The sequence below is a fragment of the Nuphar pumila genome, chromosome 9, assembly GCF_984573655.1.
Source record: "Nuphar pumila chromosome 9, dmNupPumi1.hap1.1, whole genome shotgun sequence".
Lineage (NCBI taxonomy): Eukaryota > Viridiplantae > Streptophyta > Magnoliopsida > Nymphaeales > Nymphaeaceae > Nuphar > Nuphar pumila.
In genome coordinates this window covers 114,091,761-114,211,892 of record NC_143257.1, presented here as the reverse complement: position 1 = coordinate 114,211,892, position 120,132 = coordinate 114,091,761, and the positions used below count along the sequence as shown (strand labels likewise).

Here is a 120,132-nt window from a genome sequence, read left to right as displayed (position 1 = left end):
AGGGTCAGGGTTTGGTGATAAATATGAAGGCTTATCCGGGTCTAACCTTAAGGGTCTGATTAATATATGGAGCAGAGTATTGTTTTGTGAAATTTCATACCTAACCCAGGCCAGATCCAAGTTTTGATTAAGATCCATAAATTTTCAATGTAAAGATAATAAAAAAATATTATTTTACTGAGAATAGTCTGGATTTGGTTCATGTAATCCTTATAGGATCCTGGTATAGTTTATCTTATGGTGGGTCCAATTAGACCCGAGTCTGAGCCCGATACCATCATCTCAAATAAGGTTTGGGTTTGGTTTCACCTGAGTATGAACCAACCAAACCCAAGCTGTTGACACCCCTACTTACCCCCTTAAAAAGTGAATATCAATAGTTAAGCAACCAAATATTATATTCAGCAAACATCCCACAAAAGCCCCAAATGGGTTAGCATAATTGGAGCAAGCTTCGGTTGTCACACAGGCAGTTAGGGTTCGATTATTTCTGTGGGCACTACCTCCTTGTGTAAGCTGACGCCCAGCATAGGCCTTAGGGGCAAGGGTCCTAGCCTCTAGCATAGGAGTTTTACACTGCTAGGACGGTGATCATGTCCTTGCACCCGGATGTGGTTTCTCCCGGTTATAAATTTAAAAGAAAAAAAAGAAAAGAAAAGCCCACAAAAGCACCATAGACTGGCTAGGTGGATCTTCTTGCAAGGTGTAAAATTTCAATTATAAAACATTCAAGCTCTTCCGAAGCAACATTTTGATAGGATTGTGTGATAGGTCAATCTTCTTTCTCTCTATCTCAAATTTGTTGTCACAGTTATTAGTTTATTACCATTTTTATTTATGAAAATGATCATATTGTACGACAAATATGATGCATTTTTTGAAATGCTCCAAAATTTCGGCTATTTTTTTCATGTCCAAACTCACAATTACCCAACTTTGTTTTGAACTTTTTAACCCTCGCTTGTGTGGAATTGGTGAAGTTCCCACAATATATCGCTTCGCTCTTCGGGTAACGCAAACTCCCACTTAAAAGGAATTTCACATTTTTTTTGCAAACATCACAAAGGTCGTATAAAATTACATGTGAACTTCATGTTAATGTTGAAATTCAGAGCATCACACATACATAACAAAGTTTGCATAAAATTATATGTGAACCTCGTGTCACTCTCAAACTTCAAAACATCGTACATACTTGATGAAGTTCACACATATGTCACGAAGTTCGCATAAAATTATGTGTGAACCTCATGTTACTGTTAAACTTTGGAACATCGCACATATCTAACGAAGTTCGCACATATGTCATGAAGTTCGCATAAAATTATGTGCAAAACAATTTAGTATAAAAATAAAAACACCACACCTCAAGGCTCTTGTGGTCCTCAACTAGTGTTCCCCAACCTACTTTCCGGTGGTAATTTTTTCAATAGTATTTTGGACAATTGTTCTAGTTGCACTTCATCCTCATTTTTTTCTAAATCATTTTGGTTGCATTTCATCCTTGATTTTTGTTTTGTATGTACAATTTTTTCTGACAACTTTAACGGCTGAACTAGTTTTTTTTCTTGAAACACTAATTTTTTTCATTTATTTCGACAATTCATATGCTTATATTCTATCCTCTAGTGTTGTTGTTTATATGTTGTGGACCTTATATAATAAACATAATATATTAGGCACAATGTTTGATTTTTGTTGTTGTTTTCTTAACGATTTGATGCTTCTTTTTTTGTATATATGATCATATAAACAACCACATGTTGTAAATGTTTATATACTTATTTATTTATTTGTGTTTGGCTGTTGTTGTGGATTTTTTTTTTGTGTTTTATTTAATAATTATCATCGGATTTACTATTTAGGGTTTACTATGTTTTTTGTTTTTTCATATATATATATATATATATATATATATATATATAGTGTATATGAATGTTCTTTTCTCACATGCTAGTTTCTTAAGATAAAATATATATGTTATGTGGTTTGTATAGGCACCTAACAATCTCCTCTGAAAGGGTTAAAATATACTACAATAGCATTAATCACCCTGCTTGAAGATCTATACTGGTCTCCAAAAATATTAGCTATAAATAATTTGTAGCTTTGATGTCTTGTAAAATCGAAGATGCAAAAGAGTCAATTATCCTCAAGTATAGAGGTCTTGGATGATGATGACATAGAATCCATGTTATTTAGTAGTGATATATAATTAGTTACTCACAAAATTCAAGAAAAAGTTGTTGCTTTGGGAGTTAAACAAGAAGCGATTGATGAATGGAATGATGGAGATCCTTTGGAGAACGTGCATGTATCTCAGGTACCATCTATTGAGCTCAGTCTTTTGTTGATCACCCAAATGTCCCAAACTGTGAATGATCAAATGATCACTGTAGAGGATGGAGAACCACATCGTCAAACCAGTGTATGTGATAAAGTTAGGTAAAAGTTTTAATTTATGCTTGATGTATAGGTACAATTATTTTATTTTTGCATATATGGCTATTATTGAATATTGGAAATGCAAAAATGTTGAATGCATGGATGGGTTGGAAGCGATAGATACGATGAATCTTGACTTTGTTTGTACAACCGAACAGTCGATTTATGGTAGCAGTAAATAATAGAATGATATCGATGATGATGACAATACCATGGCGATGAGAGAGGACAAAGACAGTGATTACATGGAACAAATAATGGTGGGTAAAAGAGATGCATGAATGACATTTGAGAACTTGAAGCCTTGGTATATTGTAGAAGTTATACAAACATTTGTTAGGCATACGGATTGTTTTATGTTTTTACACTAATGAGACGTTGAATAGGTTTTCGTTTAATGGATTCTCATACAACGAAGAGCAATTGAAAATCATTGAAGTGGAGACATCGCATTTGTATAACCAATTGTGTAATTAAGTACTTAATAATTGTGAACTACCACTGTAAGTTGTAGATCACGAGTTGGATAATTTTTACGCAACTCAGACTTGTTCTTGATGCATCGTTGTAGACAACAAATCCACCTTGACCTGAAGGTAAGGTCAATATTAAGACAGTGATAAGTTTCTTTTTCAGAGCCTCAAAACTTTCTTCACATTTATTGTCTCATTCGAACTTGACCTCTTTTCTTAGTAACTTGGTCATTGGTGTTGCAATATGATAGAAATTCTGAATAAACTTTCTATAATATCTAGCAAAACCAACAGTACTCGAGGATGTGATTTTTTGAATTAGTCCTGTATCAATTCTCTTGATTGTGGAGGATCCAAATCCATTAGAAATGGTACTCAAAGCAAGACCTGAATCACTGATTTACACACTGGCATCCCCTACTTATTCTCTAGCTTCATTTATTACTCCCACAGTCTCGTCACAGTGATACCTGCATCACCACCACATTCTTCTATGCCTAAGCGGAGGCGTACCATGAACAAGATCGAATACCGCAAGCATTACACCAGCCATCAGTAGGATGTAGTGACAGATCCAGTTTTTGTAGGAGTCTGAACTCCTAGTTTTTTATGCATTAGGTTTAAGTTTTTTCAGCATTGTTGGATGTTTGTTTGTATTTTTGTGAACCTATCCATACTAAATGGTCAGTCCAAGACCATAAAATTAGGTTAGCCACTTGGAACATAGGGTCTTTAACTGGTAAGTTGGTAGAGTTAGTAGATGTTATGTGTAGGAGAAAGATTGATATTTTATGTCTTCAAGAGACCAAATGGGTAGGTGAGAAAGCTAAAGTGATAGAACCTTGGGGATATAAGATTTGGTATACAGGAATAAATAGGAATAGGAATGGAGTAGGGATTGTTATGAGTCGTCAGTTTATAGATAATGTAGTTGAGGTCCGTAGGAAGGGTGATAGAATTTTACTTATTAAATTAGTATTAGGTACGGATATTATTAATATTATTAGTGTTTATGCACCTCAAGTAGGTTTAGATGATTCCATTAAGCATCAATTTTGGGAAGATTTAGATGGAGTAGTACAAGAGACATCTTATGGAGAAAAGCTTTTCATCGGCGGTGACCTTAATGGACATGTAGGCATTAGTAGGGATGGATTTGAGAATATCCATGGAGGCTATGGTATAGGAGAAAGAAATGAAAGTGGAGAAAGGATTTTAGATTTTTGTTTGTCCTATGATATGATCTTAGCAAACACTTGGTTTAGGAAGAGGGAGTCTCACCTAGTAACATTTAAAAGTGGGGTTAATACGAGTCAGATAGATTTTTTCCTACTTAGAAAGAGAGATAGGGGTTGTTGCATCGATTGTAAGGTTATACCAGGAGAAAGTGTAGCTACACAACATAGAGTCTTAATTTTAGATCTTAGAATTAGACAATGCCGCAAAAGGGATAGACATAGGATAGATCCTAGAATTAAGTGGTGGGCACTGAAAGGAGCTAAACAAGGAATGTTTGTAGAGCAGGTAGTTAAGGAAGTTGATTGGTGTCTCGAGGAGGATTCAGAATCAATGTGGAATAAGATAGCGGGTGGTATGAGAAAAGTAGCTAAGGAGGTATTGGGTGAGTCTAAAGGCGGTGCACCACTAGGTAAGGATACATCATGGTGAAACGAGGATGTCAAATTAGCTATTAAGGTTAAAAGAGAGTGTTATAGAAATCTAAGTAAGAGTCGTGATAATGAGAATTTGGAGAAGTATATGATAGCAAAGAAGGAAGCTAAAAAAGTTGTTCGAAACGCGAGGGCTAAGGTATATAAGGAGGTTTATGACAAGTTGGATACCAAAGAAGGCGAGAAGGATATTTATAGGCTTGCAAAGATGAGAGATAGGAAATCGAGGGATCTAGGTATGGTTAGATGTATCAAAGATGAAACGCAAAGGGTTTTAGTCAAAGATGAGGAGATTAAGGAGAGATGGAAAGATTATTTTGATAAGCTATTTAATGAAAGTCATGCTCAGGATCATGGAGACTTTTCAATTTCTTTTCATGAGATGAATCGTGACTTCATGCGCAAGATTCAAAAGAAAGAAATTGCAGAGGCTTTGAAGAAAATGAAATCAAGAAGGGCAGTTGGCCCAGATGGTATACCTATCGAGGCTTGGAAATGCTTGGGAGAGAAAGGTTTAGAATGGTTGACAAATCTTTTTAACTTGATTTGGCGAACAAATAAGATGCCTAATGAGTGGAGGAAGAGTACTTTGGTGCCTTTATATAAGAATAAGGGTGATATACAAGATTGCACAAACTATCGTGGTATAAAACTCATAAGTCATACTATGAAACTTTGGGAGAGGGTGATTGAGTCTAGGTTGAGGAAGGTTGTCATGATATCGGAGAATCAATTTGGTTTTATGCCTGGAAGATCAACTATGGAAGCTATACATCTTCTTAGACAACTTATTGAAAGATATAGAGAGAGGAACAAAGATTTGCATATGGTTTTTATTGATTTAGAGAAGGCATACGATAGAGTACCTAGGGACGTTCTCTGGTGGACAATGATGAAGAAAGGTGTTTCTCTCAAGTACATTAGTATAATTAAAGATATGTATGAAGGAGTAGTAACCAATGTCCGCACTTGTGGAGGGGTGACAACCAATTTTCCGATAACAGTTGGGTTACATCAAGGATCTGCTTTAAGCCCTTTCCTATTTGCGATTGTGATGGATGAGCTTACGAGATCAATTCAAGAAAATGTACCGTGGTGTATGTTGTTTGCTGATGATATTGTTTTGATTGATGAGTCTAGAGCTGGGGTTAATGCTAAGTTAGAATTATGGAGACAGACATTGGAAGCTAGAGGTTTTAAGTTGAGTAAGAGTAAGACTGAATATATGGAATGTCGGTTTAGTAAGCAACGAAGTAGTGATGGGAGTGTAGTGAAGCTTGGTGAGCAAGATATACCGGTGAATGATTATTTCAAATATTTGGGATCCATCATTCAAAAGTATGGAGAAATTGATGGAGATGTAAATCATAGGATAAAGGTTGGGTGGATGAAATGGAAAAGTGCTACTGGAGTGTTGTGCGATCGTAGAATGCCATTGCGGTTGAAGGGAAAGTTTTATAGGACGACTATTAGACCCGCTTTACTATATGGTACGGAATGTTGGGCTGCCAAGAGACATCATATTCAAAAAATGAGTGTAGCTGAGATGCGGATGCTTAGATGGATGTGTGGAAATACAATAAAAGATAAGATTCGGAACGAAGAGATACGTAAGAAGGTAGGTGTTGCACCCATTGAAAATAAGATGCGAGAGAATCGTTTACGATGGTTTGGACATATTCGGCGAAGGCCTAATGATGCTCCAGTTAGAAGGTTGGAGAAATGGGAAAATATATTAGTTAAAAGAGGTCGGGGTAGGCCTAGGAAGACTTGGATGGAGATGATAGGAAAGGATATGAATGCTTTGAACCTCACCGAGGACATGGCGTTGGATAGAAATGATTGGAGGAAAAGGATTCATGTGGAAGACCCAAAATGAATTTCTTTTTTGGTTCATATCGCTGACCCCAATTGTTTTGGGATGAAGGCGTAGTTGTTGTTGTTGTTGTTGTTGTTGTTGTTGTTGTTGTATCCATACTAAATGATAGCTTTTGCATAGAATTCACTTGATGAATTTTCAAGATCAGGTAACCCATCGAGGAATGGTTTCCCAGAGGATGATCTCTGTGAGGATAAATCCAAGACCAGGTGATGCGATCAGTTCGGTCTCTGTGAGGATGTTCGTGTCCAAGACTAGAGGATGCGATCAGTCTGGTCTCTATGAGGGTGTACATATCCAAGATCAGGTAATGTGACAGGAGATTTGTTTCGAGATACGGTGAAACCCTGTGAAGATTAACATGTTAAATAAAATAGTTTAGATGGATTGTGTGAATTATATAAGCTTGTTATGATAGCTCATTTGGGAAAATTATAGATTTGGCTTTCCTTCTATTGTGGTAACATTATTATATATTGAACTAAAGAGTGAGGATTAGTGGCTAACAATATGCTCAAACGATCAAGAAATTGCTATTTGCAGGTTAAATTTTTTGCAGTGTGGATTGGTTGTAACTATTACAGTGATTAGACAACTAAGGTCATCGAGGGTATTCCTCAATATGAAAGTGGGTAATATATTTGCATATGTCTGTTAACATTTACTGTGTGTTTTGTACATGTACATGTTTTTCATGACTTGGTGTATGGTTGTTACAAGTTTGATTGTGGTATATTTATCATCATGTATATGAAGTACTTGGCCAAAAACTAAGAATTAAACTTCATGCAGGTACGCGTTTATATGTTATTTTTGTTCAGTTCTTTGGGATGTAATCTACAGTTAGTTGTTTGCTAATAACCTTTTTTTAGAAAATTATCTGAGAGCACCATTGGCGTATGATAAAATTCTAAGAATACCAAAAGAAAAAGGCTTTCAAGGGTGCCAAAGAGAAGGTTGAACCATAATAGAATGAAGATGGTATGAAGGATACATCAGACAGTGAGATGCCGACTGGCGAGATCGCAACAGTTGAACTATGGACAGTTGCGACGAGTTTATTTTGAATTGTCAATGTAAAACTGTAATTTGTATGAATTCAATGTTCAAATACAATCCGTAAATTATGATTTTTTGCATGAGATTCTTTAAAAGTTTCATATGATATGTAAAAGTTTGTAATTCACAATCCACAACAACAAATATATACGAAAAAAAGTAAGTCTGCAACAAATATATGTGGAAAAAAAGGAAGTTTGCAACAAATAATGGCAAGGGCTTCATTTTTTTGCATATATTTGTTATGAATATTCTTTTTTCGCATATATTTGTTATGGACTTCTTTTTTTGCATATATTTATTATGAACTTTGTTTTTTCGCATATATTTTTTATGCAAACTTTATTTTTTTGCATATATTTGTTGTGAACTTTCTTTTTTGTATATATTTGTTGCGAACTTCATTTTTTGCATATATTTGTTGCGAACTTCATTTTTTTGCATATGTTTGTTGCATTGACTTTATTTTTTTGCATATATATGTTGCAGAATTCTTTTTTTTGCATATACTTGTTGTGTGAACTTCATTTTTTTGCATATATTTGTTGCAAACTTCCTTTTCTCATATATTTATTGCGGACTTTATTTTTTCATATATATTTATTGCAGACTTCATTTTTTCACATATAGTTGTTGTGCGGACTTCGTTTTTCACATATATTTGTTGTAAACTTTCTTTTTTTTGCACATATTTGTTATATAATTTCTTTTTTTTTTTGCATATATTTGTTGCGAACTTTATTTTTTTGTATATATTTGTTGCAGACTTCATTTTTTCATAATCAAAACATATTAAGTTCATACAGAACATAACATTTACATAATCAAAACCTGGTCAATTGAAAATTATAGAATCATTTACAAACATATAATGAATCTCAGTTACACTCCTAAAATTTAATAGATTTTGAATTACAAAACATTGAACAAATTTATGTTTTGTAATCACTATTGTTTGTATAAACATATATTGAACAAACATACAACGAATTACAAAACATTGAACAAATTTACAGAACATTTAACAAATTTAAGTCTTACAACCCAAAAAACATACAATGAATCTCAATGTTGTTTATATAATTTACACTCAAAAAATAAAAAATACTTAATAAACCCCAAATTAAGGCTTTAAATTGAATTTAAAGCTGAAAAAATGTTGGGCTTGGATTTGGATCTGGATCCAAGATCCAAACCCATACCCAAAATGAAATGGATCAAGATCTGGATCAAATCCAGATTTAAGTAGGACTTAAATAAGAACCAAATCTATATTAGTTCTGATCGTAGGCCTTGGATCCAATTCGATCCAATTCCAGTTCCATATCAACAAACTGCTCAATTTTCAGAAAAACATGATTTTCAGGCAAACCGAAACTCAAAATCAGGAAAACAAAATATTGTTGCACTCAGAATTTTGAGATGCATCTAACGATATATTACATGAATACCAAATTTTGAATTTCGCCCAAAAATAACCTAAAATTTGCTTAAATTTTTCTTGAATTTAAAAAACGAAAATAAAATCTTTATCTCTTTTTGATTGGCTCATTACGACCTTGTCGATGGGACCCGGGTCAAGCCCAGACTCAAAGACATCAGTTTAAAAATTGAGCCTCAAACAATTTTTCTCCCAAACAGCCAAATTTTTGTTAAAATTCTAAAATGACTAAGTACTAAAATACGCGATATTACATAAATAATTAACAAGTTCTCATGTACTCAACTAATTATTTTTTATAGTTTTCATAAAATTAATGTAACTAATTATGTAAATAATAATAGTTATCAGGTTACTGTATAATTAATTAATTATTAAAAAATTATATTATTAATAATTAATAAATAGCTCAGTCCAGCAGCCCGCAAGCCAACCCGAACCCAGCCCACGTATATAACGGGGTGGGTTTTGGTCTGGTAGCTAATGGGCCCTGGCCTAAAACATTAACGAAAACCTTGCCCACGGCAAGCCGGGTCGGCTTGGCCCATCGGGCCGCCCGGCTCGTTGCCCACCCCTACTCAACGGTGTAAACCCATGGTGTATCCCTTGTCCTCATTAATACAAGGGGCTGATGCTCATGGGGATGGAACTTGTTTGCAAGTGGTTTTGTTATTGTTATTAGTTATAGATGCACAAGTACATACCTTGTTAGAAAGTGATCTTTTTATTTCATCCTATGGTCGTCTTTTTGAGGTAATGACAAGGCTAAAATAAAATGATTAGATAAGCAAAGCCAAAGCGCTTCATGCTTCCTTGTCATTTCATGTTTTGCATCTCTTAATTAGTTATCCCTAGATGGAAGCTCTGTGACAAATATCGCGAGATTTATAAAAATCTCGTGATAATATCATGAGAAATTGCTTGAAAGATTAAAATGGCAATTTCTCATGAGATTTTCAAAGCATGACAAATATCTCAAGTTTTACATTTTTAATAGATATTTATCATGAAAACCCCCAAGTTTTTTATTTTTAAATGTATTTTATTTATATTTTCTTATAAAAATAATTTTTATATTTTAAATTTATTTTTTGTTACTGAGATTTTGCTAAAAAACACGAGATTTATGAAAAAATTCAAAATCTCCCAAATTTTCAAGTACCAATATTTTGCCGTTTTTAACTTTTGTCACTATGGATGGAAGGGGTGTAGTTATTTGTTGGCTACCCTTAACTAATTGACTCTTACGAGCAGCTAAGGTTATTTAGTAACCCATCTCATGGGGGAAGGAGATCGTGTTAATACATCTTGTTTGCTTGAAATGTATATTGCCTTATTACATGAAAAGTCCTCTACCACATGAGTTCTATATTTCCATCAAACTTAATAAAAGAACATTGACCATCTTACGAGCTCCAGCTTCTATGTTAGTAGAAGCCTTTGGGGTTCTATGTCACAATACGGATAAGATTCAACATGCATTGTGAGTATGATGTGCAAGTTTTTCTGATATTTATACTGATAAACCGCCCCCAGGATCAGAGACCTAGTCACACTGGCTCTACCTGTAGCATTCAGGTCATGTCAATACAAAGTGCCACCAAACGGAGTGTCCTGTGACATGGTTTGGCCTTGATAGTACATTCAACTTTTTGCCAGAAAGTTCAAGTTGCTAAAAAAAAGGTGTTTTAGGGGAATTTTGTGTTTAAACGCCTAACTTATGACAAAATTATATTTAATAGTTGTCTTTCAAAGCTTTTCTTATAGTCACCAGTGTTTTTTTTAGCATATTACTCATGTGACCGCCTGTTTCAAAATTTTGATTCTCGACTTTTAGGACATTTTTTTTCTTTCACAAATATAGCATATTGTTCGCAATTCATTTTTGTAAATGCCCCTAAGTGTGTAAACTTTTTTAAAAAAAATTTGCATAAGGGGCACAGACAAAAGGACATTCACAAATGTATAAGGATATTTGTATGCGAAAGTCTAAACATTCACAAATACGGGAGTATTTAATAAAAAAAGGTTCACACATTTGGAGACATTCACAAACATGATTTAAGAAGGTAATACTACAAATACTTTTATATTTGCTAATGTTGTGACCTTCATATGTGAATGTTCTTACACATTTGCAAACGTTCTTATGTAATTTTAGTAAAAAGAGGTTTGCACATTTTGACAACATTCGTAGACATAATTTGCAAAGGTTGTATTATATATGAGAACCTTCTTTAACTAAATACTCTCATATTTGCGAATGTCTTAACCTTCGCATGCAAATTAATATCCTCACACATTTGTAAACGTCCTCTTACAAGTGCTTCTTATGAGATTTTAGTAAAAGCTTGAGGACATTTGCAAAATATGATTTGTGAACGTCATACTATATTTGCGAACCTCATTTAACTAAATACTCTTGCATTTTCGAATAACCTGGTCTTCACATGTGAATGGCCTTACACATTTATGAGTGTCCTTATGCTTGTGCCCCTTATGTGATTTTAGTAAAAAAGCGATTTGCACATTTTGGTTGCGAAATTCATGTTATATTTGAGAAAGAGCAAAAATGTTCTAAAAAAGTCAAGAATCAGAACCTTGGACATAGGAAGGACTTTGGCAAATCGTGAGGCATTTTATAAAAACGTGTTAGCTTTACAAGGACAATACAGTTATTTCCCGTACAACCATTTTCGTTAAATTTAACTATACTACAACCAAGTATCACTTAACTTGCTAAAAAAAAGTAGCCTCAAGCGGTCATATGAGCAATATGTTGAAACCTCATGCACCCATTCAAAAAGTTTTGAAAGACAGACGGTAAAACATAATTTTTTCATATGTTGGGTGGTCAAATGTAAAATTCACTTTTTCTGGATTTTGATACTAAAGGCAAGTTATGTATAAAATTTGCTTCATTTCTTGTGTCCTCACCATCCTTCTTATCCCTTTTGCTTGGAAAGATGGTTTGATGTGTTAAGCACATCACTTCATTGTTTACTGTCATCACCAGAGCAATTCATGTCATCATATGGCAATTCTTTTAGTATTTAAATTGCTAGTTCTTGGAAGTTTCTAATAGAGAATGACTTTCAAGAAATTTCTTTTGTGCATGAAAGAACCTAAATCATTGGATTAATTAATTATGTAAGATTGACGTGTAAGGTCAAGTTGATTGTGTCTGATATTACTTGTAATATAGCTCAAGAGTGCTTTTTAAACAAGTGTAGCAAAATAAAGTACTCTAACCTATCACGTTACTCCCAATCCAAGACAAATCTTAACCCGGCCATTTGGGCTCAGCTCTTTGCTTCAGTTCCCATTTGATCCTTGTTACCCCTTTTTTTTTTAAAGGCAAGCTGGGGTTAGGCAGACTCCTATCAGTTATACAATATATGATACCATTGGGAATCGAACTTGCAACATCCTAACACAAGGTGACGTGCACTAGCTGCTCATACCAGACAAGCGGAGCTCCCGTTGGTCAGATGCTCGTTACCCTTGTTCTTAAGTATATTAATTAATAAATTACTGTTCAAAAAAATGAGTGTTTTTTAAATACTAAAAGAATTGCCCAAGTTAGACCCGAGGGGTTTGGCGTAGTGGGATGGGCCTACACCGTTTGATGGGTGGTCTAGGTTCAAATCCCATGGATGTCACCCCCGAGTAAGCTGAAGCTTGGAAACTCCCTGGGATCGAGGGGTAAGCCCTCCGAGTTTTACACTGACACTGACAGAGACCGTAAATACGGCAGGCTGAGCTAGTGACCATTTTTCTGAATAAAACTCAAAAAAAAAAATTTGCCCAAGTTGGTGCTGAATCATAAGTCATAACCATGTTTGTGACATCATCACCTTTTTATTTTATTTTCTTAAATTTTTAAATACTTTGGTTTGTTTTTTGGTTGCTGTATGGATATAGTGGGTAACGGAAATGTGTAAACATCAAAATATATAAACTGGTATGCATCGAGGTTTTCATAGTTTTTTTTTTATTTTTTCTAAAATTTTATCATCCAGATGTGATCGAGATGCTTGGTTATATAGAAATAGACTCTTAGATCATCCGATTACGATGAATAAGAAGGATCTTTTAAGGGTTGAAAATCAACAGCTCAAAATTTTCATAAATATTCAAGCATACAAAATCACATTTCTACGATGATCCAATAGTGATTCCAAGCAAATGGACCACTCTGAATGCATCTTCAGGGTTAGATTTGCAAAAAAAACATGTGAAAATCTCGGTTCATGCTAGTTTACATAATTTGCTGGTTTACATATTTCAGTTTCCCTGGATATAGTAGTCTCTGTTGCATAGAGACTTGGATTAAACACCTCTTTAAAAGAATGATCTAAACACTAGTGCCTGTCTTTTGCTATTTAATAGGTAGTTTCCATGAACTGTTTTTAATATATTGCTAATCATGACATAATCCACTTGATGGACTTGTTCTCCACTGGATCTTATTTTCCTTTGGCACCTTTTTTAACCATGAAATTTGATTTTCTCATGCAAAGGTTGGAAAAGGGTCTCCATGAAGTTTTGCAGCTGTGTGAAGTGGTAATCAACATTTTCCAACAGTCATATCAATGTTTGATTCAAATGTGATAACTTTCTTTGGGGTAAGCAAACGATGAGGAGTTAGTTTCCACTCATTCCCTATGTCATCCCCCATCTTCATACCGCTCTCAAATCTTAAGATGCAAGTTGTTTTGATCAAAATCTGACCTTATAGATGGATTCATCATGGTCGATTTAGTAAGAATCAACCCTTAGATAGTATTTTTTTAATGAAAAAGTATGATTTTTTAAATCACAAAATGTTGTGCTTTTTCATCCGTTGATTTTTTGAATCACCAAAAAATCATGCACATAAGTCTGATTTTGACTATTTAAATGTGGGTCTTCACTAAATGAATGATGTAAGATTTGATAAACACAATTTGCATTAATGAAATCCCAAAGAAGGGTATGAAGATAGGGATGATATAGGGGATGAGGGGATCCAATTGGTATGGTAAGAAGTTTTTTCTGCAAAGATAAACATCAAAATGTGTCCTTTGCCATGTGGAATATAGAAAGAAGTTTCCCCCGAAACGACTTCGATGATTTTCATTCCAAAAAATTCCAACGCTGAATTTGTTGGTCTCCTTCAACAAGCTATGCACGAGGATATATACTTGCTACAGTCGATTCAATCCAGTTAAAATCCCACGATGCAAATCATTTTGACTAAATCTAACTTCATAATTAGGGGTGTCAACGGGTCGGGTTTGGTTCGGATCAGGTGAAACCATACTTGGACCTGATTTCGGGTATATATGGTATTGGATCTAGACCCAGGTCTAATCGGGTTCACTATAATAAAAATCATACCCAGACCCGATAAGAACTACAAGAACCAGAACCAGACCATACCCGGTAAAACCATATTTTTTTTTATCAAATTTACATTGAAAAATTGCAGGTCGTAATTGGAAGTCGGGTTGGGTCCAGGTCTGGTGTCACAAACTATACCCGGTCTATGTATTAATCGGACCTTCGGGTCCAGACCCGGGTCTTAATCAGGTCTTCTTATTTATCACCATAGCCGGACTCTACTGAGTTTGATTCGGGTCGGGTCTGGGTAAACCCTACCTGTTGACACCCTTTATCATAATGTGTTCAGCATGGTTGATTCAGTGGGAATCGACTCCTGGATCATGTTTTTCAATGAAAAACTTGTTTTTAAAGTAAAAATTTTGACCAACGGGGGCAGCTTGTTTGGTAGGAGCTGTTAGTGCACGTAACCATGTGTTGGGACGTTGCAAGTTCAAAACCCAATGGTATGTTGGTGGGGTCTGCCTAACCCCAGCTTGCCTATCAAAAATAAAATAAAGTCAGAAATTTGATGTGTTTATGACCATTGAAATTTTCATCAACAGTCTATCTCAAAGCTCATTCCTACTGAACGGAGCATGCATATCACATATTCACATCTGACATTAGATTTGCCAAAAATATATGCATAATACTTTAACTTGAGCCATTTCAGTGTGGGATAGGCTTGAAACCAATTCAGGGTGACACTGTCAACTATGGCTATTGATCCTGACTAGCTTGTTTCAGCTTAATTCAAAAGCTAGAATGGAGGCAGCAACTATAAGCCAATAAGTAATATGTGTGTGTAGAGAAGTGAGAGCTCAAGGCTAGCTTACATTTGAGTTTGAGCTTGACAATCAACACAAAAGCAAGCATCTAATGAAAGAAAGGCACACGGATTTGGGAAGCTCGTTATCTCTTTTGTTCAACCAGAGATAAGAGATAATTCATTAATATAGAAGACCAGATTACAGATTGATATCTGAAAGATTTTCAGATTAAGATATACAATTTGATATACATGAACAAGATACAAAATAAGATTGACGTCAAATGTTAAGAGACCAAGAGAGAGGAAGGAGAGATCACGCTCTCCTGCGTTTCCTAAAGTCACGTTGAGGTTGTTGAGAACCAACCTAATTTGGTGTGTTGAAGTCTATCTTGCCTTTCGTGGGAGACTCCTTAGGTAACATCCCAACCCGGTGACTGGATTGACTCGGCCCGATCGCCCAATTATCAGGTCAAAAATCAGGTTGAACTCCGCTTTAACAAAACTCGTGCAAGATGCATATATATATATATATATATATACATATATAATATATTTTTTATATATTTACATATATTTTATGAATATAAATATTATGTATATTATATATAAAAATATGATTATATATTATAAAAAATATTATATAATGTATATTATATATAATATATTGGTAAAATATTATAAATTATAGATAATAATCATAATATGTACATATATTTATATATTGATATGTACCGTACATGAAAAAAGATCAAAATGTTTTAGTTCAAAGTACTTTCAGTGTTCGATTCCACTAGCAAAGTGTGTCACTTGACAAACATGGATAAAAAACTACACGTTTGAAACGAAAATCTTCTTTTCTTAGAGTAAAAAGTACTAGCCTAGGTGGACGATCACAAGTGCAAGTCACATAATAATGTATGGCTAAAACTCTTGTGTCATAGGTCTAGGGGTGGCAATCGTGTCGGGTTGGCGGGTCAGCATACCTCAACCCGAACCCGACCCCTTTATTAAACGGGTCGGTTGTGGCAAACATGAACCCGGCCCGTTTAATAAACAGGTAACCTGACACGACCCGCCAACCCATTTAATAAATGGGTTGGGTCGGGTAAACGGGTTCTCAGGTTCGCGGGTTGGCGGGTTGACCCGCCCGCCTAACCCGTTTATTAAACGAGTCAGCCGGATTGGCGGGTTGGCATACCCCCAACCCGAACCCGACCCATTTAATAAACGGGTTAGGCGGGTCGACCCGTTTATTAAACGGGTTGGCTTAAGCCCAACCCAAACCCGCCTAAGAGGCGGGTCGTGTCATGTTTTGCCACCCCTACATAGGTCCCCTAAAGTGTCCTATTGAATTCTTTAGTTAAAGATTTGTGGATGACATTTAAAACTTTTTGTTACGTAGTTGCACTGACAGCCATTCCCTTGTTTGGATATGACCAATATTTAGGGTAGCCAATCCACCTCTCTTAACTATTGGAAGAGGGGTAAGCCAATGATGTCTTATAAGTTGTGAAAAGCCAAACATTTGTATTTATATGTACTACAAGAAAAAGCTCTTTTACTGTGTTTTACTCATGCACCAATAAAAGAGTAATTTCACAGACGTTATTTTTTTAGTGCCAGTGAAAAAGTGATTTATACTAGCGCTAAATGTATTGCACAAGTATAATTATTTTTTTCTAGCGCGTAGCATCATCCTACTATTAAAGAAACTTTTGCTGGCATATTAAAAAAGTGTGCCAGTAAAAGGTAAGTTTTTCTGGCACAATGAAGAAGTGCGTCAGTAAAAAGTAAGTTTTTCTGGTGCACATATAATTAAAGTGTGTCAGTAAAAAAACCTGAATTAAAATCTTTTTGCCTCTCTCTCTACCCCTGTGAACGGGAGAGGACCATTGGCCACCATCACGACCCAACCACTAGCGCCCTTCGAACGGCCTGCCGCCATCACCCTCTCTCTCTCTCTCTCTCTCTCTCTCTCTCTCTCTCTCTCTCTCTCTCTCTCTCTCTCTCTATATATATATATATATATATATATATATATATATATATATATATATCCTTTGTCTTCACCACGTCAATCGTCCACCACCACTACGCTGCTTTCTTCAGTGTCCTTCAGTCCCGACGACATCCTCTCTCGCATCCTTACTAAATGTGTTCTTTCTTTCCCTTCATACTATTAAGGGTTTTAAACCGATTTTTTGTGGCATTTTAAATCCGATTTGGTTTTTTGGTTAAAGAAGATTTTAGCGATTTTGCATTTTAATCACTATTTTTGTAATTTAATTATTGAATGCATGTTAATTCTGATTTTTTTTTTTGAGTTTTGCTTTAGATTTTAGAGTTTTGCACTTTAAATGAGATTTTTATAATTTTTTAAGTAAATGTGTGCTAAATTCAATTTTTTTTGTCGTGTATGCTTTAGATTTTAAGGGTTTTATATTTTAATCGATATTTTTGCAATTTAATGATTAAATGTATGCTAAATCTGATTTTTTTTGTCATGTATGTTTTGAATTTTAAGAGCTTTAAAATTTTAATAATTATTTCTGTAATTTATTGAGTGAATGCATGCTAAATTTTCTTTTTTTGTCATGTATGCTTTAGATTTTAAGGATTTTATATTGCAATTGCTATTTTGCAATTTAATGAATGAATCCATGTTAAGTCTTTTTTTGTTATATATGCTTTAGATTTTAAGGGTTTTGCATTTTAATTGCTACTATTATAATTTATTTAATAAATACATGATAAATTTTATTTTTTTTATAACTGAGGATTTTAGAGGTTTTATATTTTAATTGTTATTATTATAATTTATTTATTGAGTAAATTCCTGCTAAATCTAATTTCTTTTATTGTATGATTTAAATTTTAAGGGTTTTATATTTTATTTGTTATTTTTGCAATTTAATGAATAAATGGATGTTAAATTTGTTTTTTTTCATGTATGCTTTATATTTCAGGGTTTTGCATTTTAATTCTTTTTTTTATAATTTATTGAGTAAATATGTGATAAATCTGATTTGTTTTGTCATGTATTTTTAGATTTTAGAGGTTTTATAATTTAATCACTATTGTTGCAACTTAATGATTGAATGCATGCAAATACTATTTATTGTCATGTATGCTTTAGATTTTAGGAGTTTTGTATTTTAATCCTTAATTTTATAATTTATTGAATTAATGCATCCTAAATCTTTTTTTTTTGTCATGTATGCATTAGATTTTATAGATTTTATATTTTAATTGCTATTTTTATAATTTAATAAATGAATGCATTCAAAATTTGATTTTGTTGTCACATATGCTTTGTTTTTTAGGCATTTTGCATTTTAATTGCTATTATTGTATTTAATTTATTGAATGCATGCTAAATCTGATTTTTTTGTTAGAGTCGATCTTAAGAATTTTTCATTTTAATTGTTATTATTATAATTTATTTATTGAGTGAATGCATGTTAAATCTGATTTTTTTCATGTATAGTTTAAATTTTAAATAATTTGTATTTTAATTATTATTTTTAAAATCCAGTGAATGAATGCATGCTAAATCCAATTTATTTTGTGTATGCTTTAGATTTTAAGGATTATGCATTGTAATCTATTTTTTTATACTTTATTGAGTGAATATGTGCTAAATCAAATATTTTTGTCATGTATGTTTTAGATTTTAAGGAGTTTTGTATTTTAATTGTTATATTTACTATCTAATGATTGAATGTATGTTAAATCCAAATTTTTTTTGTCGTGTATTCTTTACATTTTAGAGGTTTTGTATTTTAATCGTTATTTTTATAATTTATTGAGTAAAAAGTGTTAAATCTTTTTTTTGTCATGCATGCTTTAGATTTTAGAAGTTTTATATTTTAATTATTATTTTTATAATTTAATGAATGAATGCATGTTAAAATCATTTTTTTTGTCATGTATGCTTTAGATTTTAGGTATTTTGCATTTAAATTGCTATTATTAAAGTTTATTTATTGAATGCATGTTAAATCCAATTTCGTTTTTTGTTAGAGAGGAACTTAAGGGTTTTGCATTTTAATTTTTATTATTATAATTTATTTATTGAGTGAATGCATGTTAAATTTGATTTTTTTTTGCATGGTTTAAATTTTATGGGTTTTTTATTTTAATTCTTAATTTTGCAAATTAATGAATGAATGCATGCTAAATTCAATTTTTTTTCATGTATGCTTTAGATTTTAAGGGTTTTGCATTTTAATTCTTATTTTTAGATTAATTTAGTGAATGCATGCTAAATCTTTTTTTATTAATGATTTAAAATTTAAGGGTTTTGTATTTTAATTACTATTTTTTTAATTTAATGACTGAATTCATATTAAATTTGTTCTTTTTTTTCATGTATGCTTCAGATTTAAAGGGTTTTATATTTTAATCTTTATTTTTTTAATTTATTGAGTGAATGTGTGCTAAATCTATTTTTTTGTCATGTATGATTTAGATTTTTGAGGTTTTATATTTTAATCTCTATTTGTTTAATTTGATAATTGAATGCATGTTAAATCTATTTTTTCAGTTATGTATGCTTTAGATTTTAGGGGTTTTGCATTTTAATCCTTATTTTTGTAATCTATTGATTGAATGTGTGCTAAATCCTTTTTTTGTCATGTCTAGTTTATATTTTAAGGGTTTTGTATTTTAATTACTATTTTATAATTTAATGAATGCATGCTAAATTTGATTTTTTTTGTCATGCATGTTTTAGATTTTAAGGGTTTTGTATTTTAATTATTATTATTTTAATATATTTATTGAATGCATGCTAAATTTAAATTTTTTGTTAAAGTAAATATTAGGAGTTTTGCATTTTAATTACTATTATTATAATTTATTTATTGAGTGAATGAATGTTAAATCTGATTTTTTTATGTATGATTTAAATTTTAGGGAGGTTATATTTTAATTGTTATTTTTATAATTTAATGAATAAATATATGTTAAATCATATTTTTTTGTCATGTATGCTTTATATTTTAAAGGTTTTATATTTTAATCGCTATTTTTATAATTTAATAATTGAATGCATATTAATTTTATTTTTTTATTTTGCTTTAAGTTTTAGGGTTTTGCATTTTAATCCTTACACATTTGTATTTTATTGAGTGACTTTATACTAATCCATATTTTTGTAAATGTTGTTAACTTATTATTCAATTTTCAATAGATGCCTCTTAGACGTGTATTATCATAAGCATCAACACATGAATCTAAATTTTTTGTTGACTCTTCAGGCACTTATTATGTTTATATTGACAATGCAGTGTTGATGATGGTAACTAACAAATTGTCAATGCATTAGCTAAGAGGACAAGAAGTCATACCCGTGCTTTAGCTACAGTTAGTATTTGCCCACGTCAAAAGCTTAATGTTGTCATTAATAGGTATAGTCAACTTATAGAATGATAGATACAATACTTAAGTAGCTTCATATGAACCATCGCACAAGATCTTGATCATACACCTTTATATTTTTTTACCTAATGTGCATTATCGCATTCTTATAAAATAGATGCTTAGAGTTCTGTTCTGGTAAGTATATTTCTTATATATATTATTTTTTAATTTTTAACATTTATTCTCATAATTTATATGTAAGATATATATATATTGTTATTACAAGAAAAGAATGATGGGTGATGAACTAATACACAAGAGCCTGAAAAAACTTTAGGTGCGAGCTTAAAACGTTCTTCATGAAGCATAGTACTCTTGATGAGCGTCTAACTGTATGTACAACTTACATCCTTGATCATCAGTGAAAAAGCTTGATGTGTCATTTTGATTACGATCAATTGAAGGTTTGCATTTTTCATTATATGTTAATGTTGTATGTGTAAATGTTATGTTTTTTACAGTGTTGAATATGTGAATGTTGGAGGATTGTATATATGTGAATGTTGTGTTTATGCATCGTTAAATATAGGTAGCGGTTAGTGTATATGAATGTTATGGTAATGATGGGTTAAATAATGTATATAAATATATATTTATAAAAGGATAAATGTATGCTTATACATGGATGAATGTATTCTTATACATAAAAAAATATAAGTATATGAATGTATGCCAATGCAAAGTTGATTAATGTATATGAATGTATGTTTATACAAGAAAAATTATTTTTAATAAAAATAATAATTATAAAAAATATATTAAAAGTCTTTATTGGCACTATTTGAGCTCTTGTAGAGAGTATTTACTGGCACTAGTAAACAATTTTTACTAACAGTAAATTAGCGTAAGTAAGCAGTTTTCAGTAAATGCAATTTTTATTGTCTCTAATATAGCACCAGTAAAAATAATAATTACTGGTGCTATGTGTTAACGCCATTAAAAGTTTTATCGATGAAATCTTTACTGGTGAAATTACTGGCAGTCCATTAAAGGTTATTTCTTGTATTGTTATAATTTAGGCAAAAGAAAATTGGACTTTCAAGTTAATTTTTTACCTTATTTGGATGACACCCAAAACCAAGTGTAAAACATTTGGTTTTGGGTGTTCACATGAAAACCAAGTTTGGTGTTTGTTTGGATGACACCATACTTGCATTTCATGAAAAAAACAGGTTTTAAAAAAAAAATCATGTGGGCAACTCAGTTTATTAACCCCTCCACCGACCACCCAACTATACCCCCCATTTGACCCCTTCCACCTTTTCAATGCAACATAGGATGGCCATTTTTTGTTGGTGACCTGCTGAAAAATTATAGGTCTAACGCCATTTAGAAAGGACCAGGCAAAAACTAACTATAAATCTATAAAAAAACTCTTTTTAATGGTCATTCAACCTGCCTTTTTTTATTTTATTTTTTTCATTTTTACATTTTTTGTCTAGACATTTTTTTTTCATTTACCACTGGTTGTAAATGGCTATATGTTTTCTCTTTCATTTTCCCCCCTTATTTTTTAGTTTTTGGGCTTTCCATCTAATTTTAGGCCAATAAATGGTTGGGCTAGTGCCCTCTTGGTCGAGCGGCATTAGCTCAGTAATTTCTCAGTTGGTGGATGGCCAAAAAATGGCCGAACACTCAGTCCACTCCTCTCGTCTGAATCCTCCTTCTAAGGCTGACCTTAGAGAGGTGCTTTTCTCGCCCATCCTTGCATTGTTCGTGCTTCATCGCTCCCTGCAATCCGTTCTCTCAGTGACGCAAGTTCTTTTTCTTGTGAGACGTCAGATTCTGGCTGCCATTGCTCGCCGAATACTGATTCCTATGGAAATGGCAGTATTCGGAAAAGGTTACATTTTTCTGGCTTTTGCTTGTGTTGTTTATGCTTTGAAGCTATTTTTTTCGTGAATCGCTGGATTCTTGCTGGAGTACCTCGTCTGAGTTCATTTTTTGTCAGGGATGGAGCTCTAGGGTTTTGTCTTTCTCAGATTCTTTCATATTTTACTTGCTTGTTTCTATTCTTTCTGTATGTACATAATATTGGATCTTGGTATGGATCCAGTGTGGCCAAATGAGTCTTATATAGAATCCAAAGACCCACTTAGTGGGTCATTAAGATATGTACCACCAGGATAATGGTGGGGCTCATTACATATTGGATTCTCAACATGTTTAGGAATCCAATGGGACAGTTGGGCTGGATAACGGTTACCCAGGGGAGGTTAAATTCTCCAGCCCCTGCCTCTGCACTACACAACTAAGGAGGTTCAAGGACCCCCCCTGATGCAGGTCGTTAATCAATTTTTCAATCATCTTCTCCTTGAGTCTTCTTGCGCACACCTAGATCCTAAATCTAACAGTGGTATCAAAACCTCGTTGTTGCGGGTGTGCCAGCATTGCAGTGAACTCAGCCTTCACTAGAACATAAGCCTTACTCAGTCAGTTGGTTGGGCCCGACGACCTGACCGATCGTCACACCGAAAGGAGCAAAAGAGCTGAAGTATTGCCCCTCTGACAGACCCCCACTGAACGACAAAGCCTATGGTGTGAGGCTGTTTCACACAGAAGAGAAAGGCCATTGTTGTCGACGCTACAAGGTGTAGAGGAGGCGTAGCCAGCCCCACCGATGATCGATCCGCCAGAATAAGGTTGTTGACTCTAAAAAAAAATAGGGGAAAGAATGGGTTCGCGAGCAGGAGGAGCAAGTCGGAGGGCGAATGCTAGCCTAAAGGCATGCAGTTGCAGAGAACAAATGTTTATCGTCGAGAGGCCTTCAACAGGAACAACGCCTGTCATGTCGTCTCGGGAGCCATCAGAGATCCTTGCTCCGTCGCTGCCCTCTGACTATTTTCCTGAAAAAAAATGAGACGTTGCTGGTTCGAGGGAATGCCATCCTTATCCTAAATCTTTGCCTTCACGTTAACAATGGTGTCGGAGCTCTTTGACGAACATTCTCTCCACCGCACTTTGCGAACAGGAATGTCGTTGATGCCTCGATCGACATGTTCACCCCTCCATGCTCACCGAACTCATGTCGTGCACTCGCTGGATCCGACGAGATCCACCGCTGGTGATGATCCCTTCTTCATTGAGAACCCCCCATTGTCGTCGCCCACCGATTGCTCCTATTCCTCCTCCATCAGCCTCGACATCACTGGAGAATTTAAGGTGCTCAATGAGATGATGAGTTGCTCGCTGGCCGTACAGGGACATTCTTATGAGAGGGAGGAGACGTTAAAGAAGATAACCAGGAAGGAAATGCATATCGACCTTCGGAATGCATACCCGGTGAGCCCATTGTCATTGCCTCGGCGGCCTCACTCTAGCAAGGGGAGTTCAAATGACCACCGAGCACACCGAGAGCAAAAAATATGACCACAACCAAACCAGATTTGAGAATCGGAGGTGCATTGGATTTGAGCCAGCCAAACGACTATGACAGAACCTTCAGATCAGATCTGAGGTCGTTCACCTCCGTATACGACTTAGAATTAGCCCTGTCATGATCGTCGCCACCAACAGGCAAACTGCTCAACAGTGATGCGATCTCGAGAGTGCCACCCAAGGATTGAGGTTGTTGCACACCCTCCTCATCTCTGACCCACGGCTATGAATCGCTCAGATCACCACAGAGACCCCGAAAGTTGCCTCACTGAAGCGGTTGCGACATCCTCTCACGTTGGCTTTGATGCATCAATAAAACATACAAAAAAACTCATTTTGGGACCATCGCGCACACCAGTACTTGGGACTGATGAAGTTCAGAGTTCCAGCGATGATGTCGGGGTTGAGAAGCTGGAGAAGGAAACAGAGGAGGTCGTGAGAGGCAGCGGGAGGTCCCTCCTCTGTCGGCCCCTTGTCGTCAGAGGTGGTGTGGGAAGAGGAAGCAAAGGACGGTGATGGTGCTCAATGCCCTATCGAAGACGAGCGAGACGATGTTGGGGGAACCGCAGTGGGGCTCCAGATATGTTGGTGGTGCAGCATAGGGCAGTCGTCGCCATGATGGTGGAGCTTGCGAAGGCCAAGATGCAGAGGACGGTTGTGTTGCTGGAGGTGCAGACACCACTCATGGACGAGGACAACTACTCAACACTCATTCAAGAGTGGAGTAGACCCACTGAACGGAGAATGCGGAGGCCATGGCAGAGGCGTTGTCCCTCCTCTGAGTAGACACAGGTGGTGAAGACCCCCTGTGTCGAATGGTAGTGGCGGAGATGCCACTATGTTTCCTTTTTTTTTCTTTTTTCAGGTGAGGCAGTGGAGCAGGCTTCACTGGAAGGGCATCACTGCCCTGCCGGATGGGTGGGTTCCAAGAACTGCGACACAGGGCGACCGTCGAAGAGGAAGAAGGAAGCTTTGTTGTCGGATGAATCAGCGGTGGTGGCCACGGAGATCCCCACTGGAAACCTCTGACCGAAAGATGGTGGATAACCCCCATTTTGTGGGGTGGTTGCACCGGCCGAGCGGTTGTCGGATCCTCAGATAAGGAGGCGAAGGCGAGGATGAGATCCCCTTGTCATCTAGACGGTTGCCAGATCTTTCGGCAGAGGTGGTGGCTAGGGCGACGGTCGTTGCCCCCATCACTCTTCCTCACTCTAGTTTTCCTCTTTTTTTTTAAAGGGAGAAACCCTAAGAGTTACCTTTTTACAAAAAGGGTGACGTAAAAAAAAAGGTGATTTACAATACCGCTCAAGTCCTTTTCTGCTTATTACCCATGTATCCTTTTGGTTTTCACAATAAGGGCTATGCTTTACGGGTAATTTCAGAAACAAGTTGTTCTCTAAATATTATTCGAGACAGGGTTGCAGTGTTCAATTTTTTAGAATAACCTCATTTTTATAAAATTACTGAAAATGACCTGGGTTTTTTGTTTTAACTCAAGAAGTTTCAAAGTTTTATCTTAATATTCTTATTTGTTGTTGTTATTTAGAAATGTTTCTAACTTTTTTGATTTTGTAGAAAAGTGGTCCTGGTTAGCGAAATACCTCAAACAAGTTTGGATCTGGATTGGGTCAAGTTGTCCAGATAACTTATTATAGACTTTGGTTGGATCCGGTAAAACTTTTTGGACCCAGTTATGATTTGGTTTATATCTTTATATTGATATTTTTTTATCCAGAAATATTATGTTTGCATATGCTTTTATTATATGCATTAATATTATGTTCATGTTAATATCTGGATTCGATATGGTTTGATCCAATTTTCTTCTTTATAGATCAAGTTTAATTGTAAGATCTATTATTTAGGTCAAGATTGGATCTGATCGGTACTAGATCAGATGTTTGGATCTAGTAAGGTGACATAGACCTTGATTTGATCTAGTAAAATATTATGAATATAGTTAAATATGCATAAATCTAGATTATTTAAATTAATTGGGTATAGATCCAGTTGAACTAGTCTTGGATCCAGACAATGTTATTGAATCTTATTGAACTTGAACGGATCTAGTGTTGGGTTCAGATGCCCAGATATGGGATATGGATCTAGTTTGATCCAAATTGAATACGGTTGAGCGATATGCCCAAATATGAGATATGGATCTAGATTTGATTCAAGATTGTGATTGATCTGAATAAGTCTATTACCATATGGGACGTGGATCTAGCTTGATCCATATTGGATCCAGTTGAGTGATATGCTCATATATGAGATATGGATCTAGATTTGATTCATGTTTGAATCCATATAAGTATATATAAAATATGGATCTAGATTTGATCCAAGTTTTATGGATAGTATTAGGCCATATATTTGGATCTAATTATAATATATAATTTTGTATGGATTCGAGATTTACATGGCTAGATCCAGATAAGTAGAATACTGGATGTGTAATATGGATCAATTGGTATTTGAAATATATGGTTTCAGATAAGGATTTGGATTATAGTCAAATACTGTAAGATCCACGATTTTATTTAAGCTTGTATGAAGACCCATGGATAACATCTCAAGTCGGATTTGAATATGAAATTCTACAAATCCAATAGATTTGTGTGTGTGTGTATATATATATATATATATATATATATATATATATATATATATATATATATATATATATATATATATATATATATATATATATATGGATCAGGTAATGGATCCGAACTTAAATGTTCAAACTTGTGGTTTGATTAAAGCCTCATAATTGACTTATCATATTTTGGCATATCCAAATGATAATGAAATAACTTTCATTGGATAATGGATCTGATGCATATCCAAATTGGATTTGGGTATAGGATTTATGACTTACTTTATGATAGAAAAACAACCTAGTTTGCGAATAACCTCATGATAGAGATATATCATGAAGGAAAAATCCAACTAATGTATGTAAAACCATATGATGTCATGGTTTAATGCAAATATTGCTTAAATGCAATGCATTGGGAAAGTGAGAGCAGAATTATAATTTTGCACATGTATGTGAGGATATTTATCTGTAATAATGATAAATAATCATAATGCTCTCTATAGTATGCTGATATGAATATATGAAAGGATATTTTTCATGTTTTGAAGTTTTGCATGAAATATTAAATGATTTTGATCAGTTACATTTATAACTATTTGAATCCGGATATACTGATCTTAAATGATCAGGTAATGATCAACATGTGATAATGCACATGGAAAGTGAGAGTATCTGCTATGTTTGGCAAATCACAGATTTATGAATTAATCAATTCCATATTACTTCAATAGTGTGCATAGTCATGAAAGAGCCAAAGAAACCCATGACAATGTGAGACCCACATTATGAAGTATTCATTTTTATCTATTGACTGCATGACTTAGTATGCAGTGGACAATAAATACTTGAAATTTATAACATGATGAAAAAAACAACTTAGTTTGTGGATAGCCTCATGATAGGGCTATATCATGAAGGAAGAAATCCAACTAACGTATGTAAAACCTCAGAATGTCATGAGTGCAATACATAATGCACTGATTATGATAAAATATGGGTGTTCGCCCCATATAGCCAAGTGAAAGATTGGATTTTGGTATAGATCCAGTGTGGCTAAATGGGTCTCACATAGAATCTAATGACCCAATTAGTTGGTCATTGAGATATGCACCACCAGGATAATGGTGGGGCCCATTACATATTGGATTTTCAGCATGTTTTTGAATCTAATGGGACAATTGGGCTGGATAACGGCTACTCAAGGGAGGTTAAATTCTCCAGCCCATGCCTCTGCACTACACAACTAAAGAGGTTCAAGGATCCCCCAGATGCAGGCCATTAATCAATTTTTCAATCATCTTCTCCTTGAGTCTTCCTGCGCACACCCCAATCCTAAATCTAACATATCATTTGGTGGGGCAAGTCGTCGGGTTTCAACCATTTTAGAGATGGAATCCGTGCACCAGGCCTGAAATCGTTAGACTTTTGTCTTGTCTTCTTTCATTCTCTTGCTTGTTCAGTCTGCTATTTTCTTTAATCATTTGTCGGAACTAGTTTTTCTTTGCGGTGCGGTCTCGACAGCTTTCGCACTCGTCAGATCCATTTTCTTGAAGGCACGAGGGCTTTCAGAAGGGTGCCATTCGCCTTTTCATCCTTCATTTCACGCTTTCCTTTTTCCTTTTCTTCCTTTTGTCTATTCATCCCGTCCACTTTTCTTTGAGAATATTTTTGTACACCTTTTTCCCAAGAAGATCGTCAGTTTTCTTTCTAAGCTTCAGAGATACAAATGTCACTTAAAATCGTTTTAAGATTACTAATATGCTATTATTGTTTTTTTTTTGCTTTTGAAACCTATGAAAGTTACAAAAAACATAAGTGTAGCAAACTAAGCGTGATCCTATTTTTTTTCTTTACATCAATGAACTAAAAAAGAGCAACTCATCTCTGTTGTTAACATTGAGAGATCAACGACTCGTGGCACCACTCAAACAAACCAGGTGTATCAAAACCCAATTTTAGATCGTCCATTTTTCGAGGAACGAACTTGTCTGTTACATAAAATTCCTGGGGCATTCTTGTCTTTTCTCAACAATAAAAAAATTGAAAGGAGGATAAATTTGACTAGGAGTAACTTTTTTTGGGGGTATTTTAGGTCTTTTCACTACTTGACGTACTCCAATGTAAGTAGGAGTGGCAATCATGTTGGGTTGGTGGGCCAGAACACCTCAACACGAACCCGACCCATTTATTAAATGGGTCAGATGTGGCAAACACGAACACGACCCATTTATTAAATGGGTAATCCGACCCAACACGGTTAACCCGTTTAATAAACGGGTCGGGCCGACCCGACACGATTACACGACACGACGACCTGTTTATTAAATGGGTCGACCCGATAACACGTGTTGCGGGTTGACGAGTTGGGGTTCTCGGTCCCTCTTTCTCAAAACCGATGAACAAAAACCCTAACCATCAACCATGTCGCCCCCTCTCTCTTCTCTTTGATTGGTCTCCCCTCCCCCCTCTGGCATTCGAGCATCACCGTCGGTGATCTCGACCAGTGATTCTGTTAAAGGTGGCATTCACCTGCGCTTTGAGGATGATGATGTCCCCTCTATTAGGCGTTCAGGGTTTCTGTTTCAAGAGAGGTTGATCTGAGCATTATCGGGGTTCTGTTCACCTTTTACTTGTCGGCGGGCATGATGCGTCTGTCGGCTGTTCCTCCTCTCTTTCGGTTATCCTTCCTCTGACAAACCTGAGCTTTGCGACGTGCCTATGGATATGCTCGCCTTCCTGCAAGGCAGGAGCACGCGCAAGCCTTGAGGATGAAGGGAAAGGTGTAGTTGTTCGGGGAGACACCGTGGGAGATGAATTGGGCGTAGAGGGTGACCCCTCGGAGAGGGTCTCCACGTTCGGTGAAGCCCTGGATGAGCGTGTTCCAGGCGAAGGTGTTGGGGTTGCGAATGCGGTGGAAGACGACCAAGGCGTAGTTCGGCGAGGAGGAGGGGGAGAGCGAGCAGACGGCGATGAGCGGGCCAGTGACGGTGGTGACACCGACGAGTCCGGAGGTGACGATTTGAGCATGTGCTTGCTTGATGTGGGACAACGACGAGCATCGGTGGAAGAGGGAGAGGGAGAGGGAGAGGGAGAGGGAGGGGTGGGTTGCCAGTGCGGGAGGCGTTGCCGACGGAGGAGGGTGGCAGAGGCGGGTAGGATAGAGAGTGTGTGTGGTGATGGGTAGCGGTGGGCATTTGGGAATGGACTATGGGGTGACCCGCCCGCCTAACCCGTGTAAACGTGTTGCGGGTTTGTGTAAACGGGTTGACCCACCCACCTAACCCGTTTATTAAACGAATCAAATGGGTTGGCATACCCCTAACACGAACCGACCCGTTTAATAAACGGGTTAGGCGGGTCAACCTGTTTACGACACGAACCCGTTTAAGCCAAACCCGAACCCAGCTAAGAAGCGGGTTACCGGGTAGTGTCAGATTTTGCCACCCTTAAATGTAAGTAGTTCTTTGTCTTTAATGAAAATGCTTAGGGGAAATCAAGTCTTTTAGATACTCCACGAGCCAAACCCTAGCGAATAGCTATAGGGATATTTTTGTCAATTAGGCTCCACATGATATCCTTATCGGGATAGGCCCCCAGCATTTCTTGTGTCATTCAAACACGACTATGAAATAACCTATTTTTTGGCCAAAAACGTTGCTAGACATTGGTTTTATTTATTTTTTATTTTTTAGTTTTGAAGACTCAAAACTTGGCTTTTCTGGGCTTGGGTCATTCAAACACTAACCAAACTTGGTTTTTAGCACACCAAGCTTGTCAAAAACCTTGCAATGCTAGGATTTTTTTTTTTATTGTCAAGCTGGGGTTAGGCAGACCCCTACCAGTTCATTGAATGATTTTTAACAGAAATATTTATACAAAATTACCCATCCATTTGTGGGTGCCAACCAGAGGGACGATCTTTCCATGTTTTATTCATCTCCCCACCCCACGCCACCCTTGCTAACTTTGCTAAATTTGAGCATGTTTTTTGTAATTATTTCAAAAAAACAAAAAATCATCCTAATCCGCTCACTCCAGTTTCCAGCCAGCTTACGGCAATCCGGGCCGGATCATGGATCAACTGCTCCAACAACCGAATCCGAACCATTTTGTTCAGTGTTGATAGCCAGAGGCCGGCGGGAGCAGCGGCGGTAAAAAGTTAAACCCCCTCTCTCTCTCTCTCTCTGTGATATTTGAAGTTTAGGGTTTCCTTTCGATCTTGGTAAGAAAGGTGCTCTCTCTCTCGTAGAACTCATGGTGCAAACTGCAAAGTAAAGACTCTTCAGTGGGGAAATTAGGTTTTTGTTTTTTTCAATAGGTTGATGCAAAAGCCATTCAGACGAGGTCTCTCTGAAAGTAGGAAGAAAATTCGAGTACATTATTAATTATGGAGAAATACTGGCGATGCTAATCTTTTGATTTCTGTTTGAGAGGAGTGCAGAACGTCTGAATTTGGTGGCCAATTGAGTAAATTTCCGGGTTGAAACAATGGTTCGGCCTAAGGCTGGATTGAGTAAGAAGCCGAAGCGCTCGGGTGTCGACTTCAAAGTGAGCATTGCTCTCTCTCTCTCTCTCTTCCTTTTTTAGTGCATATTCAATTCTTTAGGCACAAAACCAGAAATTAGTTGATTTGTGCACTTATCTCTTTGTCATGATGGTCTGATGAAGTCGGTCTTTCTCAAAATTTGTGTAGAAAGTGCGACGCAAGATCGGACGCAAGTTACCGCCTCCGAAGAACGCCACCAATACCCAGATCAAATCTAAAGGTATAAAGTAAATTCAGCTCTGTATTTATTTTGTGACGTGATCCTTTCTGAAACGAGGGATGCCACACAGTGAATGTTTGGGCTGTATTGGTGTGTGAAATTCGTGTTTGTTTGTTGCACAAAACTATTCTTTTCGAGTAGTAGCAACCGTCTAAACTGTGTGTAGCTTACTGTTTGGATATTTGAAATATGTGTTAGTTGCACAAATTATATTTTTTGAATTGTGGGTTGCAAAGGAGAATATGCTTAGTATGCAGTTTGGATGTTTGGAACATGTGTTAGTTGCATAGATGATATATATTTTTTTGAAACGTGGGCTTCCACCCAAATATGTTTAGCATAGATGTTTGAAACACGTTAGTTGCAGAATTGCTCGTTGTGTGTATGTTTTTCGAACTTATGGGTGCCACCTGGAGGAGTTTAATATGTACTGGAGATGTTTGAGATAATGGTGTTTCAATGGGTGGAACTAGCCCTTAGATTTAGAAATGCATAATCTCCAATATGTGCCCCTTTTATAGACAGAGTTATGGTTTGCAGTATGGGGTATAATTTGGAAAAGGAAATAGTTGGATCAGTCTTCTTATTCTTTGATCTCATTTCTTCTTAACTGTTGTGCCTGGAAGCTTTAGATTATATTTGGAAATTGTAGGAGCCTTTTTGGTGATCCATTTTTTAATTCATTTAGTTGATGATTTGTTTTTCATACTTAATGTTGTTTTCGTTAAATCTATAATTCTGGAGCTTGCTGTTCTCAGCATGGTTTGATGCTACTGCTCTTAATTTGTGGTTTTTGGGAATAGTAAATTCTATTTATAGTTCATAAAGTGAGAATACATACAAATTATGATTTTCTCGTGATGATCAGCAATAATTCTTCCGGAGCAGAGTTTGGCATCAAACAAAGAAGGGCTGCTTCTCAATCGCAAGGGAAAGTCATTGACTGAACTTCTTATCCAAACAAAACATTTTAACCGGAAAAATCGTACAGGTAGGTTCTGCAACTAGCAATTAACAGTGTATGGCTTTAACTACCATCATCGTTGTCATGGTCATCATCATTACTCTTGTTATTTCTGATTGTTATAATTTAATGGTCTGCATGACTAATATGCATAATGCAGCCAAATATGATGTAAGATGCTCTCTACTTTCCCTGATGAGGCCTTTATGTGGAAATTCTCTTTTTTGGCAAGACATGTGTTACTGTGTTTACTTTAGGAGTTATACTTCCATGTTTGTAACCTTTGTGTTTATGTTAGGGGAATAGTGCAAATAATTTCAACTTTTTATGCACAAACTTCTTTGCTCAGTGTTGAGACTAAGATGTTTATTACGACATGTAGATCTGATTTCAGATCTGAATCATGACCGAGGTCAGATTGCAGATCTGTTATCAGATCTGTCCCACGCTGTTCACAAAAAAAAACTTTCAGACGAACTGCAGATCTGATGTCCTTCACGCTATTTCAGCCGCGGCACACGAACTCCGGCACCCAAGCCCGTACGTGGCTCTGATACCATGTTGAAGGTAAGTTGAGATGCGCAACAAACCGAGGTAGAGAGAGAGAGAAAGAGAGAGAGAGAGAGAGAGAGAGAGAGAGAGAGAGAGAGAGAGAGAGAGAGAGAGAGAGAGAGAGAGAGCTGGAGAATAATCGAACTTATTATTCAATTAGGGCTAATCTCTATATTAAATAGAGATAGTCCAAGGAACAAAATTACACCCAGGTCCCTCATTAAAGAATAAGATTCAAATAACCTCTAGTTTAGAAAAACTTATTTACTAAAAACATCTTAGTCTCAACACTCGGTATAATACTTTTTGCTTCCTTAGGCTATAAAAAGACTTAACACAACCAAAGAGGAAGGGAGAATACAATGTTGAAGAAGACACCCTGAAAATTTGGATACCAATATCTTTGGATTATAAAAATGTCAACACATGATGATTTTTTTAGATATAAACTTCTTACAATGGCAATATTACTTGACTGCAACTAATCATAATAAAAAAATACATTAAACGTCCAATACTCCCCCTTGAGTTGTCCATTAAATTTGAACCGTTTGCTTCATCTTAACTTCCTTAACTAGCAAATTTTAGCATCTCCAAGAGTATCTTGTAAGATTTATGAAAAGTGAGATAGCAACAACTTTTTGGTATTAACTTGATCATTCAATTCAGCTAACATAAGACAAACACAATCTCTTGAATCGTTGTCCGACTTACATGCTTCCTTCTCAATTTCTTTATAGCCCTAATATTTGAGGAGGAAAAAAAAATCATGGGTTTTGGGTTTTGCGACAGCCAAAATTGTGTCAAAATGATGTGTTATGTTTGTGCTTTTAAAGCTTTTGTTGAAGATATTTATAACCTGTCTTTTCTATCATTGGGGAGAATGGGTGGAAATTAGGCATGTTAGACCTGACCCAACTTGATACCAATTGGGGCTTGACAGGTTTGAACCCAACCCTAACCTCCTAAAAACCCAACCAGACCCTTATCGTGTTTGGGATTCATCAGGTTAGACACTTTTGAATGAATTTGCTACCAGGTTCAGTGAGTCGGATTTCATTGATTTTTCTTTTTTGCTTGTAACTAAACCTGAGCCATTTACTACTTGAGCTGGGTTAGGCATAACATTTTTTGGGCTTGAGGTTGCACAAGCAAACCCAAACCCAGCCATCTCAGGTTGGGTACCTAGCTCGATGTCCTCTCCTAGTTAGAGTGCTTCTGTTTTCTATGGTTCAATGTTATCATGAACAATGTTGCAAAAAATCATATCATGTCATTCGATATGATGTGATAAACTATAGTATTTCTAGTCCACACGACATGATACACCCTCCCGAATCAGAAAAAATGATGTATCAAAATGTATTAAACGTATAGTAAGATATTCTACAGTACATGCTTAATCGTAAGATACAACTGGGTTTTCATATTTTTCTATTGAATTTTGTTTAGGTGATTTCTTTTAGATCTTTTTTCATTTAGTGAGACCTTTCTAAATAAATAAAACTTTAATAGAGTTCTATTCACCTAGTGCCTTAGTGATCATTGGAAGACATTAAAACATCTTTGTAATATTACTAAGATTTTTTAGATAGTCTAATACTTTTGGATTAAACATTTGATAGTTGATGCTTTATTTACAAATTTATATGGTGTCACTTATTACTTTGCTTATTTTTTATTATTTTCTAATGTTTAACCTCAAACCCTTTTAAGACATGTATCAAATGTGGTTTTATAATGCTTTTTTATAATGTTTTTTCCTTTTCTTTTCAAAGCATTGTCAATATGTTTTTGTGGTTTTCTTTATTATTTTATAATTGTTATATATTTATTCATGTTTTGTTTGTTAATTAGGTTTACCTAATACTATAGCTCGACTGCTCAAATGTTTTTGGTTTGCGCTTTGTAGTCAATTTTTTAATTTTTAATTTTTCTTCATGTTTAAATTTTGATGCTATTTGGTCATGCAATATGATATGGTATGATGAATCCGTATTTGTGACCCTTCTAGTATGCCTTATGAGTTATGATATGTGTTTTTTTATGAAGGTTGCTAGACTGGCATAAAATGATATGGGAAGCGGAGGCAAGAGAATTTATAGAAATTGAGAAGTGAAAATCAAACTAGAAGCGAAAGGGGAAGCAAATAGAAATTGATTGAGAAAGAGAATAATAATTGAATCAGAAATGAAAAAGGAAAGAAACTAGAAAGTAAATGTTAAGATATGCATATATGCATATCTATTTGTACATATTGATTCATTGTAATTAAGGGTGTCAGCAGGTCGGGTTTGGTTCAGACCCAGGTGAAACCAAACTTGGACCCAATTTTCGGGTATGGTGTCGGGTCCACTATAAGAGAAACCATATCAGGACCCAATAAGAACTACACGAACAAGACCCAGTAAAATAATATTTTTTATCATTTTTACATTGAAAAATTGCGGGTCTTAATCGAAACTCGAGTTAGGCCTGGGTCTGGTATAAAATTTCACAAGCTATACCCGAATCCATGTATTTATTGGACCTTCGGGTCCGGACCCGGGTCTTCTTATTTATCACCATACCCGGATCCAATAGAGTTTGGTGTGAGTCGGGTCCGGGTAAACCCAACCCGTTGACACCCCTAATTGTAATAGACAAATACGCATTAGCGGTATTTTTGTCCTTTCACAAGTCATGTAATAGGTTGCCCCCATTAGGGGCACAACAGTCTTTTTCATCTTCTTTGTACAAACTTAGGATTTCAGTTTTCTTTATGAGCATTAATATAAAGAGTCCATAGAGTTGTTGGGACCTCCCCAACGACTCTATTTCTAGCCGTTAGGGAGGATTCCAATGGCCTTATGGCTCCTTGTTGTGTATAAATGGGGGTAATGCCCCTCTTGTAAACTCTATGCTTTCTCAAGCATTTTAGTAATACAATTCTTATATTTTTTATTTTTCTTGGCCCATAAGTGGCCTCTATGTATGTGTTTATGTGATTGACCTATAAGTGGTCCTTGTGCTTTTGAATATGTGTTCCTGAAAGCCCATAAAAAGGCACTTTCTTGTTCTTGGTTTTGTTTCATTACATGGTATCAGAGCTTTGTTGCTCTTGGGTTGTAATTTGTTCTTAAAGACTAAGAGGAGGATCGTGAGATTGGTGGAGCATCGGTTTATTGGTTTGTTGCCTTGGGAAGCACATCATCAAACCTCTTCAACAAATTTCTTGCTATTTTCTTCTCTTCTCTTCTCTCTCTCTCTCTCTCTTTTGTAAAAATGGAGGATGAAAGAGAAGTTGTCATCTCCATTCCCGTGAGACTTAATGATACAAACTATGTGATGTGGGCATCCATAGTAAATCACAAAATATGGGAAAATGGTCTATGGGGTTTGGTTGAGCCTAAGCTTATGCTTACCAAGATTGAGAATGGAAAGGAAGTAACACTTCAAGGAGATGAAATGTTTAACTCCGCTGCCGAATATGAGAAAAGATGGAAAGAATTGAGGATGGGCCATTAAAAAATTATTGGATGACTCCTCAATAGTGTTGATATCAAAAAATGCTCAAGTTTGACAAAATTTGGTTTTGCTAGTGATGCATAGAAATATCTTAACGATATGTATTGTCTAAAGGACATAACTCATATGTTTAATGTGCAAAACAAAGTTAGAACCATGACCCAAGGAGAAATGAGCATTAAAAAATACTATAATGCTCTTTCTCTTCTTTAGGATGAATTGACTCTTTTAGAGCCTAAGTGGCAGTGTCCCCAAGATATAAAACTCTGTGAAAATCAAATCAAAATGAAGCATTTCTACCAATTTGTAAATGGGCTTAGACCCGAATTTGAAGAGACCAAATCGACCCTTCTTCATAGAGGAAGAGTACATAGTACATACAATAGTAGAAACACTTAAAGAATTAACTATGGAGGAAAATAGGTTGAAAATACCTTCCTCTACTAAAGATGAAGAATCAATGCTTGCTATGTCAAAACCCGGAAACCGCACAAGGGCATACAAGCCCCCTCACTTTGGAAGAAACAATGATTATGGGAGGAGATCCAATGAGCATGGGAGAAACTCCAATGATTATGGAAGAAAAGACTATGAATACGAGAAAAGTGGCTAATTGATATGCCATTTTTGTTATGAGCCGGATCACATCAAATTGTTTTGCCCAAAAAAGAGAGAAGTTCAAAGAGATGAAAAGGTGGCTTCCGTGGGACCATCACTTGAAAAAATGGTGAAAGCGTGAGTTCAATGTCTTTAGCGCAACTCATGTAAGCACTACAACCAATGTTAAAAAATTAATCTTCCTCTCTATCTATCTGGTGCGGCTGTATCAACATGTATTGATCCCGATAGGACTTCTTGGATTCTTGATTATGGGGTTTCTTTTCATATGACTCCAAATGAGCCCATACTATCCGAATGCCATACTAACCCAAATGATTCTTATGTTTTAACTGCCGACGAAACTTCTTTAAAAATCAAAAGTTTTGGAATCTTACGAAAACATCAAATATTTCATATTCCAAATATTCGAATAGTGCCAAAATTAAATTTAAATCTCTTATCAGTTTCTCAATTTGCGGATCAAGGGTGCAAAATTTCTTTATTACCTAATGGTTGTTTGATACAGGATCTCCAAACCGATTGGGCGAGGCCATAGAAGGGGAGATCTCTATGTAATGGATAACCTTGAATTATCAAATTATACTTTTTGTAATTTTATGAAAAAGAAAGATATAGAAAATTGGCACAAAAGACTGAAACATCCTAGTATGTCAAAATAACTTGTTTTCATTTCTCGCAAATTATAAAGAAACGAATTTAGTTTTTAAAGATTGTATTTTTGGTAGGATGAAATCTTTGCCATTTGGACCAAGTCATTTTATATCTAAAGAACCATTTGAGTTAGCTTATTCAGCTATACAAAGACGGGCTCCGGTTGTGTCCGAAGGAGGAATATCATACTATGTTATTTTTGTGGCTGATCATAGTAGATACACTTGGATATATTTTCTTAAGCACAAATCCAAAGTATTTGATTATTTTAAAAAATTTCATCATTTTGCAAAAACTCAATTTAAAGCAAACATTAAAATTTTTAGGTTCGATTGTAGAGGAAAATTCTTATCAAATGAATTAAAAAACTATCTTGACTTACATGGAATTATTCATAAAAGATCTTGTCCCTATATCCCTCAACAAAATGAGTTGGTCGAAAGGAAACATAGACATATTGTTGAGACTACTAGAATGCTCCTTTTATCAAAAAATGTTCCTAAAAGATTTTGGGCATAAAATTATTGAAAATATTTCACCTATTGAAAAATTATTTAAAACTCCTTCCAATTATAAAAGGTTAAGAGTTTTTTGTTGTAAATGCTTTGTTCTTACCAACAAAAAATGACAAACTTTCCGCTAAAGCTATTCTTTGTGTTTTCTTTGGATATGCCGAAAACCCAACAAGGTATAGATGTTATGAAATTGGAAAAAACAAACTATATGTTTCAAGGAATGTCACAACAACAACAACAACAACAACAACAACTACACCTTCATCCCAAAACAATTGGGGTCGGCGATATGAACCAAAAAAGAAAATCATTCTGGTTCTTCCATATGAATCCTTCTCCTTCAATCATTTCTATCCAATGCCATGTCCTCGGTGAGGTTCAAAGCATTCATATCCTTTCCTATCATCTGCATCCAAGTCTTCTTAGGCCTACCCCGACCTCTTTTAACTAATGTATTTTCCCATTTCTCCATCCTTCTAACTGGCGCATCATTAGGCCTTCGCCGAATATGTCCAAACCACCGTAAACGATTCTCTCTCATCTTATTTTCAATGGATGCAACGCCTACCTTCTTACGTATCTCCTCGTTCCGAATCTTATCTTTTATTGTATTTCCACACATCCATCTAAGCATACGCATCTCAACTACACTCATTTTTTGAATATGATGTCTCTTGGCAGCCCAACATTCCGTACCATATAGTAAAGCGGGCCTAGTTGTCGTCATATAAAATTTTCCTTCAACCGCAATGGCATTCTACGATCACACAACACTTCAGTTTCATGGAATGTCACATTTCTTAAAAACGAAAATGGGTTTAATAAAGATAAAACCAAAGCATTATAATTATTCATTTCTTTTTTATCTTACTAATGAGCATGAGAAGGTTGTTGATTATGATAGTAATGGCATTCATGACGTGCATGAGAGTGATAATGAGGACACTCATGATGCACATGAGAATGAAAATGGTCTTGATAATATAGACCAATCTCATAATGAAGTTTAAACTTATACTTGACGTATTTAAGATCACCCTCCATGTGCCTTAGAAAAATATTCCCAAAATCAAGACATAGATTTGTCTAGTATTAGAAAGTCCATGAGGATTTCCAAAGCTCGAAGGAGATTTGCGTCATATGATTCTTTCAAACCTAAGTATAGAGCATGTATGATGGCCATCCACTCATACGTAGAACCATTCTTTTACGTAAGAATCATCAAGAATGAATTAGAGCTATGAACGATGAATTAAAAGCTTTAGAAAAGGACAAAACTTGGTACATTCAAACATTACCCAAAGAAAAAAGACCATAGGGTGCAGATGAGTTTATAAAATTAAAATCAAAAGTGATGAGACATTAGAAAGATATAAGGCTAGACTTGTAGCCAAAAAATATAGTCAAGAGTATGAAATAGACTATGATTAAACATTTTCTCTAGTTACTCGAATGACTACTATTAGAAGTCTTGTTTCTATAGACTCGATTAAAAAATGACCCATCTTTCAAATGGACATTAAAAATGTTTTTTGAATGGTAACCTTAATGAAGAAGTTTACATGGAACCCCCACCAGGACTAGGGTTAACACATAGAAAAGTCCTTCGGTTGCGCAAGGCTTTGTACGATCTAAAACAAGCTCTTAAGGCTTGGTATGATCGATTCAACAGTGTGATGACAACTTGGTTTTAAATCTTGTTATACTGACGTTGCATTGTTTATTAAGTATTCAAATGCAGACATGATAATATTACTTTTTTACGTTGATGACATGATTATCACAGGAGATGATAAGCAAGGAGATCGTTATATCAAAGATGTTCTCAAAGCTAACTTTGATATGACAGATCTTGGTTTTTTATAATATTTTCTTGAAATTGAAGTGACTTACTCACCTCGTGGTTATTTTTTATCATAAACTAAGTATGCAACAAAAATCATAGAACGATCAAGGCTTTCTGATGAAAAACGAGTTGATACTCCAAAAGTCATCAATACCAAGATGAAGGACGGTGGAGAACCTATGAATAATCCAACTCCTTACAGACAGATGATTGGAGCTTTATCTTATCTCTCTATTGTCATGATATTGTTCATGCCAGAGTTGCCAGTCGGGGAAACAGGAGTAGGAAGTGATGCGGAAAGCGAGGCACTTCCAAAATTTTAAGAAGCGAAAAGCGCGGGATGACTTAGAAACGAACCAGGAATCGTCTCAGAAGTAAACCGGAAGCGACATAGGAAGACAGGGGAAAGCGAAAAAAGAGAAAAAGTAAGAAAAATAAAAAAAGATACAAAAAAATAAAAAAAGGGAAAGTGCAAGGGAAGTGAGCTTCCCCTAAATGTGAAGTGTGCTTCCCTTAAATTGGGAAGCGCGCTTCCCAATTTTTTTGTCACTTCTCACGTTTCAAAAACACCACGTTTCGTGCTTTCGAAGTGCGCTTCCCCATATAGTATGACACTTTGGGCAACCCTGGTTCATGCTATTCATTCTGCTAGTCAATTTCAGGATGCTCCCACTACAGTACATATGAGTGCTGTAATGAGGATTATTAGATATATTAGAAATACTATTAGTTATGGTTTATTTTTGTCATCTTCTTCTTTGTTAGAAGTTATTGCATACTCAGATTTTGATTGGGGGGAAGAGATGTGAATTATCGTCGCTCAACTACAGGTTTTGTGTTTTTGTGGGGATTCATTGATTTCGTGGAAATACAAGAAACAACAAAAGGTGTCCCTGTCCTTTATAAAAGCCGAGTACCTAGCTATGACAACCAGTATCTCTGAGTTGGTTTGACTGAAGCAATTACTAGAAGACTTGGGAGTTCACGTATCAGAATCCTCAAGATTATGTTGTGACAAAAAAGTGTAGATTACATCACAGACAATCATATTTTTCATGAGCGGACTAAACACATCGAAATAAATTGCCATTATGTCGCAGAAGAATTCTTGAATAAGAACATTACATTGCCATATGTACCATCCGAGTATCAATTGACAGACTTCTTCACTAAAGCACTTCCGTCACCAAGATTTCAATTTCTCCTTAGCAAACTCTCGGTTGTGGTACAGTGAGTTTGACGAGGGGGTGTTAAGATATGCATATATGCATATCTATTTGTACACACACACACATACATATATATATATATATATATATATATATATATGCTTGATTCATTGTAATAGACAAACACCTATGTCACATGGGTGCGGGTGCAGGTACGGGTGCGACATAATTTCAAAAATTTTGGACACGGGGACTCAGCTATATATATGTATATATATCTTTTTTAAAAAATATCTATAACAATAATAAGACTCGGTCAAAGTTGTGCCCATTAGGGGACACAACTATATATATATATATATAACAATAATAAGACTCGGCTATATATATATATATTTTAAAAAAATATAAAAAAAAATGATTTTTTAGTTTTTTGCCCTAAAAAATGGACAAAAATAGACTCAGTCAAAGTTGACTGAGTCCAAAATGTGGATGGACTCAGCCCCGATGCGTTGACCGAGTCCGACACTTGGTTGACCGTGTCCGCCCCGTGTCCGAAGCCGCACCCGTGTTGGGGCCTGTCGACGCGGGTGCGTCGAACCCCTAGCCGTGTTCGTGTGACATAGACAAATACCCATTAGGGGTATTTTTGTCCTTTCACAAGTCATGTAAGAGGTTGTGCCCATTAGGGACACACCAGTCTTTTTTATCTTCTTTGTACAAACTTGGAATATCAGTTTTCTTTATGGGCATTAATGTAAAGAGTCCATAGGGTTCTTGGGACCTCCCCAACGACTCTATTTCTAGCCGCTGGGGGGGGATCCCAATGGCCCTATTTTTCATTGTTGTGTATAAATGGGGGTATTCCCCTTCTTGTAAACTCTATGCTTTCTCAAGCATTTTAGTAATAAAGTTCTTATATTTTTTATTGTGTTTTTGGCCCATAAGTGACCTATGTGTATGTGTTCATGTGATTGACCCATAAGTGGTCCCTGTGCTTTTGAATATTGTGTTCTTGTAAGTACATAAAAGACACTTTCTTGTTCTTTTTTCATTACAGTAAAAAACAAAATCAAATGAAAAATAAAAATATATTATGTTTATTTAATTTGTTAAAACATATGATCCCTGTTATTCTTGTGATATGAAATGAAAAAGTTGACCTTAAAAGTTAAAACTTAAAACCAAGTAAAACATGCAATTATAGTACTTGGTATTGTTAAGTTTACTCTGCTTCTGATTGGCCGACATTTTTCAACTTTTATCAGTGTTGCAAGAGTGGTCTTTTGGTGAGAATCATGAATGAGACCCTAAAATAAGTAGTCATCATATTACGTGTACTATTAGTATTTATGAAGTTGATAGAGTTTTATATTAAAGAATGAGCTCCAAAATTGTTAGATGTTCACAGATTAAAAGGAAAAAAAGGGAAAGAATGTAAAACAAAAAATTAATTTTGTTCACTAATTGCTTTAACTCTTTAATTAAGATTATCATTTACCTTTTTTTCAAGCATATCATCATATTTGGTTTAAAAACTAAAACACAAAGGACTATTCTTAGATATCATTATTTATTTCAAAAACTTAAAATTTTCTCAAAAAATCTAAAAATCATGGTTACCAATTTAGCAAAAGCACATGACAAGTGCGTGAGAAACATGAGAGGAAGCACATGAAAAATGTAAAAGTAAAAGCATGAGAAATGCATGTGAAGCATGGAGAAAGCATGAAGGAAGCATACAAAAGGCATGAGGGAAGCAAGATTCCCATCATGTTTTTGACGCGATGAGTACCTTGCTTTCAAAGTGAGCTTCTAGGGAAGTGCATTCACCATCTATCTAAGGCACTTTCGGTAAGACTGCTTCTTACAACATTGATCATGAATCAAATGATAGTTTGATTCAATATGTTTGCTTTTATCATGAACTGCCTGATTGGCTTCCAATATATATATATATATATAGTTAATATTTGGTGCTATTGAAGGCACAATACTATTGAGTATAAGTCCGCTTTTCATATTTTTCATATGTTTTTTTGTAGATCAGACCTTATGCATATGATCTACAAGTTTTTCTTAATAGAATATGAGTTTTGAATCATGTGATTGTGACATGTAAATAGGTTCTCTAAGGGCTTCAAAATTCAAGTACGCACGATGCATTAAAATTTCATGACTAAAAATATCATAATTTTAAGTCAAAATAACATGATCCAAGGTTTGATCCTTGGCAAATAAACCATCCAGAACTCATCTATGTGGTCAGATCAAAGTTACCGGAAGCTTCTTAGATAGGTGGGAAGCCTGCTTCCCGAAAACTCTTTTCTGAAACACGATACTCCTCACTTCCGAAACTTGATGAGAACCTCGATTCCCCCACGCTTTTTCTATGCTTTCCATACGCTTCATCTATTCTTCTTATATGTTCTCTAACTCAACTTTTCATGTTTTTTGTGTTTTCTCTCTATTATCACTCACTTTCATGTGCTTTCTCTAAATTGGTAGTCATCATTTTTAGATTTTGTTAAAAATTTAATTCTTACACTAAAAAATCATGAAATTTAATATTAGTCACTTTTATTTTAGTTTTTATTTGTGTTTCATTTTGATTCCCATTCAATATATATATACATATATATATATATACATATATATATATATATATATATATATATATATATATATATATATATATAAAATTCCTCGCTGCCCGCTTCCTGTACTTTTTAAAATGCATCGCTTCTGCTTCCCGTATCGTTTCCGGCTTCTGCTTCCTAGTCTGGCAACGTTGGGTCATATTGAGTTGATAAAGCTTGACTCAATAGTTGCTTGCCTTCAATAGCACCAAATATTAACCCTATAGTACAAATCAAATCTGTTATATGCTGATGCCTTCTCAATAACTTCATTCTAGTTCAGACTTAAATGGAGTCCTTGATTGAGTCTTACAAACATGACATGCTTCATACAAACAAATGCACAGTGGGGATAGTTATACAGGACAACATTCATTGTAAATAGTAACAATAAATATAATATCAGGAAAATAAATTTTAGTTAATGGTTAATAACATTTTAACTTTAATTTACATAAGTGCCCTCTTTTTTTTTGGCAAAAACAAGCTGTTAAAAAGCTTATGACTTTGTGTTTTTAAATTACAAGCAGTTAAAGCTTCAATGCCATATGTATAACTTGTTTCCCCTTGAATGGATAATGTGTTTCCTTTACCATTAAATAAGATCAGCAGGAAATTCCTCAAATATAGGGAGCATTTCTCCAGCATTTTGGAATCATTGAGGTTCACATTTCAGAAATTTTGTTGAAAATATGTTTCCCATGTGCAATCAACATTTCTGCCTAACCTAGACACACCCTGGTACAGGAACAGAAATGACAAGACTCTCTTTCCACTTGTAGATCATAAGACCTGTTCCAGTAGTGATGGCATATAGCGATCCAATTACCTCAAGATGGTCTTCTGCACTTAATTACACATCAAGGCATTTCAAAATTTATGTTTTTTCGTTTTGGGGTTTTAATGCTTTGCTTCTTATGCAACACTTGGTCTCAAACCATATGATAGCTGTTTGAGTCTTTTCATAATGAAATCATTTACTTGGTGTTGTAGACATCTAATCTTCTAAGTTCTTTTTCAGATGCGTTGATTGGTCTAAGGGATCTTGCTCTTCATCATCTCGAGGAACTAAAGCTGCATATGGGTGTAATTATGGAGACATTGAGTTTGCTTATTAGTGATCCCGATAAAGGGGTTCGTGAAGTGCTGCTCTCTCTTCTAGCAGTGATTTTTCGTGGATTAGAGGAGGTATCTTAACATTACATCTTTTTTACAAGATTTTTTTGTACCCTTCTTAATGCTGTATTCATGTCTCGGAAAAAGGAAAAGATCATCAATGTATACCTACCTCTGCCAGCACATCTTCCTTGAAAAAGTTGTAATTTTTTGGGGAATTTATGTATAGGCTCCTAACTTATGACAGAATTATGTTTAACCGCCTGTGCTTTAATTTTTTTTGGATAGGCGCCTATCTTTTCAACAAATTGCTCATATGACCACCTTAAGTTCCTTTCTTTAAATGATTGAATGCCACTTTTTGTAGTTGTAGTACAGTTGAGGCCAAATAAGTAACTTTAGCAAGTAAAAGTGACATGGGCGGTTATCCCCAGCTTGACTATCCAAAAAAAAAGGTCTATGATCCTATCCAGGAAACATTTACTTTAGCTTCTGCACCACGCAATTTGATTTGATTTTCAATGTAGAGTCTGCACACATATACTGTGTATTTAATCCCATTCATAGGATGCTCGTAGTACTAAAGGTTGTTGTAACTTCTGAAATGACACAAGAAGTGCACAATCACAATGCCAACAAAAGGCTATACAAGTGCACAATCACAATAGGGTCTCTAAAGGACCGAATACAATCTCATAAAAGAGATGAAAAACCCAAACTTCACAAGAACACAAAGGAAAAGATAAATGTTCTTGGTATTCTTTATCAAATATGCTTGAAAGCATATTCTGGCAAGTTTACATAATGCTCTATTTATAGAGCATGGAATACAGCCAAAAAGCAGAAAAGGGAGGCAGTCCAACAGTCGTTGGACTGCTCCCAATCAGTCAACACTGAATTATATAATAAAATAAAATGAAAAAAGACTGTACAGTCCCTATTGGACTGCATATATTATAATACATAAAAGACCAAAATACCCCTGATATATATATATATATATATATATATATATATATATATATATATATAAACAATGCATTTTAATACTCTCCCTCAAACTTATAGTGAGATCACCGAAAGCTTGTTAAGAAGAAACAAAAATCGTGGTAGAGGAAGAGCTTTTGTGAAGAAGTCAGCAATTTGAAATTTGGACTGAACATATGGTAATATAATCATCCCCTTCAAGTATTCTTCTTGAACATAGTGACAATCCATTTCGATATGTTTTGTTTGTTCATGAAATGTGTGATTGTTGGATATGTATATGACACTTTTGTTATCACAACATAACTGTGAAGGTTCTGAAACATCAACACCCATATCTGAAAGTAACGATCTCATCCACATGACCTCTGTTATTGTTGTAGCATTCACCCTATATTCAGCTTCTGTGGAAGATAAAGATACTTTCTGCTGCTTTTTGCATCTCCAGGAAATGAGAGAATCACTTTCAAACATACAAAAACCCATAGTTGAGTGTCAGTTATTGGGATCTCCTCCCCAGTCAGAATCAATATAAGTAATAAGATTTAAAGATGAAGAAGAGGATAAGAATAATCCTTTAGATATAGTCTTCTTGATATATCGAACTATTCTTAACACGACACTCATGTGAACTGTCGTAGGCGTATGCTGAAACTGACTTGCAGTATGCGCTATATCTGGTCTAGTAATAGACACGTACATTAGTGATCCAATAAGTTGCTTATAAAGAGTTGTATCATCTAATAAAACTCTGTCTTCAACTTACATTTTGACATTTATCACTTCAGGAGTGTCAACATATTTTGTGTCTGTGATTCCCGAACATGCAACAATATCAACTGCAAACTTTATTTGAGACAAAATGTATTCTCTTGGCGAATATGCTACTTCAATACTTAAAAAGTACCTCGAAAAACTAAGGTCAGTCATATCAAAAGATTTCTTAATTATAATTTTAATTTCTTTAATTTTTATTATTATTCTCAGTAATGATCATATCATCAATATATAAGAGCAAAATGGTAAGAGAAATACCTATAGATTTTATAAAAAAAGCCATTTCTGTATAACATGACTTAAATCCAAAATTTACCATAGTTTCACTAAATCGATCATACCATGCTTTAGGAGCTTGTTTAAGCCCATATTGTAACGCCTCAAAATTTCTCAACTTGAAGAGTAAAGTTTCTCTGAAAGAATTCTCTTAAAACTTAAACTCTGCCTTTTTGAAAGCCTTTCAAAAGTATCTTTCTATTTAAAAAAAATCAAGTTTGTTAAATCCCAGGCACGTTAGCTCGACCAATCAAAAGTGGCAACAACAGAAAATAGTAGAAAGCTGAAAAGAGTGCTAAATCTTTAATTTCAAAATGTTATTATACAATGGAAACAGGAGGCTCAACCTATTAAAGCAAAAACCCAAAACCCAAAATCCTGCAATGTCGGCCAGAAATCTGGAAGGAAGAGTACGGCCTTGAGCCACGTCGCATGCACCATTGACTGCCTGCCGCTGCTACTTGTCACTTGCCCATAAAATGGGTCAGTTTTGTGAAAAACTAGTAGGAGTGCAAAAGAATAAGAACAACTAGCAACTAAAACAACTAAGCATACCACAATATGAAGCACACAAAACTCACAAGTATGCTAGCACGTGATACCACAAGTATGCAAAAACAACAACTGAAGAGTGAGCATATTTAATTTAATTATCACTTGTTAACCGGCCATGCAGGTACGTACATGGCACACGAGCCGAAACAGTCGAGACCAATCCGAGAGTTTATTATGCTATGTATTTTAAGATACCTCGGTTGACTGAATCCTATCCTAAGGGGACGACCAATGGTCGAGAGAGCAAGCTCCCAAAGGCCAAGTAGGGATGCATCCAACTTTTGCAGAAGTGTTAGGCTATCTATTGCAGCCCTTTTCCCCTAACCTCCGATGACTGGGGAAGCCGAGTCTTTTGCTCGTATATAGCCATTAATGGCCTGTCCATCGGAGTTGGTACCCTTCGTCTTCTCTCTTGGCGAAGCTAAGTCGAATCGAGCGTGACAGGGGTTTCTTAACCACCGTCTCATTCTTCATGCTCTGGTCCATTAGACCCAAACGAGCATCTTGCCTGTGAAGGCGCATGTTAGGCCATTTATGTGTATCTTTAAACAAGTGCCTTTGCACGATCGAGGTCTTATCTGCCTCGTGGTACTCATTGCACCACGACAATCATATTAGTGCTGCAATAGTACCAAAACCCAATCATTTGCCCAAGACTCAAGAAACAGCAGCCCTACGTGCAATGAGGCTCTTTTCTCGAGTTAGGGAAAACCAGTATCTTATTTCGTAACTCACTGCGGTGTTCGAACGTTGATACTTGTGCTCTTACGCTTGGCTAAGCTCTGCTGTCAACCCTGCTAACCACGACAGTGGTTGAAACTATTGCAACAAAAAGAAGAGTGCCATTTGTTATATATATATATATATGAAAGAAATAACAGAGGCAACAACGAATGAAATCAATAGGGACCAGGATCGCGAACCCGCATCTTGGATGTAAAGGCGTACATAAAAACATCTGCCAAGGCGCAAAGCGCGGGGCTAAGAAAGAATAGACAGAAAATACAATAGACAAGGACCAGGATCGCGAAACTGCGTCCTGGAAGTAAAGGCAAGAAAGGAAAGTACGAAAAATAAATCTTTGGCATACATAGCGCGACGACAACGAAAAGTAAAGTACAAAAGGTAAAAGGACCAGGATCGCGAAACCGCGACCTGGAAGTAAGAGGCAAGAAATGAAAGTACGAAAAGGAAAGCCTTGGCACATATAGCTCGACGGCAACAAAAGTAAAGTGCAAAAAGAAAAAAAAAGGACCACAATCGCGAAACCGCATCATAGAAGTAAAAGGCAAGAAATGAAAGTACGAAAAGGAAAGCCTTGGCACATATAGCGCGACGACAACAAAAGTAAAGTACAGAAAGGAAAAAAAGGGACCAGGATCGTGAAACCGCGTCCTGGAAGTAAAGACATATATATATATAGATGTCTTAATTTCTTTGTTAAGTCTTTTTCTATTCAGCAATTCATTGTTTTAGTCCTTTTTATGCAAACCCCTACCTAGAAAGGGTGCGCGGATCAGTACGCTTGCGAGCGTAAGTGATAACTGACTCGAGCCGCATGGCACGAGAAGATTCCGTGGTGCAACCTACAAAACCATATTGTCAATACGCCGCACAGTATAAAGATAACCTCATTAGGCTGCCAAGGGCGCCCAAGTAAAAATGAGAGCAACCCGAATAAAGCAGGGGCTTGCCCTTTGCCGAAAAGCAAACAAGGCAGGGGGGCCTTCCCCTTGCCGAGAGTAGACAGGGCAGAGACCCTGTCCCCTGCCGAACACAAACTAGGCAGGGGGGATGCCCCCTGCCGAAAGCAGACAGGGCAGGGCCCTGCCCCCCGGTGAACACTAATCAGGCAGGGTGGCCTGCCCCCTGCCGGAAACAGACAGGGCAGGGCTCTGCCCTGCCTCCCCCCCTGCAAGAACCTATCGGGGCAGGGGGCTTGCCCCCCTGCCAAATAGATCGAGGCAGGGGGGCCACCCCCTTCTGGAAAAGCACAAGGCAGGGGGCCACCCCCTGCCGGAAAACAAGCAAGGCAGGGGGCCACCCCCTGCCGGAGAAACAGTAAGGCAGGGGGGGCACCCCTTGCATGAAAACGAAGTGAGGCAGGGGGGGGCACCCCCTGCCAAAGAAGAGGCAAGGCAGGGGGCTACCCCCTGCCGGAGAAACAGTAAGGCAGGGAGGCCACCCCCCCTGCCGGAGAAAACAACAAGGCAGGGGGGCCCACGCCCCTGCTGGAAACACAATAATGCAGGGGGACACCCCCTGCCGGAAAACACAACAAGCCACCCCCCTGCCGGAAAGCAAAACAAGGCAGGGGGGCCACCCCCGTGCCGGAAAACAAAATGAGGCAGGGGGGCACGTCCCCTGTCGACAAAACAACAGGGCAGGGGGCCATTCGACCCCCTGCCAAAAAACACACAGGGCAGGGGGACATCGTCCCCCTGCCGCCAAACAGAGGAAAGGGGGGGCTTGCTCCCTTCCCTTGCCGGAAAACCCCAAGGCAAGGGGGCACGCCCCCTGCCGGAGCCGCAGGCAGAGGGGGTCTGTTCCCCCTTTGCCGGAATACAGGAAGACGAGGGAGGGAGACGCGTACCTGGAAACCGCCGGTGGTCGGCGACGTCAGACGGAGGCGGACGACGCCGGACGGAGGCGAACGACGCCGGACGGAGGCGAACGACGGGAAGGAGAGAGAGAGAGAGAGAGAGAGAGAGAGAGAGAGAGAGAGAGAGAGAGAGAGAGAGAGAGAGGCGATGGGCTTTTTGCCCCTCGCCTGAGCCTTTTAAAGGCTCAGGTGAAGGTTCTGGAGACCGGGTCTGGGTCGAACCCGATCCAACCTGGACCCGACCTCACTCGAATCCGGATCGTGTCCATCACACCGAGTCTGGTGTGCTGGACACGTGATGTGCTCGACACGAGTCAGACACGCGACGTGTTCGACACGACACACATTTTTTCCCCCACGGGTTTTACACATATAAAGCCTTTTAAAGTAAAAGAACCATACTATTTTCAATAGTCAGATCAGAAAAAGGATCCATGTAAACTTCTTCATTTAAATTGCCATTTAAGAAATCTTTCTTAATATTCCCTTGTGACCTACTTTTTACAGTTGTGTCTAGAGTCTGATTTGCTTTGGTTGAGTCAGTTGTAACTTTCTTCGGGCCACCCTTGCACTTTGGTTCAGGTTGATCAATACCCTGAAGGGTTAGCCTGTAGATCTGAACTGTAATAAGCCTGCGGGCAAAATAGTGAATGAATGCAAATGCGTTAACCTTTCTTTGTTCACTCTCGTTGTGATTACCTTCAAGTGATTGCAATTTCTCTCCCTCTCTTCTCTTTCGCTCTCTATACTTAAAGCTTCCACAGTGGCAAGCGAGCGACCGAATAGGCTTGCGGCGGTAAGGAAGGACCGTCGCGCCGCACTGGCCTATTGAAGAAATATGCCCATGACACTTAACATCTAACTGATATATAGGCTAATTCCTAATGGATGTTACTACAACTAGAGTCCTAACTGTGGTTATGCGAGCTATCGAGGCAAAGGTTTTCTCATAATCTATACCATATTCCTGAAAGTATCATTTACAATTAACCTTGCTTTATATTTTTCTAGGGATCCGTCACTCTTTGTTTTCACCTTAAATACCCATTTACATCCTAAGTATATGCTTTATATAATGCATCTAATTCTATTTTCATGCTTTCTACCCATTCTTTTATGTCTTTGGCTTCTCTATAGTTGAATCACTCATGATATGCGTAAATTGCTAGAAGACATGCCCTATAGTTTGAAGAAAAAAATTCATAGAAGACAAACCTATTTGGAGGTCTAGGTATTCGTTTAGATCTTCTAACACTAGATTCTTCTATATTTATTGATTGGCTATATTTTCCAAGGGCACATGGATGCTCCCCATTATCTCGTCTAGAGTATTGTATAATGTTATGAGTTGGTTCTTCACTTGGTTCATCATTTGTTTTAATATTATCACTAATTTCATCATTATTTTCAACATTGGATCTAGGCAAAAGTCAAACAAGAAAGCATACTTGGATACTTAGTTTTTTTACGATCAAATCCCTTTTCTTTTTCAAGAAATGTTACATTTCTAGATGCATAAAGTTTATCATTTTTAAAATCATAGCATCAATAACCTTTTTGATTTTCGGCATATCCAAAAAAGATACATTTAATAGCTTTAGGAGAGAGTTTGTTGTATTTTTCAAGAAGCACAAAACATTTACATCAAAAACCCTTAATCTTTTCAAATCGGGAGTAACCTTAAAGAGTTTTTCAATTAGAGATTTGTTTTCTAAAGTTTGAGAAGATATTCTATTTATTAAGTAAACCGCAATGAGGGCGACTTCGGCCCAAAACTTCTTCGGAACTTCTTTTGAAATATAAAGGGTCCTAATAGTTTCAATAATATGACGATGTTTTCTTTCAAAAATTTCATTTTGTTGAGGGGTCCTAAGACAAGATTTTTGACTCAAAATACCATGGGTTTTTAAATAGGATTAAAAATCAGTTTAACAAAACTCTCCCCTTGAGTCAGAGAGGAAGATCTTAATATTTAATTGAAATTGATTTTTAAGAAGATTATGAAAATTTTTAAAACACAAAAAAATTTCGGATTTGATCCTAAGGAAGTAAATCCAAGTATGTCTACTAAAATCATCTATAAATGTGACATGGTATGAATAAACACCTTTTGACATAACAGGAGTGAGTCACCATACATCCGAATGCACTAATTCAAAACTTTCATTAGTCAAGGAAGTTCTAGATCAAAAAGGCAACATTTGCATTTTTTCAAGTATGCAATCTTCACATACGAATTCTTTTTTCTTACAAATTTTTTTCAAAAACGAAAAAATAGATAGTTTAGATACACTTGGATGTCCTAGTCTTTTATGTCAAAGATCTAAATTAATTTCTTGAACATGATTACAATAAGAAATCCTTATAGTAAATGTATCATCTTCTATGGCCTTGCCCATTAGCTTCTCTAACTGGAGATCCTGCAACCAATAAGCTTTAGATGAGAAGAATACTTTACACCCATAATCGAAAATTTGAGAAACCGAAAAAATGTTTAAATCAAGTTTTGGAATAACCCTAACATTTGGAACAAAGAACTTTTTTGAATTATTATCAAGATTTTCTATACTTTTAACCTTTAAAGAAGTACCATCGACGGTTGACACACATGAAAAATATGAATTAGTGCAATCAGATAGTAGGGACTCATTATGAGTCATGTGAAAAGATACTTCCGAATCCAAAATCCAAGAGGACTTACCTGGAGGAGAAGATGAAGAGATGACGGTAATGAAAGTAGGAGTGACTTTTAGTATTTGTAAAACGGCCTCCGCAAGTTTGAGCAATTGTTAAATCATTGAAGTTGCCCACTTTCTTTGATTTTTGTGTTTCTTCACTTAATGCGGTCGCCTTTTTGAGTTTAGGACAATCCGGTCTTATGTGCCCCGGTTCTTTACAATAGTGACAAATAATTTTTTCTCCCTTGTATCCTCCATTATATGCTCCTCTAATATGTCCTCCATTGATTTTTCTTTTAAAATGAGGAGGTTTATAAGTTTTAACAAAGTTACTAGGTTTTGATACGACTAGCACCTCATCACTAGACTTGTGCATTCCAAGTCTAGTTTTGGCTTGACATATTTGACCAAGGGCTTCACTTATAGAAGGAGCCGAAGTCCTATGAAGTGAAGAGGACCTAACATGCTCAAATTTCGGTCGAAAACCATATAGGAAAGAGAATTTTTTTTCTCTTTTAACTTGTTTTCTTATTTCAATTGTCAAACCTTCCTATTTTGGTTCTAATATAAGCCAATTCATCCCAAATAAGTGATAAGAGACCATAAAATTCCCTTACACTTTTATTCCCTTGCTTGGTTGTACATAGCTTGTCTTGGAGATAATATAATCTAGCCATATCCTTTTTAATGGATGAGCTCTTTAAGAAGATCCATGCATCACATGCTTCTTTGAACTTGATGTTAGTGGTAATCTTGAACTCCATTGTATTCATGAACCATGAGAGTATTTGAGCGTTATTAGCCTCCCAATCTTCCATTTTGTCTTGATAGTCTTGCAAAACCTTCTCCTTTTCTTCTTCAAAAAGTGCTTTGATTTGATCTCCTCTTCTCGTTAGCTTTAATTGGGGTTCATTAGTGGTTCCACTAACAAAACTCCACAGTTTTTTTCCCCTTGATGTGTTTTTTCATTGCGGTAGCCTACATGAAGTAGTTATTTTCGTTGAGCTTGTAGGAGATGACAGAGGCAGATTCTCTTTCACCCATTTTAATGGTGAAATGATTGGCGTGGAAGAACAAAGCTTGAAGACCACTACCACAGAGAGAGAATACTCAAGATGATTTTCAACACTACAAGAGCCCAAGGCTCATATACCATGAAATAAAACAAGAAGTGCACAATTACAATGCCAACAAAAGGCTATACAAGTGCACAATCACAATATGGTCCCTAAAGGACTGAATACAATATCATAAAAAAGATGAAAAACCCAAACTTCACAAGAACACAAAGGAAAAAATAAATATTCTTTGTATTCTTTATCAAATATGCTTGAAAGCGTATTCTAGCAGGTTTACATAAGGCTCTATTTATAGAGCATGGAATACGGCCAAAAAGGAGAAAATGTCATTGGACTGCCTCCAACGGTCAGACTTATGACTGTTGGGAGCAGTCCAACGACCCAATCAGTCAACACTGAATTACATAATAAAATAAAATGAAAAAACAAAAACAAAAAGACTGTACAGTCTCTCTCTATATATAAACAATGCATTTTAACAATTTCAACCTGTTTTTTTTGGGTTGGCTATAAGATACTAAATACCAGCCTTCTAGAATTTCCCTGTTGGTCTAAAATCTCTGGTTAGATGAAGAAGCCTGAATTAGGGTGATATCTCCTAAAAGATGAATTACCATCTAAGAGATTCTGCTTATATCAATTTTTTTTTGGATTGGAAGTGCAATATCTGTGGACTGTAGATTAGTACTAGGATGCTTATTGAGGTTTTTCAAAGAAATTAAGGGTGTAGAAAACCTTTATTTAGTTGTACTTTCCATTTTGATTTCATATTACTTTGATTAAGAAGAGACACCAACAATTCAACTATTGTGTGTGTGTTTTACTTTTTCACCCTTCATGAATGCTTGAAATTAATACTTTGTTACGAGATGTGGTTTTGTTGTGTTTCATGCCTTTGTATTTCATTCTCCTTTTCGTGGAAGATAGATATGAATCCTTTTTATCCTCATGATGGGTTTTGTGTTTTTTGCAGGACATTAAAGCTCCTGTTATCTCCAGAATGATGCTATATATTTTTAATGCGATGACACACTTGCAGCCTGATATTAGGTTAATGGCATTGAAATTTTTGGACCTTGTTTTCCAGCACTATCCATCATCTATATGCTTACACATTGATAAGGTTTGTTTTCTATCCTTTTGTTGGAGCCTTTGGCCCTTTTGTATGTAGTGTAGTATTCAGTGTTCAAGAAATTCATAACCTTCTTTGTTTGGCTTCAAGATTCACTTGAAAGATTCTTAAGAGCCTTAAGGCCCTGAATACTACGTCAACAAATAACTATTTGATAACACTAGGAAGAGAATTAAATATCCCAACAAATAAACATATCTTTTGAAGCATTAATTCTGTTTCTTTTGCAGTTTGCCTTTTAAACATTATCTTCATTAACCTTGACTGACATTCATGTTTCTCATTCCTTACGTTCCATTTTAATGCTAAATTTGTGACCAATACCCTATCTTCACATCTGTTTATTGCCTCCTAATATTTGTTGCTCTTCAACTTCTTTGTTTTATTTGTCACACCGTGTCACTTTAGCATAAAAAGCTCAAAAATATCTTGATTGATATTCGCTGAATTTTTTTCTTAACCATGCCTAAAAGGAATATTACATTGCCTAACCCTCTCACTATTGTGATTGAAGGAATCACACTAGAATCAGGTCCAAGCTGACCAATCGAAGATGTCGTCAATAACACCCTTGGCAATCTTACTAACTTTGATCTGCCCATTGCTTTTAGGAAGGGTAACAAATGTTGTACATCTCATCTTAGCAATTCTGTAACCTATGTCTCCACTTTCAAAGCCTACCAAGTCTTTGTAGTGAACTTTGAGGCAAATCCCATTGTAAAAAGTGTACAGGAAGCATTGGCTCACTGAAAGTAGAAGGAGACCATGATTCAAGAGATGGATGCCTTACAAAGGAATCAAACTTGGGAGGTGACTGACCTACTAGAGGGAAGAAGGCTTGTAGGATGTAAGTGGGTTTACACTCTTAAGTTCAAGGAAATTGAATCTGTTAATAGGTACAAGGCTGGATTGGTTGCAAAGGTTATAGTCAATCCTATTGGTTTGATTGCAGAAAAAATTTGCTCCTGTGGCCAAGTTGACCTCCATAACGTTGTTAATAAGCCTAACAGATTACTAGGGTTGGACGTTGCACTAGCTAGATGTAAAGAATGCATTTCTGCATGGTAGTTTGAATGATGACATATACATGTTTTTTCCACCTGGCTTTAAGTTATTTAATGATGGCAACAAAGTGTGCAAGTTAAAAAAAAGGCTATTTATGCACTCAAGTAGTCACCAAGGGCATCGTTTGAAAAGGTTCAACACAACTATTATCCAGTATGCATATAAAAGAAGTGTGAACAATCATACACTCTTTCTAGAGGAAGGTAATGAAATTTTAGTGTTAATTGTTTATGTAGATACACTGTAATTACAGATAGAGGATTTGTAGATGTACTTGAAAAGAGTAGTATGGAAGACTTTGGTCTCTTACACTACTTTCTAGGGATTGAAGTCCTAATATTAATCACTCCTCTCCCAAAGAAAGTATGTGCTTCACCTCTTAAATGAAGTTGGAATGCTTGGATGCAGACACTCCTATTGAAGTGAACCATAAATAGGGTGCAAAGCAAAGATAAGAAATTAGGGGATAATGGAAAGTATCAAGCATTAGTTGGGAAGCTTATATATCTTTTATCACCGTACATGACATAGCATATGTAGTGAGTTCCTAAGTAGATTTATGCATGCTCCAACTCATGTTCACATGAATATTGTATATTGAGTTTTGAGATACTTGAAGAGAAGTCCTGGAAACGATCTTTTATCTGTGAACCATGGGTACTTTGACCTAGAATTGTATGTAGATGAAAATTGGGCTGGAGCAGTGGAAGATAAAAGGTCAACCTCAGGGTGCTGCGCATTGATTAGAGGGAATATGGTGTCTTGGAAGAGCAAAAAACAGACTGTGGTGGCTAAATCTAGTGCAAAAGTCGAGTATAGAGCTTTAGCGCATGGTATATGTGCGGGTATGTGGTTCAAGTCATTGGTTACAGCACTTCGGCTTAAGGTGAAGATTCCCATTTTGTGACAACAAGGCTGCTGTACAAATAGCTTCAAATCCAGTTCATCATGAAATTATGTGCACTCTCAACTACAGCTGGCTGATATTCTCACTAAAACTATATATAAAATGAGATGTCAAGAGATTAGTGGCAAGTTGAAGATGGATATTTTCTCCCCAACTTGAAGGGGGAGTGTTTGAGAATGATAGAGCTTAGAAGGGACATTTTTGGTATTAACATAGTGTTTTGGGACATAATTGTCTTACATCCTTTATTATAAAGGGCATTTTCTCTTAGCATTTTTTTGTAATATATGTATATATATATATATATATATATATATCTGTAGAGAGAGAGAGTTTTTTTGTTCCCTAAGATTTCTTTTTTCCATTCTCCTTCTTTGCTCTCACTTCTTCCTCTCTTCTACTATTCTTCTCTTTCTATCATCTCACCGCAACCTTACTATGGACTGGAGGAGATGACCCATGGTGACAAAAACACTATCGGCTCCAAACAAAGTCTACAGAATTTACATCATAAATCATTAACTTAGTCCATCTTAATGGATTACTAGCATTTGGTTACTTTTGATGTAGGACTAACTTGTCTTTCAGTAATGCTTTGGATTGTTGGTTTCTTAGATAATTTGAGCTTCTTTTTTTCCTGCATTTTTCATTAAAATATTGTGGATTCTGTCTTTGGGTTTTGCAGCTTTGACTCTTCTTATCTTGGTATCTTGTTGTTACAAGAATTGACCACAATCCATCAGTGGTTTCTGAAAATATTTGGATTATGTTTTTTCTTATTTAAATTTCAGGCTATGTTTAGTATCTAGTCCTTCAGTTTATTGCTTCTTTGGATGGAATCAAGGTGAACTGTTCTAAATTTACATTAACTGAATAGTACTTTTTGGTTCAACAGATCCTTGATAACTATATCAACATACTTAACAGTCAATATACTTTTCTCGACGACACAATCAAACTGAAGGACGCACTTTCTGTGCTTGTTTGCTGCTTAGCTTCGTTAACATTGGAGAAGAAAAATGCACAGCCATTATATGAGCAAGTACGTTTCTTTCATGCAACTGATGTTGGTTAGGTGGTGATTGTTGAACATGCAATTTCAAGACTTTTTGGATCTTCACTAAGATGAATTGTTCTTAGCACATGAGCATGTATGGAATTTTTCCAGGATATCATCCTGGAATTTGTTTTGTTCTAGATTCTTCATGTTTCTTTAAGTTTACAGGTACAATTCTCAGTGTGGAAGCTCCTTTTTTCCCATTCTCTAAGATGTTTAAAGTTTAATCTGCTGGGGGAATGCATCATATAGAGTCTTTAGTGCCCCTTCCTAATTTCTGGAATTTGGTACTCTGTCTTCATATGATCTGGTAGATCTTTCATTTTTTAAATTTGCAGGCTTCTAGCTAGATTGGGCTGATGAGAGGGAGAGTTGAAATTTTGTTGAGTTTGATTGTCATAATGAAGTTATGTTTTAGCTTTCCGTTACAAGCCCTTGTTTGAATTCGTGGCTTTGGCATGTAGAGTGGTGCTTGAACATGTGGTTGGACCACTTTAGAAATGTATGGTTGTTTGGAGATGGTGTCATGCTGCTTAGATCAGAACATGAATGTTGGCCAAACTTTTGTTTTGCATGTTCTCAAAGCAATATCATTTGATGTGTAGCTATTACCAAAGTTTCTAGGGTTTTGGTAATCCTTATTGGTAGGATTGACCATTGTCAGTCTTGCATGTCTCATCTTCAGCGTTTTACATGTTCTTATATAAGCAGCTATAGCTGGATTAAAGAGATTACAAGTGGCCTTGACCCTAGAGCTTAGTACCTCTACATGTAATAGTTTTCTACTTCAAAGTCAGCTGATATTCTGAAATAAGATGGCTAGTGTACTGGACTTTTGGAATACCTGACCACTTGGACCTGCAGCAAGTGCGGGATCTAATGGGCAGGGCTTGACAACCTTGGAGATGTTATATTCAGCAAGTAGAATGCGTGACATGTTGAGATAAAGCAAACACCTTCCATAAACGATTGCTAGCAACTTTATATAGGTAGGGATATGGAAGGATTTGCACATGAAAAGTGGTAGGTGGTGAGAAAAACTGGGGCCCACTCATGCCAACATGACACTTTCCTACCCTGATGATTTCATGTTTCTTTCACTCATGGGGGAAAGGGATGCCTGCTCAGCAATTTCCCATGAAAATTGCATGAAACAAACTGGCCCTAAATGAATTAGGAATAGGCAATCTCTGGAATTTCTTATAACCTGTTTAGCGTGTGTTACAACTTTAAAAAGTATTCAGGTTGCTGTTTGCTAGAAGAAAATGTGTTACACTTTTAATGCCAAATCTGTGCTAGCAAATAAATGCGTTTGTTTTTTCAATTGAATTGAAGAAAAACGGATTTGCGATTAATGGCCTATATATTGTAGGTTACATTTTCCTCTGATTTGACTTTTCTCCTCATTAGTTTTTTTTTGGTCACCGTTTTCTTTTCTTTTCTAAAGTAGACTAACTTGTTACTTTTGATGTAGAAAGCCTCTGAGCAAGGCGTATTGCATGCTTACTTGGAAACATTTCCTACAGTGAACAGTGATAAAGGTAATGCTTAAATTTTTTGATTGTGAGACTGAAGGTTTAATTGCATCCTATTTTTAATACATATATGTTTACTATATGTTGTCATTTTTGTGGGACTCAGACTCTACATCTGTTCTTATTCATAATTATGATCTGGTACTAAGTGTGATTCCTTATGGCTTTTGGCTTTGACTGAGAATTTCTTTTTTTTGGCCACTATTCTGTTTTTAATGAAACATTGGATGTCTTTTCACTAGTTCCTTTGTTAAGAAATGTTCAAATTCTCGTGGCTTCCAAGGTATAATTGTGGATCTTTCTGATATGCTCATAGTCCTGGCAATGAAGTTGTATTGCTAGGAGGTTTTTGCTTTTCCGAAGTTAAGATATTTCATTATAGGTGACCTCTCTCTCTCTATATATATATATCTTGCCTCTGTGTTTTGTGTCATCTATAGCTCATTTGCCTGTCGTGTTCAAGTTTCCTGCAGCATAGGATAAAAAAGGGGTGGAAAAACAAATCTGATAACATTAAATAAAAAGTGTACATCATCTAAGTGTTGAAAAAATAAAGGAATTGTTCTTGGTGCCTGTTATAGTTCAGGTGCATTCTACTTCACTTGTACCTGCTGAAAGATTAATATTTTACTAGGATTGATTGATGTTACTTGGATGTTTTCTATGCAAGTTAAGCTCATTGAAGTAACCACATTGGCATGAATGAAATAACCTCCAGGTTCTCCTCTCTTAACTAAGTGTGCTGCCTGTCAAGTCATTCAAAGACAACTCATGTAAAACTGCATGGTAACATAATAAGTGATCAGTGATCACACTGTTGCTATATATCTGTCAATCTTTTGTGCAAATAGGATTATGGATAAGCATGATTGGAGTATTTGCTTTGTGCCAACACTAACTTTCGCATGGAGATGTAGGTTCACTTCCAGTATGTCAAATTATTCTGTGTCCAAGTGATTTAGCATGTCGTACTTAATTTGGCCTAAGGCTAGGTTTGGGTTAGCTTATATGAATATATAATTTATGTTCCATTAAACTGATAGGTGCAAATATATGTTTGTGGAGAGACTCCTCAAGATACCTATGCTTTGTACTTGGAGCCTGCTATAGGAAGTGATGTGCTTGACGTGTTTGTTGATTGCCATTTCATGTCTCCTAAGACATGTCCCTTATGACTAAAAATTTCTCGTATCCCATTTCTCCATTTTTGAGTCCTTGTGTAAATGGTGTTAAGAGCTGAGGAACAACATGAGCTTTGCTGAAATCCCATTATGTTGTATACAAATTCACATAATTAGGGCAAACACTGTAACGACCCCAATTCATACCTTTTGAAAATGCGGAAATTTTTTTTCTTCTAAGAGTTGCGGAAAACTTCCCAGAGACCTGGGGTCCCTACAGTTCCAATTTCAGTTGGATAACCACACACTACAAACCAACTTACATTTATCATTCATAACCAACCAACTGAACTCTTTTATTAATGAATCAATAAAAGTCATATTTAATGTCAAAAGTGAAATAGCGAATTGCAGGAAATAAGAAAAACTAAAAGGAAATAACAGTAGAGCCCCTCTGTCCGTAAGTGAAGTAATCTAAAGCAAATGTGACCCTCGTGTCTCCTCAGAGCGAGTCAATTTCACTGATCACCTGTATCTGGGAAAAACCAATAAAATGAGAGGGTTAGAAATCTGAAGAATTCTGCGTACATATTTCCCTAATGAATCAAATAAGAAAAAGAGCATAAATAAGATCCATGTAATATTTTGAGGAATACGATTATAATCAATTCCTAAGTCAATTAACCATTCATGCATAATTAAACATTTAACAGGAGGGAACACGAAATATATAACATTGATCACAACTTAATCAATAAGGGAATTAAATGTAAAAGAGATCAACATCATACAATGATCAACATAAACAACCAAGTGAACAGGTAAACATGCATGAACTAATGCAAAGCAAGAATATGCATGATTTATGTACAATGCATGAACCATTTATTATCTTTCATTTAAGCTTTCTTCTTTCCATATGCATGTCCTATTAAATGCACACCATCTTTAAGTTCCTCTTTTTAATTTATCATTGCCCGCGGATACACCAAACATGTACAATCCCCGAGGTCAAGTAGGGTTCCCGGGGTAGCTTCACACACAATTTGTATTTTATTACCGGGTTCCAAACTTAGCCCTCGACCGATATCAGGAAACAGCACCATTCATCAGAACCTTGGAAAACAACATCCAAAGTCGGGGACACCAGGGAAAACAGCATCCACTGGCGCCACTTTCTTGGTATACCAAAACAAACTCACAGCTGTGACTAACACACCACTCCCGGGTAAAGTGGCGGATTCTCCCTAAAACCGTGGCCAGGAGAAGAACCTCAATATCGGGTTCAGGGGCAACAAAACGCACACGGAGTTTTTGTATCCTCACGGTTTCCCCTAAACCGCAATATCCAAGATTCCCATGCTAAAGCAGGGACATCAAGGAGAAAGTGAATTACACTGTTCTTTACTTTCTTTTATCTGGTTATTAATTCATTTCTTTTACATTTGCGAATTTACATGCAGAATTAATAACATAAGCTTGCACATCAGCATGCTAAGCTTTTCACGGGACCACATCCCGTGACAACATAGAACAGTGCGGTAAAACAACAAATCTCGCATTTGATTTGTTGCAATGCATCAAAGTAATTAAAACGGAGAACAACTAGTTCTCGAGGCTCACCCAGCCCCTGATGATCCAATTTGATCATCACTGCATTCATAAGCAAAAATCCTCAATCACATGTCACTATGCATTCTTTTCACATGCTTTCCCATGCGCATTCATGTATGCAAGTTGTGCATGAATCAATAATTTCATAAGCATAAGCATAAATTCACACCCCCACATTAAATGCATGTTTTCATGTCATGCACATACTCATGTCAAATACAAGAGTTCATTCATGAATTGTTCCAATTAAGACATACGAGTACTTATGCCAATACACATAAGTATAGCAATAAAAATTCAAGATTTGCACATGCCCACCAGATGTGTAACATTGCATTTGAAATTTGATCACGCATAGTTATTCAAGGCGAATTCCAATTCTAACGTGCACATATCCAAAGCATTCATAACAGGAAAAATCTGGGAATTTAGTACACTAAACTGAACTTTCATCAACATATGACAACATATTTAATGTATACAAATCTTAAGATTAGATCCACATAATCCCGTACATTATCCACATCAAAAATTCCTTTGAAATGTGTAACCAGTATGAATCTATATTCAACACATGCAAAAAAGGAAACTCCGATCCACGTCCCTACACAAGGTAACAGTGCACTAGCCGGTTTTACCAGGAAATAAAACAAGAGGTTAAATTCCCAGTTTTTACACTATGATCAGATCATGCTTAACCACAATAAAGTATGGCAGCAAAACAAATTTTGGTACAGAAATTTCTAATAACATTGATATGGTCTATACAAACAATTTGTATGAGAAATCTAGGAAAAATGGTACAATAACTAAAGTAGCTATTTGGCATTTAATTTCACCAAGCACAACACTCAAAAGATCACTTTATGCCTTAAATTAGTTTACAAGTGAAAAGGTTTGTATTCCCTTTCACGAATAAGATAAAGGAATTTTGAATACAAATTTCCTCAAATAACAAGCATGTAAAGATAATCGTACAAGTGATAAGCCCTTTATTCACCTTATAATATGTTTATAAGTCATCTGGTACAGTCATAAACAAACTTTCAGTTTTAGATATTTTCGAAAAATAAATACATGTGAAACAAGTTTAAGTTTGTATACAGTGAGTCTTTCAAGTATTTGGTATTCCTATATATGCTTTCTCAATTTAATGTTAACACAGTTCTAGGTAATAAAATTTTGTTTGGAGTAGAAACGACCTACACAGAAAATTACATTCTTGACATGCATTGAAAAACACACAGTTAAGGAAATTTGGAATTTAGGAAACACACCACATGTATCTAAAAGAATCGAACAAGTGGCCCAGCCAAAACTGGGTCTAGCACACAGCCAGACTCACCCAGCCGACCCAGTGGCTGGGTCTAGGACACAGCCCAGCCGACTTAATACCTGGGCCCTATTCCTAAAAATTTATCGACTCTTTTTTTTTTTCTATTATTGCTGACAGCATACCAAAATCAAAAAAGAAATTTGCAGAACAGCAGGTATGCTCGCATAACTCAAACATACTCAGGTTTATAAAGTTTCTAACTTACGTTCGCCTATATTTTTGGCTTTATTTCCAGATTTACAAGCATTAAGAATCCCTAATATGGGTTTTTCATAAGGATCAGAACTACTAGCCTGCACATACATAAGAAAGTTAATTCATTTTTATTTTTATGGATCAACCTTCTGTTTTAATGTAAAAACACCACTACACGAGTATTATTCCGCAATAGCATAAAAAAAACATGAATACACATGGATTTCATCCATGGATCCTAGAATAAACGCTCGGATTTACTTACCCACATGCTTCCATCCTAAAATACTTCATGGAAATCGAATCCATGTTCGTTTTCCTCACTTAACCCAAAAGAAAAACCCGTACCTTTTTAAGTTTTTCCGGCGATAGGAGGCTGGAGGCACGTATGCACGATCGGCTAGGGCTGCTCCTTGCTGCTGCCGTGACGGGGAGCTCGCTGGAAGTCGGCAATGGTGGATGTGGACTGCCGCAGCTCGCCGGCAACCTCCTCTCACCCAACTCGACAGAGAGAGATAGAGGGAGAGAGAGATCGAGGGAGAGAGAGATGAGGGAAGGGAGAAACGAGGGAGACGAGGGAAGAGACCCCCTCTCCACTCCCTTTTATCGGTAGATTCCCCCCCCTTTCCAGCCGAGATGGGTGGGGATCGGTTACGCCAGCCGACCCCCCCCTTCCTTCCTTTCCTCTTTAGAAACAGCAGAATCGTGCCCTAGGCACGATTCTTGCCCTTACCCATTTTTTTTAAAGACTGCAGCCCGATATAGGGTTTTAAAAACCCTATCGGGTTATGGATCCGGGTCGGGTCCGACTCGGGTCCAAAAGCTTTCCTACATTTAAATTAACTTTTATTATTTATTATTTTTTTTGTTACCTACCTGCCACAGGGGACATGACTCGGGTCCGAACCCAGGACCCGGTGCATGTTCACCTGATTAGTAGGGTCCACAAGTTTGGACCCGCAACCCATTGCGAAGTGGATCCATAGGCTGGGTCCAAATGGATCCAACTATGGATCCCTTACATATTCTTATAAATCTTTGTATTAATTTAAATAAATTACATATATATATATATATCAAATATGATATACTTTACATATGGATCCTGGATCCGAAAGGTGGATCCCAGGCCCATAACACAAAAGTTTTAAAAATCGTGGTTATTACAAACACCATTAGAGAGAGAAGAGAGAGAGGAAAAAACACTATGTGCCTTATTAAAGAGCAAATAGAAGGATACAACAATATATGAAAGCCGACCCATTCGGCTCACTAAAAGACAAAAAGCATAAACTCTGCAACAACCAATGGATAGATACAATAATACCCCTATAACCAATAATATGTACAAGGGCAGCACACATAACAATGATACACATATTACATTTCTTAACACTCCCCCTCAAGCTTGGGATAATGTGAACACAATCATTCCAAGTGTGAAGAGGAATGGCTGAAAAGTCTTTAGTCGCGAGCTTTTGGTAAAAGAATATGCAATCTGACTAACAGCTGCTTGAGGAATTTTTAGGAAAATCATCAGTTCATTGCTTCAGTGGGGCGTCATGACTAACAGCTGCTTCTACAATTAATAGAGGACATTTTTTTTCTGATCATATTGTAAAAAATACACTTTATTTTGGATTTTGGAAAATTTGTTTTCCTTTCTTTCTCAATATGTGGAATAGATTTATATCATCTAATTATTATTGTCTAGATGCTGCCAAGGGAATTTTCTGTTCTTTAGTTTTTTTTCTTGTAGTATGCTCTCTTTAGTTTATGTCATCTCTTCATTGCAATCTTTAAAAATCATGTACATCAAGCTTTATGTTTTCTCCCTGAACCTTTTTGCAGGATTTTCAACCATATACAGGAAACTTCAACAACTATTGCCTATTATCATCAATTATTGGAAGGAGTGCATTCAGTTGATCAGCTCAGAGCTCAAAACTGATGGAAAAACTTTTGATTGCTTGCTTTTAATATTGCAAAGTATAAGCTTTTCAGTCAAGTTGGTTGTAGTAGATGAGACATGTATGGAAGAACCACTTCCATCTTTAGATAAGGGAGCTGCTAGAAAAAGTTATACCCTGCCTGAGTTATTGGAAGAAGTACTTGGGCCCTGTTTTTCAACAATGAAGGTCTGCAGTAATTTTGTGCTTTGTAATTTTATTATTGACATCATATTTTAACCTTTTAGAAATTCATTTTGTAAGATGGTCTACCCTTGCTTTCCATTCCAAGCACATATGTTATGTCCCATGAGCCCTAATGGTATTAATCCCCATGTTTTTCTCTATCATTTTTCAAGCAATTATGATGGGATTGTATTTTACAATACCATCAGGATACTAAACTATTATGCATTTTCTTGATAAAAAGCTATTTAGTTCTTGTTATAGGTAAAAGTTTGAAGACATCTAAAATCGCTTCCCTGGCATATAATTGGATAAAGAACAATACTTAAGCCTGATGCCTTGGAGCTAGGTTTTGAGGCTCTACTGTTATGTGCTTGGTGTGTGAGAGAGAGAACTCTTAAACTTACATGCTTCATCTTAGGAAGCATTCTCAAACAATGGACTTCTCTGCAGCATTTTTCAAAAATATCTGCTGTTTCATACATTAAGAAGGCATGCTTTTCAGCTCTGTGCTTAACATGGTTGTTGATCCATACTATCATTGTTAGTCATTATAAAACCATTATAAAACATTTTCTGGAATTTGAGGTTAAAACATGTCTAAAACCTGTTACATGCACATGTTTGCAGACACCCACCCATCCACCCAAGGCACAAAAAGAATAAATCATTATTTCTAAATGCTGATTTATGTGAATCATCAAGTAATTTTTTATTGCACAATAAGCAATTTTTCAATTAAGGAACCTTTTTTAACATTGTACATCAAAGTTGTTACATTTTGCACTTCACAACCTTTCTGTTTGTCTTTGAAATTCAAAGTTATATTTACGTTTATGCAACTTTAGTCTGTGAAAGGTCAACTTGCTTCTAAAGGAGATGAGAGTACATAAGTGACAATCAATAAGGCCTGCACTCTTGTCACAACATGGAGAACATGCAGTCATTAATGATGGTGTCTGCTTTCTGTCATGATAAAGGAGGGCTTTTGGTAGTGTTAGCACATTTTCTTCTTTTCTCTATAGAAGCGTTTTTTGTTGCTACATTCTGTTTTATGTAATATTTAACATAAATACTCTCCCTGTTTTATCTTCAAGTGTTGCTGTGTAGTTACTCATTGTATATAATCCTTGCAGGATGGTGAGCAGGAATTCATTCTAAAAGCTGGAATCACTGAAATTTTTTTGCAACTAAATAAATGGATCAACTTACATTGTGACTCATCAGATGCTTTTCTTGGTTTTATTGAAAATGCATTGCATGGAAAGGTATTGCTTTTATATAAATATCTTTCACAACAAAACAGATACTTGGTTGTGATTTTGTTTTTGCAGCAACTAATTATTGTTCATATTTGTTAACATGTTAATTTTTTATTGCTTGTTTTTGTAAAGAAAGTAAATTTTATTATCATGCATGCATTTAGCAATGTTATATCCCTTTGTTGGCAACTCTATGGGAAGCTTGTGCAATTCCTCTTAAGAGATAATGAGATTGAACTACAAATTTCTATGGAGTGGTTGTTTTCTGTCAAAAAGAAAAAGGAGTGGCTGAACTATTGCATGTGCCTTTTGTAAAAGTTGGTTAGCCACTATGTCACATAGGTGCGGGTGCAGATGCAGTGATGCGGCACTTTAAAAAAACTTGGGTGCAGGGGTGCGGGGAGGATATATATATATATATAAAATAAATTTTAACAGTTTTAAGTTAACACTACGTGTATGTGTGTGCATTTATGTATTTATATATATAATATAAATAAAACTGGACTTGATTAGGGTTAACTGAATCTAATTTTGGATAGAAATGAACCTCAATGTGGTTGACTTCACTTGACACAAAGGATACCGTATCCAAGTGTCACACCCGCATGGGTGCGGGTGCGACGCAGGTGCGGTGCCCTGTTAGAAGAGTCCGTATTACATAGGTTAGACATAAATGTATCGTAGAGGTTTGCCCAAATAAGATATTTCACATTGATATGACTGTAAATATGGGGCTACATCATTTTTATGTGGTTCTCCAATACGACTTAGTATGCAAGGGGATGTGGTATGGGAATACAAATGAAGTATCCATGTGACAAAGCAGAAAAGTAAGCTAAACTGAAGTTAGCAAATAGTGTTGTCAAAGATATCAACATCCAGTTTAGAAAATTGCAGAAGTCGATATAACAGACTAATTCAGTTTCACTTTAATAAGACCTCTAGTTTACTTACGGTATTCCTTCAAAATGGCCCCTCCTACACTTGGGAAATTGGAGTTGGTAATTCTACACATAATCAACAGCAATCCAGTTATAAGGAATGTAGAACTGTTTATTCCAGCATTGATGATAAAATGATGCTGGTGTATAGAAAAAAAGGAATGAACTTTCGGTGAGGGAAACTATAATACTCCTAAAGTGTGATGTACCTGTTAAGAGTAATGTATTCTTTTATATATATATATATACATACATACATATATGTATATTGTTCTTTTTATACATATACATACTCATGTATATAGTATATTATATACATATATGCTCAAAGTATATATATATATATATATATATATATATATATATATATATATATATATTGGGGACTAAGTCAAACATGTTGACTTAGTCCCAACGGCTAAAAATTCTCTCTGTTGGGACCTAGTCAAACTTGTTTGACTAGCTCCCAATGGCTAGAAATCTAGCCATTGGGAGGCTCCTCCCTTTGGCTCCCTCTCCTTCTCTCTACTACTTATTCCTCTCATTTTCTCTATAAAAGGGTGTGATTGTGTGCCTTTATAAAGTGAGAGAGTGATGGGTGGTATTAGGTATTTTATGTGTATTTTGGGAGCTATGTAGTGAGAAACTTATGTAATTTTTTCTTTTATATCTCTAGTGTCCATTATGACTAAAGTTATTCAATGTAATTTTCCTTTGTCCATTATGAATAAAATTGTTCATTCACTTTTTTATGTAACCTTTTTAGCTCTCATATTTTTATCAAAATGTTTTATGTTCTTAGAGACCATTATGGAGTACGTTGAGATCCGTACCATTTCATGACATGGTATCAAAGCCTTGGCATCATGGTCTTAGAAGTGATTCGTATTTATGAATGGTATGGACTCAAGGATTTCACATTTCGGTATTGATATTTGTCTTTCTACCTTTATATGTATGGTAGGTGTTTTTTCTAAATGGGTAATGTTAATATTACATGTTTTCTTTTGAAATTGGAATAGATAGAGATTGTTATCTTTTGATATATGAAATATATGTTTTTGAATTATAATATATAGTGAAAAACTATATTTTTGCAAAAGTATGCGATTTCTTAAAATCTTATGTGTTCATATTTTGCAAAATATTGAATTTCATGTTTGAATGTTCCTTGGTGTATATGTATACATGGACAACCTTGGGATTGTTAATATATTTTGATGTTTTTTTAGGTTATTTTTAATTATGAGTCCAAGATATTATGTTCTCATAGAGATCTTTTCTGTTATCATATGACTGTGTTATTTCATGTATGTGTGAGTGATATGGCTCTATCATTCTACAACCTATTAAGAGTATATTCAAAATTAATGACTTGTGAAATCTCTTGGTATATGCCTTCTTGCATAAATTGATCAATAAAATATTATTTTATTCCTTATGTTTTTGCCCCTTTAGTGGGTGTTTGTGTGTAAGCCCATTTTGTGGCTTGTGTATTCCTTTGGTGAAACTCTTTGAGTGTCCACTCTTGTTGTTGCAGTAAATATATTTTGTAGGACTTTGTTTCCTTAGATGGTATATGTCTCAAGTAATTTTTATGAGTACTAAGCATGACTTATACTCAAATGCATATTTTAAAATATTAAATATGTTTTTCTTAGTGGATTATTGTGCTTATGCTTCCTCTTGAGCATTGTTAAAACATATTTTTTCTTTTTAGTCCTTAGTGGATTTATGTGTTTTTTGTCCATTGGTGATTTATTGATTCGGAAACTTGTGCACTCTTGCAATTCCTGGTGGTTTCTCTCTCTTTGATATTTTTCTTAGAAATTTCATATTTGTTGTATGATGTATATGGGTTCATGATTAGAGATCGTTATGTATGTTATTTCTATATGTAGATCTTTATGAATTTCTACATGTTTGCTTTCAATTGTCTCATAGTAGACTTATGATTTGTCTCTAACCTCTTATCAAATATGCTCTTGTCTCTTTAATGGGACTTATTGACCTTTTGTATGTGATGCGCTTAGTGCACTTGTTTATTGTTGGTAGATTTATGATCTTTTCTCTACGAAGAGTGCCTATATTGAGCACGACTCGTTAAAATTTGTGAAAATTGTCATAAGATATCATGTATTGCATAGAATTGCGTCAATTGAAATATCATTGTGTATATGATTGCACAAATTTTTATGCTAAGGTTTTTACCTATATTGGATTTGAAACTTGTCTTTTCAAATCGGATATTTGATATGAACTCACCTATTTGGAAAATGACTTATGCGAGTATGTATTGTCTTTTTATGACATCTGGATTGTCCATCACAAAATTTTATATGGTGAATAATTTCTCTTGGCCTTGTTGTTGGGTTAGGGTTAGCCGTTGAGGTGAGTTATGTGTGATAACCAAAGTTTATGTGTGTCGTGTTGACACCAGTCTTGGATCTGATTGATAGTTGATTGACCTCTGAATTCATATATGCTTTTGTTGATTCAAAGATGTTTGTTGGGAAAGTTGTATGCACCTTATTTTATGTCAGTTTAGATTGTCAACTTATGGTTTGACTCTAACTAACAGTTGTTTGATCTCTGGATCTGTGAGTATGTGTCACTCATTTGTTGTATGACCATTATTATTATGGATGCTTATAACTCTGTTTATCTGTGATTGCTATCTATTTTTGAATACATGGTGTTTCGAAAGATGGTTAAAATTAATATTCTTATTGATAACATTAGTGTGTTTCTATTAGAAGCTTTCTTACCTCGAGTGTCTTCTCCTTTTTATGCCTCTTATCTAAGTGTCATTGTATATAGATAAGAGATGTTTGTTCACACCTTCGTGTGTGTTTGTAGCGCATTGAGATTATACTCTTGATCTTGTTGCTGATACACTTACTTTTTTAGTGTTATTATATGTAAACAAAAAATGTTTATTCAACCTTCGTGTGTGATTTTAGCCCATCGTTAGCTTTGTGATTATGCTCTTGTTCTAATCTAGAGATGTTTATACACACCTTCGTGTGTGTTTTTGGCCTTTTAGTGACATTATGTCTGTGCTTTTGTTTTAGTCGCTGATACACTTGATTTTTGAGATTTAGAGGTCTAGTGAGGTGATTGCTTGTGATGGTCAAACTAATGTTTTAATTTGCAAAATTCATTCATATGGTGTATGAGAATTTTAAAATCTCTTTGTAATTTTTTCTGAACTCATTTGTTCTTTTATAAGAACCGGTTGTTGAAATATTTTCATGCATTTTGCATTGTATATGCCTTAGTTGCGTGAGTTATTCCATGATTAATTGTCTTGCATAATTTGCATAAGGTTATGTTTTTTTAAGCATATATTCAATAAACAAATATATATTTTTTGCTTGGGTTGCCCTTTGTTAGCCCTTAGTATTGTCCCATAGTGGACTTGTGCTTATGCACTTTTATGCTTGTATTGTGCCTTCGCGTCTTTGTGTTGTCCATGCTTGGACTTGTAAGTGCTTTTGCACTTTGCTTTTGTAATTCTGCATATTTCTTTACATGCTTTTCTAAGCATTTTATTAGTGAAATCTCTTATGTGTATGCACATAGTAGCTATTGTGTGTATTTAACACTTGATATTATCTTTTGAAAAATTAATGTTTCTTTAACACTCTTATCTTTTATGTCTTTCCTTGTGTAAAACTATCTTGTGTTTTTAACTCTTTTATGAGTTATTTATTTAATGATCATGTCTTTTATGTGATAAATATATGAATATTCACTTTAAATAATGTTTGTTCTCATGAATGATTAAAAGTGATAAAAGGTTTATCGCATGACTTGTTCACGTTAAATGATGTTAAATTAATTTATATACTGTATGTGTGCTTTGACCATCCTCTTTCCATAATATATAGCTAATATAATTATCCTTTGAAATCTTCTTAAGATATACTTTTGTATAGTTGGATGTTTTTGTTAGCACTATTTACATGTTTCCAAGAATTGATGATAATTAAAGATTTCCTGTGTAATAGAGCATATGATGGAGCACCTCCTAATGAAAGCAACGAATGAAAGAAATTGAAGAAGACAAATGATGATATCTTGTGTAATGAGTTACTTATTTGTATTTGCAAACTTACTGTAAGTTTGAGGAGGGGTGTTAAGAGTAATATATTCTTTTATATATATATATACATACATATATACATATGTATGTATATTGTTTTTTTATACATATACATATGTATATAGTATATTATATGCGTATATGCTTAAAATATATGTATATATATGTTGTTTTCTTTCAGCCCTAGGTTCGATTTCAAGGAGAGAGAGAGAGAGAGAGAGAGAGAGAGAGAGAGAGAGAGAGAGAGAGAGAGAGAGAGAGAGAGAGAGATTCATTAACCCTAATCACCTATTTAAAGAGGTGATTAGGTGTAACACAATTACAAGTAGGCATACATAATTATGCTTAATTACGTATGACCACCTCAAGACATATGAATATTACTTTTAACACTCCCCCTCAAGCTGGAGCATATATATCTATCATGCTCAGCTTGCTGCAACATCTTCAGAAACCTGCACTTGCAAGAGGCTTGGTGAAGACGTCTGCAACTTGGTCTTCAGATGTCACATGACTAGTAGAAATATGCCCCGCCTGCACTAAGTCACGTATATAGTGACAATCAACTTCAATGTGTTTCGTTCTCTCATGAAAAACAGGATTGTTAGCTATATGGGTAGCTGCTCGATTATCACACATCATCAACATTGGGGATGAAATCAACACTTGTAGATCTTTTAGAATGGACCTAACCCACATCATTTCAGCAGCAGTTTGAGCCATAGCTCTATATTCTGATTCAGCACTGGAACGAGCTACCATAATTTGTTTCTTACTTCTCCAAGTAATTAAGTTTCCTCCGACAAACACGCAGAACCCTATGGTGGACTTTCTATCATCGATAGCCCCTGCATAGTCTGCATCTGAGTATGCAATTATATCAAGGTTGGAGCCTTGTTCATATAGCAATCCCTTTCCAGGAGAGGATTTCAAATACCTGAGAATCATCATAGCTGCTTGCCAATGCACTCAAGTAGGTTTGTCCATGAATCGGCTTATCTTACTCACTGCTAATGAGATATCTGGCCGTGTTACAGTGACATATAAAAGTTTGCCAACCAGGGATCTAAAACTTCCACTGTCAATAGGTTCTGCTTCTTCATCATACATATGCAGTTTAGGATCCATTGGTATATTGGCTGGTTTGGCGCCTAACATCCCTGTTTCCTGCAGTAGATCAAGTACATACTTTCTTTGTGATAGGACTAACCCCTCACTGTTTTTGGCCGCTTCTATGCCCAAGAAATATCTAAGAGAACCGAGATCTTTTGTGACAAAATGCTTCTGAAGATGAATCTTTGTGTCTGAGATATCCTTTGCACTACTCCCTGTAAGAATAATATCATCTACATATACAACCATAACCACAATACCAACGAAGGTTTTCTTGCTAAACAAGGAGTGATCTGAAGATGACCTGTTGAAGCCAAATGCAGACATAATTTCAAATAACTTCTGAAACCATACACGTGGACTTTGTTTGAGACCGTATATAACTTTCTTTAGTTTGCACACCTTGCTACACTCCCCCTGAACCTCAAACTCGGGAGATTGCTGCATGTACACTGTCTCATATAGATCTCCAGGCGTTTTTCACATCTAACTGACATAAACTCCATCCATAATGGACAACTACAAATATGACCAACCGAATAGTCCCAAGACGGGCTACTGGAGAAAAGGTCTCAAAAAAGTCAACTCCATATGTTTGAGTATACCCTTTAGCGACCAACCGGGCCTTGTACCTTTCAATTGAGCCATTCGAGTTGTACTTAATGGTGTAGACCCACTTACATCCAACGATATCTGCATCAGTGGGAGGAACAACCAAATCCCATGTGTCACATGAGAGCAAGGCATCCATCTCGACCTGCATTGCCTGCTTCCACTTAGGATCTAATAATGCTTGTTGATGATTAAGTGGGACAAAAGTGGCAGATAAAGCAGAGATAAAATTCCTCATGTGAACCCCAAGTCGTGCCTCAGTAACAAACTTGGAGATAGGATGTAATGTGCATTGCCTTTTACCTTTTCTGAGAGCAATAGGTCTGTCATCATCAACATTAGACATTGTAATATTTTCAGGAGAACTCACTTCTGAAGAAGGCGATGGTGTAGGTGCTGATTCAGGTGGTGATCTGCGAGTGTACACCAGAGGAGGATCCTGGTATCGAGCAAATGTGGGAGACTGAGAATGAGAGATAGACTTAGAAAATGACTCCAAAGGAAGAGGAGGAATGGGAAGAGGCAGGGTATCACCGTGTTCAACATGCAGTCTGGATGCAGTGGTAAAAAAATAAGGAACATATTCAAAGAAAGATACATCTGCACTAACATACTCTCGCCGAGAGATGGGATCATAGCAACGGTAGCCTTTTTGATTTTTCGGATATCCAAGAAATACACACTTGATAGCTTGGGCAGACAATTTATCACGGTTAGGTCCAAGTTTATGAACAAAAGAAACACATTCAAATACTTTGGGAGCAATTGGGAACAAAGGAGCATTAGGATAGAGAACGTGCAAGGGAATTTGTTCTTCCAAAGATGAAGATGGCATACGATTAATGAGATAACAAGTGGTGAGAACAACGTCCCTCCAGTATGAGGGTGGCATATTTGATTGCAACATAAGGGTGCGAGCTACATCTAGAAGATGCCTATGTTTTCTTTCAGCAACGCCATTTTGCTGAGATGTATGGGCACAAGTAATTTGAGGACGAATGCCACAACTTCGATAGAATTGTAACAATTCATTGGATTTGAACTCAAGAGCATTATCTGTGCGGATAATCTTGACGAGAGACTGAAACTGAGTCTTTATTTCAATAATTAAAGATATAAGAATGGAGGCAACCTCAGGCCTTTTTTTTATTAAGAAAACCCATGATAATCTGGAAAAATCATCAACAATAACTAAGTAATAACGACACTGAGACCGACTAGGAACTCTACTAGGTCCCCATACATCAACATGCAAAATCTCAAACATTGTTTGACTCGATGGACTTTGACGAGAAGGAAAGGAGCTTCTGTGATGTTTGCCCAATTGACAGACATCACACTTGAATGAATCAGATGGAGAAATCTGAGGAATAAGTCTACGAAGCTTTGGCAAAGGAACATGACCAAGACGGAGATGCCACTGATAGGTACTGGAAGATGGCTCAGACACAGAATTCATGGATCCAACCGGCTGATGTAGATAATAGACACCACTCTCCTCATGGCCTCCACTAATCTGCTTCCCCGTCAGTAAGTCCTGAAAAATGCAACACACAGGATCAAATATCACCCTACAATTATTCTCCTTAGCAATACGACTAACAGATAGTAAGTTCTGAGGAAATGAAGGAGCATGAAGGACATTAGTCAATTGAAGTGTGGGGGATATAGGAATGTTCCCTTGGCCTACAACAGGAGAAGATCTCCCATCAGCAAGTATAACATTGCGAGGTTCTGCAATAGGATGTAGCTTAGAAAAATTATGGGAAATCCCACACAAATGTCTAGAGGCACCAGAATCAATAATCCATCTACTACCTTGATAACTCAGGCTATCACCTGTAGAGCATGCCACATCCGCAACAGGCATAGGGGCACTCAAACTGAGAAGCTGGTGAGACATCAGTTCATTATACTCTGCACGACTGAGAATAACCGAATCACTGGAGGAGGTAGTGTGGTTCTCTGCCTCGAGATTAACAACTTGAGCCTTGGATGCATTCAGTTTAGGTGATGGAATAGGAGGTCAACCAGTCTTATCCCAGCACCTATCTTCAAGATGTCCAATTTTACCACAATATGTACATTGAGGTCTTCCTCTACCTCCAGTGCTACGACCTCGACCTCTTCCTCGAAAACTCAAGAAAGTACCTCTTCCACGACTTGAGGTGATTGCTAGGGCAGATGCCTGTGATTCAGAATGAGTTTGAGGAAGAGTGATGGCAAGCCTACTCAGGCGATTATAGGACTCTGCTAGAGTAGGAACATCAGAACTTGTTAGCATTTGGACTTTGGCAACCGAGAATTCCGATGACAACCCTGTAAGAAAACGAGCAACCATAGTATGCTCCTGATGGATCTTCTGTTTGGTGCAGCATAAGGGTCTGTGTGCATTTAGCCTTTCAAAAGCAGATTTAACTGAGGCATAGTATTGCGCTAAAGTCTGATCTCCTTGTTGCAACTGATAAATCTCCTGCTCAACTTGTAGAATACGACTCACATTAGTTTCATGAGAATATGTATCACGGAGATTGTACCACATTTGTTTAGCTGAGGTGTAATAAATCAGTCCATCAGCTATATGTGGTTGTATACTGTTCATTATCCATGACATCACGATGTCATTGTCTTCATCCCAGGTGGCATATTTTCCTATTCTTTCAGTGGGCTCCAATTCCAACAAGACATGCTTTTTCCGATAACCGGAAATAGACATTATGAAGGTGCGAGACCACCTCGCATAATTTGAATCATCTAGCTTAACTGAACATCCATATGAAAATGGATTTGCAAAGGCCTTATATTCACCAATGGCTTCTCCTTTTTGATGATTATCTAAAGCACGTGACTCAGCCATGTAAAATTTTTCACCCGGGGCAACCAAAAAAAATTTAGCCAACCAACTATTTATGTGAAACAATAATCTCCTGCATACTTTGTTTCAGATCAGAATAGTGATCAGATCACTATCACGACACCAAAGGTTACACAACGACTATCAACTTGAGATTGAAAACAACTACCATTTAATCTTCCAAAGCAAAGATCTGTTCCCAGACATTCAACAGTGACTGTCCCTATTTTTAAATCTGATCGCCGACTGCAATATTTCAACTGCATCCATTAAAAATAATTCTAAACCCAAGACGATATCAAAACGATCTAACCTTGATCTATAAAATTTTTGGTCCAGTCGATGTCTTCAGACGCAATCTACAATCAGCAGTTGCAGCGTCTTCAACCCACAATCAGTTCACGATTTCAGCAGCTTCTCCACGATCAACACCATTACACGATCACGATCGGTAAGTGGCCTCCACGCCAGCAAAAAAAAACACGATCACAGTTTCAACAACTTCTCCACGATCAACACCAGCACACGATCACGATAGGTAAGTGACCTCCTAAAAAAAAAACACGATCACGACAACGCAGTTTTTGTTTTTGTTTTTTTTTTCTTCAACAACGTCGCCCCATCTACGACATCCAATCCTTCTTCACGTTCAGCGGCAGCAGCGTCATCCCAGAAGGGAGACCCGCTCTGATACCATGTTGTTTTCTTTCAGCCCTAGGTTCGATTTCAAGGAGTAGAGAGAGAGAGAGAGAGAGAGAGAGAGAGAGAGAGAGAGAGAGAGAGAGAGATTGATTCATTAACCCTAATCACCTATTTAAAGAGGTGATTAGGTGTAACACAATTACAAGTAGGCATACGTAATTATGCTTAATTACGTATGACCACCTCAAGACATATGAATATTACTTTTAACAATATATATTTATATACATATTATATGTATATATATATTTATAATATCTATATAGATATTGGGGACTAAGTCCCAAAGCTAGTCAAACCTGTTTGACTAGCTCCCAATGGCTAGAAATCTAGCTGTTGGGAGGTTCCTCCCTTTGGCTCCCTCTCCTTCTCTCCACTACTTCCTCTCATTTTCTCTATAAAAGGGCGACTGTGTGCCTTTGTAAAGTGAGAGAGTGATGGGTAGTATTAGGTATTTTATGTGTGTTTTGAGAGTTATATAGTGAGGAACTTATATAATTTTTCCTTTTATATCTCGTGTCCATTACAATTAGAGTTATTCAATGTAATTTTTCTTTGTCCATTATGAATACAATTGTTTATTCACTTTTTCATGTAACCTTTTTAGCTCTTATGTTTTTATCAAAATGTTTTATGTTTTTGGAAACCATTATGGAGTGCATTGGGATTCGTGCCATTTCATGACAGTACCTTAGGTATGGAAAGACCAATCATAGATATGGGCATGGATCTAGCCAGAGTTTTAGTTTTGTTTATTTGTTTCCTTTGAAATGAGAAATCTCCGGATGTGAAAATCTTGGCATTTGTAAAAAAACCCACTTTTGGGGAAGTTTGGCCGATGGTCATTTATTCATGCAGCATGTGATGTAAAATTGTTCAGTAATGAGTGAATCCTAACTCAATGAATACGTAGCCACATTCTGAAAAGGTTAAAGGCTGTTGAATTCCTTATTGGAAGTTTGGATGTCTGATCATCCTTCCATGGAAGATAATATAATCTGGAGTCATGGCTTCATTATGATGAGAAGCTTTACATTATTTTCTCTTTGTCTCTTTAGAAAGCTTTTGATTAGCACGTCTGGATGATGGTAACATCATACAAACATGTTATTGCTTATTGGGCACTTCTAATTGGGAGACCAACTAGATGGGCACCATGGAAGGAGCATAATTCCTCTATAATACATTTGGGAATTACCTAATTTTTTATGCATGCTACAAATACAAAACAAACTTGAACGTGTCCACAAGGGCTTTATTCATATATTTCTTGGTTTTCAGGTTGTATGGAGGGGGCGTTAGTTTTCCTTAAACTCTCATAGTTGGTCTCTATGCAGTCAAAAGCAGTAGTCGGCGCCTAGGCGACAAATGTCTAAAAGGCTTAGTCGGGGCCTAGGCAGGACTAGACAGCCTACTCAGAACCCTAAAAAAAGATTAAGAAAATGCAAAATTTACAATAATATATATTTATATAAGGCTTAATAGAATCTATCCACACACACACACACACACATATATATGAAAAAGCATAGAATATATATTTATATATCTGAAAAAAAGAGTAGATATACATTTAAAAAAAATATAATTTGTATATAAATATATATGGAAAAACATTATATATATGTGGGAAAATATAAGGTGGTTCTGTACCATGTTACCGTATGGTGGTACACACTCTTTGTTTGTATGGATGTAGCCACCAAATGGTAGATCTAACTGTGCAAATGTTTTTACCATGGTTTATTTACTATGTTAGAAGGTTTTATCATGTCTAATACATCATAAGATCCTATTTTTGAGACAGTGAAAATCAATGGCTCACAATTAATGAAAATAAGGGTGTTTAAAAATGGTATAAAACATCATATTTCGGTCAACTTTAACACATGTAAATAGTAAATAGAACATGTTTAACATGATCCAAAGGTTAGATTTTGCATTTGAAGCTTAAATCTGTGTAAATCAAGTGTGTATATGGTGGTAAGGTACCACTGTAGAAGCACCCTATATGTATATATATACAGATAGTGAAAAAAAACAAAGACAAGTTCAGGCCTAGGCTGGGACTAGTCGGTGCCTAGTTGGACTAATCAGGACCTTTTAAGTTAAATGCCCTTGACTAGACACTGACCTGACGCCTAGGGAAACTAGGTGCCTAGTCGCCGATTTTGACTAAGCCATTCAATTTTCACTCTTATTTACATATTTCTTCCTTTAAACATTGATGAAAATGACTGCTCTTCATGCACTTGATCCAATTACGGTTTGTTTTTTTGGTAACTGACACCATTGGTACATTGTGCACGTAACCAAATGGCCTTCTCTTTGTCACACCTGTACCCTTGGGAGCCATTTAAATATAGAAGTTTTTCAAACAAATTGTATGTGTCAACATAAGGGCATGTTTGTCAACGTCTCATGAGATTTGGACTCATGCAAATGAGAGAAGGAATCTCATTGGCATTGGCTAAACAAACATCAAAAAATAAGTGATGAGAAACAGACTCTCATTTGCCTTTGCAAATGAGAGTTTTTTCCTCATTTACGTGAGAATCAGAATCACTAGGAACCTCTTGTGATTCTGATTCATGTCTCCAAATCAAATTTGATTTGGAGTCACATATGGCCCAGCAAACCAAGCATACCCTAATTTCAAGTGCACACTGTTTTGAGGAACAAGGCTGTTAGTCATTGCTCCTTGAGAATTGAACATAGTAAAATCATCATGCATTAGAACTAACGAAACATGGACCGACATTTGGACTTTTGAAGGCATAAATTAAATATAGATGCTTTAAAATGATTGGGCTTAGTCGAGAAAAGTCAGATTTGTACAGAAGTTGAATCTCTCTCTCTCTCTCTCTCTCTATATATATATATATATATATATATATATATATATATATATATATATATAGAGAGAGAGAGAGAGAGAGAGAGAGAGAGAGAGAGAGAGAGAGAGAGAGAGAGATGTGTATGTAGGCAGGTAATTCGGATGGTGGCCTTTCATGCACAGAATACACCAAGCTATAGGGAGTACATATTCTTGTATGTATTACCATTATTGTTTCTTCCATGTCCAATATTACATCCTAGGTCATTATGCAGGAATCCAAAGAGACAAAGAATATCACCACCGTATAACAAACAGCTTGAAAGTAGGTGTTAGAAATCTCCATGACCACAAACTGAGGACCAGTCAAAACTGATGGAATTTTAGGAACTATGAGGTGCATAAAAGATTATGAATGGTATCCAATCTGATATGTTTTACATAGAAGTCTTGATGAGGGTTTGGATTTGGTAGAAACAATCAGAGAATATTTCCCATGGTTTTTGCATTCTTGCCTTTTGTAAAAAGCTGCTAAACCAAGTTTAAATTTAGGCACAGTAAGAATGTACATTGCTAGTTGTTAACTTTGTGGATTAGGGTTGATGTGTAAAGGCATCTCTGTTTTTTACTGCAGATACTTTTGTTTCTCAACACTATAAAGCTTTTCTTCAAGTTGACATCCATTTGATGCTCGTTTTCTACTTGTTATATTTCCGTTTAAAGAATTTGTTATGCATGCTTCTGCTTCTTGGTTTCATTCTTTAGGCGGAGAACAGTTATTCCTATGGTTCCATTGAAAAGCTTGCTTCTATTTGATGCTCCTAATACTGCAAATAATATGAAATTTTCATTGTGATTTTGGATTTACTTGTAGATTGGTGGAAGCAGACAATCTTTCAAACTTGTAGAAAAGCATTTAATATCATGTATCCCATTCATTCCAGATCTTGTTAAAAAAGTCACACATGCTAGGAAGTGCAGACTTTTAGAGGTTTGTAAGCCCTCTCTTTTTTTTTCTTTTTATTTATTTGTTTTGTATTGCTACTTTCTATTTTCTTGTTGACCTACCAAATGCAATTGCTTTTTTGGAAGAGGGAGTAAATCCTTATGCCAATCATGGTCAGTCTCTAACATTCATGTGACATTTGTGGACTTCTATTATGTGGTCAAAAGAAACATCTCAGGAAGACCCTTAGGGCTATTGAGTTTATGGCAGTTGTAAATTCTACCATCCTCTTTCACATTGTTAGTGTTAAACTTGCTTTAATTGAATACCACATTGCGAGAGTGCAAAAATCTTCTTGTAGAAGGATGAAAACACTTTAATCCTTTGTGAAAGTCATCATAACCAGAAAACCTACAAATCTTTGCACGACGTGGAAATTTGTTGCGGCATGGTTTGTCTAAGTACACATAATAGACACATCCAAATCCTAAAAAAAAGTAATCTGATGGTTTCTCAAATAATAAGTGATATAAAGAACATACATCAAGATTTTTACCCAACATTCTGTTAATGAGAAACATGCACATGTGAAAGGCCTTAGTCCACAAATTATTGTGCAGTCTGTTTGAATGAAGTATGGTCAGGCAATCTCAACTATATGCCAATGTTTACTCTCTGATATCCCATTTTGTTGAAGCATGCACATGTAGATAAACTTGCAAAACCTGGAGAAGGAGGTGGTGGAAACAAGAGATTTCGATGCAAGCTCTGCGAAAGAGATTTTGTTGAGTCTTACAAAAGAGTGAAGGCTCATTTGTTGAAGATACCAGGACATGGCATTTCAGCTTGCAGAAAAGTTGATGAGGCAATGCGAAAACAATACAAGAAGAATATGAGAAGAGAAAGGCAATGACCGATTCTTGCGCAATTAGTGTGCCATTTGCAAGCCACCAAGAAGATGCTGAAAAAAAAGAAAAGTCAATGTAGGAGGTAGAGGAACAATACAAGCATCATTCAATACATATGGAAGAGAAGAATTTGATAGAAAAGTTGGGAGGTATTTTTATTCTAGTTCACTTCCATTTAATGCGGCTAAAAATCCTTATTGGAAGGATTTAGTAACATCCTTGACAAATTGTAATTTGAGTGGTCATGTGCCTCCAAGTTCAGAAAAAATATGAACCACACTTCTTGCAGAAGAGAGGGCAAATGTGAAGAGGTTGCTGGAGATTAAAAAATATTCATGAGAGCAAAATGGAGTTTCTATTGTGTCTGATGGATGAACAAATATTCAAAGGCGTCCATTAATCAATTTCATTGTTTGTTCGCTTAGTGGCCCAATATTCTTGAAAGCAGTTGATGCATCTGGGGAATATAAAATGCAGAGTATTTGAAGGGATTGTTTATAGAAGTGATAAAAGAAGTGAGTGATCAGAAAGTTGTACAAATCATTACAGAGAATGCTCCAGTTTGTAAAAGTGCAGCGTTGAGTTTGGAGAGAGTATCCTCATATTTTTTGGACTCCTTGTGTAGCACAGAGTTTAGATCTAGCCCTAAAGAGCATCTGCAACCCCAAAGAAGAAGAAAATTCACAAGCATATGCTTTATGTTCATGGATTGAAGATTTAGAAGGAAATGTTAAAAGCATTAAGAATTTTGTTGTTAACCACCATCGTGCTAATGCTATATTTAATAGGCATTTTGACTTGAAATTGTTGAAGGTCGCTGAAACACGTTTTGCGTCCATCATTGTGATGGTGAACAAGATTAAAAGAGTGAAGAATGCTTTGATTAACATGGTGACTGATGAAAATTGAACATTCTATCATGTTGATGATGATATCAAGGCTCAAGAAATAAAAAAATTCATTCTTGATGATAAGTTTTGGGAAATAGTGGTATACTTCATTCAATTTATGCAACCTATTTGGGAAATGTTAAGAGAAGTTGATCAGGATGAGCCCATGCTTCACAGAGTTTATGAAATGTGGGATAATATGATTGAAAAAATACAAGCTATAGTTTTCAAGCATGAAAAAAAAAATCCTGCATTGGATGATTCAGATTTTTTTAATCATATTCATTCAATTTTAGTTAGAAGATGAGATAAGAGCAACACTTCTTTGCATTGCATGACACATTCTCTTAATCCAAAATATTATGCAAATAAGTGGCGGGCTGGTGGTATTGGTCGTGTCCCTCCAAATTTAGACCCAGAGCTATCAAGACATAGAAATATGTGTATGCCAAGACTTTTTTCAGAAGCATATCTTCTACATCAAGTCACACAAGAGTTTGAAAAATTTTCATCTTTGAGATTATATGAACCAGCATTATTCGCGAGAGAAGAAGATAATATAGATCCTATCACATGGTGGTCAACATTTGGATCAGAAACACCTTTTCTCCAACGTCTTGCATTAAGATTGCTATCGCAACCTGCTAGCTCATCTTGTTGTGAAAGAAATTGGAGCACATATTCTCAAATCCACAATATGAAGAGAAACAAACTCACTAGCAAGCGTGCAGAGGATTTAGTATATGTTCATTCAAATCTTCGATTACTTTCGTGAACCCATGATGAATACATGTACTAATTTGCTCTCTTAGTTATTTGATTATTTCTTAGTTTTTCATTTAAATATACTTGTATTGTATTTAACATTTTCAAATTGGGTTTGTAACGCAGACAAGGAACATCCAAATTTTGGGATGTAAACCCAGAAGAGTGTGACTTCGAGGGAGAGCATGATTTCAACATAACAAACATGGATTTAGCTGAGCCCAGTATTCCTTCTAATGATGCATTTGATGATGAAGAAGAAAATTATTAACATCCATTACTTCATCAGGATATACTTTGGTATTTTATTTAGTTCTTTTATGCTTTACTTATTTGATTGATATTTAGGTTGATTTATGTAATTGCTTTACTTATTTGATTGATAATTTGATATTTAGGTTGATATACTGCATGCATGATGAATGATATTATGACAATGTTAACTGTTAAATGTTAACTGTTAAAACTTTAAAATTATATATATATATATTTACATTTTTGCCCCTGCCGCACCCTCGCACCCGAGTTTTTTGGAAGTGCCGCACCCGCACCCGCACCCGCACCCGCACCCATGTGACATAGTCGACAAGTTTAGAAACAAAAAAAATATTTTTAACAATACTGGGTGAGTGATAAACATTAGATAAAAGAAGTGAAGAATTGGTGAAGAATTGGGGAGTGGAAGAAAAATATTTTCAACATGGGATATAGGGTGGAGGGCACCATCTCTAGTTTTAATACTAAATTTACCATGATAAGGAATGGGTTGTGAAATCTTACCAACGTCACCTGTCACATGTGCAGCAGCCCCATAGTCAATGTACCAAGTCCCCTGCTCAGTTTGATTGAAACTTAACTCGGAAAGGGCAGAGATCAAGAGGTTCTTCACATTCTCTTTTTCATCCCTTGCTTGTCCTCTAGTGGAAGGCCTAGCACCACCAAATTTGCCTCTGTTTTGCGGATTATACCAGCAATTTGCCTTAATGTGCCCCTTTTTATTACACTGAAAACACGTTGGTATCTTTCTAGAAGATTGGTTAGCTGGGAATGAGTTGGGTGACATGCTAGGCGTGGGAAGTAATCCACGACCTCCTTGATTACCTCTTCCCTGTCCCCGTCCACTTCGAAAGCTTCCACAACCACATCCTGCCACCATGCCTGTGATAAGGACCTCATGATTGCTGGAATTGGAAGTCAACTCCTCACCTCTAATAGTAACTTCATACTGCAGGAGTTTCGCGCGCAAATCATCAAAGTTAGGCAATGAAGGAAGGCATAAAAGCTAGGTGACCAACATGTGACAGTCAGATCCAAGACCATTCAACGCCTGTTGAACTTTCTCTTTGTCCGGAATAACACATCACACCATCGCTAATTGGTTTGTGATGCTCTTGACTTTGTTCATGTATTTTGTAACCGATAAATTCTCTTTTTTTAAGAGCTGAAACTCTCTTTTTAAATGAAGAATCCTAGCTTCAGAAATCTGTGAATAGGTCTGCGCTAGTATCTCCCATAGTTCTTTAGCTGAACATTCATCTGAAATGGCCACTAATACCTCTTGAGAAAGTGTAGAGGTAATGTAAGCCATAACCGCCTGATCTTTTCTTTTTCATGCTATAAATTCTGGATTGCGAACTAGTTTATTAGAAACCTCCCCTTTATCATCTTGCTCTTCCTGCAGGAGGAACTCGGAAGTGGCATGAATCGTTCTATCGAGGTGACCAGAGAGGTCCAAACTACGAATAAAAGGCAAAATTTGCCTCTTCTAGGTCAAGAAATTAGAGGTATTCAATTTCTCAGATATGAGTTGACCAAGAAAACTGGACGGAAGTGATGGGGAATCCATGGAAAAAAAAAATAAATGAACGAGTTGACTAAAGAGAAGAAGGAGAAAATACGAGTTGATGAAAAGGAAAGAATGGATTAAGAGATAAAGAGAAAAAACTTTGGTTCAATTCCTCAACAATTCATTGACCCAACAACACAAGTATGTCCGTCCACTTTTTTTTTTTTGGAACAGTCGTGCTGTAGTTCTTCAGACAGACTTGGCAGAAGTCGTGATGTTGGAAGTTTGAAAGTCTTAGAAATGGAACGATTGCAAGTTGAATATAAAAAAAATCAACTCGCGATGTAGGTAAGAAAAAGAACAAGTATGGTTTAATCTGAAAAAGAACTGATGTAAAACGAGAGCAGAAGAGGGTAGAAGAATAATCAGAATTTAGAAAACTGATCGGATATGATCAGATTCAATTTTGACGTTGGAAAGAGGGGAAAATCGATTTGCCACTAGCAGATCTGATTCAATCTGCCTTCAGACGATAAGATCTGATCAGAATGATCAGATCCGACGAAGAGAAGAGATTTGGGTGGCAATCCAGATTAAAAAAAAATAAGATCAAATAACAGGGCCTGTGTCGATATCGGAAAAGGGAAAAACCTTTTGAAGAAAAAAAAAGAACAAATCTGATCAGACACGATCAGATTCAGATTGACGTTGAGAGAGAAAGAATGGCTGAAAGGAAAATGACCCAATACGATCAAATCAAATTTTTTTTTTGAGAAATGAAAAAAAAGGAATCTGATTTAAAACAAGAGAGAAAAGGGAGGAAACCGACCTGATCGTTAGGCTTCAACCTGCTCTGATACCATCTAAAAAATCACACACCTGTAATCTGCGTCTTCTGTATCATTGCTGGAAGGAAGAGAAGAGAGGAGGTAGCCACGCGAAGCACGATTCTTAATAAATAAGAATCGTGCCTTATTCCTTGATATATATATAATACATTGATCGGATCAGGTCTGAGGGTCCAAATCTAGACTCGTATGTACATATACACTCTTAACAGTACGTTCGTGAAAGGTCCGGTTGCTGGCAATGTAGATAGAACTTTTGTTGTCACAACACATTCGTGATGCTCCTTTAATCTAGACACCCATATCAGCTAGCAATCTTCTTAGTCAGACTACCTCCATAGTGGTTGTACAATGACTCGGTATTCTGCTCCAGTTGAAGAAAGAGAGAGACCTTTTGCTGCTTCTTACATTACCGTGAGATCAACAATTCACCTAAGAAAACACAAAAACCCGTGGTTGAGTGTTGATTATTGGGATCACCTCCCCAATCAGTATAAGCAGTTATATCTAAAGATGAAGTAGATAAGAAAAGGCATCAATAAATGAAGGTTTTAATATATCTAATAATACACAAAACTGCTCCCATATGAACAGAAGTGAGAGTATGCTGAAACTGACTGACTGTGTGAACTGCATGCACTATATCAGGTCTCGTTTAAGTTGCCTGTACGGTGTCAAATTTTTAAGTGGTTCTCCATCATCAATTCTCATCTTAGTATTGACAACTTCAAGAGTGTCAGCCTTCTTATCATCTCAGATTCCAGACCTAGCAACAATATCTAGTGCAAATTTAGATTAAGTCAATAGATAACCTCTAAAAGAATAAGCAATTTCAAGGTCAATAAATTATTTTAGAAAAACCCAAATCAGTTATTTCAAAATGTGTTTTGAGAAGTTTTTTAATGTGTTTAGCTCCCTGTTTGTCTCCTTCGGTGATGATCATGTCGTCCACATAGAGGAGAAGAATAATAATACTTGCATCAGAAATCTTAACAAAGCTATGCCAGTCAGTCAAGATTGAAATCCAATATCAAGCATAACTTGATTAAACCGATCATACCAAGCTTTCGGTGTTTGTTTAAGACTATAAAAAGCTTTATCCAAACGATGAGCTTTTCCTCTAGGAATGATTATACCAGGTGGTGTTTTCATATAAATTAGTTCAACCAAATTTCCATTAAGAAATGCATTCTTGACGCCTATCTGATATATAGGTTATCTTCTCATAGAGGCTATGGCAACTAAGGTCCTAACTGTGATCATCCCAATAATTGGGGCAAAAGTTTCTTTGTAATCTATGTCATATTCTTAGGAATATCCTTTGACAACTAATCTTGCTTTGTATCTTTCAAGAGTTTACCTTATACAACCATCTACAACTTATAGGTTTCTTTTCTGAAGAAATGTCTTGAATAATCCAAGTATTTGTTCTTTCTAGCGTCTTGCTCTACCCTCATGATTTCTACCCATTCAGAGTGTTCTTTTGCTTGAATAGGTCGTAGGTTCTATATAGGAATGTATTAATGCAATGTAGGCTTTGTATTTAGTTGAAAATGAGTCATAAGACACAAATTTTCAAGAGGTTTTAAGACTCTAGATGACCTTCTAATTTGTATTTGTATTTGGTTTTCACTATCATATTGTTCAAGTGCATATGGACGTTTAGAATCACTACACCTTATTATATACAATTTTGATCTTTACAAGATTGCTCTTCTCCAATCTCATTATCACGAGACTATTCTTTACTCACTATATGTAATATCGTGTGTTTTTTCATGCTTTATAACTTTGAAAATTATGAAAATTTTGGCTAAGTATTTAATGAAAATGATAAAAATCGTGGAAAATACCTTTAAATACAGGTGACGTTAGCTGGGTCTGGGCGTGGCCCAGACTCCACTGACAAGACCTGTTCGAGCCAATTATTATTTGAGAAAAATTTGTTTTTAACCTTTAAAATCAAGCAAAATTCGGAGGTGAAAATCAAGTATATTGTTAGATGCGTCTCGTAATTCTGAGAACGTTGGTGCTTTGTTTTTTTGAAATCGGGTTACGGTTAGCCCGATAATCGCGTTTTTCAAAAATGACCCGCCTCTATTTTTACCTTTTTCTGGATTGGATCGAACTAGATCCACTCCATTTGATCCAAGTATTTTTACCTTGTTCCTCGATCGATAGCAAGGATCCTTACCTTCCATCGGAACATTAGGAATCCTCACTTAATGCCGGGACACCAATGAAAATCCTCAACCATTGACGTCACTTTCTTGATATACCAATAATTACAACTAAATCAACACCACTCTCCAGGCAAAGTGGCTGAAATATCACTAAAACCGTGGCCGGGAGGTGAACCACCACATCGGGTTCAGGAGCACAATCACATACAGGGTTTTAGTATCCTCACGGTCTTCCATGACCGCTATACAAGATTCTCACACTATGAAAGAGACATCAATGAAGATATTAATTACACTATTTAGTCTCTTTTACCTTTTAAACAATTTCAAGTTCTTTACACAAGAACCATTTTGCAAATCCACATGCAAAACTCATCTTGGGCTCTGGCCTGCCACATTTTTAACTGAGCAATTAATTTTGGAGAAACCAATAATTTTCACAAATAAGTTTTGCAATGCATAAATTAAAATCAACAACATTGGATCTACACATGCTCCTGACTCACATGGCTTTCAATGGTTTACATCTGACCGCAAAATCATCTCAAAATGATTTATGCATCTTTTGTAAAATTTTAGTGAAGATGCAACATACCTTGTTTCAAAACATGTCCACAATGCACATTCAATCACACAACATAAATGCGTATAAAACCAACATGCGAACATATGCTTGCAATATATATTATAATGATCCATTTCATGCATAAATACCTAAACATGCACATAATTATATTTATGCAAACATCAAAATAACTTCAGAATTTTCTTGCAACATGGTATTTGAATGCATAAACATGCACAATCAAATCCAAAACATATATTATACCCTGCAGCCCACATGAATGCAGGTCTGAACATAACAACACTGTTCAGAAACAACAACCAACATAATGCAAACCCAACATTCTGCCAATCTGATTAGATTGCAACTACCCAACATAATCAACAGTCTGGTCAGATTGCACCTGTTCAGACCATGACTAATCTATTCAGGTTTCACAGGCCAAATCATAGATAAACCATGATCAAATGTTGGCGAATCTGTTCCAGATTGCACATGAGCAACAAGTGGTAAATCTGGTCGGGATTTCGACTACGTTGTGCACCATTTGGCAGGTCTGATTTCACTGCATAATTAAGCCCAACGACATGATGTCAACAACATGTCTTTGCTGCACTAAAGTGAGCAACAACATGCTGTCAACAGCATGTCTTCGGAGGACCTTGTTTCCTTTCAGTTGGGACTCCCCAACGGTCATAAATATGACCGTTGGAAGCTCCCAACGACTCTATTTGGGAGCTCCCAATGGCCTCCCTCTCTCTTGTTTTTCATGTATAAATACGGGTGTATCCCCCCCTATTCATTAATGCTTGATGCTCAATCATATGTTCAATAATATCATATTTTTTACTTGTTTTGTGTTGCCATTATTGGCTCTTGTATTGTCCCATTGTGGACTTGTGCTTGTGCACTTTGTGATTGTGTTGTTGTAAGCCCTTAAGAGGCATTTGTTTACATTTTTCGCATACTTCATTACATTCTTAAGTTGTGACCTTTTTGTGTTATTTTTTTTAGAATCTAAATGGCATCATTATATTAATTTTCTCACATCCTTCTCTAAGGACTATGGAATTGTTTTGCTTTTGAAAGGTGATATTAAGTGGTATGATAAGTATATTTTAGTCTGCTTTATACACTAGGCTATATGTGTCCACTTGTGGCGTCATTGGAGGTAATTTGGTCTTTTATTGCATTATATTTATATTGAGGTGATTGGAGATATTTTTATTGATTCATGGGCTTCTTGTATTCTTGCAATGGTTATTTATTTTTCTTTTGATGAGCACTGATGAATCTGGACAATAACTAAGTTTGCATGATATTTAAGGGATGCTTGTAAACTTGCTGTTCTGCACCTCAACCGAATGATTCCTCCATATGGCTTTTTTGTTATTTTGGTCAAACAGACAAGCAGCTGCCTTGTTGTTCTTAGTTCTTACCATAGTATTAATTTCTTTTTTCTTGTCACAAAATAATTACTTATATATTTCTAGGTTTTCTTTTTTTTTTTTTATAATTATATTATACTCTTGACCAATGTTTCTATTGGAAAAACAGGCGTTTACTAGTGCATTTAAAGGTTGCAAAGCAAACTCAGAACTGAAATTGGCTTGCTTGTCATCAATGAAACGAATGCTTGTAAGCTTGTCATTTGCACACATTTTATCTAATTTATCTGTCTATGTATATTCCCCAAGGGTCATCTTATGATGGAAGATTTTATTTTTATACTCTTTTTCCCAAATGTTATCCTTCTTTCAGAGTACATGCTGGGATGGAACACTTCTAACCACTTCAATCAACAGAGATAGGGAGGTGAGATGCATATACTGCTAAAGTTATTGGTTAAGTTAGCGCACTAACATCCCATAGAAACAGTGGGATCTGCCAAATTACCTTTAATGATATAGGTGACTATGATTTATTCTATTTTATCTGGGTCACTGGTTCTTGCATTCACAATTAATCAGGTTATTTTCAATTCCAGCTTGTAATGTTTTTACCTTTGTATGGACGTGGGGATCCTGAGTGTACATCCATGTGCATAGCATGTGCTTTTCATGCTTGTGAACATGATCACAAGTGCTTGCTTCAAGTCAATAAACAGATATTTTCAAATCTTTCTCCTCTTTCTCTATGAAAACAAGGTTGCACGATTGTCATGTCGGGTACTTGGCACTGCAACTTACATCCTTTAAAGTAGAGCCCTTACTCTGGTCCATTGATCTTATTATATTTATGTTTCTGTTTGAAGGAGGATGGGCAAGATAGGGTTTCCACTGATTCAACAAGGAAAGTTCTTAACATATGGATTCATGCACTGCCAAAGTTATTGGTTGAGTTAGGACATGAACACCCTTCTTCTTCAGAGGTATGTGTGTTTGAAATAAAAGTACAATTAAGTTTGGTTCACTTCATTTCTTATTCCTTTGGAAATGTATGGTGAAAAGCATACAGTAGCTTTGTTGTACGCCATAAGTTTTGATATTTTGTGATCCATCTGTTAAATTCAGTGAGTACTTGTTTTGTAATATGAAGAAACAGATGCATTGTGGTTGATTACTGTAACGTCTTAATTGCATGCAGAAATTGAATTGAGAGAACCTTTTCATAATTATTGTACATTATTTATTCTTTCTTCTGTTTTCTATGTGAAATTTAAAGAAATCTTTCAGGAGGTCAGCTGTACATTTGGGAGTTGGTTAAAATACAATTCATCATTGCCGCTGCTATCATGATTTCATAAGCATTCACATACTTGGGGATTTTGGTGAAATTATGAATCACTTGAGTGTGTTTCAAAATAGATAAAAGCCTTAAAGGCTGATCCTAATCTTTGTGACACAAATAACATATGTTTGCTAGTAAGAAACCTCTACTCTTAAGATTGATCTGAATAGAAACTCTATTAGTTGCTAAGGTCAAGAAAACAATGATGCTCTCTGTGATGCACTTTGATTTGGACTACGACCCCATATAGCCTTCTTTGGGCGTGGAGTTGTGGCTAGAAAAAGGAAATTATAACAAGATCTCACAGAAAATACTTCCAATCAACTGCATTTACAACAAATGTTTTCCTCCGAATGATGAATTTGCACTTCAGCCAGCATGTGATCATCTTTTTACATAACACTGAGGATGCAAGCAGTAAAGAAAAATCAAGAACAAATGAGATTATTTCTCTTTGTTCTTAATTCATGAGAAGGGCTTTGCAAATGAGATTATTTACTCAAATAGCTGTAAAAAACAGTTAAGAACAAAGATAAAGAAAATAAGAATATAACATGAGAGAGTTTGGGGTTTCTAACACCTACTGGTCCTTCCTGCTTGCTACGGTGTCGGAGTTCAAACTTTGCTTGCAAGAAACATTCAATATGATGTGTAATAAAATATGAATAATGAGAATATGGAGGGGGAAAAGAAGAATGGCCCATGGCTAAGCGAAAGAATGCTAATCATTTTGCAGTATGGATGTTGCACACCTAATATTTGGGACTTGACTACATTTAGAACAAATTTCTATTCTGCCCCTGATGCAATATGTAAGTTACAATTAACATAGCTCTATATAGGCTGATATACCAAATTTTAAGTAAAAATGCAACTACAAAAGTATCATTGGATCTATCTCACACTTACATCTAATCTAATTCTGCTTGGCCTGCTTGTTGGTGATTGTTTGTCATCACTGCTCATTCTGGTGTAATTTCTCTTAACTAATTGGTTTTGTTCACTTAGCTTAAAAGCCAAAAGGCAAAAATTGATTGAATTTCCAACTAACAACTTTCCCATGTCCCTTAATTTTCTAAATCCTAAATGGTACCTAGGCTTCATGTGACTTATGGTCTTTTATGAAATTTGGTGTACCAGAAAAGAGAAAAGATTTTGTGCTTAGTAGCCGTGCCCTATGTAGTCAAAAGGGCTATGTGGTGCCTAGTTGGTAGACCCCTAAAAAGACTAGTCGAGGACTAGGCGGACTAGTTGGTACCCTAATTAAAACATAAAAAAATACACAAAATATGCATAAAAATATGTTTAATTCTTTAACTAATAAGATGTTTTCATTACACAAGTACAAAATTACACATGCTTTCACAAAATATATTAATATACATAACCATAATGTGTATATATATATATATAATTGTACACACACAAATATTATATATATATATATATATATATATATATATTCAGTTATTCATAACATATTCAGTATAATCAACATAATATGCTTTCAACCTTTCACGGAAGCACAATAACACTTGCATGTAAATAACATATTACATAATTCATAATACTAAACATGCTTTCAGGCTTTTATAGAAAATTTCATCAGGAACAAAGTAACACACATATAAAAAACATAATCAATTAAAATTAACTGTGCATGCTTTCAATGTTTCACAAAAAAATTCCCAAAAGCAAAGTAGCACACACACACACACACATATATATAAAATAATAATAATAACTAAACATGTTTTCATGATTTCACATAAAAAATCACACAAACACATGCACATATATATATAATTATATATATATATACAAAAAATAACAAAATATATATAAGAATAATAAATGACTAAACTATCCTCGTGCCTAGGCGGAGACAGCTTAGTCATCGACTAGAAACCTTAGTAAGTGCCTAGTTGGCAAAATTGGTACCTTTTAAGGTATCCATCTCGGAATTGCAAAGCCTAGGCGTTTTACTTACACCTAGACCGACTAGGTGGATTAGTCGGTTTCTAATCGGGGCTTTTGACTACATAGGCCGTGCCTCATAAAAAATCTATTTACTGGTTGCATGGACAACTCAGAGGTAGTGAAGAATTCAAAATCCTGCTGCATTGACAATTATAAATCATGAACTTTATCAGACTTATATCCCCAGCAAGTATAGTGCATTCTTTTGCCTCATGTTTCTAAGAGGAAAGAAATGAAAGTGCAAGCCCTGATCTTGGTACCTCATTTTGTATGTTGATATTCTTGTTTTGAATCTTCATATCTTCCTTGCAGGTTGTTCTTCGCTTTTATCTTCATATATTACAATGCGAATGTGTGAATGCTATGGATTATTCATCTTGTTTCTCTGGAGGAGCTCTAGAATCATTTTTTAGTTGCGATCAAGCTGAAAATAAAGAGCATGGTAATCTTTTGGTCATTTCTCCTTTACTTCATCCTTTATTATTATTATTATTATTAATTTCATCAAGATGTACTCATATGGATTCTGACTTGATTAATCTTGTGATTATAACAGGAGGTCCGTTTATGAAACTTCCTGAGGTTTCCCAGGTGGTCGCAGTTTGTTGCTTGTATTATTTGCCAAGATTGTCTAAATCATTGCTAGAATCTCTGGCTCGTTGTTGTCTGTGTAAGTCAAGTAGGCTGTTAGTTGTGTCCATTATTTTTTTGCACCTTTATGTCATGATAAGTGTTAAGATGATTCTACTTGGCAGGATGTTCATGTAATTCTGCACTGTCATTAAATTTTGCATTGCTTATGTATTTTATTATGAAAACACTTTTTTGATATCTTGGGATTCCCTAAAGTTCATGAGTTAGTCTATATTGGTTCTAAAGGAATTGATGTCTATGCATATGGTTGAGGCATCTCCAGCATGATACCCTTTTTGACTCCTTAGTTTCCCCTTTGATCTATTTCTGTCAGCCTGAGTGAATGCTTTGTGTAGGATTTCTGGTCAGTTCTTTCCTCAGCTTTTGTGAGTACCTTGTTCTATGATGGCAATTCATTCCTTCAAATGGACAATTCAAGTCATTCTCTTACGCTTCTATGTCTTTTTATTAATTCCAGTTGGTGAACTTTTACCTTCCAATAGATTATCCTTTTGTTTGATTAAATCCTCTATTTAAAAACCTCATATCACGTTTTTTGCTTCTTTTAAATTTGACATAGGCTACTTTAAGAACTAATATTCTTTTGGTCAGATAAGCTTTCTATACAATAATGGATATGCAACAAGTGTCAGGTATCCTCTTGCGGTCCTATTGCAACAAAATGATCCACTCTTTAACCACAAAAGCCTCATTTTATTTTTTGGTTCATTTCTTCTTTGTCATGCTGGTGAATATGAGAAAAGTTGAATGCTTAGGGAATCCTTTATTTTTGTGTATTCCATGCACTGTCACCGATATTGGCGATATTTTGAAAATATCACAAGAAATACCAATATTTTAAGGTAGCCGATATTAAAGGTAATATCTCGCTATATTTTCAAATTATTGCGATAATGTCACTGTATTTTTGGGAAAAACCCTTTTTTATTTATTTTAAGTTTGCATTTCCTATTTTTTTGTTTCTTTTATATTTTAAAACCTTTAAAACACGTTTCTTTATATTTTTGGAAGAAAAATAATGCAAAACTTATTATTTTCTTATCTTTTTTGTTGTTAGTTATATTTTTTTCAATTTTTTAAACTCCTGAGATATTCCCAAAATTTATCAACTTTTGAAAATCTCTCCGAGAAATACCCTTGCAGAGAAATTACCTTTAACGATACAGGTGACTATGATTCCATGTAATTGTAATACAAAGTGAATGAAATTAGTCATTAAGCAAAAGATTCTCAAGTCAAGGATGAATAATTGTGTGTGGGTATGACATGATATAAACAAATGTATGCTTAAGCATCAAGTCAAAACAGTTGAAGGATAAATGTCACATGTGACTCTTAACATCCACTCAAACTCATGTTGATGCTGCTAAGTGTTTTCTAAAGATAAAGTGAAAACTGGGAGGCTGCAGGCATTTCGGTAATATAGCTAGATAAATTTCTGAACAGATAAAATGTAGTTAAAGAAATCCATCCAAAACCTACTCATGCACATGGTACTATATTTTTATATGCTTGGTTTGCAGGTCAGAGTTGTGACCACTGGCAATTGAAATGGCACTATTGGTATCACATGCCCCATGTAGTTAGGATGATTTGGTGATGATGATGATGGTATCACATGGCCAGTTAGTGGCCAAACATACACACATTGGTTGCTGCCTTGGCAAGGCCCTGAACAGAATCATCCAAATCAGGGTTTCTTGCATCTAGATAAGATGAGAGAATATCAATCTATCACATCTCATAAATGGTGGAGGTTGAGAGAAAAATTACTCAAGAGATGTTTTTCCTAGCATACTATTGACATTAATATGAAGATATATGCATGAACAACCTGAAGGGCATTTTCTTCATTTTCCACACCCATATGATGCATGGCCATCTTGGTCAATTTACAGGGCGTTGTATTTTTTCACACCAGAGTTGCAATTTTATCTTTTATTCCTTGACTGTTATTCGCTGTAACTTATGACCCAAGTTATTTTGTACTTATTGTTGTATGATTAAGCATAAGTTGTTACATAGGGTAATATTATATTGAGCAAAAGTTGAGTTAATGTTGTATGGAGAAATGTAAGCTAACTTGTAAGCCAAGTAAAAGTCTCATCTATAAATAAGACCGAGGCACTCTCTTGGGTACTATCTTTTGTCTCTCTTTTTGTAGCCTTTGACATGTTCTCTTCAGTCTCTTCTGTCCTTTTCTCCCTTCTCTGACATATTCTGTTGCTATGTCACATGGAGACTGCTGCAGGGATTGGGCATGATTTGGATACACTTGGTATGACATGACAGTTCAAAAACATTAGGACACTAAATCAGTAAAACTTGAATATCATCTCGAAGTGCAAACTCGTAAAAGAACAATGCTGAATCACTCTAACTAAGAACATAAAATGATGAACTAAGTTGAAATTGAAATGTAATGTAAATTATGACAAATTTTATAAGAAGAAGAATGCAAGTAAATACAAAATAAGTTATACAAATCATAAAATGAAATATACAAAAGCTAATGGCACAATGTTGACTGTGTCTGACACTGGTTTGATTATGTCTGTCTTTGTGTCATGTAGACATGAGATAAGCATGCTAAGTGTTTGTGTGACATATAACACCTTTGGTGTTTCTTAGAGCAAGGTGATTATGCAAGATGTTATGTCGGTGATAGTTGTATTCCCCACATGGTGTGAGTAGAATCCATCAAAGAGAGCCTCAAAAGCATGCATCTGGAATTCAATTGCTGAGGAATGTTACCACTTTCTTATCTGGAGACAGTTCTGTAAATTTTTCTTCTTTGTCAACTGTGTTTTGAAGGAACTGAATACCAGCAAACTGACCGCAATAATTTTCCTAAACTTAGATATGCATTTCCAACTGTCCTGAATGAATATGCGTGATTCAAGTCCTGCACACTTATTTTCCACTTTTGCTTGGAAGGAAATTTTGCTGCAGTATATAACATGACATCCCGGATGGGTGTTTTCATTGTTCTCTGTCATTGCAGTTGTTTACTGTGCATTCATCTGTAGTTTTGTTGTAGCAAATATTTATGTTTTCTATTTTTTTTTAAAGAACCGTGGTGATAAAGATAAGGAATCTGCATTATACTCCTCACATTTGTATAATTTATAGATGAGTTTTCCATTGCATTGTGGAAAAGACATGTACACTTATTTCTTTAGCTTCTTTGTACTGGAGGATTTTGGTATAGGGATGGTGAAGTCTCCCACTTTCTTCTCTTTACATACTTTTTAGTGTGCTCCATGTCAAACATGCACCCGTATTTCTTTTCACAAAAAATGGATTTATGCGATGCACGTTTCACTTGTTGAATTGATGTTTTCAACTTTGTCAGCTATGAAATCTATAAATTTAATAGTCTACCCTTGGATAAGTAATTTAGCTAATGATACTTGATTCTTGTCTATTGACATTACAGGCCATGATTTGGAATCAGCTTTAGTATTAAAGATCATTGATGCTGTACACTCGTCATATAAAGCTGGACATGTTAGTATAGAAGACCAGATTAGTTTCTTGATGTCGATAATATTACACTTCAAAGTAATATCTGGTAAGTACTGCTGCTTCACTATTTTTCAGAATTCTTATTCAAATGAAGTTCTAATACTTTGTCCTTTGATGCTCAGTACCCTCTCTTTTGTTTCAAAATTGTGATGACATTAGATAAGTTTGTAATTATATGTGTGCATGTATGTGATTTATTATAATTGTGTAGAATGAAAGACTTGTAAGAGTATATTATGTAACCGAGGGTACTTCTGGTATTATACTAGAACCCTAACCACCCTAACTATTTATAAATAGTAGAAGGATCTCAAGTCTAAGATGTTTGCCCTTCCCTAAAGAGCCGTCTTCAAACTTAGGGTTTCCAAGCACATGCATCCCATTTCTCAATTTGTTACGGAGGCGAGACTTGGTAATCATATGAGACAGTTTGTTTATGCATTATTGGTTGTACCCGTTCCTCTTACCCATCAACAGGCCCTATTAGATATCAAGTGGAAGCAAGCGATGCAGGAGGAAATGGATGCATTCTCCAGGCACACGTGGGATTTGGTTGATCCTCCTATAGATGCAGATGTCATTGGTTGCAAGTGGGTGTATACTATTAAATACAAGTCCGATGGCTCAGTTGAAAGGTTCAAAGCCAAACTTGTGGCTAAAGGCTACACACAAACATATGGTGTTGATTTCTTTGAGACATTTTCTCTAGTTGCACGCCTTGGGACTATACAACTTGTTATATCTGTTGCAGTGCATTATGGGTGGCCTCTATTTCAACTTGATGTGAAGAATGCTTTCCTATATGGGGATCTATCTGAGACTGTCTACATGCCTCAACCCCCAGGGTTTGAGGTTCAGGGGGAGTGTAGCAAGGCGTGTAAACTCAACAAGGTCATATATGGCCTGAAGCAGAGTCCGCGTGCATGGTTTCAAAAGTTGTATGATGTTATGCCTACATTTGGCTTTAAAAGGTTAGCTTCTGATCATTCACTTTTTATTAAAATGACTAGTTCTGGCATTGTAGTTATGGTGGTGTACGTAGATGATATCATACTCAAAGGGAGTAGTATGAAAGATATCTCTGATACTAAGGCACACCTGCAAAAGCATTTTGTTATAAAAGATCTTGGTCCTCTCAGATACTTCTTAGGCATAAAAGTAGCAAGAAGCAAAGAAGGGCTGGTTCTGTTACAGTGAAAGTATGTACTCTATTTACTAAAAGAAACAGGAATGTTAGAGGCCAAACCAACACATATTCCTATGGATCCTAAAGTTCACTTACATGATGAGAAATCAGACTTAGTGGATACACTGGATAGTAAGAGCTTTCGTTCTCTAGTGAAAAAATTATTGTATGTCATAGTTATGAGACCAGATATTTCCTTGGCGGTGAGCAAAGTAAGTCAATTTATGGATAAGCCTACGAAAATACACTGGCAGGTAGCAATGATGATTCTCATATATTTAAAGTTATCTCCTGGTAAAGGCCTTCTCTTCACGAGAAGCTCTATACTTGATGTTGTTGCCTATTCAGATGCTAACTATGCAGGATCTGTTGATGACAGAAAGTTTACTACTGGGTTTTGTGTTTTTGTGAGAGGTAACTTGGTTTCTTGGAGGAGTAAGAAGCAGACAGCGGTAGCCAGATCTAGTGCTGAATCCGAATATCGAGCTATGGCCTAGATTGCAGCCGAGATGATGTGGGTTTGTTCCTTATTGCATGACCTACAAGTGAAGATTTCATCTCCTATGTCATGATGTGTGACAATAAAGCTGCTACTTATATAGCTAATAATCTTGTTTTTCATGAGAGGACAAAACACATTGAAGTGGATCGTCACTACATACGTGACATGGTACAAAATGGGTATATTACTACAGATCATGTGTTATCTGTAGATCAGGTTGCTGATGTTTTCACCAAGCCTCTCGCAAGCTCTGGATTCAACAAATGCTGCACCAAGCTGAGCATGATTGATATCTATGCTCCAGCTTGAGGGGGAGTGTTAAGAGAATTATTTATTGTTGATGGGTGGTTATGTGCAATTTTCTATTTTGGTTACATATCTTTTATAATTTCTTAAGTATGGGGTCCCCATTTGATGTTTTGGCTAATCCTTATTTAAAGAAGGGTATTAGACCTAATGAGAGTTAACTTTTCTCCCTTCTATCGTTCCTCTCTCTCTCTCTATTCTTCACGCTGCAACAAACAATATATCTCTTGTTGAAAAACTTTTCAAACAAATCCCAGATTATTCTAGGTTAAGGGTTTTTGGGTGCAAATGTTGTCTTTTCTGACAAAAATGCCAAACTGTGTCATCGTGCTATTCTTTGTGCTTTCTTAGGATATGTGAATCACCAAAAAAGCTATAAATGTTTTGATCTTAAAACTAAAAAATTGTATGTGTCAAGAAATGTATCTTTTTTGAAAAAAGAAAGTTTTTTTGAAAGTAAGAATTCTAAGGAAATAGATGAGTATTCTTTTTTATTGTACTTAGTTCCAAAGATTCATGAAGGCGATATTCATGAAAGTCAAGAAGATGAGAATGACATGTTAAGTACTGAATCATTTCGTGATAGTCAAGATTGTATTCATTTCGTGATAAGTACCGAAGAAGTGTTTACTGTGTGGACACTAGTTTGACTGTGTCCATGAAGTGCTGTCCAAGCGTTGTGTCATGTCAACATGGATACACATCTAAGTGAAGTGTGCATGTGACATTGTATCAAAGTCTGCTGGTCAGTTGATCATAGTATTTACCTGAAACTTTGTTTTCTTTTTTCTTGAAAGTTTCTTGCAATAAGATTGGTATGCATGCAGGGTTTGGTGCTTGTAATATGTTTAATGGTCATATGTATGAACTACCTGAATGTTACATAAGTGACACTCAGAATCCATTTACACATGCCTGTCACTTGTTTTGTTTAAGGAATTTCATTTTGTGGCTGCCCCTTTTTTTAGCTGATTATAAGATCATTTCATCATTGATTAGATATTTTAATTTTTTTTGTTGGTAGCAAGAGACTATTCCACTATGGGGATCTGCAAGGAGCGGCCTTCATATTTCAGACACTATAGGGTCATCATACATGCAGTCTGCTCTTGTCTTTCTGAGATGGGTGACAGGGATCTCATTTTCAGGATCCTTCAGCCTGTTATTCTACATGAGCTGGTATTGTTGTCAGTTTTGTATGATTCACAGTGCATTTTTATCTTATTCTAGTTGTGTTTTCCAGTCCTGTTTACATTTCAGATAAATTATTCTGATACTTTGACTCATTGCTTGTGTCATTATCTTGTCAATTGCTGATTTTGTGGTGCCAATTAATGCATTTTCCCAGACATGCAATCTTCCAATAGACAACAGGTGTGCTGTGATAAGGATGATTGTTGTACTGGATCCACAGCTAGAACTTCCTGAAGAGATTGGCAAGTTAGGCCATTGGCTTTCAGAATATTTGATTAATGCTGCTTCTCTGGCCCTGGTTTTTTTCTCAAACTCATCTGTTACCATTAAGTTCATAGTATATGGTTATATGTTGATATTATAGGTATATTTTTAGTATTAAATTTCTGGTGATTGTATCAGTGAAATATTCTTCTTCTTCATTAACAATATCTAGAAACTTCTACCTAAATTTTACTAATCTATGTCAGGGCTCTCAGAAAAATGATTTTGGGGCTGCACAAGCTGATCAGAGAAGAAATGTCACATTTTATATCGTCCCATGCATTTATCTGCTTCATCGAAGTCGTAAACTTTTCTCTGTGGTGTTAGAATCATTGCTCAGACAATATGGTATGCCCGGTATTCACTTCGACCTGTTACAGCCTTTTCTTAACTTCTGGAGTTGCAATTATCTGACACATTGTTTGCAGGCCCAGATTATTCATGTTCTGTTCTGTCAAGCCGGACCCAATGTATTGATTATATTTTCTCATACATGAATGGGTTTCAAAAACTCCGGAGGTATCTTTCATCTTGTGAGGCACCTATCATGGTCATGATGGAGAAATTCAGAAAAGCAAGGGTATGTTTTTTGACTTGAGCGTGTGTTTCTCTCTCTCTCTCTACACACACACACACATATATATATATATATATATATATATATATGAGAAGGGGGATGGTCCTACCAATTTTTTCTTTAGGTCCTGTTAGGACCCTCCATAAATCGTACTTTCAAGTATTTTTTGCTTGATCTGAACCGTTAGATGTGTTTATCATTGTTTACTCAATAAAGAACATGCATTTGATTAATCTTTTTTTTATGTTCAGATGTGTATTTTAAAGAGGTAAAAAAATAATGGTTAATATTATACTAAAATTTGATGATAAAATATTTACATGTTTACATTAAATCAATTTGAAAGAAAGTTTGTTTCTTAGTAAATAAGCAATGATAAACACATCTAATAGTTTAGATCAAGCAAAAAATACTTGAAAGTACGATTTTAGAGGGTTCTAACTGGACCTAATGAAAAGGGGATAGGACCATTGCCCTTTTATATATATATATAATATATATATATATATATATATATATATATATATATATATATATATATATATATATAGTTCAGTACCACCATAATATGTTGAATCATTAGCCTTTGGATTTTCCTTTATCCAACAGCTGTTTCTTGTTATTTCCATAAAGGTGTCCGACGTGGACATCCTTTATGAGAGTAGGAGTCTGCTAATTCTTAGGGGGTGTTTGGTTGCACGGAATGGACTTTATAGGACAGTCCTGTCTGGACACTGCTAGTCAGGCACAGAGTTGTCCTAGACAAGACAACTTGGGTTATACGTCTGTTTTTTCTTTTTTTTTTGTATTTTTTTTCTGGTTTTGTCTCAAGTAGACACCACGAGGGGGCTGGAATACTGCGAGACACCTCAAAAGTATCTTGCTGGACGTGCAATATCGTGTTTCAGATGTCTCACGAGTCCACCCTTTACGTGGGGTGCAGACAGCATCTACCCACGGATGTTGCTTTCCGCACAATCAAACACCGCCTTTAAGTCAGCTCCCACTATGCAATAAACTGTAGTTTTTCAAAACCCTAAAAGTTTTACTTTTTCGCATTTCTTGGGAATGTCCATTCACTTTTAAGAAACCCCTCTCTCAGTAAATATATACACATTGCTAAATGTACATGTACTGGATGAACTCAAAATCTGCTTTGGTAGGTGGGAAGTGTGCTTCCCAGAAACTCGCTTCAGAAGCACGATACTCCTCGCTTCCGAAACTTCATGGGAAATGCACACATACATACATGGAGAATATATGGTTGTCTGGAACCACCATAATCTGATGGTATAAAATATAAATCATTAGCCAATGGATCATCCCTGATCCAACAGCTATTTCTTGTCAGGAAATGCTCCTTTTTATCATGTTAACAGGCTGATTATTTGATTGAGGTATCGGAATTTTTAACTTAGAGTTGATGTGACAACGAGTGCTGTTTTTGTATTGTTATATTTGCTATTCCTAACTGTGACCCGTGGCTCTTCAGTCACTAGAAGATCACTAGGGATATGCATCTTCTTTATTTTCCATTGTATATTTCCCCTGTAGATGTCATGACCTTCTATTCACTTTTGCCTATTGTTCTGTCTGTTGCTATAGGAAGAGCCTATTAAGGAATATAACCTAGACGTTGGAGATGTCGATGGATCAACCATATTCTGCTAAACATGATCATTCTTTTCTTCCATGGTGGAAGTTTTACACAACTAAGATGGTGAAGGGTATAAGCACTTCCTCTGGAACCATAGGTATTCAAAAGAGAGGTCTAAGCATAGGAGCTGAATGGGATCAGCTGCTGCTATCAATCATTTTTGAGCTATTTCCGAACCCTAACATGGATCAACATTTTGCAAGCTGCCTGCAACTAAAGATCATAAGTTGGTGAGCGCTTCTTGGAGTGTACAATTCCCTGATGAGTTAGCTATTATGCTTTTAGGAGTTTAAAATTTTTGAACAGTAGTTTCTTTTTAAGATTGGAAAAAGCAGTAGACATGTCATCCATGTCCTTGATCTCTTCTTTTTTGTTATTATTATAATCACATCCATGTATTTATTATTTTCTTTATGACAAGGAACCCTTGCCGAGAACCGGGTAGCCTGTCACATCCATGTATTTGTTTTTTTCTTTTGCTAATAATTATTATCAGCATACTTTTCTAATTAATTGTTGTGTGATGTTTATGTTCTGTTTTTCCTATAAAAGGTTCTTGTTACTCTGGCAAACAGTGAACTAAGATCTGTGTGTGTGTGCGCGCCTGTGCTGAGAGAACATCAGCAATCATCAGCATGGGAAAATCTTAAAAGGCTTTGGTGTCGTAAAATTGCCCAGGACGGGAGTGTAATGCATATAGTGAAGGGAAGTGAATTAGGCCTAGACTACCTTATGGTTTAGATCAATTTAGTATCCGCTTTAGCATTTTGGTCTGTGGTCCTTGTTGTTGAGCCTTCTATTTTGTCAATAACAGGCTGGGTTTTCGGTTTATTTGGACATGCACTTCTCTAAAAATCGTGAGCTTTTCTTGTTTGACCTCTTCATCATCAATGGACTAACGCTTTGATTCTCTTTAGCAAGCTGTTATAACGTGATTTTTTTTTGTTAAAACTAATTGACAGGTGACAAATTCCATGGCCATGTAATGGTCATTTTCCAATTGTTGCATCTACAGCTCCTTTGAGCTTCACTGGGATTTGGTGGTGGTCACATCTTGCAGGTGGTGCTTTGCTTATTTATCTCTTTACACAACCTATGGTGTCGACAGAAAACCTATTGACAAGAAAAGAAAACGGGTAATGGTTGGCACCCAGTTGATTCCACCCTCAATCAGAGTGGTATGAATTGCTTTGTGGCTTCAGCAGAGATGATATATTAGCCAAAATTCTCCAGGTGTGGGTCTCCCCACTGTCTCAAAAACAGGTTACAAATAAGGGCTTTTTGCCCCTTCAAATGACAAAGGATGGATGCTCCCCATTTGCCAAACTATTTTCTTTGCTTTCTTGTTTGAGATCCTCACCAGATGGAGTTTAGGTTCAGATCAGCCCAAATCTCTTAAATTTGAGTATCCTCTTTATATATGTAGATGGGGTGGGTTAGCGTACTTGGCCCCATCACTGTGCCACGAGGGGGCAGGTCTGGGGCGTGGCTCAGTGATTGGACCGTGCCTTCTGAGATACTCAGTCCAATCATTGTAACACCCCTCTAGGCTTATTTCCATATAATGCGCGTCACAGTTTCTATTCCTTTGAGCGTTAAAAGGATGGGCAACAGTATATCTCGGTTTGGTCCAACAACTGTTGTGGGTTTAGTAGCAAGTTCGGTAGCACTATCAAGAGTTAACTGAGCAGATGTGTCACCTGCAGACGAGGTCGAGATCAAAATCCATGCCAACTCAATGGTACGGTTTCAACGACAATATCTAAGAAAGTGAAAGCTGGTTGAGGGTGACACTACAAGGATGAGGGTTAATAGTGGCGACTTTTTCACAGAAAAAAAATCTCATCGATATTGATCAAGAAATAATGACAAAATTTTTGTTCTTGTTATTAGCTTCATCAATAACGGTGAACCATTAATCTCAATCTCGCTGCTATTACTCTACTATGGCCATAAATGTTGCCGCTATTAGTTTCATCAATAACGGTGAACCGGAATGCCTTGCCTCTGCACACATCTGTTAAAGATATGAATAATGACGATATTCTCTTGTCATTAGATATTGCCATTAAAATACTTTAATGGCTATATGTATAACAGCAAGATCTGGCGCTCACCGTTATAGGTTTTTACTTTATAATGGAAAAATCCTATAATGATGACAGTTATATCATCGTGGTGATGAGTATTATTAAAAACGTGCATCAAAGCACAAAAAATGCTCTTCGCTTGACGCAAAAGCCCTATCTCGTCACTATAGATCAATAACGGTGAGATTTGGCTCTCGTCGATATAGAGTTTTACTTTATAATCGTGACGTAATTGTCGCCGTTATAGAGTGACATCTATAGAAATGAAGTCGTGGCCCATAAAACACTTTAACGAACGAGACAAGATTGGGGCTAGGGTTTTGACCACCAGCAACTGCTGGCCACCATTAGTCGCCGGCGTGAATCTGCGAGAGAGGCAGAGGTAGGTGATCCCCAATGTGGTTCTGGCCGGGTAGGTCGCCGTCCAGGACGACACCCTCTGTTTGGCCCGGCTGCATCCTCCGTGGTGACCTCAACAAGATCACCATCAGCTTTTGCTCCAACGTCCAAGACCATTGCATCCTCCATGCCACCTGGTCCTCCCCTAAGGGTCGCTTCTCTCTCGTTCCCCTTCTTTTAGGGATTTGATTTTTTCATTATCGAATCGAAAAGAGGTTGGTTTGTTCATTTTGCTCTTTGCTTAAAAGGTTGGTTTTTCGTTTGTTGATGGTGTGAAGAACTGTTTTCTATGAACATTTTGATAAGGGGTGAATTGGGGTTTTCAGGAAGTGGATCCGAATGTGGAGAAGGATGAGATACCTAATGTAGAAGGGGTGGACAGTTTTCTTTGGGAATTGGTGAACGCTATTCCAGGAATTGACGAGGCCATGAGTTTCGCTGAGATGCTCAAGTAGATTGCTCTATTCACTTCTCCATTTTTGTTAATTCGTCTTCTTTGATGTGAATTTTTGGCTCTGTGGTCCTGTTGGAATATGCCTATTTGGAGTTTTTGCTTGAGATCTATTGAACTTAGTGACATGCCGTTTGGAACATTAAACCAGTTTTCCAGCTATATTTGTTTTCGTCAGGTTTTATGTTCCATCTGATACTCAGCCAACGTGCTTGCAAGCTTATCAGTTCAAATTTGTTGTTCATCTTGTTTTAAAGTTTGAAGCAACACAAAAAAATTAACATGCAACTACTTTTTGTTGGTCTTCCAGTATGATGAGTATGTGGTAGAAGTGCTCTGTTTCACTTTGCTTGTATAGTTAACTGATTGGTCATGCCTGCTCTCTATAATAACCTGGCGAAAGTCTGCAGAACTTAGGCATATAACTGGATAGTTGGGACTACATACCTATCTTGAATTGACAGGATGAAGCTTAACGTCCCAAAATCCCGAACTTGAAAATTTTGAAATTTTACATTCACAAAAACAATGTTTGAAAATAACAAGTTGACTGACCTTGGGTGGATCACAGACAAACTTTTCTTTCAACCATTTAGGTTTGTATCTCCATACATTCATTTGAAACCATATAGATAAAAGCAAGATTTTATATAAAAAGAGTTATTACAAAAAAACTCTTATACAAAATTATCAAACGTGCTCATAAGCGAAAAAAAGAGAGTGAATTTTTGATATCATCGTGTCATTGCGCCATCGCCTGCAACATCCATCTATAAGTTACATGTACCTCATAAAACGAGTCGCTCATGAAAGCCTGATAGATGCATTGATGTCAGACTTTAGAACAAAACTAACATATGCATTATCACATTTCACACTATTCGGTTTCAAGAGAAGCAAAGTGAACATTAAAATCTTGTTTCGATAATTACGACCTATGGGTACTCACAGAAAAATACGTAGAAACAACTGAGATTGTTCTGGGGTTTATTATTTCATGTATTTTGATACTCCGGACAACTAGTTGAATCTTCTCCAAAGGAAACAGTCTAATGACCGAGAGAGAATTTCTCAGAGGCCACTTGTAACTGGAGAATGCATATGAACTTCTGGAGAAGTCAATGATATCTGCCACCTAGGATAAAATTTGGTAGCCCAATCCCCTAACTCCGATGATTGGGGATGCCGAACCATTGCCACTCGATGAACAACTTTGTTAACAACTTGTCCATCAAAGTTTGTACCTCTTATTCTTTCTCTTGATAGAACCAAAGGATGGATGAATATGTCTGGTCTTATTTTATCTGACAACCTATTCAATATGCTCTGATCTTTTAAACCAAATCGAACATCTTGTTTGTGAAGGCGATCATCTTCGTTTACGTGATTTTCTGTAACATGATGCATGATTGCACTACGAGGTTATCATAAACCTCTAGTCTATTCATCATCGTACTAGCATGTCGTGCATGTCTGATAGTACTACTATGATGAGAAAAATATTGATTTCTCATAAAGAAACCCGAACACAACATTGAAAATCATGATATCCCGCGCCTTAGCTTGAGGAATATCCATGTGATTTCAGATACAAAAAAGAAAGACCTTACGTATTTACCACCGAAGGCTATGTAGTCGAAGCATTTTCGTTATGTTGGTTCGAAGAGAAAACTCAGTTGCAAATTCCTGAGTTATGCCAATCTCAACTTATTTTAAAGTTTGAACTAGGTTGGAAAGGTGTTTAGAAAAACCCTCCAATGCTAGGGAGTTTGTTCGATAGGCACAAACACGACAAAATTGATACATGTGAGCATAAGAGCCTTGCTTTATACTTAGGATAAGCTACATATATAATTGCTGGATATCGTGAATATGCGAATGCAAAACACTTGTTTTGCTTTTTAAGACATCGGGGCATCTGAGCTTGAAACCTCGTATGAAGATTCTTTTAAAATTGAGTTTCAACAAGGATTGCGTAAATTTGTCTTTAAATACATACGTCTGTAACTTAAAGTAAGCAAGAACAAAATTTCTCCTCCAATTCCTTCTAGTCGAGCTTCTCGATCTGTCATTATACCTCTAGAAGTAGAAAGAACTACAACCCCTATCCCGCCTGAAATCCTAGGAATTCGTTGAGAGTTGGAATAGATTCGCAGACCTGGTCTGCTGATACGCTTTAAAGTAAACAAAATTGCGTACTCAAAATAAATGCGTGTGCAATTTAAAAATAGAACAAGAGTACGCAAAACTATGTACCCTATATAACTATATGTGTATATAGGATACATATATATTAAAGCAAAGCCTATGCACACTACAACATGACGGCAAAGTAATTAGCGTAAAAGATAGCCCGATATGCAAAACCATGCATTGGACTAAGTAAATTGTGTAAGCGAGACCCGATATACGAAACCATACATTGGGCTAAGTAAATAATGTAAGCGAGGCCCGATGTATGAAACCGTACATCGGGCTAAGTAAATTGCATAAAATAGGAGACTGTACACATTACAACATGGCAGCAAAGTAAATAGCATAAACTAGATCGGGATAAGTAAATTGCATAAAGTTGGAGCCTGTGCACTTTACAGTGTAGTGCTAAAGCAAATGACATAATTAAAATGGGACAAGAATACACAAAACTACATCTTTGAGTTAAAAGCATATATATATATATATATATTTGACATAAATATAATACATATATATTAGAAAAGTTTCTTTGTCATCATTGAGTGCAACTTTCTCCTACCTCGAAGGTGGTCTGAATCTCTGACAATTCTGAGCATACATTATTAAAAGTTCATGCCTCGATAAGCATATCTCGTCCTTTGCACCGATGTGGTGTGCTCAAAAATTTTTGTCACACTACGTAAAGAACATGGTTGAATTCTCATTTTTACGGAAGAGGCGGCAATCACGTCATAGGGATTAAACCCGAACCTAGTTCAGGCCGACCTTACTGAGTCAAGCTCGATTCAAAAGGACATGGGAGACCCGGGGTATAAGGCCGAGCTGATCTCAGCGGCTAGCTGGGCTAGGGCAAGGAGAACTGAGCTGGGTTAAGTGCTAGATGAGCTCAGCTCGGCTGTGCCTGACAAGGAAGGCAGGGGGGAGGGCTGGTAGGGTTAGATCGAGCTGGCTCCACCCCGAGTCTGACTTGACACACTTGAGCTGGCCTGGGGTGCTAGATTAAATCAAGCTGAGCTCGACCTTAGTTGATCTCAACTCGGTTTGGACTAACTCGAGACAACAACAATAGAAGCTGTCGTTGCTCGAGCACAACAAGGGGATGGAGTGATGGCTCAACAATCAAGCAAAGTCGTGTCCGGTCCCAAACCAAGACAAAACTGATCTGGATTTGTCCACCAACAAGGGAATGCGAGAGGGTCGACAGCTAGGCCATGGCCAATCGAAAGAACAGGGGAAAGGGGAGAGGGTCGACAGCCGACCCACTGCAGGAGGCAGCGGCTACCACGACCAACCAAAAGAGCAAGGGAAAGGGGAGAAGGGGAAGAGCAGGGCCAAAGGCCCATGCCCGCCACTGGTGTGGTGGCCGAGAGGCAGAACCCGAGCCTGGCTGGGGTTCAAGAAGACCGACCACCATCGTCAGGGTGGTAAAAAAAAATCAAAACATAGGGAAGGGAGGGTGATGGCAGCGCAGGTGGTACCGTCGTGCCCTCTAGAAGCTCTACCTCTGGTGGAGGAAGAAAGGAAGAAAAGGGGAAAAAAGGGGCGACGACAGGGGAGTGGCCTCAACCACCCCTTCTGGCCACCCCACCAAAAATGGTTGTTGCTGAAATCGAGAAATCATGGGAGGGTGCTAGGCACTGTCTCACCTGGCAAGCCAGAGCCACCACCGTTGGTTGCTCTAGTTTGACGACGAGCTAGCAGGGAAGAAGAGATGGGTAAGTGGGCGACACCCTCCTACGAAAAAACAAAGAAATGAGTGGGGCAGGAGGGCGACACCCTCTCGCTAGAAACACAGAGAGAGAGAGAGAGCACTTATCGACAGAGGTGGGTGGTGCTCTAGCTGGGGACAGGGGTTGGTTCCTTCGAGCCTACCTCAGAAAGAAGAGGAGGAGGTTGGAGAGGCAGGGTGTAGAGGTGGCGCAGCCCGCCTTGGTCATCTTTGGCTAAGAGGGAGGGCATGAGAGTTCAGATAGAGGGAGAGAGATACAGAGTGGGGCAGAAGAGGGTGTAGAGGGAGCGAGAGTCAGAGAGAGGGTGGGTTCAAAAATAAAAAGAACCCCCCCCCCCATAAAGGGTTTAAATAGGGGAGAAGAGAGGTGGGGATGTCGACAACCCCTGTCGACATCCAACCTCGATCCGACCCAAAAGTAAGGAGTGGGCTATGGGAGTGGATTGGGTTGGGTCCATTTGGGCCCAACTCAATCCACCTATAAAATATGTATATGTTATATAAACTATTTATATTGTTTTGGATTGGGTTGGATCCATAAAGGATTTCTCTCGGTTGTAAATCATTTTTTTTGGAATCCGTACACTAGTCATTTTGGGTAATTAAAATACACATGGCATAATAAACTCCCAGATGGTCTCAGTTGTATGATGACTAGTGGCTTGTGAGTATCCATAGAGTTAATAAATATCGAAACAAAAACTCTAATATTTGAATAACTACTTGCAAAAAGGTAGACAATGTCATTGTTATTAAATGCATGAATTGTTATTTGATTAAATACATGAGTGATTATTTGCATTATATTGAATACATGAGTTGTCATTTGCTGAAATTCTGTACTTCATATAATCTAAATTTGAATTGCATAAGTAAAGTTAAATCATGATTCCTAAGTATATTTTGATATTTTAAGTTACCTGGAATTGATATTTACTTACCAGGCTGTCACAAGTCTAACCCTATGTTATAGAAAAATACAGATTCAGGTACATGATACCTTGCACGACAATGGATACTGGACGAAAGCGGTATCGAAGAATCAAGATTTTCAAGATCCTGAAAAAACTTTAGAATTTTTATTTTTCAATCCTAAATGTTTAACTGTCTAAAATTTTGTAAAAAACTTTATATATAATGCATGTTTGAATTAATTATGCCCTGATTTATACTGTGGTTCTTAAAATATAACCCACTTGAGGTTTTAAACTGAAGTTTGAAATCGTTTTCATTGTTTATTTTAAAAGAAAAAAAATCATTTTTACATAATTTTCAAAGGTTAAAAATCTCAAGGTGTTAAATCATCTCAGGCCATATGAATTAAAAACTTCATATCGGGTCTTGGTATAGTGGACTCTATTGAGAGGCTACCGAAGATCTTTTGTGATAATGAAGTTGTTGTGTCTTTATCTAATAACAACAAGAGCTCCACCTAATGTAGTCACAATGAGTTAAAGTACTTTGTTGTTAAAGAAAACACTATGAATCATTTATTGTGTATTAATACAATCAGTACAAAGAAAATGACTGTGGATCCTCTTACTAAATGGTTAACACCGGGATTGTATTACCAACATGTAAAGATGATGAGTCTATTTGATTCTTTTTGATGTATGACAGTACATTATGATTATATTGATCATATTTATGAAACTAAATTAATTTTTTATGTTTTTGTGCATTGTTGATTCTATGTAAAGTGTTTCTCATTTTGAAGAGAGAATAGCAAGATAACAATATTAAAAGAACCAATAAAATGGGTTAGAGACCAAACTATTCATAAAGATATTCTTAACATGCTAAACACTTAAAATGAATAATATTATAGTACATGAAGATATTACATCTCATATAAAAATATTCATCTTCAAGACTTGTATGATTCATTCTTATGATACAGGATAGCATATAAACCCACATGAAAATTGAATTGAAATAACAATAATGAACTTCGATAAAGTGTTTTTTCATGTCAATGGGTCAAGTGGGAGAATGTTGAATTTTGGATCAGATCAGATCCAACCTGGATGCGATCCGTATTGACATGGGCATATCAAGGGACCACATGGAATTGTTTCTTCAGTTTTGGGGGGTTACGTGACAGTTATGAGGTCTCATAACTGTCTATGTATGCCCATTATGAACCTTCCATTATGGACCTCCCTATAAATTAGAGACTTGTACTAGTGTGATCAGAACTACCTATGTGTTATTGATCTCTCACCGTTTATGGGGTTCAAGGGTCTTGCTCATCTCTTGTCATTTTGACCTGGGCTCATTGAGGGCGTTAATTAGCTGAGGAGAACACCGACCACCCACCTCCACCGAAGCCTCGTTCAAATTGTCCATGGCCGCTTTCGATAAGCGGCTCTTCCCGATTCATTTTAAGCCAACAAAAGAAACACATCGAATGCCTAAAATGCATGGACATAAATTCAACTTTCGTTACCAACATGATTTTATATGATGGGTAAAGAGGAAAAGATGTGGAAAACAAACACATAATCTCTCCCAATGTCCCAAATCATACTCTCTGGAGAAATGCAATATCTTCGTAACAATCAATATTCTAAAATATCATGTTTTTCGGCATTATATTAGATTTTGAAAATATTGAGTTAAAAATCATGATATTTTCAAAACACTGCCGATATTTGCTACATTACATGGCTCGCTCCTAAATCCTGATTCCACTATGTAAGCCAAAAGCATATTTTTCGAACCAACAGGAGAGCCATCCTCACCTAAATCACTTAAAAAAAATAATGGGAAAATATAAAATTGTGGTAACATGAAAATATCACAATCTACACACACACACACACACACACACACACACACACACACACACACACACACACACACACACACACACACACACACACACACACACACACACACACACACACATCAATCTAAAGAATAAAACACCCAAAGAAACTAAAAAGAAAACCAAAATAACAAAAAAAATGAAGATCGTATTTACAAAATTTAAATTATTAAGACTCCCAAATATAAAACATCTAGTACGAATTGCAATATGAAAGCCAACAGCATAAAACCAACTAACAATCAAATATGAACCCACTTTTTTTTTTGGCATTATGTTTTAGAGCTACTCTGCAAAACCTAATTTCTCATCACCACTTAAACGAAAACCTTCACCAACCACAATATATAAAAAAATGGAAAATCTTCAATTCTACAAAACCTATACTGAATTATGAAACGTTGACCAAAACAAACTCCTCGGGTGCACACACCCAAAAAAATATTAAAATAAAAATAAAAAGAAAACCGGGATCCCCAAAATTCAAGAACTCTCGAATTCGATACAAAACCAAAATTTCCAATATCTCACACAAATGTTGGATTCAATTACCGGATGTAGTGTGGCCATAGGATCTCACTAAGAGGAACCCAAGAGCCACTAGAATGGTGGGCCCGTTAAGTGGAAATAGGAATTTATTATGAAGTTAATATGATGGTGGTTGCATAGAGTAACCTACCATCTAGGTTATGGAAGGGGTTTCTGGATATAATGCATTATCCTCCAATTTAGTGGTTTCTTATATAAAGACCATGGCCATGGCAAGGCATATAGTACATACTTAGAGAGGATTGTCAAAGTCCCGTATTTGGATAAGGGCTAGAGTAGTTGAATATGGTAGAGCAAATAGTTATATAGAAACTCTATTTTTTGTTATATATCCGAAGCAGGTTATATGTCCCCCCCCCAAACACACAGGTACATGTTTGAGGGTTCGAATTAGTGCCACATATATAAGCACATGGGGCTCATATCCCTGTGTGTGTCAGCATCACTTAGCATTGGAGTCTGGTGCAGTTGCAAAGACTTAAGTACCATCTCCCGCCATTCCTGTCATGAAATGATGATTCGAGAAAAGGATAAAAATGTCCTCCATCTAGAAAAGGGAGGATGATCTTAACTCTTCAAAGTCCAAACATTCTGTATTCACCCTAAACAGTAAACTCCTATGCTACCACCAGATCACCCTTTGACGATGCACCATCTGCTGTAACAGGAGCTCCCTTTGACGACACACTCTTGTCGTCGCCTGCTATCGCCGGAGCACCCTTTGTTGTCGTCTATTGTCTCTGAAGCAACCTTTGTCGTCGTCTGCTGCTGTCGGAGCACCCTTTGCCATCGTCTGCGTAGTGGGAGCACATTGCCACCATCGACTGCATCTACCTTCTGGGTGTTTCTCCTCCACCGTCGGATTACCAAAACTCCTGTCATTTTGGTGAGTTTCGTGTAAGATTTCGTTATGTAAACAAATCGATTTGTAAATCTCAATGATAAATCTTACAACTGGTTGTACTATTCATGCTAAATAGCACCTATTTTCATACCAAAACAAATTGATTTGTATCTATCCACCTTCTGGGCGTCGAAAAATAATTAGCATAATTTGTTCTTATAAATGCCAAATATTACAACGATATGTACTTATGAAGGTTAAATTTTTACAATGATTTATACGTTTGAATGCAGCAATGATTTATACATTTAATGCAATAGCGATTTATATGTTTGATACAACAACGATTTATATATTTGAAGTAGTAGCGATGCGTATTTATGATTTGTGAAGCTACCACGATTTTTACTTAAGTTTGCTAAATCATACAACGATGGTTACTTATGAAGCCCAAACATTACAACGATATGTACTTATGAAGGGTGTGATTTCTACAATAATTTATACATTTGAAGCATGAACGTTTATACATTTAAATAAGTAGTGATTTGTACATTTGAAACAGCAACGATTTATACATTTGATGCAATAGCGATGTGTATTTATGAAGTTACCTCAATTTGAACTTAAGTTTGCTAAATCTTACAATGCTGTTTACTTATGAAGCCAAATATTGTGATGATTTCTAATATTGGTGATTGTGTAATGAATGTGATAATTTGTAATAATATATACTTGGGGAGGCGGTTGTAACATATAATGATGTTGTTAAATGTATGTGTTGTGTAGGTTAGCAATGACTAAAATTCGTAAGACAAGAAAGCCCCCACCGTTCAAGAGGATGACTACTGGAGAAGTGATCCGCCAGTCCGATATATATGAGAGTTATGAAACGTACCAAAATATAACGAAGATTGAGAATGATAAAGACAAGGACAAAGCGTTGGAATTTTATAAAGCGAAGCCTAATCCATCAGATATTGAAGATAAAACACAAAGATATAAGGATGAGGAAGAACTAAAGATGAAGAAGAAGAAGAAGGATGACGAAGAGAAGGAAAAGCAAAGGGAGAAGGAGGAAGAGAATGAAAAGCAAAGGAAGAAAAGGCAAATGTAGAAGGAGAAGGAGGAGAGCGAAAGGCAAAGGAAGAATAAGGAGAATGAGGAAGAGAAGGAAAGACAATTAAAGAAGAATAGGGAGGATGAAGAGAAGGAAAGACAAATGATAAAGAAGGAAGATGAAAGGCAAAAAAAGAAAAATTAGGATGAGGAAGAGAAGGAAAGGCAAAGGCAAAGGAAGGAGAAGGAGGACGAGGAAGAGAAGGAAAGGCAAAGGAAGGAGAAGGAGGACGAAGAAGAGAATGAAAGGCAAATGAAGGAGAACGAGAACGAGGAAGAGAAGGAAAGGCAAAGGAAGGAGAAGGAGGAGGAGGAGGAGTAAGATAAGGAAAGGGAAAGGAAGAAGCAAGAGGAAGAAGATAAGGAAAGGGAAAGGAAGGAATAAGTAGAAAAGTAGAGAAGGGAGGCGGCAGAGCGAAGGAGCAACAAGAAAAGCAGAGGAGGAGGAGAGAATGAATGAGGAATAAGAAAGGCAGATGAGGGAGGAGGAGGAGAGAATGATGGAGCAACAAGAAAGGCAGAGGAAGGAGGGAGGGGATGAAGATGAGAAAAGTGTGACCAAGGTACGTAAATCGCTCCTGTCTATCACGATTTACTATGATAGGTATTATTATGTATAGCGATTACTGTGATAGCGATTACTATGTATAGCAATTACTGCGATAACGATTACTATGTATAACAATTACTGTGATAGCGATTATTATGTATAGCGATTACTGTGACCTAAGTATAGCGATTATGTAATGATTTACTGTGATATATATTATTATGTATAGCGATTACTGTGATAACAATTACTATATATAACGATTACTGTGATAACAATTAATATGTATAGCGATTACCATAATAGCAATTAGTACATATATCGATTACTTTGATATCAATTATTGTGTATATGATTATAGTGATAGAGAGTATGCAATGATTATTATATATAGCGATGTTATCATTGCAAAATTTTACTTTTGTAAGTCAAACTGACCTTTGAAAAAAATTTTGAAAATAACTCGCCTCCATTTTTAAAATGCGGGAAAATTCCGAAGAATAAGACTCGTCTGTCGGGACGAGGTTCAACTGTTCCTAGCGCCTTTACCAGGGGTAATTGAACCAAGGATCAAATGTGTGCTTTGACTAAGTTTAATTATCTAAATTATGCCCTATTTTTCTAAAATGCACAAAGAATTAGGCATGTGCTACAAATTTCTGAAAATGCAGATTTTGAAAACATGATATTTGCTTTAAAGCTTGGAAAATACTTGAAACATACAATACTTTGAAAATCGTGAATCATGATTGAGAGAGAGTTTCTAAAGAAAAGAAAATAGATTTATGAAGAAATACAAGTGTTTTGTAAAAATCGATTTCTGAGAAATTTCAAATAACTTTGGAAAAACTTGATTTCTCTGGATTCAAACTTTGAAATTGAACATATTATGACTTGGAAAATCGTGATTTGAACTTGAGGAATACTTGAAATACCACTTGAAAGCTTAGAGTTTTGATAAAATCAATTTTTGAATGAGGCTTAGAAAATTTTAGAAAAATCGATTTCTCTGAAATGGAATTGAAAAATGCAAATTGAATGAAATGGATGAATATGGATTTGAAAGATATGGTTTTGAAGAGTTGAGAAAAACTTTTTGTATTTTTGAGAAATGCAGTGCATTTTGAAGTTAGCATAAGAGTGTAGGCTGAATGTGGCTAATACGAAGATCACAAATCTGGGTCTCATTCGTATTCTGACTATGGCCAAAAATATGAATTCCACTGAGTTTGTCAAGTTTCTAAGAGCTTGTGCACGTGACATTCGTGTCAACCATAGTGAATTTGAAATAATATGCGTGAATGATACATTCATCAGACATTGAAATTGCAAAATCAAACTATTGCAATGCATCCTATTCTAAGCAGAAAATGTAACTCTTATTCCAAATTATTATATCTGATATTACATTAAATTGAAATAAAAAAAAGAACTAAAATAACTAAGTCTTCCACTTGAATATTCCTGCAAAACTAGAAAACAAGTTAATACAAAATGTAGGTTTATCTGGATTTATCCAAAAATATTGGAAAATTATCAGATATTATCCAAATGTAAACCCAATTCATACTTTCCTGATATATCATAAATGATGAAATTGAATTGAAAATATGAAAATGAGCTTTAAAAAATTCAAAATTGGGGTCCAAATGACCAAAATGGCCCTGATAGCAAGACTATGGCCTTGAAATCAGGGTTTTTCAGAAAGATATTTTGTAATATGCAAATTTTGAAATTCAAATAAAAATAAATCAAACACAGGATGATATGATATGATTGAAAATGAGAAAATCTAAGTTAAGGATTTCAAAATTGAGGTCAAATGACCAAATTGCCTCTGATAGCAAGATGATGGCCTTGAAATCAGGGTTTTCAAAAAATATTTTGGTAAAAAATTGGGATTTAGGGTTTAAAAAGATCAAATAGCAGCTAAATCGAATATGAGGTGTTCTAACATGATTCAAAACATGAACAAACCCTAAAAACATGAACAAACCCTAAAAACATGAACTTATACCAAAAAAATCAGAAATATCATGAAAATCATGATTTTGGCAATATTTTGGGATCCTACAGGTACTCTATTTTTCAATTTAACTCATCCAAGCATTAAATGATATCCAAAATTGATAAAAATAAACATATGCACTTTTTATAACCTAAAAACAGATTGCAAACAGAAAGATTAAATTTTTACATAATTTTAATGCGAAAATTATATAAAAACCCTAAAATATGCTATTTTTTACCCACGGGTACATACATGTTTCAGTGTGAGACCCGAATCAACAGTCAATCTACCATGGAAATTCATAATATTTTACAGAGAACTACCAGACAGAAAAACAAAGATTCTCCTTTTTACAGATCAGAAAAATCATCTTCGATTAGGGAGATATCATTCCGACAATCTGTACTTGAATATAACGAATATAAAATCGATCAAAACAGACACTTCTTGTAGCAAATACAAGGAAAAATAGCAAACTTAATAATTTTTTTTTGAGATTTCAGCAGTGAATAACAAACATGTAAATAATGAACTTTCTTTTTATAGATCATGAATCGAATCTCCGGTTAAGGAGATACAATCACCACGATTTGAACTAGGGTTTTAATAAATCATAACAAGTTTTAAAGCATGGGTCTGACTATCTGTCAAAAGAAATATAGCAAGCAGTAATAAAAAATTACAGGAAAATCACAGTAAATACTAGGCATTAACACAAGGCTGTTTCACTTTACAGATCACAAATCAGACTTTGGATTACAGAAATAAAGCAATTGCAAGTTACCTATGAATTTCAATAGCGATTTTAACTACTAGAAATCACGATTCGATCTTTTATTTTTCTGTCTGGGTTCCCGAATCCCAAAACCTTGATTTTTTTTATAGAGACTCAATGACATATTCGTGGATCACATATAAAATTTTAAAAAAAAATTTAACAAAGATTTAAACACGGAATAACATGATTTCTATAGTTCTAGAATCAAAACACATGGAAATCTAAGAAACACTAAAAATATATGATTTAATAATGGAAAACAATAAAAAATACCTAAACAACAAAATAAAATTTATTTTACTGTTGAAACATGTGCAATAAACATTAATATGGCCAAAAAAATAAAAAAACACAGGGAATCTATGATGGAAATCGATTTTACCTTTGAAATGATGGATTTAACCCATTTAACGGGTAAATATTATCTTTTGTCGGTTAATAACGTAGAACACATACCTCTCATCGATTCTAATGGATTAGAATTTTTAAAATCACCCTCAAACTGAGTTAGATCATCTTCTTGAGTCGATTGGGAAGTTCTTGGATGGATTCCATGGTTAAATTCATGAAACAAAAGAGTCCCATGGTGAAATCATGATAAAATATGAAAAAGAAATCCATATCTCCTCAAACATCTAAGCTGCAATTAAATATCTGCAAAAGGGATCTCTCAATCATCGTCAAGTTGAAGGCTGGTGGATGAGTTAGACCCCTGGGGCCAAAGAAGATTTGAATCATCTCTAAGATGAAGGAGTTTGTGACAGATCCTTCAAGGGAAA

General features: G+C 36.1%; 1 protein-coding gene across 4 annotated transcripts; it reads left to right on the top strand.

Moving 5' to 3' along the window:
• Positions 1-30,579: 30,579 nt before the first annotated feature.
• LOC149828940 (uncharacterized) lies at positions 30,580-104,320 on the top strand. Of its 4 annotated transcripts, none has more exons than XM_090017007.1 (22): positions 30,580-30,661; positions 30,952-31,058; positions 31,204-31,276; positions 32,145-32,267; positions 44,762-44,928; positions 54,784-54,933; positions 57,810-57,956; positions 59,446-59,512; positions 65,624-65,910; positions 67,044-67,175; positions 81,213-81,329; positions 90,787-90,867; positions 90,991-91,044; positions 91,484-91,600; positions 94,252-94,381; positions 94,496-94,609; positions 98,033-98,167; positions 101,140-101,294; positions 101,464-101,607; positions 101,780-101,921; positions 102,002-102,153; positions 103,756-104,320. In XM_090017007.1, exons 2-22 carry the CDS (start codon positions 30,999-31,001, stop codon positions 103,819-103,821), a joined length of 2,613 nt encoding a protein of 870 aa, XP_089873133.1. In that variant the 5' UTR covers positions 30,580-30,661; positions 30,952-30,998; the 3' UTR covers positions 103,822-104,320. The 4 variants fall into 4 exon arrangements, 3 of the variants coding, with proteins under 3 accessions (XP_089873133.1, XP_089873134.1, XP_089873132.1); XM_090017008.1 differs by lacking the exon at positions 30,580-30,661 and adding an exon at positions 30,675-30,732; XR_016434092.1 differs by lacking the exon at positions 30,580-30,661 and adding an exon at positions 30,800-30,866 and having other exon boundaries at positions 101,144-101,294.
• The last annotated feature ends 15,812 nt before the right edge of the window (positions 104,321-120,132 follow it).

What these genes read in the sequence shown, in the direction of transcription:
- LOC149828940 (XM_090017007.1), top strand. Translation starts at nt 30,999, where the DNA reads ATGGTTCGGCCTAAGGCTGGATTGAGTAAGAAGCCGAAGCGCTCGGGT. An exon ending in TACCCAGATCAAATCTAAAG is followed by an intron (nt 31,277 to 32,144) that starts GTATAAAGTAAA and finishes CGTGATGATCAG; the next exon opens with CAATAATTCTTCCGGAGCAG. An exon ending in AGAAATTCAGAAAAGCAAGG is followed by an intron (nt 102,154 to 103,755) that starts GTATGTTTTTTG and finishes CTGTTGCTATAG; the next exon opens with GAAGAGCCTATTAAGGAATA.